Source organism: Callionymus lyra, chromosome 8, assembly GCF_982586985.1.
Source record: "Callionymus lyra chromosome 8, fCalLyr1.hap1.1, whole genome shotgun sequence".
Taxonomy (NCBI): Eukaryota; Metazoa; Chordata; class Actinopteri; order Syngnathiformes; family Callionymidae; genus Callionymus; species Callionymus lyra.
This window is the reverse complement of record NC_141825.1, coordinates 7,917,554-8,060,598: the sequence shown is the minus strand read 5'-3', so window position 1 is coordinate 8,060,598 and position 143,045 is coordinate 7,917,554. Positions and strand designations below refer to the sequence as shown.

General features: G+C 38.0%; 12 protein-coding genes and 1 non-coding gene across 16 annotated transcripts in view; 9 read left to right on the top strand and 4 right to left on the bottom strand.

Moving 5' to 3' along the window:
- Positions 1–15,180: 15,180 nt before the first annotated feature.
- psma1 (proteasome 20S subunit alpha 1) lies at positions 15,181–20,525 on the top strand. The gene is made up of 10 exons (XM_087797400.1): positions 15,181–15,263; positions 16,018–16,062; positions 16,514–16,615; positions 16,891–16,994; positions 17,066–17,154; positions 17,946–18,016; positions 18,097–18,226; positions 18,355–18,434; positions 18,764–18,868; positions 20,286–20,525. The coding sequence occupies exons 1-10, from the start codon at positions 15,261–15,263 to the stop codon at positions 20,346–20,348; spliced, it is 792 nt and encodes a 263-aa protein (XP_087653526.1). The 5' UTR covers positions 15,181–15,260; the 3' UTR covers positions 20,349–20,525.
- An 86-nt stretch (positions 20,526–20,611) lies between these two features.
- ric3b (RIC3 acetylcholine receptor chaperone b) lies at positions 20,612–25,955 on the bottom strand. The gene is made up of 6 exons (XM_087797399.1): positions 25,763–25,955; positions 24,365–24,594; positions 24,233–24,311; positions 22,329–22,413; positions 22,142–22,278; positions 20,612–21,201 (listed from the first exon to the last, which is right to left on the bottom strand). Exons 1-6 carry the CDS (start codon positions 25,881–25,883, stop codon positions 20,924–20,926), a joined length of 930 nt encoding a protein of 309 aa, XP_087653525.1. The 5' UTR covers positions 25,884–25,955; the 3' UTR covers positions 20,612–20,923.
- Positions 25,956–26,853: 898 nt separating this feature from the next.
- LOC148073544 (rhombotin-1-like) lies at positions 26,854–35,149 on the bottom strand. The gene is made up of 5 exons (XM_087797920.1): positions 34,975–35,149; positions 34,087–34,300; positions 29,345–29,470; positions 29,023–29,131; positions 26,854–27,388 (listed from the first exon to the last, which is right to left on the bottom strand). Exons 1-4 carry the CDS (start codon positions 34,994–34,996, stop codon positions 29,026–29,028), a joined length of 468 nt encoding a protein of 155 aa, XP_087654046.1. The 5' UTR covers positions 34,997–35,149; the 3' UTR covers positions 26,854–27,388; positions 29,023–29,025.
- Positions 35,150–40,434: 5,285 nt separating this feature from the next.
- Positions 40,435–48,127, bottom strand: rerglb (RERG/RAS-like b). Its single transcript, XM_087797754.1, has 5 exons — positions 48,076–48,127; positions 44,644–44,700; positions 43,461–43,534; positions 41,521–41,669; positions 40,435–40,893 (listed from the first exon to the last, which is right to left on the bottom strand). The coding sequence occupies exons 1-5, from the start codon at positions 48,125–48,127 to the stop codon at positions 40,608–40,610; spliced, it is 618 nt and encodes a 205-aa protein (XP_087653880.1). The 3' UTR covers positions 40,435–40,607.
- Positions 48,128–61,226: 13,099 nt separating this feature from the next.
- rpl27a (ribosomal protein L27a) lies at positions 61,227–63,714 on the top strand. Its single transcript, XM_087797823.1, has 4 exons — positions 61,227–61,327; positions 61,870–61,945; positions 62,744–62,918; positions 63,541–63,714. Exons 2-4 carry the CDS (start codon positions 61,914–61,916, stop codon positions 63,667–63,669), a joined length of 336 nt encoding a protein of 111 aa, XP_087653949.1. The 5' UTR covers positions 61,227–61,327; positions 61,870–61,913; the 3' UTR covers positions 63,670–63,714.
- Positions 62,420–62,549, top strand: LOC148073542 (small nucleolar RNA SNORA3/SNORA45 family). Its single transcript, XR_015712297.1, has one exon. It is a non-coding gene; the product is annotated as a small nucleolar RNA SNORA3/SNORA45 family (small nucleolar RNA).
- Positions 63,715–64,313: 599 nt separating the features above from the next.
- akip1 (A-kinase interacting protein 1) lies at positions 64,314–66,717 on the top strand. The gene is made up of 5 exons (XM_087797577.1): positions 64,314–64,514; positions 65,448–65,617; positions 66,157–66,231; positions 66,297–66,413; positions 66,476–66,717. The coding sequence occupies exons 2-5, from the start codon at positions 65,468–65,470 to the stop codon at positions 66,611–66,613; spliced, it is 480 nt and encodes a 159-aa protein (XP_087653703.1). The 5' UTR covers positions 64,314–64,514; positions 65,448–65,467; the 3' UTR covers positions 66,614–66,717.
- A 623-nt stretch (positions 66,718–67,340) lies between these two features.
- LOC148073539 (nuclear receptor-interacting protein 3-like) lies at positions 67,341–71,969 on the bottom strand. Its single transcript, XM_087797348.1, has 7 exons — positions 71,744–71,969; positions 71,455–71,625; positions 70,317–70,399; positions 70,108–70,244; positions 69,990–70,042; positions 69,852–69,934; positions 67,341–68,889 (listed from the first exon to the last, which is right to left on the bottom strand). The coding sequence occupies exons 1-7, from the start codon at positions 71,903–71,905 to the stop codon at positions 68,880–68,882; spliced, it is 699 nt and encodes a 232-aa protein (XP_087653474.1). The 5' UTR covers positions 71,906–71,969; the 3' UTR covers positions 67,341–68,879.
- A 2,298-nt stretch (positions 71,970–74,267) lies between these two features.
- znf143b (zinc finger protein 143b) lies at positions 74,268–86,035 on the top strand. Of its 2 annotated transcripts, none has more exons than XM_087797913.1 (15): positions 74,268–74,383; positions 76,434–76,545; positions 77,531–77,716; positions 77,794–77,874; positions 77,943–78,139; positions 78,240–78,308; positions 78,778–78,894; positions 78,963–79,038; positions 79,131–79,256; positions 79,509–79,688; positions 79,825–80,052; positions 80,350–80,492; positions 80,905–81,057; positions 84,955–85,086; positions 85,695–86,035. In XM_087797913.1, the coding sequence occupies exons 1-15, from the start codon at positions 74,288–74,290 to the stop codon at positions 85,776–85,778; spliced, it is 1,980 nt and encodes a 659-aa protein (XP_087654039.1). In that variant the 5' UTR covers positions 74,268–74,287; the 3' UTR covers positions 85,779–86,035. The 2 variants fall into 2 exon arrangements, with proteins under 2 accessions (XP_087654039.1, XP_087654040.1); XM_087797914.1 differs by having other exon boundaries at positions 74,328–74,379; positions 76,431–76,545.
- An 852-nt stretch (positions 86,036–86,887) lies between these two features.
- On the top strand, positions 86,888–93,954 carry wee1 (WEE1 G2 checkpoint kinase). The gene is made up of 10 exons (XM_087797856.1): positions 86,888–87,722; positions 88,281–88,489; positions 89,312–89,372; positions 90,325–90,497; positions 90,578–90,846; positions 91,307–91,396; positions 91,518–91,603; positions 91,681–91,851; positions 92,913–93,058; positions 93,133–93,954. The coding sequence occupies exons 1-10, from the start codon at positions 87,240–87,242 to the stop codon at positions 93,287–93,289; spliced, it is 1,845 nt and encodes a 614-aa protein (XP_087653982.1). The 5' UTR covers positions 86,888–87,239; the 3' UTR covers positions 93,290–93,954.
- Positions 93,955–94,771: 817 nt separating this feature from the next.
- swap70b (switching B cell complex subunit SWAP70b) lies at positions 94,772–109,607 on the top strand. Its single transcript, XM_087797526.1, has 12 exons — positions 94,772–94,949; positions 95,454–95,594; positions 99,302–99,475; positions 100,776–100,997; positions 102,072–102,218; positions 103,234–103,342; positions 103,857–104,038; positions 106,881–106,988; positions 107,060–107,226; positions 107,303–107,501; positions 108,543–108,639; positions 108,977–109,607. The coding sequence occupies exons 1-12, from the start codon at positions 94,854–94,856 to the stop codon at positions 109,096–109,098; spliced, it is 1,764 nt and encodes a 587-aa protein (XP_087653652.1). The 5' UTR covers positions 94,772–94,853; the 3' UTR covers positions 109,099–109,607.
- A 22,596-nt stretch (positions 109,608–132,203) lies between these two features.
- Positions 132,204–133,715, top strand: admb (adrenomedullin b). Its single transcript, XM_087797985.1, has 4 exons — positions 132,204–132,275; positions 132,358–132,461; positions 133,171–133,245; positions 133,386–133,715. The coding sequence occupies exons 2-4, from the start codon at positions 132,364–132,366 to the stop codon at positions 133,591–133,593; spliced, it is 381 nt and encodes a 126-aa protein (XP_087654111.1). The 5' UTR covers positions 132,204–132,275; positions 132,358–132,363; the 3' UTR covers positions 133,594–133,715.
- Positions 133,716–136,709: 2,994 nt separating this feature from the next.
- ampd3b (adenosine monophosphate deaminase 3b) overlaps positions 136,710–143,045 on the top strand; it is a 15,969-nt gene continuing 9,633 nt past the window's right edge. Inside the window, exons 1-2 of one of the 3 annotated variants that reach the window (XM_087796987.1) lie at positions 136,710–136,801; positions 139,042–139,141. In XM_087796987.1, the coding sequence (XP_087653113.1) occupies positions 139,087–139,141 (55 nt within the window). In that variant the 5' untranslated portion in view covers positions 136,710–136,801; positions 139,042–139,086. Of the gene's footprint in view, positions 136,802–137,296; positions 137,319–139,041; positions 139,142–140,128; positions 140,311–143,045 lie in introns of those variants that run through there. The other 2 variants (XM_087796988.1, XM_087796989.1) reach the window with 2 other exon arrangements.

The following is a 143,045-nucleotide window of genomic DNA, read 5'->3' as shown; positions in this document are numbered from 1 at the left end:
TTCAATCAACTCAAGAAGAACAAGATCTCACGATGGAATGTTAATTCACTGACAAACTGAAAATAATTCACTCCATTAAATTTCAGACCCAATGATAGTGACGTGTTGATGAAGCTTCACGAAGTATAAATATTTTCAGAATCCACTAGATGTCACTCTCTGCTCTATCATCATCATTTTGAACATCTATTGTATTGAAACCTCATGCATTTTAAAGTGATGGCGCCACCTACTGACCTCTAAAATATGACACTGTTTCATGAAACAGTATCTGCACCATTGTGTTTATTTAAGTATTAGTAGGATTGAACGACCTACAAACTCGACTAAGGTGTTCAAAGGTATTTTGTCGTTAACGAAATGTTTGCCTCTACAAAATTTGGTTTTCACACCTATATTTATGTGGTCTGTGTCTCGCTCTGGTAGTGACGTGTTGGTGAAGCTTCATGAAACATTGTCACATATGTTAGAGGTCAGTAGGTGGCGCCCTCAGTTTAAAATTATGTTTCAATAGAACAGTATTTCAAAACAATAGTTTATAGATCACAGAGTGACATCTAGTGGACTCTAAAAATGTTGACACTGTTTCATGAAGCTTCATCAAGACACATTGGAATGAACACTAGGGGGATCTAAGGAACGGTGCAGATACTGAATTAGGGTCAGGTATTTTATTGTCCCCCTTTTCTGTGCTTCTATGCATTAAAACTTTAGTACTATAACATATTGTTTTTTCTTAGATAAATGTTCATTGTTGTGGATATATTTAGAAGTATTTACGATTTTTCATTTATTATTATTTACACATTATGATTTTTGTTGTATTTATTATTATTATTATTACAATTTTGCATCTTTATCTTCAATTATCCTTGTTTTTATTGTATTTAAATGTGTGTTCTGTTTGTCTGGTATGTGTATGAGTCGCTGAAATACTGCTGAAAGCTGGAAGAAGAAAAGAAATGTCACGTCTAAAGAAAGAGCTGTTAGACTCCTCAGTGTCGTACTTTACCATTCATAGGACCACAAGTGGTGTTGGGAACAAGGCGAGTGTTGATGGCGTCAGTGCTTGATCTATGAGAGCCACCGTCCACCCTGGTCACCCCCCGTCCCCCCCGCCCCCCCTGGATCAGTTGAGGCCAGACCAATCCAGATAAAGCACTTCCTGAAGAGAAAGGAGGCGAAACAGCACTTAAGTCATTATCCCACTCCAGCCTCCAGTAATGGCTCTCAATCTCCAAATCTAATCAGTGGCTCGCCAGCACAACGCACGCTCGCCACCTGATTAAATGCAAGTTCAAGTCGTGGTACTGGTGTCACTCTGTGGGGGGGGTTTTTTAAGTCAAAGGATCCACCGCGAAGATATGTAACGTCCTGCAGGTGTTCTCCAGGTATCTCTGCAGGTTCTCCATTCATCAGGAACCATGAAGAATATCAAGGATCTGTAGAGTAATAGTTCACACAAACTTCACTCATTTTCTTCTCTCATTTCGACTAATGTTTAATTGTTTTTATAGTAATCTGTTCTTTTTAGAGTTATAGACAAAAATGTTTGTTCATTTTAATGTAGCGACTGGAGCTCAGTTGTCTTCGTCTTTATCTTCGTCCAAAAAGACACTTAAAAACATCCAAATACCTCCATACTGCTCGACTGTAACCTCTTCTATTAAAGCTCCACATAAGAAAATGAGTTCATAAAAAAGATCACGATCAGTTCCATCGCCAACTTGGACGAAAGTGTTTCCTCATGGCAAGGGTCAAACAAGATGGACGTTACAGACGAGCAGTATGGAGGGATTTGGATGTTTTTAAGTGTCTTTTTGGACGAAGATGAAGACGAAGACAACTGAGCTCCAGTCGCAACATTAAACATCATCTAGTCATCAACTCTGGTGTCATGTAGTAAATGTTCTTCTCTTCAAGACACAGTAAGTTCCTCATCATGACCATGTTTTCAACTTATTACTTTATAAAGTTGCTCTGAAATCTGGGCGACCGAGAGGTTACGAGAGTCCATTATGACGTAATAATGGCTTCACTCCTCTTCACAGGCATCTGTAATCACGCCCCGCTTTGTTTAGACAAAGAGTCCCTTGGAGGTGGAGACCATTGATGACGCACGGTGACAAATCTCCATGCTTGACTGGAAAAGCGTTCTACAAATATCAATTATTTACTAACCAATCATAGCAGAGTGTGTGTGGTTATGGTCAACAAGATTTCATCTCCAGAAAAAAAAAGGGTTTTCAGTGGGCGGAGCTTAAGATAATTTTCTAAGGTCAATATTTTAATATAAAGAGAGTTTCGTACAAACACACACTGATGATACAATAGAGACACACATTAACACACACGCACATACACACTTTAACACATACGCACATAAACACTTTAACACACATGCTCATACACACTTTAACACACACGCACCTACACACTTTAACACACACACACACACTTTAACACGCACATACACTCTCACACACTTATCATGCACATACACACTTTAACACATAGGCACACAAACACTTTAACACACACACACACACACTTATCACGCACATACACACTTTAACACATACGCACATAAACACTTTAACACACACACACTTATCACGCACATACACACTTTAACACATACGCACATAAACACTTTAACACACACACACACACTTATCACGCACATACACACTTTAACACACACGCACATACACTCTTTAACACACACACACACTTTAACACGCACATACACACTTTAACACACATACACACTTTAATATCTATCTTTTCATCCATCCATCCATCCATCCATCCATCCATCCGTCATCCATCCATCCATCCATCCATCCATCATCCATCCATCCATCCATCCATCCATCCATCCATCCATCCATCCATCCATCCATCCATCCATCCATCCATCCATCCATCCATCCATCCATCCATCCATCCATCCATCCATCCATCCATCCATCCATAACAGGGAACATCATCATGTTCTCCATCATTCTTCGTGGGAGTGACACGAACACGAACCACCAGCTTCACAGTCACAAAAGGATAGAAAGAGAAGAAAAGGCTCAGCGATCGATAGCCGGACACTTACAAATGCTTCAGGAAGTTGGAGCAACACAAGAGACAGTTTGTCTTTCCTAAAAGTACCTCATTCATCATGATCGTGTTGCGATGAATGAAGTGACTCAGAAATATGGCAGAGCAGGGTTTTAGTACTGCAGCCAAAATGTTAAAAAAAAAAGATATTTTAGCAACAATTTATATCCACGTTGGATGTGTCCAACTATTTATAGAAGACTCGAGCTGTAGATGAATAAAGTAAAAACTAGCTCAAGCATCAAACTGGTCGTAAAAGAAAAAAATAAACATAGATAATATTTAGTAACAAATATTTACATCATAACATAAGGATGTTACAATATAATTAAAACTCTATTAAAGATCACATAAATATTAATGACATCGATCAACATGATCACATGACACATAATGATCAAATGATAAAGATAAAGTAGGAACATTTTTCTTTTTTTTGCTGCTTTTTTAATCTCTTTAAACATGTTGTTTGATCAGTTTTTTGATCAAAGCTGTTTTTTGGGGGGGGGTTTTACGGTTTAAAATGATACAATTTTGTGTTTATTTCAAAGAGTATTATTGTATAATAAACATGCTAATAGTTGCTATGGAGAAGCGACAATTACAAACAGCAAAACACAACAAAATACAGCGTCAACAGATGTGAATTTGAAATGAAAAGAGTTACACAAATACATATACAAAAATAATTAATAAATACATTAATAAACAAACTGAAAGTCATGTGACCGATGAACTAGTTCACATCATTGTCTCAGTGTTTTCATATGAAGTACTGAGGGACCTGACACAACAAGAAGATACACACAAAAAATTACTTGAGCGTTTTTGAGAACCAAGTACGAAAAAGAGGGATGTCGTTGCAGTAACGCTGTTCAAACAAGTGAGGGCGCCGGGAACGTGGAGATGATACGGATGTCGCTTGAATATTTCCACGAACATATAAGTCATAAGATATAGAAGGCAAGGAGATCATTGTTTTTATAAACAATCCAGCTCAGTCAATTGGAATGTTGCATTGTGGGTTTTGCTTCAATTGGTCTGTTGCATTGTGGGTTTTGCTTAACGTTTTGAGTTAAGATTTATTTGTTAATCCATCATCCAAATACCTGCATACTGCTCGTCTGTAACGTCCTCTTGGATTGAAGCCTTGACAAGAAGATTTGTTCAGGAATATATTAAATAAGTCTATATTTCAGCACTAGCTAAAATGCTAACGTGCTACACGGGCAGGAAACACTCCGAGTAAACATCGCGAGATATCACAGTGTAGACAGAAGACACTTGGATCTTAAACTTTAAGTATAGACTTTGTGCATTTTTTAAACAATTTCTCTTGTCTTGGCTTCATTAAAAAAAGAGCAGTATGGAGGTATTTGGATGTTGTCAAGTGTCTTTTTGGACGAAGCTGAAGAAAACTGAGCTCCAGTCGCTACATTAAAATGAACAAACATTTTCGTCCATAACTCTAAAAAGAAACAGATTACTCTGAAAATAATCCAACATAGGTTGACATGAGAGTAGAAAATGAGTGAAGTTAAAATTTTGGTTGAATTATGACTTTAAGTGAACGGTTGTCGCATGATGATGACATCACTTTCCTCTCGCCGGCTCCTGGAGATCGTTCTTGTCGTCATGGTTGAGTTTTTAAATCTCTTTCCAATCATCTTTCATTCCAGAATCTTTTCTTGCTGCCGATCTCGGTCCTGCAGGACTGACAGAAATCAACGACGTCCTGGCTCTTAGTGACGATACCAGAACCCGACGGAGAAGAACCGAGGCCACTCTGAAAACCTTCATCCTCGGATCTGGAGGATTTCAAGAGGATTTGCCTCTTCGAGTACAAAAAGTTGCATCATTATCAATAAATCCATGACGTCATTGAATTCACCTAAAGATGGGACGATGTCCTCCATGTTGGATTCTGGTGTCCTCGCTTCAGGACGTGATGAGGTCAGGGGTGACATTGGCCTCTGGCACCACCTGCTCCGGGGCCAGTTTCCTACATGGATCAACAGGACATTGATGGATTCTGCTGAGGCGGCGATACGTGGAGCCACAGGAAGTGACTCAGGCTCCTCCGGAGTTATCTCAAGGAAACTTGGCTCCCGTCTTTGGAGTCATTTCAGATTCAATCACACTTGATCAACTTGGACCGCGTCCCGCAGTATTTATAGAAAGTTAAATGTTATGCGGTTATAAAGCCTGGCCCGGGGCCAAGAACCTGCCTCCAGAACTGCCTCTGCAGCAAAGCTGAGAGTTGGAAATGGTCGAGTCCGGTTACAACGAAAGTCTTTCCTGAAAATCAACGTCCAAGCCCAGGAAGTGAACACGGTCAGTTTTGTCTCTACGTTTGAATCGCACGCGTGTGATTTCCATCATGTAAACTCTGAACTAAGTCGGTTTTGGTATAAAATCTTCCCCAAAACTATTTTCCATATTATTTGTTTATTATTGAGGTCAATATTTGGTGATGAAGCTCCCTGTTGTCTTCTTCTCTCTTGGACTATTTATTGTTTGTGAGATAATGGACTATTTATTGTTTGTGAGATAATGGACTATTTCTTGTTTGTGAGACATGGACTCTTAATTGTTTGTGAGATATTGGACAATTTATTGTTTGTGAGATATTGGACAATTTATTGTTTGTGAGATATTGGACTATTTATGGTTTGTGAGATATTGGATTCTTGATTGTTTGTGAGACATCGGACTCTTTATTGTTTGTGAGATATTGGACTCTTGATTGTTTGTGAGATATTGGACTCTTGATTGTTTGTGAGACATTGGACTCTTTATTGTTTGTGAGATATTGGACTCTTGATTGTTTTGAGACATTGGACTCTTGATTGTTTGTGAGATATTGGACTCTTGATTGTTTGTGAGACATTTGACTCTTGATTGTTTGTGAGATATTGGACTCTTTATTGTTTGTGAGACATTGGACTCTTGATTTTTTTTGTGAGATATTGGACTCTTGATTGTTTGTGAGACATTGGACTCATGATTGTTTGTGAGAAATTGGACTCTTTATTGTTTGTAAGGTATTGGACTCTTTATTGTTTGTGAGACATTGGACTCTTTTTTGTGAGATATTGGACTCTTTATTGTTTGTGAGACATTGGACTCTTTATTTTTTGTGAGACATTGGACTCTTTATTGTTTGTAAGATATTGGACTCTTTATTGTTTGTGAGACATTGGACTCTTGATTGTTTGTGAGATAATGGACACTTGATTGTTTGTGAGTTTAGAGATTTTTCTCAGTTGAAACATTTTTTGGTCAGTTTTCTACAGTTTTGAACTAGAGACATGTCTTTATCAAATACAACACCCAGGTTTCTCAGGCTCAGTTTGACAGACTGACCTAAGTCACTGTATTACAGTAATAGTATTTTATTTTCAAAGTTTTAATCCAAACGTTAATTCTTGAATAAAACTCCATTAATAAAAAGTAAAAAATGCTCAAAATACAAATATATTTATTGGGTTCATTAGATTTTCTTACTTTGATATTAAGTTCTAGTCTTAGTTTACCCATGATGCCTCTTTCCTGGTTGATGTAATTGAGCTGTTGGTGGTTTGAATGTTTCAGAAATGTAACATGCTTGATATTTGAGTAAATAAACACAGAAAAGATGCAACATTTCAAGGGGTTTACGAGACAAAAGAAGCTGAAAATAAAACAATTTTGAAGAAACTCCTCCGATGCGATGTCACATTTACGATGACTTACTTACTTAATCCAGTTATTTTGCTTCTTACTGGTTTTAAAATATTTCCAGAGAATCATCATTAACCGATTACAATTATGGGATGTGTTTTTAAACTCATGGTAACTACACAGTCATTACAATCATTGACCTTAAAGAATGATTACTTCAAATCTCCAAAAACACTAATAAGACTAAACCTAACGTCAACAATGATCAATACACAAACTCAAAGGTCAAGAGAAATGTCACGATTCCAACCTTTAGCGACTCAACGATTCCTCCAAGTGAAGCCTTGAGTTTTTGGGGACTCGATTATTGATTGACAGGCCCTGTGACCTCCTCTGATACGATGCTCGGTCTGCCGTGAGCGACGAGAAGTTTGGATTGTTCAGGTGTGTGTGTGTGTGTGTGTGTGTGTGTGTGTGTGTGGTCACATGTCAGCGATGACATCACGTTCCTAAAAAAGGTTGTTTTGGACCTGGAGTCCCGCAGTGATGTAACCGAACATGGAGCAAGAAGAAGAAAAGTTTCACAGGTGTGACGGTGAATGTTGTGGAAAACCTGGATGATCTTCGTCTTCATCATCATCATCGTCATTGTCATCATCTTTATCTTCATCTTCATCATCTTCATCTTTGTCATTAACCATCATTTTCATCTTCATCTTCATCTTCATCTTCATCATCATCTTCATCTTCATCTTCATCTTCATCTTCATCTTCATCATCATCTTCTGCTTCATCTTCATCTTCATCGTCATCTTCATCATCATCATCATCATCATCATCATCATCTTCTTCATCTTCATCATCATCATCTTTGTCATTAACCATCATTTTCATCTTCATCATCTTCTTCATCTTCATCATCATCATCATCATCATCATCATCATCTTCTTCATCTTCATCTTCATCTTCATCATCTTCATCATCATCATCATATTCCTCTTCTTCATCTTCATCTTCGTCTTCTTCATCATCATCATCATCATCATCTTTTTCATCTTCATCATCATCATCATCATCTTCTTCATCTTCATCTTCTTCATCATCATCTTCATCTTCATCATCATCATCATCATCATCATCATCATCATATTCCTCTTCTTCATCTTCATCTTCGTCTTCTTCATCATCATCATCATCATCTTCATATTTGTCACAGATGGATGTGACAGTAAACGTTGAGGGAAATCATGGATGATCTCGAGCTACAAGTCCAGAGATGATCACGTCGGCCGCTGGAGAAACAACATTGATCTTAATTAACAATCTTGAACAAGAACCTTCATGAACGACCTGTGGACAGGAAGTACAATGTGGGTCTCATTTATCATTACCCAGGATGCAACATTCCACAGGTGTCACACTCTGACCCGCTCGATGTCTGTTTCAAAATCCAAGTAGATTAACGTTCATGTTTCCATGGTGACCAATGAAGATGTTTTAGATAATAAATATTTTATCTATTTTATTATGAAGGATTTTTCTTTCTTTGAATTAAACACATATCTTAAATGATGCACTAAGTAAGATAATATATTTCACTCTAAATACCAGTTCAATAATAATGTAATAATTAATGGTAACTAAACATATCTGAAAGTTTGAATACGAGTTGAAGGTTAACTGTGAGTCATACTGAGGAGGAGACGCCCTCTTGTGGTGAAGGTGTGTACAATCCAGACGCTTCTCTGATGTTTTGATTCGTTATAAATATATTCAAGTTTAAAAATATATACGGAAATTGATACTTAATTTTAATAGTTATTTTTAAGAATATATAAAATGAGTAGTTGCAACTGCTTTTACAATAGGAAAAATGACTTTTAATTGACACATTTTTATTTCATTTATCTTTCCTATTAAGTTCAAGAGTTGTGTTTAAAACACTGACAATAAAAGTTTCCAATGATTCTTGTTCGAACTCTCGAGTGAAAGTGAAAGTGAAAGTGATCCTCAGTTCTCGTGTCGATTCATGATCGACTGAAATAAACTCGGGAAACTCACGTCAAACAGTGAGTCATAGAAACTTATGTGTCGTCACTGGAACTTACTTGAGTCATAAATATGATTCAGGTGTTTGTTGGTGAGTCACTGTTGATAATATTATCTTCATCATCTTCATCAACTTCTTCATCATCATCATCTCCATCATCTTCTTAATCTTCATCTTCTTAATCATCTTCATCTTTATCATCTTCATCATCTTCATCAGCTTCATCATCTTCATAATCATCATCAGCTTCATCATCATCATCATCATCATCATCATCTTCATCTTCTTCTTCTTCTTCTTCATCTTCATCTTCATCTTCTTCATCATCATCATCTTCGTCTTCATCATCTTCATAATCTTCATCGTCTTCATCAGCTTAATCATCTTCATCATCATCAACTTCTTCATCATCATCATCTTCACCATCATCATCTTCATCATCTTCATCACCATCTTTATCTTCATCATCATCATCCTCATCATCATCATTTTCATCATCTTCATCATCATCATCATCTTCATCTTCATCTTCATCTTCATCTTCATCTTCATCTTCATCATCTTCATCTTCATCTTAATCTTCACATCATCATCATCATCATCATCAGCTTCAGTTTCATCTTCATCTTCATCTTCATCATCTTCATCTTCTTCATCATCTTTTTTATCTTCATCATCATCTTCATCATCATCTTCTTCATCATCTTCATCTTCAGCTTTATCTTCATCATCATCATTTTCATCATCATCATCAGCATCATCGTCATCATCTTCAACCTTATCATCATCATCATCACCATCATCATCTTCATCAGCTTCATCACCATCAACTTCTTCATCATCATCATCATCATCGTCATCATCAAATGTGGACAGTGTAGTTCTGTCTCAAATCAAACTCTGCTGCTACACACTTACCTGAAATGACTCGACAGCTTCTTCTTCTACTACTTTTTAACACTGATTGTAACCAGTCGTTAAAACACAATCACTGACACTTGACAACACTTTTCTCCAATTTAACAAGTTATTAAGTTTTGTTTCATTGTTTTATTACTGCTGTTGTGTTGTTTTGTGTGTTGTTTCTTAATTGAAAATAAAAGCTGGTTTTGATGCGACATCATCGCAGGTTTCGAGATGAAACTCGGTAAAAAAAGATGGATTCTGCTCCTCGGAACTGACGTCCGTGCGTTTCCTGGCATTGAAGAATCACAGTTAATAATGACGTGTGTGTCGCAGCATCGCATCAGTCTGGACTCACAGACGTCACCTTACTACGTTTTTTTTATCCAGTCAGTGAAACGCTGGCTCAGCATTTCCATCAGCATCAGGAACTGACGCAACGCCACTGACCACTGCGAGACTAAAACCCTCTCCCGTCTCTCGGAAAAGTGTCAGAGGAGCCGACACTCCTGCTGCCAACGCTGATCCAACCTTGGACCCGTCACTCCTCCTGTCAGTCCAGAACCTGATCCAGGATCAGAGACGTTCACTCAGACATTCTTAAAATAGCATTTACCCAGCGTTTGTGTGGGTTAACTCCGGGCACTCTGGTTTCCTCCCACAGTCCAAAGAACAAAGAAATAAATGATCTGTGAGAGTGTATGTACGGGGGTGGCGACCTGTCCAGGGTGTCCCCTGCCTGTCACCCTAAAAAGCTGGGACACCAACCTCAATATGAGTGGAATAAAATGAATAAATATTATAAAAGATTATATTGCTTTTTTTGTCTTTAGCTTTTTATGAAGCTAGTTGAAGCTAGCCTATCTTTTCTGTTGTTTTTATTCTAAAGTTTTCTCTGCCTTTTAATTTATTAGTGAAGTAGCAGCAACTTTTTGCAGCAAAATATTACATAGGGGGCGCTGGAAATGAGGACAAAACTTCATGAAGCTTCATAATCAGCCGATCAGACAATTAAAACACTTTTTGGAGATTAAATCTTGTTCACCATAACCACACCCACTCTGCTGTGATTGGTCAAACATGGAGATTTGTCACTGAGCGTCATCGATGGTCTCCACCTCCAAGGGACTCATTGTGTAAACAAAGCCGGCATGATTACAGCTTGCTGGAGGAGGAGTGAAGCTATTTTTAAGTCATAATGGACTCTCGTAACCTCTTGTTCGCCCAGATTTCAGAGCAAGAAGTTGAAAACATGGTCATGATGAGGGACTTACTGCATCTTGGAGAGAAGAACATTTACAACATGACACCAGAGTTGTAATCAATAGTTGATGTTTAAAATGTTCTTAGAAGGTCATTTAACAATAACTCAAAAAAGGAGGAAAAAGTTTCAATGAAAAGACAGGACAAAGTATGGTTACATTATTGGTGAAGTTCAATGTGGATTTAGGAAGTTTATTTCTGGTCAAACAACTCTTCTTCGCCTACTATTCCATTTCTTGTCCACCGTTTAGCAGATTCAGTTTATCAACAATATTTCCAGTGGAATTCTTTTAAAGGGAAAACTGGCTTTTTTAAGCAAATTTTTGTTATGATAAATCTGTCTTTGTGTATTTCCTGCTGGAAGTGGGATTCCGATAATTAATGTTACCTAAAGTGAGTTTTTAGACTTTTTGTATCGTTGAGCAGAAACAGATGTAAGAACTTCTTACTTTACATTGATTTAAACCACATTTCCGTGAGCCTTCTCTTCAAACGTTGACTGTTATGATCTCGTTAACGATGAGCTTCACGCTCACATTGTAAAGTCTAAAATACTGATATCACCTGTTCGTTGAATCTACATCTAAAAATAAATAAAGGCGATTGATGCAACAATCCTAGGTACATGTAGTACTTTGCAGTTATTGTTCAAGAACGAGGTTTGAAGAAAATCATGTTTGTGTTCACGTTAAACTGCTCCACGAAAGCATTGATGGTTGGATGAACATGCGCTCGTGAGGGTTCGACGCTCTTATACAAACCTGGAACGTTCACATGTTATTGATTCAGATTCACGTGGGCGGCATGTTCGGTCTCTTACTTTCTATACCTCGATCTGTGAAAAGAACCGTGAGTCGTGGGCGCGAACAGTTCGATTCGTTGAGATTAATTTACTCTGAAAAAACGGATTTAGTTCCATCTTTTGTCGGAAGCATGTGTTTATGTCCCACACGTTTACAGATCCTACTTCACTACCTGGTCACAGTTGCTGTGAGGTTTATTATGGTTTATTCATGTCTGAGGTGTTTATGTTTTCATCGCTGACTTTGTGACGGTTGTAGCAGAGCTGGTGACGCTCCTTGGTGTTTGAGTCACAACTCTGTGTTTGTCTCGTGTCTTCAGAAGCACTTTGCTATCAAATACCCTTGGTGTGTACCAAATCGTGCACTTCAGCACTTATTTTGAGTGCACAGGTGCGTTCACACTGAGCAGTGTGCGAACATGTAGTGCGCTATGAGCACTCAAACAGACAGAAAATTCGATCGATGGACACTTTCCACCCTCAACGGCCGCCATCTTAGTGACGTAGATGACGCTAAAACAAAACAATAGTAATAACACAATGAAACACAACTTAATAACTTCTTTCTATTAGTGAAAAGTGCTGTCAAGTGTCGATGATAGTGTTTCAACGACTGGTTACAATCAGTGTAAAAAAGTAGTAGAAGAAGAAGTTGTCGAGTCATTTCCTGTGAGCTGTAGCAGCAGAGTTTGATTTGAGACAGTACTACCCTGTCCACATTAGAGCACTGCACAAGTAAGAGACACAGCAAATGGTTTCAGAAAAGGGATTTATTTCAGGTATTTTTCTACATTAAACCTCTTTACAGTTGCAAAAACCTGAACCTGAAGAGGACGAGGAAGAAAGAAACACGACTTTGCTTCTGGTTGACCAGTGTCATAAAGTTCCTCGGTGACCAAGTGAACAAACACTGGACTGTAGCAAGAACTCATAGAGGAAGGAAAGACAAGGTGTCTCTGCTTGTTTTCTGAAGTCTTCAACATCTGATGGACAATGTTTTATTTAAAGAAAAGTACTTTTTTTGTATCCTTTTATCAAATCTAAAGTTAAGTAACTCTAAAATGATTAATATGCTCTTGTATTTAAAGTTTAACTAAATTGTTTATGTGTATGTTAAAGTGTGTATGTGTGTGTGTGTGTGTGTGTGTGTGTGTGTGTGTGTGTGTGTGTGTGTGTGTGTGTGTGTGTGTGTGTGTGTGTGTGTGTGTGTGTGTGTGTGTGTTAAAGTGTGTATGCGTTTGTGTATTGTTGTGATGTTGTGATGTGTGAATCTATTGTATCATAAGTGTGTGTTTGTTTTTATGATATGTGACTCCATTGTATCATCAGTTTGTGTTTGTACAAAATTATCTTTTCATTGAAATATTGACTTTAGAAAACGATCTTAAGCTCCGCCCACTGAAAACACTTTCTTGAGATCAAATCTTGTTGACCATAACCACACCCACTCTGCTGTGATTGGTCAAGCGTGGAGGTTTGTAATCGCACGTCATCAATCCCGGAAGTCTCCACCTCCAAGGGACGTCATAATGGACTCTCGTAACCTCTCGTTCGCCCCAAAGGAATTTTTTTTAATGAAAAACTACACATGTTTTTCAAGCAAATGTTAGTTTTTTTATATCTGTGTTTGTGTTTTTCCTGCTGGAGGTGGAGTAACCTCTCCTGGGACTAGTAAAAGAATATAGTATCTTGTCTAGAAATATGTTGTGCAATAATATTTGGTTTAAAAAATGCTGTCATTTCATCATTTTGTGTCTCACACGAGTCAATTTTCAATGACCTTTGACTTTTAAACTTCCGCACACTGGAGTCAAGCATTTATTTCAGCCGACAAAGTTTCCCTTTTTCATTTTTTGCTTTAACTATCGTTGTTTCTTCTCGCTCTGTGCTGATCGTGTTTACTGTCGACATTCAGTCGATGGAAGAGTTTTGAGAAAGTCCAGAAATAGCATTTCATTTGTTTACTTCGCCTAATGGTAAAGCCGTCCCTGCACCGATCAGCAGGTGTTTTGACAAGTTTCAAAATATCATCTGATATTTCAAAATGACATAAAATGCGATGATTGACAGATACATCTTCAGCTACGGTACCGAAACTCATGAATGAACCTCGTCTACTCCCGAAAGTAAAATCTTCCCGCTCCATCACGTACCAGCGCCAAGTCCACGCTCAGGCTTGGACCCACCCCACAGTGACTCAGGCTGCTCTCCATTAAAAAAATTAAACGGGAAGGAGGGGGGGGGGGCATTTGGCAGCGTTAAATGAGGCCCCCAGGAAGAAAAAAAAAACAAGCTGAGCTCAGCACAGCTCCTACATTTTCAATCACAAAGGAGGAGGATGGTGCACTGATGTAATGGTCGTGCTGCTGCTGGCCTGGCAGAGAGTCCAAGTCGTCAGCACAGAGATTCATATTCCTCCTGCATCCTGGATCCAGACTATATAAAGAGCATCATTAACACAGACACTGTAAAAACCAGTGTATCACACCATCTCATAATCCCATCAAAGATCCCAATATTTTGTTTTAATGTCAAAGATGGAGACGATTTATTTATAAGTCGTGGCAACATCATGAGTTACAGTTAAAAAAAATGATGCTTCAACCAGGAAACAAACCATCATTCATCGCTGCCATATACTTTTATTGAATTAACAATTCAGAAATTGGATAAATAGACAACATTTAAAAGTAAATATTGTACAAGGGGATACAATTATGAGGAGGAAACACTTTATTAGTCATTTAAACAAATTAATGAAATAAACAGTATTTTACACTCTAACACTAAATCATCGGCTGTCAAAAATGATCAACAATTCTTGGGATTATATATTTATTTACTTTGCGTCGTTAAAGGAACAAACAGGCAGCTGTTAATAAATGTTGCCATCTGGTGGTCTGGCTTAGGTACTAAGACTCAGAGGAACAATACAAGAAACAGTACTAGTACTTTAATGCGGTATTTCTCCCCAGTATACTGTATATAACATATATGAAATTACTTGGAAAATAAATTGGGGAGAACGTTTTGGTTTCTTTTCTCCTTTTAATAGACGCCAGGTAAAAGTAAATACAAATAAACTAATTATATGAGTCCATTTTATTTAATACAGCATTTTTTTATGTATATAAAAATGACGAACAGCATAGATTTATATCGACGTCGCTATTTAAAAACAAAAACTAACCGACAAATGTATTTAATTTGATAAAGAATTATATAAAAAATATTTTTAGTTTTACAGAATGAAACGTGTTTCAAGCATGAGTGTTAAATATAAACAGTAAAAACAAGTATTTTGTCTGACTTTATGTTTTTATAAATCCTTATTGACTCGCTTACTGATCGAGTCTCGCTCAAATCTGGCATCTACCAGTTCCCTCTGACGTCACCGCCAGCCACAACACATCGAGCACCGATCCAGAGCTCAACGAGCAGCAGAGGCGACACTTTGAGACGCGGACATGGTCAGTATGAATGAAACTCTCCAATAAACCCAACAGACTGCTGACTCTACCACACCATTTATTGTTAAATGATCCACTTGAAAAAAAAAGCTCTAGTTGTTTTTATTTGTGCAGATCATTGCTAGCTAGTCCACACTGGGCTAATGCTAACAAGCTAAGCGACTCACTGTGAGTAAGCAAAACCGGTTAGCAAAGATGCTAAACACCGTGTGGCCTAAAATTAAACGACAATACGTTAGAGTCTATATTAAAAGTAAGACATGATCAGACTCGTCACATACTCAACTAACTAATAATAGACAAACACTCGTATATTCGTTGCATTATAGTTGTATTAGCTAGCTACGTTAGCCGGTGAGTTAAGCCGTCAAACTGTTTTACTTTCGTTTTCGCCTCGGCGTCAAACAACTAATTCCGCAAAAATAAGTCGTAATAACGTATTAAGATAAAGTATTTATTTAAAAACAAACTCACAGATCGTTCGTGGGACTGAGATGTTGTCGTCCAGCAGTACAAGTGAGCAGAAGGAAGACGTCAACTCTGACAACAAAGAAGTTGTTAAATATTTAAACCCTCAAAAGTGTCATTTAACACGAACTTCTAGAAAAGTCTACTGGTAGATCAAACAGTCCGTCTTTCGAATTGTTTGTGTGAAAGAAAATAGAAGATGCAGGACAATTACGTAAGCTTTTGTGTTTAACGATATATTGTATGTTCCTGTCAGTAACTGTTTTTGTTTTTAAATATGTCTCAGTTTCGTAACCAGTACGACAACGACGTGACAGTATGGAGCCCACAGGTGAGTTCATCCTCCTGCTTGAATGGTTTTGTTCCGTCTGTGAGGGGGAAAAAAGTCTTTGCAATTTAATTACCATCAAAGTTTAACATTTACCATAAATACAACCGTTGTTTTATATTGATTTACTGAAGGTTTGTTGATGGAAGGTTTAAAACATTTAAGAGACATGATTTAATCTCCTGTATAATTTGTATATAGATAAAAAAGTTTATTTTATATTTCTTTAAAGACATTGAGTCAATATTGAGTCATCAGTATTGATGGAAGTGCGAGAATAATGCTAAACATGTTATTTGGCACTTAAAGCATTCTTTAAAAATTAAGATGATGCATTGAAGACAGTTAACCATCAGTCTTCAGTCAAATCTTCTCTGTTTCACTTCATTTTGTCCAGAAAGTCTAGATATGAGTGTTTTTTTTAATAGTGTTGTTTATTAAAACTTGTGTCCAGGGTCGAATTCATCAGATCGAGTATGCCATGGAGGCAGTAAAGCAAGGATCTGCAACTGTAGGACTCAAATCCAAAGATGTAGCAGTTCTTGTTGCACTGAAGGTATGGAAAATATAAATTTGTCTGCAGAATAAAGTAGGGCAGGGCTCTATGGAAACATCTTAATATGACTTTCTTTATTACGACTATATGGGTTTGATGTTTCCTTAATGCATGTGTTACACATGTTTTCTTGTGAAAAGAACAATATTACTGCAGTTGTTTTGCCACATGTAGGCAGAAACTGACGATCAATAGAATGATAATGTTGATTCACAATGTTTATTGATATGTATATAAAATTTAAAATGGTAACTTATTTTCAAATAATCTGACAGAGAGCTCAGTCTGAACTGGCTGCCCACCAGAAGAAGATCCTCAATGTGGACAAGCATATTGGAATCTCTATTGCTGGACTGACGGCTGACGCTCGGCTGCTCTGGTGAGAAACACTTGAAGTAACATTTGAGTGTTGGTTTGATGTTAACGTGTGAATTATTCCTCCATCCACAGTAATTTCATGCGACAGGAGTGTTTGGACTCCAGGTTCGTCTTTGACAGGCCACTCCCCACGTCACGCCTTGTCCAGCTGATTGGCAGCAGTATCCTCATGTTTCGAGTTTAAAATGTCATGTGTGTTGATTATTTAAATGTTACGGCGGTTGAACGTCGGCATTTTATTTGAGGACCGATGACTAAAAGTGTTTTTAAGTGCAGGAGAAATGTGATTTGTGTTCTAACTAATTTTAACTAGTTTATATTTTTTGAATAAAATTAAGTAAAACAAGTAAGTAATATCAGTCAGTCAGAGTCAGTAGATCATCAAACACAGAGAGAGATGAAGATCGTTCCAAAGCTTAGGAGCAACAGTCTGGAAGGATTTCTCTCCTCTGGTCCAGAAGCGTGTTCAGGAACCATCAGTAGATTCAGATCAGTGATGGAAGGTCTGACCATGAATAGATCTGAAAGTAAGAACCAGAATTTTAAAGTTGATCCTGAAAGAAACTGGCAGCCAGTGAAGAGTTTTAAGGATCGGAGAAATGTCAGTTCTTCTACTAGAGCTGGTCGGAATTCTCACTGCAGAGTTCTTTATGTGTCAAGAGTCACATGGTAATGTTGCTTCAGAGAAAATGCCCTTTTTTTTTTTTTTAAATAAAGCGCACAAAATAGAATTATTTTTGTGCGGTCAGGTCCTATACATGTGGTTGAGGACCACTATGTTACAGCTACAGTTCTTTATTTGAAGTAAAACAACAAACGCCCAGAGTCCTCTGGTCCTGTGAGTGGCTCCTCTTCTCTTTAAGTCCAAGCACACATGGTCAACGAGCGTTTATATTTTTTAAACCGTTATTCCAAAACATCTGGATTGTGATCTTTAAATCCGAAACTTCAGAAACTCAAATCCCCACACAGAGGTATGGAAGGCGGCCCTACGGCGTCGGACTCCTCATCGCTGGCTACGACGTGAGTCGGTCTTGACTTTTGTTTAATTATTTCAGGACATGTTTGTCGATTTGAACGGTTAATAACTGTTTGTTTTTCAGGACATGGGTCCTCACATCTTCCAGACGTGCCCGTCCGCCAACTACTTTGATTGCAAAGCCATGTCTATCGGCGCTCGCTCCCAGTCGGCTCGCACGTACCTGGAGAGATGCATGGACAAGTTCCAGGACTGTGAGGGCTTCACTTGTCTCGTCCAACATCAGCATACAAAGATGTTTATTGTCAATGTTTAGACCCTGCTCGAAGAATATTAAGACTGTAAAACTAAACGGTTAATTATATGATTTTTATTTGTTCAGGTAATCTGAATGACTTGGTCCAACATGGTCTGCGGGCGCTCAGAGAAACTCTTCCTTCTGAGCAGGACCTGACCACCAAGGTAACATCCTCCTTCTCGACACACCAACATGTGTTCAAACTCAAAACACACACACCCTGGTGAATATCCAGATAAGTTCGATTCCCCCCCGATCTCATGTTTTGTACTATTGAGTGAGATTTGTTTTATAAAGACTAAATGGTTTTTGTTTGTTTATTATTTTGACTTTGTTCTTAAAACTGTAGCTTAATAATGACTTTTTAAGTGTTGAATCCATCCTGTCCTTTATAAAAACATGTATAAGGAGATAGTTGGTAGTTTTTAGTATAAATGTTTTGTGTATTTCCTTTTGCTTGTAATTTAATTCAGCATTTTCCAAATGTTTACAGAACGTCTCCATCGGGATGGTGGGGAAGGACATCGAGTTCACCATCTACGACGACGACGCCGTGGCTCCGTTCCTGGAGGGCCTGGAGGAGCGACCACAGAGACGGGTACGCTTCAACTCTTCGACCTCATCGTCACGATAGCATTTCCGGGGAAGGGCAGGGAATCAAACCCACAGCAGATTTACACACAAACATCAGCGTCGCAATCACAGCATGAACAATAATGTCTTTTTTTATTTTTATTGTGTAGATTATCTTTCTGCTGGTGAATTACACTCAATGATCTTATCTTAATACCTTTAAACGGTATTTTGACAACGACAAAGTGTAAAACACGTGAACTAGCTAAAGGTGATCAACATTCTGTTCTTTAATATCAACTGAAACACAATCATTAGATGTCAGGCTACGAACGACATGTTATTTTGACTTTAGCAAACACTTTAGCTTTGTATTTTTCTTTAAACTACTGTATCTTCAACTTGCATTCATCTTTAGAGCCTAAAAATAGACTAAACCCGTGCGGGAGAACTTTTTATGGTCGGAAAAGAGTTTCAGTTTTTTTTAGTTTTGGCCACGATCGACCATCGACGGATTAAAATCACCTTAAAAGCTGGTTAGTCATCCACGTGTTAGTCAGTCGTATCAATCATCAGTCGTAGGTATGTTACCTAAACTAAAACTCTGTAGTCGACAGCATTTTAACTGTTTGAGCAGAAACGATAATTACGGTCGTTTTATAAACAACATCTCGTGTCGATCCGAAGCGAGACTAAAAAGCTCATCGACTCTGAATGTTAAGAAAAGGACCATTCCCGCGTCAGAACGTCCAGGACAGGTTGTGAAGAAAAGGATAAGAGTTACAGTTGTGTGTCGTCAGCTCGTCAGCAGGGAGATCAGGTTTGCATGAAGGTCTTGTATTCAGTGTAGGTTCGGTTCTCCTCCAGTCGTGGAATGTTTGGATGATAATGATGATACTACAGAGGAAAAAAAAACTAGAAATCTTTATTTTTCATTTTCAAGACTGATTTAATAAAAAAAAAAAAAGTCATTTGACGCAGTTCTCTGCATCTGTCCGTGGAAAATAGTTTTCAATTTCTATGAGAATCCTTATTTCTCGTCTGGTCTGACGCTAAAGAACAAACTGTGTTATTCTTTCACTTTTTATCCTTAACAAAAAAAACAATAGAATCAGAGGTGATGTAAACATAATATTTAGTTTTCCAGACTAATGCAAGAAACACATTAGACTCTATAAGTGACTTGTTATTATTAATCGGAAGCAGTTTTTGGAATATAAGTGTGAAAAAGAGGATTATTTTTTGTCATTTGAAAATGTGTTTCAAAGCTAAAATTGAGTGAATAGTGTAGTTTTTGTTCTTCTGATAAAGGCCTGTTTTTCTAGAATAACTTTTTTATGTCCCGTCACTGAAAGTGAGAGTAAGAGTCATATTTGCAGCCAAGTAAAAGTTGAATTCCAGTTCAGAAACTGATGTTTGCTGACCGTCGCTCTTCTCCTCAGGTCGCTCCACCGGCAGACGAGCCCGCCGACCCCGACGTCCCCGTCGAACCCATGGAGCACTGAGACCCCGAGTCGTCGGTCGAGACGCGTCATCACGACCTCATGAGCGTCTCGTAAAAAGAAGACAAGAAGCTCCGTGTCGATCCAAAATGTTCCCCCTGCAAACATCCTCCGATGTTGCTTTTGTATGAGTCGAATGTTCCATAATAACGTGAAATAAAAGAAAACTTTTTGAACAAACAGACTCTTTCAGTCATATTTCAACTCTGGATTTAAAAAAAAAATAGAAATAAAGTTTTATTAGGGATAATGTAGGAAATCAAACAATATTTACTGTTTATCTAAACATGAAAGTCAATATTTGTCACTTGATTTAAAATTTGGTTCATTTTAAAAACCTTTTGTCAACTTTGAAAACACGATTTATTAAATATGACAAACTAGTTTTCAAGGCCAGCGTCTCGCAATATTAAACATGACCAGAGGGGGGAGTACAAGTGTCAATCAAACCATGCAAGTTGGTGTCAACACGACCAGAAAAGTCATATTTCACAGTGAAAACAGTAAAATCCACACATCAGTAACTTCAGCTCTGAACTGTTTCAAGGATTCAGGATTTAAAAAAAAAAGTGTCAGAGTCACTGATTGTCCTTCTTGACCCGTCGCCTCTTGTTCCTCCTCCGCACTGAGCTGCAAATTTCTTCCATCTTCTCGACGTCCACACGTGTCTTCAGAGTCACTTCCAGCTCGAGTTCCTCCACTTCAGCTGCAGGTTCCTCCGCTGGTGCAGACTCTGTGTTCGTCGTCTCCTCACTTCCTCGTTCCTTCACTTCCTCGTCCTGTCGTTGAGCAGCGTCCACGTCCACGTGTTCTTCCTTCTGAGCGTCGCAGCAGCTGCAGCCAGAATATTCCTCCTCTGGAGCACAGAAGAATGTATTGAAAATCTTCTTTTAGAATCATAAAATGTTTATTGTTCTCTGTGGTGTTGAAGCTATAGAACTGAATTCATCAAATTAATGCTGTATACTGTAAATATACAATATTTTACACTTTGTTCTTTATTTGCACTTTGTTTTTGTTCTTATGAAACTATCGTCTGCTGTGAACTGGAAACCAATTTCCCGAAAGAGAATTAATAAAGTATCTATCTATCTATCTATCCATCCATCCATCCATCCATCCATCCATCCATATATCTTTTCATCCATCAACCAATCCATCCATTTAGCTATGCATCTATTTATCCATCCATCCATCCATGCATCTATTCTTCCATCCATCCATCCATCCATCTATTCTTCCATCCATCCATCCATCCATCCATTCATGCAGCTATTTATCCATCCATCCATGCATCTTTTCATCCATCCATCCATCCATTTAGCCATGCATCTATTCATTCATCCATCAACCCATCTATTCTTCCATCCATGCATCCATGCATCTATTCATCCATCCATGCATCTATTCTTCCATCCATCCATCCATCCACCCATCTTTTCATCCATCCATCTATTCATGCATCTATTCTTCCATCCATCCATCCACCCATCTTTTCATCCATCCATCTATTCATCAACCCATCCATCCATGCATCTATTCATCCATCCATGCACCTATTCATCAATCCATCCATCTTTTCATCCATCAACCCATCCATCCATTTAGCCATGCATCTATTCTTCCATCCATCCATCCATCCATCCATCTATGCAGCTATTTATCCATCCACGCGTCTTTTCATCCATCCATCTATTCTTCCATTCGTCAACCCATCCTTCCATCCATGATTCTAATTATCCATCCATCCATCCATCCATCCAAAGTCAGCACAAAAGTGATTTCTCGTCCTTCACCTTCCCACTGGTTGTGAGTCTCGTCCTCCTTCTCAGGCGTCACTCGTTCCACCATCTTACGCTCCTGCATGACTCGAGTGATCTCCGTGAGCTGCAGCAACAGACTCTCCTCCTGGTCGACCATCACGCCTGAGACGCTGCAGCACACGTTAGACTCTCACCCGCGACCTTCTCTGTGGTGTCTCACCTGTCGGTCACAGTAGAAACCATGCTCTCCATCATCTGCTCCGTGTCTCGTAACTTCTCCTGCAGCTGCAGCAGCTCGAAGTCGGCTGAAGAACGACAGAACAAACACAATGATCTGAAGAAAAGCTCTTCAAAAGATCTATTCATCCTAATAAACGATTGCCCAACAAATAATATCATATATACTTAAACCCTCATTAATTAATTAATTATACATTTAACCCTTGTGACCCGAAGGTCCGGAAACAAATGTGTTTGTGGTATCCATTTTGTTATCTCAGGTTCCATTTGTTTTTTGTGATTTAAGTCACCTTGACCCAGAGATTACACAAGGGTTAAGAAAAAATTGTTAAACAACAACAGACAAATTAAAACATTTATATAATCTTTTACATTTTTTTAAAATTTCCTTCTACAATGTATAATTAATTGCCAATCTATGTCATTTTAAAGTAATTAAAAATGTAATTAACAAAAAATATATAAACAATGAATTAAACAGTTAAGGAAGAAAATTGACAACAATTTAAAATATATTTGATTTTTGTTTAAATTGTTGTCAATTGTATCCATAATGAATTATTGTTTGTATACAAGTTTAATAACATTCAAGCATATATACAATTTAATATACAATTTAATTCATTGTTTATATATATATATATATATATATATATAAATAAAACATAAGATCTTTAATTGATTGTTCATCTATATCATGTGAAACAAACATTTTAAAACCATTTAAAATGTAGAAAGATAAATAATAAGAGTTAGGCTTACAACAATTTAAATGTGTACAGTGTGTGTGTACAGTGTATATATATATATACAGTATTTTCTTCGTTCTGCAATTTTTTTCTTAAATGTATAATACATTTTTATATATAGAGCAACAATTAATTAGACATTTAAGGTGAAGATGATGTAAACCAAATATATATATATATATATATATATATATATATATACATACAGTATACAGTGGCTTGCAAAAGTATTCATACTCCTTGAACTTTTCCACATTTTGTCACATTACACAAACATAAATCTATCTTATTAGTATTAATGTGAAAGACCAACACAAAGTGTCACAAAATTTTGACGTAAAAAGAAAATGATACATGATTTTTTTTTAAATTTCACAAATAAAAAACTGAAAGGTACAGTGTTCAAAATTCAGCCTCTTTTCTCTGAGTGAACTAATTGCCTTCAGGCGTTGATAACTGAATGATTGAATGTTGACCTAATAACTAAATAGATCCGTGTGTGTAGTGTGTGTATTCTGATCTCAGTACAAATACAGCTGTTCTGTGACGGCCTCAGAGGTTTGTTAAGAGAATATTTTTGCAAAATTTAACTTTTTGACCTAAATGAAAAAGTATGTCGGAAACCTTACACTGCACATCACCCTGAACACACCACTGTCAAGCATGGTAGAGGTAGCATGATGCTCTGTGGGGGCTTCTCTTCAGCAGGATAGATGGAGCCAAATAAAGGGCAATCATTTTCTTTGTACTTTCTTTTGTGACACTTTGTGTTGGTCTTTCACATTCAATTCTAAAAATATATGTTTGTGGCGTGTAATGTGACAAAATGTGGAAAAGTTCAAGGGGTATGAATACTTTTGCAAGCCACTGTATACTGTATGTATATATATATATATATATATATATATATTTTCTTTTTTTTTTTACATTATTTTCAATTTAAATGTATAATTAATTGTAACTTGTAAATAAAAAATAATTGTACATTTCAGAAGAAAATTGCCTAACTAATAATATATATATAATGTACGTAAAGTATATGTTTAAATCTAAAGTATAAAATGTATTTTTTAATAGACTCTTATTGTCATGAGTCCGTAAAACTCTAAACAACACACTTTGACGACGAACTCACTGATCTTCCTCTTCTTGTTCTCAGATGGAACTGGAGCAGTTCTGCCCTCCTGTGACCTGTTACTCCCCCTCGATGTGATCTGCAAGAGTGGAGCGTGAGGTCCTGGACGCGAACACGTGCACGAGGACATACTTTGAACAGGATGTAGAGGATGTAGACTAAGATCCCGAAGCCGTACACGGGGATGATCTGACCCGCCAGGTTGGACTTCCCCGATGTGCCGACCCCGCTCCCCGAACCCTTGCCTCGGGCCACGCCCTCTGAGCCCTGAGCCCTGTTGAAGCTGCTGGCGCCTGATGACCTCTGACCTCGGCCCTCAGGCGCCGCCTGACGCTGGGCCATCGGAGGGAAGTGACTCGAACCTGCAGCAAATAAATCTTTTCAACTCAAGAAGCAAAATGTACTTTTTTTTTATCTCTAATTTTAAGATCAAGTCATTGCTTACTTGGATATTTAAGTTGATATATCAGTGTTTTAATTTAACATTTCAATGTTTTGCATGTTTTAATCATTGAAATTAATAATAAGCTTAATGAGAAGTTGAAGTATTTTGGTTTAATTGAATTAAGAAATTGGAATATTTTTAAAAATGTATGTATTTTTCTTCACTCATAGAGTTCAAATCTTTGTGTTATTTCCTTTGGTCTTTTGTTCTTTATAATTGCACTTTGTCATCCCTTGCACTTTGTTTTAGTTTGTTATTTTGTTTGCATTTGTTATTTTGTTCTCGTTTTTAATGGAACTTGCTGTACCAAACTGGAAACACAATTTTCTATAAGAACTCAAGAGGGATTAATAAAGTCCATCCGTCCGTGCGTCCGTCCGTCTATCAATCCAAATATATTAAAAAATAAATGTTATAAATTGAATACTTGTTAATTCATAGTCTTTTACATTCAATCTAAAAATGTTGGTATAATGATGACACCGGAAAAAAACAAAAAAGTCTTTAAACTTTATTGAACTTTCAGCCAATCATGTGACAGACAGACCATCACAGTTTTCTTATTCTATTATTTAAAATAACAAACTTAAATAGAAACAATTGAAATAAATGATTTAATAAAACATTTTAAGGCTTTTCTATTAAGAAAAAGTTTCAACATTACAATTTCAAGTGTCAAATAATAAATAATTGATCTCAAGACAGTTTTAACTAAGACTATATATACAAATAATAATATTAAATATAAATATAATATAAAGACTATATATAGAAATGTTAAATTAATAATACATAATTAATGAAACTGATATGAATCCATAGATTTACACACTAATGCAGATTTTATTTCACATGATTTGTAATAATAATTAAAAATAATAATCGCTTGATTAACCAAAACGGAGTCATGGCGCCCCCTGCAGGGAGGCAAGTGTAACTGATATTTGACGTTCAAACATCTTCAACCAAGAATATTGTCATGACGTCAATGGAAATAAAAGACGAACGTGTGCATGAAGGAGAAGAAGAGGAGGAAGAGAATGAAGGAGGGATCGTGAGAGAGGAGAGGAGAGGATGTGACGCACCTTCAGGTCTCTCCGCAGCATCTTTCCGGCCTCGAGAAAGAAGAACTTTTGGAAGCAGCAGCCCGACGCACAGAACCACGCACGTGCCCAGCGTCACCTTCTGGAATGTTGACATCGCCATGACGTCACGGTGTCCCTAAAAATAGGATTCTGGGAGAGAAATGATGTCAAGTGTTGTCGCGTCTCATCTCTGCTGTCGGCTTCCGTATTTGAGCACAGGCGGCGGAAGTGCGTCACAGTTTTACTTCATCCAGCAGAGGGCGACAAATACTATAACATATACTTCAATAAACTTGTTTTAAACTCACGCACACGTGTGTGAGGTTTGTGAACACACTTTTTTTTAGTATCTCAAGCTCGTTCTTTGTAGGTCAAGGTTAATCACATCGACGGATAATGAAGGACGTCACTGTTGATGTGGTGTGTGCGCGTGTGTGTGTGTGCGCGCGTGTGTGTGTGTGTGTGTGGTGTGTGTGTGTGTGTGTGCGTGTGTCTGTGTGTGTGTGTGAGTGTGTTTTAAACAATTCCAAAAATGTACTTACTTTTTTATTATTTTCTTAATTTTAATCTAAGATTTATTTAACTTTTTGAAATATTGTAATACGTAAATAAATATGGAAACATATATAAATAAAAGTATAAATATAAAATTAAATAAATATATTCACCTTTATTTCCTCCTTTTTTTACAATTTTTATTATATTTAATTTATTGTTTTTAACCATTTTTATTTTTATTTTTATTATGGGATCCCAGCACTACTGTCTCTCCCGTGTGATGGTTCCTTTGACCAATCATTTCACTGCAGACCAGCTGGCCAATCACGTGTGAGCTAACACTGCAATGTTGCTAACGGCACGATGCTAACCGTTCATTTTTCAATCAAACTGAATATATACATTTATTTATTTTAAAATTTACATTTCTTTTAAGTCATTTGTTCCAGAATTTTCTACTTTATTTTATTTTATCTATTTATTTTATGTTATGTCTCGCTTAATAATTTATATTCTTGTTTATTGTCTTGTAAAAAATTAAAGGCTGATGCAATTAATTGTGTGATTTAAACAAGAGAGATACATTTGTAAACTTATTATTTAGTATTTTTATTCAATTCAATAACGATTGTGAATTATTTTAGGTTTTTATTTATTAAAATCACTTCTCAAACATCTTTCTTTTAAGAAGAACGGATCATTTTGTGTTTTAATCAACTTTGGATGAGAAATAAAATAATAAAATATATAAAATACATTTCAAAAAGATAAAGAAAAGTAGAGAATCAGACACAATCATGACGTTGAATTCTCCGCCTGCCTCAACGTGGTGTTCCCGCGTCAGTCCGTCGAGGAGATTTTTTTGAAAATTGTCCAGAATTAATCTTGTAATCAAAGAACCCACTAGACGTTCATCACAGTCTCCGAAACAATCTCCTCCATCACAAGTGAAGTCATGCGACCATGAATCCACCACGATTTCAAGTCTGTGTCTTGATTTCCTCCATGAAATCCGTCTCGTCCAGAGTTCAGAGTTCAGAGTTCGTGTTCCTTTCGCTGATGCTTTCAATGTTCGCTGCACAAAGTTTCAAGTCTTGAACTTTTGCTGGATCACGGTCGCGTCATGGTCTGCGGACGAAGAGAAAGAAAACACGTGTTCACTTAAAGAGATGAAAGATGAAAATCTTCTTTTCTTTTTGCTCCAAATTACACATGAAACTATTGACATTTCCCACAACTTCCCTCTTCAAGTCGATCAACAGGTTTGATCTGGAGTCCATATTGGAGTCGAACACTTCAGTACCATCTGTAACTTGAGTTCAACGTTTAAAACACGAGCGGTTCCTTTAAGTAAAGGCTCACGACACTTCAAAGTATTGTGAAGTAAAAATAAGAAAATGGAAAAATTGCCAAAAGCAGCAAAACTGAAAAACCTGAATCAACAAAAAGTATTTTGAGTCTTGCAGGAAAAGTTTCAATGGAGGCCAAAACCGTCTTCAAATCAAACGATTCTCTTTTCCAAAAACCATGAAAAGAAAACCATGTGACACGCTCACGTCAATCAGGTCCATGTGTTGATCCAAGTGTGGCCTCGAGTTTGTCACGGTCTTTATTTCACTGAACTCTGGACGAGCTGTTGCCAAAGTTTACTTCTCTGGCTCCGACAAGAGTCGACTTTTTACGAACTGTGTCGTACAACCGCCGCCATAATGACCACTTGAGCTGCCGGAGGTTTTCTTTGAGCGGGTCAGAACCATCGTGTACTCGAACTACGTGGTATTTTACGCTCATGCTTCTGATCATCTTCCAACTTCACCAGAGAGTGGCTCGTCCACGACACGTTCACGTGATTCTGACATGTTCAAAGGACGACTTAAGGTTGGATTCTAGAAGAAGGAAAACATTGAGCCACGATTCCTGCTACGAATTAAAATAAAGGTATGTGAAAAAAAAGAACCCTTCGCTGCATTAAAGTGCTTTCTTAGCTGAACTTCTAAGGCTTTTGTTTACCAAGAGACACAACTACTATATTGCATTTGTTACATTCACTGAAAGTTAGTCCGAAAAATGTTTTATTTTGAGAAATTACCTAAACGTCACCGACATACGATTCATCGGAGCCTCTTGACACATACTCGAAAAGTAGTGATGTGTTGATGAAGCTTCATGAAACAGTGCCATATGTATAGAGGTCAGTAGGTGGCGCCCTCAGTTTAAAAATGATGTTTAGTGTCGATAGAATAGTTGTTCAAAGTAATAGATTATAGATCAGAGAGTGACATCTAGTGTGAGTATGAGTAAAGCTTCATGAAGCTTCATCGACACATCACTGTAGCGAAGGTTGTTGTTTCTGGATTATTAAGAGTACTTTTTAAAGCTTCCAGGAGGAGAACATTGACACAAGTTTTGTACTCATAGAAGGGCTGGAGACACTTCAGTTTTCACGACAATACAGTGACTGTGTTCTAACAGTGGAGGGAGCGGGAAAATCTCTGTAAACAATTATTTTTACTGCAACACAAACTGACAAACTTGAAGATATCGTGGGTCCTGATACCAACATTCATCGTAGCTAGTTTCTAGTTTAGATGCCACTGGTCCTGAGTTTGACACCTATGCTGTAGATCAGGAATATTCAGTAAATTTTGTAGCAGAGAGTGACATCTAGTGGACTGACGAAGACACTGTTTCATGAAACTTCATCAAGAATGAAAGCACCAATTGTGACCACATCACCAGCGTTTGAGAGGCCTGGATCCTACCTCTCAGTGGTGCTGCTTGTCTGCGCTGCCGTTCAGATGAGCTCCCTCGTAGTCCAGCTGGCACAGAATCATGTTGTTCTTCAGGAAAAACTTGTCTCCCACGCAGAATCTGTGAAGAGGAACGAAAAGTGGACGTCGTTCTACTGGCGTCAGCGGACATGATTCATGGAGTCCCAGCGGACGAGCTCTCAGTGCAGATCACAGATCTCGCGATGATGTACGTACACAAATCAACCTTATTTCTCTTCTCACCACGTTGTGATCACGGCGTATGTTATGATGCTCACTGTGCAAAGATGAACGTCTGGTGCTCTGATCTCACCTCTGACGGCAGAGTTGACAGGCGAAGCAGTCGAGATGGTAGACGTTGTCTCTGGCTCTCATCACCATCTCGAAGGCTGGGATCAGCTTACTACACGCGGCACAGTTGCCCGTCACCCCGAAGAGCCTGGACAGAAGACAGGGTTTGTAAAGTCAGGCTAGACTTGTTCACGACTGGGATCAAACTTAAGAACAGGAAGTGAACACAGGAAACTACATTTTAGTTATTTTTCCAACATATACCTTGACAACGCAAACTTCACTAAAACTGTTATTGTTCATCAATCAATTAAACTTCCGACACCTAGATGGCAGCGATGATTACGTCCTCCATAGCTAAATAAATAATGAACTCCGGCGATGACTGAGGACGAGAGGATACAGTGAGCTCAGCAGCTTTTAAAGCTGATGTTTGGACATATTTTGGTTTTGAAAACAAATGAAGCAGTTACAACATCGTTGAGAGTCACGTGGTCTGTAAATTCTGCAACACCAGAGTCAAGTACTACAATACTACATATATACCCTATTTACTATAGTATCACTATATATCACAATTTATTGTATCATTGACCCTGTATCGTGTCAACACATTTATGACAATACACACTCCTACTTCTTACACTGGACTGAACTGGACTCACTTTAAACCAGTAGCTGCATCTTCACATTTCTACCTAGATATTGATTTTTCTTTTCTACTCTTGTGATTTTATGTTTTATAAAGTTGATGTTAGTTAATACTTTTGTTACCAGGCAGCACAAAAAGAAACAAAAAATATGTTCTATTTATTATTGCAGCCAAATAGGTTTTTAATTTAGAAATAGAAAACAGATTTTCCCTGAGATAACATGTGACTCTTGACCAGTCAGAATGAGTAAAACAAAAACTCTACAAACAAAAATGTTTCAGAGCATCATTCCATATAAATAACGCTTAAACACAAACTCACACATTGGCCTAAAGTAACTAAAAGCTAGGAGACACACACATACAGAACACCATCGTCAGCATACAGTCAAACGTTGGTAGACGCAAATACACGAACATCTAACTCTTGATGATCCAGTTTTTACGGTCAAATGATTTTTTCATTTATTTTTTTACAGGTCGTGCTTTTGTATTTTACTTTTTTCTTCGTGAACGTCTGTACTTAAATATAATCTTGACATTTCACAGGTAAAAAAAGGACCCCTGTTTTAAATAATAAATGTTATGAACTATGAACTAATGATCATCCTATCTTTGATCAATCAACACAACCACAAACCACTAACACAATAACAGATGACGTACGAGTAGACATAGGATCAACAGCTATAATGGTGACATAAATGAAAGGAACAAAACACCAAAGCAATGCAATTTTTTGGTTTTCTTTCCATTTTCCCTGATATTTGTTTAGATAGATAAATACTTTATTCATCTCCTTAGAGAAATTCACGTACTTCATTATTAAACATTCAATTTATTTATAAGCCTTACGGTTAGCTTAGGGTCAAGATGACCCCAAGCCCTGAGAACAATTGTGTGTGAAAACACATTTGTTTTTGGGCCTCCGGGTAATCTTGACCCAAAGACACACAAAAGTACTGTCATGAAGGTGTTTCTTCCTCGTGCTCAGCGTCTCACACACACACACACAACTATAGAACTATACTGACAGAACACAAGTGTGTAACTATGTTAACATTTATTCAAATACTGGAAAAATGACTTTGATTTTGGACAAACAATTGTATACATTATTTTTTCCATTCATAACATTGTGTATCTGTGTTTAATCTGTTTGCCATCTGACAAGAAATAGTAGTAGAGATTTGAATTTTGATTTATTTTATTTTCTATATACAGTATATAGAGGACCATCCATTTTTAGGGGGTAAATCATTTTCTTGTGAAGAACCCGGAGAGGATTTGTTTTTTATCTATTTCATTGATAGTTTTATTATGTATTTATTTTATAGTAGATCAGGAAAAAAATACATTTTTCAGACACTCCTTTGATCATCACACTTTACAAACTGGGCCCCCATCTGAGAAGGGAAAAGTGACGGGGCCCTTGGAGCAAAAACTTTTGGGATCCATGATCTTCATGAAAAAAATTACCTCTTTTTATCTTCTAATCCAACATCCAATAAACCTCCCTCAAGTTAAATTTCTTAATGGTCATCATTATTTTCAGTTTCCATCTATGTTCAGAGCATGGACTTTAAATCTGATGACCCAGGATGATGGTCTCCAGGACCCCCCCGAGCAGATCCTTCTCGATATTAAAATGTCACCTGTTGCTAAGACCCAGACGGTGGTTGTTTCTTCCCATAATTCCACTCACTTAACGAGCCGAAAGGTCAACGTATTACCGTCCCGAAACCGGCGCAGCATCTGACATTTAGTCGCGCGGTTGTTTTAATAGCGTCGGCGAAAGTCGATGATGAGCCTCACCCCTCGTTCACCCCCGTGAAGAATGAAGACCCAGAAACTCCCCGAGTGGCCGACGGATAAAGATAAGTAAGTCCTACCCAGGCTGAAGGACGAGGTTCGGGGGGAAACATCTTGATAAACAACGTCGACGGAGGTGAAAAGCATCATGGGAGCCCGACATGGGAACAAGAGCTAATTAACACAATGTTCAGAAGTAACGAGTCCTGAGCACCTGGTGGGTTTTTTTTTCCATCCCCTTAACGAGGCTGCGCAGCTCAATGCTAATTCTCTACTAATGGGCCAATTAAAAGAAATCACATGGTTTTAATCCTGCTCTTCAAAGGCTCTTGGTCCACGGCCTCACGATGATGAGGAAAACAGGAGGCAATCAGGCCAATTTAACTGTCAAAAGGGGTTTTGGTCTCTTAAGTGCAGCGCGGCTAATGAGAGACTTAGCTCCAACCAAATCCAGCTGGATTGTACATGAGCCTAACACATGAGTTCAGCAATGTGGAGCCGAGATATCAGGAGTTCTCCGGCTGACCTGACACCAGACATCGTTATTTTCAGGGAGAATCACGGGTAACAGGAACTCTCGGGGGAGACGTCGGAGCCAACTTTCTCCTCTGTTTATGAGCGGTGTCTTCCAGACTTGCGTTCAAATCTTTTTCTTTTTTTTTTCTTTTTTTTTCAAAGCACATTTGTCGACGGTCACATGCTCGCTCCGGAGCGGGCCAAGCAAAATCTGAAAGTGTTTATCTTCGTTTAGAGAAGTTCACGCTGAAGGATTCGGGTCGTTTTTTTCTGCCTCGCGAAACAATAGAAGGACATTGTAAAATACCAGGATGAAGTCATTCCCCAAGAATTCTTTGCTATTAGAAGGACTTTTAGGGGGATTTTTTTTGGGTCTCGCAATGTGATCTCGTGCTCGTGTGAGCAGAACTTATGCAAGGATGAAGGCAACTTCAACTTCTAGTGTTTGATAATCTTTCTCAACAAAACTGATCCATTCCTGAAGCCTCAGAGACGACAGACTGTGACCAGCATGCTAACATTTAGCATCATCTATGAGTCACCATGAAGCTGCTCTGTTGACCAGCAGGACCTCGTGTGTCGGATCCAACACATGCTGTCGATCAGCGTTCGCGGCTCACGAGGGGGAAGTGGCGACAAATTGGTTTCATAATCTTAAAGAAGGCTTTGTTGAAATGATTCTAAACGTGGGCGTGAAGTGATTCATGGACCAGAACGCCTTTATATATGTGAAAATATTGACATTTATTACCAATTTCACGTTGATACATATCACGTGGATCAGATATTGCTGAGAGGGAAGTAAGTTATTACTTTTTAATATTGTTTTAATAATGTGCTTTTAGGTGCGTGGTTTTGTTTCTGTCTTCTTCAGCTTGTCCGGGGTGGCAGGGGCAGCAGGGAGTCCCTAACCCTAAACCTAACCCTAACCCTAAATCTAACCCTAACCTAACCTAACCTAACCCTAACCCTAACCCTAACCCTAACCCTAACCCTAACCCTAACCCTAACCCTAACCCTAACCCTAAGCCTAACCCTAACCCTAACCCTAACTCTAACTCCCCGCGAGGCGTTCCCCGAAGCAAGTAGCGAGACACCTTAACAGCGAGACATACTGATCAGGTACTAGACCCCTCAACTGACCCCTCTCAGATGTGAATTTATCGACAGTTGAACTTTTATATGTTAGTTTCTTGAGGAGAATTTCGGTCTTTTTGGTCACGACCAACCGCTCAAGATCAAAGGTCCCGGGTAGAGACGTACGACGACGGATAAATTAAGCTCTTTGCCTTTTGGCTTAGCTCTCTTTTAACCACCACGGATCAGTGCAGTGTCACGATCTCACGGTCTATTCCGCCCTCACTTGTGAACAAAAAACGTACATACTGGAACTCCTTCCCTTGGGGCAGAATTTCATCCACAATGTACACTACCCCCACGCCCCCCTTATGGCAGCTAAGAATTCTCTCGTGGTGGAGGATCAAGATTGAGCCCCCCCCCCCCAAGCTTACCATGGTGTTGTCAGGGGGCTTCATTCTAACTGGTGAGCTCCACAACCCCATAAGGCAACATAGACGGACTATGGTGCTGTCTGAGCCTTGGCGATCCGAAACCTCAAGCTAGCTCTAGGGACATGAAACATGGAGGCCGAGAGGTTCCAGTTGTTGGCCCTTAAACCGGTTCATCTTCATAGAGGTTGGACTTTGTTATCAATGAAAATATATGTTTGGAATGTCTTAACACATCATGTGTTTATTTAATGAATGTAACTAAATAAATACTACCTCAGGTAGTCCCGGCGACACAGTATGAGGTTGGCCCGGGTGTAGAGGGTGGAGCCGACCCGGCCCAGACGGCAGTCGCAGCAGGCGCACTTGAGGCAGTCCTCGTGCCAGTACCTGTCCATGGCCTGAAGCATGAACCGATCCCGGATCTTGCCGTTGCAGCCGGCGCAGCCCCTCGGCTTGTCCCTGGACTGGAGGGACACCAGGGACACACCTGGGAAGGTTTGGACGGAGGATTGAGGATCATCAGAGACACTGTAATATTGACATTATAAAAAAATCAAATTAAGCCCCACCCACCGAAAACCCACAAAGGTTTATCACTGCACGTCATCAATCCTCTCCACCTCCAAGGGACTCGTTGTAGATAGTGTCAACAAACTTTCTGGAGCCTTTTTTGATTATTAGTCACAACTAATTTCTTGACTAATCTTTAGTCCTCGATCTATCGAGCCGGAACATTATGACCACCTGACAAGAGGAATGGCTTGGATGCCATGAAGTTTTAATGAGGTTATTTTAGGAAGAGCGTTGTATAAGGCATCAAATAAAAAAAAGGTCTAAATTTAGTGTGGAATCCTTTTCATTTTCTTTTGATTATTCATTTGTTAGTCGCTTCCGCTGATGATTCAACTTTGTAGGAATGAGTCGTTTCAGGGGATCTTGTATGAACGGGTTTTACTGGAAGGAGTCCTCTGGGCAGAGCCAGCAGAAGACAGTCTAGTTGTCTATCCTAGCCTTGAAATCATCAGTTCAGTGTGTTCTTAGCTGAGGGAAGTTCTTGTGGAGCAGAGAAGTGAAGGAGCAGAAGATAAAGTATGTAATGTAACTCTCTGAGATCTTCGCTCCCCACGAGTGGTTAAGGTCCGACAAGAAGGCGATACTTACTCTCCTCTGTGTCCAGAACCATCCTGGTGCTTCGCTCTGGAGGACGGTCAACAGATGTTCTCGATCATAGTCCAACGAGAGGGAAGCGCTCAAAGGTCTGCGAGGGGAACAGACGAGCGGCGGCGACACATCTCAGTCTGGAGCGTCTTATCTCAGCTGATGTCAGAGCACAAGCATGTCTGTGACTGCGAGCTCCAGCATCGCACCTCCGTGGACCTCCCCCTCTCTCTCTCTCTCTCTCTCCCTCCCTCGCTCTGTAAGAAGACTCCCACACTCGCACTTTCTTCCTCCATGTTGTGTTAATTCTATAAAGTCATTACGCTGGGATGTGATCTAAGCTCCTCCCCCTCTCTCTGAATCAATGATTCCACCAGTCCAGGCCTGAGGTGTTTTACAATGAGCTTATTCAACTCAAGGACACCAGCGATCTCTGGGGCGCCCTCTAGGTCACGCACACACACACACACACACACACGCACACACGCACACACACACACACACACACACACACACACACACACACATTACGTTATTTTCTTTCATGAGTCGTTTGTTAACATGTTGCAGAGGAAAGGATAAAGTTGTCAGCAAGGTTGGTGGTTCACTTCCCTCTTCGCTTGTAACATGGCAAACATCTAAAAACACATGTTTGAATGAGGACACGACGACGTGTGTTAATGTGACATGAAGAGGTTTTGGTCGTTACACGTTATCAACCATTATTATTTAAGCTTCAGAAATTTCTTAACTTGTCTTTATACTCTGTAATTAAACTAAATAAATACTAAGTCTTTAAATCATCGTAGATTAATTTTCATGTTGATTTAGTGACTTAAAAAGATGCTTAAGTTGATACAATGAACAGTGTTTGATGAACAAACATGGATGTAAACGAGATGAATCAAAATTGATGAATTGACAAAAACTACTTGATACTACATTAATACATTTAATATAAGTTCCCTAGTGTTTTTATGTTGTTTACATATTTTCGTTTATTTTAATTTCTCAGTTTGTCTTCTTTTAACAAACATGTCCATTCAAATGCCTTCCAATGTTGTTATGTACGTAAATAAGTTTTATTGATATTTATCTCCGTATTGTTGTTGACTTTAATTATCTATTTTTCTTATTTAAACACATCAACATAAAAACATCTAAAAACATACATTTTTATTCAAATGACTCCCTCAACATCTAGTAAAGGTTGGTTTCGGGTGCGTACTTCCAACAATCCAACACTTAAAAGCAGCAACATGTAAGATTTTCAGGGTTTTTTTTTGTCTTTTTTGTCATGATTTGAGCAATCATGACTCGTGTAGTAAGTTATTTTAACAATGTTCTTCAGAATGTTACATTGTCTGGACGTTGAGGCTTTGTGAGTGTCACATAGGAGTTTTCATAAAAGACAAGAAACTGGACATTGCAGTTACTCTATTCTACCACTAGGATTTTTAAAATATTCTCAATCTCACATATTGCTGCTTTAAAGTCAGAAATTAGAGAGTAAAGTGATGGATTATAACATCTTTATTATCATCATTAAACACATTCAACTTAAAGCTTTTAATTTTCTTCGAGAAGACCTTCATAAACGACACAATAAACCATATTTATATTCATATTTTAACCTAACAAGTCCGATCGAGCGATCATTCTCAGCGTAAAAATTAATGGTTTGAATTGTCTTTTTGGGAAAATAACAATTCATTTTCTTCAGGCTTTTCTTTTTTTTTTCAGGGCGAAACTCTGGAGACTGAGCTCCTGCTCATTAGACTGTGTGTTCGAGCTCGGCCCGTGGATCAGGTCACACTAATTAACCATCGACCGGCGATTCTCTCATTATCCGCCTCTCGCCGAGACTAACGATCAACACACTCATTAATCAGCTGATGAGCAGCGAAGCTTCTGGCTTCGCTCTCGGGCACTCGGGAGCTCATTAGCTCAATTATTAATGCATGTAATGAAATAGTTTCTCCCGGTGATCACCGTCTTCTTCTGGTTCCAGCGGTGGTGATTAACGGCGGCGAGGAGACGCTTGTGAGCCCGGTGTTGACGACCCAAAACATGGCCGACGTTCACAGGCTGTCATTAAGCTAATTGTGCTAAAAAGCCCGTCTGCGGCTGACATTAAAGGTGAGACGTGGTTAATTAGCACCCGCCGGAGTTCCCGGCGTCTTCTGACCATCTGCTCGCGTCCTCCGAGAAGACAAACACACCTTTTCTCTTTCTCTGGAAACAGGTTTAGTGACGGGACTTAATGCAGCAGAACAAGATCATTCTTTATTAAACGATTAAAGTCTCAGAAATATTGTCAAGAAAGATTTTCTCTCATGAAATGACTTCCTGTCGTCTGTGGAAGTTTATCAGTGACATTATAATTGAATTATCTAATGTTATTGGTCACTATATAGTACAAATGATTTTATATTGAATTGAAAAAACTACAATTGAGAAAGTATTTCATTTAGAAACTTTATTTTTCAATTATTGAAGTAAGAATATTAAAATGTATGTGTTCATCTTTTTTAATTAATTTATTATAAAATATTTGATATTAAAAATATTGAATTCAATCATCAAATTAAAACTTAAATATACAAATTGATGATGGATGGATGGATGGATGGATGGATGGATGGATGGATGGATGGATGGATGGATGGATGGATGGATGGATGGATGGATGGATGGATGAATGGATGGATGGATGAATGGATGGATGGATGGATGGATGGACGGATGGATGGTTGGATGGATGCATGGATGGATGGATGGATGGATGGATGGATGGATGGATGGATGGATGGATGGATGGATGGATGGATGCATGGATGGATGGATGGATGGATGGATGGATGGATGGATGGATGGATGGATGGATGGATGGATGGATGGATGGATGGATGGATGGATGGATGGATGGTTGCATGCATGGATGGATGGATGGATGGATGGATGGATGGATGGATGGATGGATGGATGGATGGATGCATGCATGGATGGATGGATGGATGGATGGATGGATGGATGGATGGATGGATGGATGGATGGATGGATGGATGGATGGATGGATGGATGGATGGATGGATGGATGGATGGATGGATGGATGGATGGATGGATGGATGGATGGATGGATGTGAGGTTTGAATAGTAAAAGTAATAATAATAATAATTTGTTAAAAACGATAAATTATAGAGCAGAGAGCGACATCTAGTGGACAATAATGACACTGTTTCATGAAGCTTCATCGACACATCACAATTATCCACTACTGCTCACTTTCATAAGAATTTTTACTTAAACTTGTTAAAAAAAAGCACTTTTTGATACAACTAGTATCATCACAAATATTATTATTATAAACTGAAAAACAACAACAAACAAATACAACTAAATTGTTCTTATTATTAATATTATTATAGTTGCTGATACTTTTTAAACTATTGTGTGATGGTTTGATTCCAAACATCCCAATTTATGTTGTTGACAAACTGTTTCCACATGTTTATCGAACACCTTGTAAAACCTTGTATATGCAGTGATGTGTGTATTAAAACACAGAAATACAGGGTTTTTTTTAACATACTTTAAATCATATAAACTTCTCATGTTTGTAGGAAGCGTCTCTCGGATCCATGTCTATTAGATTGAAGTTCAATCTGCCGAGGAAGGACAGCAGAGAGGATGTGCTCACCAGCTGTGAGATTACGGGAGTTGATCGATGACCTTCCTGATAGGTTCTCTCCACCCTGCCCTCGCTGAAATAACCAGTCATAAGTCAGTCAAAGAGTCTCAAAACAAGAAAACAATTTAAGTCCGTCACGACAATAAAAAAAATCAAATCTGCCTTTTTTCAGACTCGTTATTGTCGTCTAGTATTTCTATGTACAATGTATGTTACAAGTCATGACGTCAATGTTCTTTTTAGCTTTAACTTTTTTAATGTAATTTCTGATGTTTGACCCTTTTTACTTCTTACTATATGGAGCTATAACCGTTGCTAAAGCTTTGTAAATGCGTGAAAGGATTTGCAAATATATACGTGTATCTGTATAAATTGATTCACAAACAGGACAAGAAGTGAAAAGACAAAATAAAATTGGAACGTGTCCCTAGTTGTGTTTTCATTCTTACCCTCTGTGTTGTATATGATGTTATGATTCACTGTGAATGATTGTACTTTCATGAAGTTCATTATTTTAATGTGTTTTGTTGTGTTTGATTTGATCACAGCTGCTGCAAACGTGCTTGAAGACAAACAGCGACCTCTAGTGATGAATCTTAAACAGTGACGCAGATGAATTTGTAGAGCTGTAGAAAAGTCACGTGTACTGCTGAGTCATAGCGATATTAAACATTTTAAAATGATAATATATTTGTTGTGTTGATGCATCTTCAAAACATGTGTTGAGTCAAAAACTTTGACATAATCATTTAATTTCAAAAGATGTAAAAGTATTTACACAAAAAATAAAACAGTTTTAAACAAAGTCATAAACTGAATACACGGATACCAATTTTGAACTTAAACATTTAAAAGTTTGATTTTTGCTAAAGTATACTTATATACTGTGGTTCATCTCAAGTACTTTAATTGTTGGTCTGAGGTCAGTTTAAAAATAGACGTTATTCATATTCGTGCAGGATTTTTCTTGATTCTCTGTTTGTCTCAGTGGTGTCTTGACCTTTTAAGTATTTATTATATTTAGTTGTTTTTTTTATCGTTTAAACGATTTGTGAACCTGGTCTAGAAAAGCGCCCTACAAATATTACTTACGTACTTTTATTTTGTTAATGTGTTTCCTGTGTGGAAGTTTGCTCGTGCGTTTGCCTCGCCACCTTCTGGACGAAGTTTACATTACATCATTTGTGAACCTTAACTATACTTCTTATATAGACTTGCACCAGTATTTTATTGTCTAGTGCTCAAACTAACGTCATCGACACGATTGTTATTATTATTTTTCTTACTTAGTATTTATACATTCTCTTGATTTATTGCACATTTTAATGTTTAGTTGCACCATTAAACACAATTGTATTTATATGCTTTTAAAGTATTGGTATTTTAATTGTTTATTCTTTATCCTTCAAACATTTATTTTATTAAACATTTGTTTTGTCTTTTAATTATCGTTAGCTTAGCTTAACATTAGCTTAACACCGTATACAAATGTTAGCATTTCTCCTTTTTTTTAATTTTTATGTTTTATATTCTGTGCTATTGTTTCCAGAAAATGGCTCAAAATGTAGGAAATATCACTTGATAAATATTCATGATTTGTTTATAAACCTAATTCAACATTTGACGTATTAATCTGAAAAACAAGCAGAAAACAGGAGTTAACGTCCAAAGTTACTGCCTCAGACTCAAAGATAATTCCTTTATTTCATGTGTTTCTTTTAAATTACAATCACATTTCCTAATATTTGTTCACTCAAATGATCGTCCACACATCTTGATCCATTATCGATTATGTCTTGTTATCATCGCAGCAACACTAGGGAGGAAACAGGAGTTATTATAGTTAAATGTACTCAAGTATAAAAAGAAAATAGTGATGATTACAAAAGAATAAAATGAAAGTCATTGTCTCGGTCCGTGAGACGTTCCCCGACGTTCCCGCCTCACACCGACTTCCTCCTCTTGCCGAACACGTTGTTGATGAGCTTGGCCATGGACTTGGAGCCGCTGTAGCGCCGTCTGTCGGCCCGGTACTTCAGGTGCTCCATGACCTGCCGGATCAGCTGCGTGAAGAGGGCGGAGATGTCCTGGTAGCTCTCGGCCGCCGACACCTCCTGGAAGTTGCAGTGATTCTCTCGAGCGAGGCAGCGTCCCTCGTCCTCGTGCACCTGCCGGATGTGGCAGAGATCCTGCTTGTTCCCCACCAGGCAAACTGGGACCGTTGTCTCCCTGGAACAGAGCAACAAATTATTATTATTAAAGCGGCGTGAGATTGAAAATATTGTTTCTGGCTCCCCCCAGTGTCGGGATGATGGAACTGCGGTGTCACACCTGCTCTGTTGAGCAGTTTAGTTACAGCATGAAAATATGTTTTTTTTTAATTATTTCATTTCTAGTTGTATCTTCTGGTCGGTTTAAAGATATTTATAAATCTTTAAGGGTTTTTTTAATCCCAAAATGTGAAAAAAACATCATTGTCTATGTCACATATATGGAACTACAGACCCAGTCAAGTAGCACTGAAGGGTTGTATCAAAATTAATATTATATAAATGTTAATGTTGATATGACGATCTATAAATACATCATTGTTTATTTATTTTATTTTATTCCCTCAAGGTTTATTTATCCTTATATATTTAAGTTACATATAAAAACAATAACATCCAATTGCAGTAGTACAACATAAGAAGAAAAAAGATAAGGAACAGAGATAATGGATGTCAATTATTTTGGAATTATTTTGTGAAGGAAAACAAACGCAGAGATAATTGAAATTAATCAAGATCATACTTCCTGTTATTATTTTAAATATGATTGAGTTCGACACGGATCCGAACAATAGATCCAACTCACCCTTTACAAGTCTCTGTCCGAGCCTCGCGGATCTGGTGCAGCGTGTTCTTGGCGTTGATGAAGGACGTGCGGTCGCTGATGTTGTAGACGACCACGAAGCCGTCGGCCCAGTCCACCGGCTCCTCCAGGATACAGCGAGCCTCGGAACTCTGGACCAAGAATCACATTTCATCATTTTTACAAAGTACAAAATCAGACGGACAAAATATTGATGCAAAGGAATGTTTAAAAGAAAGATCTTCAACTGTAATCTGCCATTTAAAATCTTACATTTTGTGTTGGATTTACATCCTTTTTTCAGGTTTTTTACACATTTCTGTGTCTGAGTTTCATTTTAAAGAGTCATAACTCAGAAGAGCTGTCTATTGAACTGCTTGACCACAATGAAGTAATATGTCGATGAAGCTTCATGAAACATTTTCATGTGTTTAGAGGTCAACGGGTGGCGCCATCAGTTTAAAAATGATGATTCAATAAAATAATTGTTCAAAACAAAAGATCATAGATCAGAGAGTGACATCTAGTGGACACTAATGACACTGTTTCATGAAGCTTCACAAGTTTCCACTGTTCAAATCAGTATTTCATAACATTAGGTGTTTACCTTTTTTTTCTTATTCATCAAGAAACGTAAATCTAAGACATAACTTGCGCACTTGTTAGTAAAGACACTTAACTAGTGAAGGATTGTGAAGCTTCATGAAACAGTACCATATGTTTAGTGGTCAATAGGGGGCGCCCGGAGTTTAAAAATGATGTGAGAATTCAATCAAATAGTTGTTCAAAGTAATGGATTATAGATCTGAGAGTGACATCTAGTGGACTCTATGAGTAAAGCTTCATGGAGCTTCATCGACACATCACTATAGCAATTGTTCAGAGACGGCAGTTGCATTTGGTTGCATTTTTTCTGGATTATAAAAAGTCATTTTTAAAGCTTCCAGGAAGAGAACATTGACACAAGTTTTGTACTTGTAGAAGGGCTGGAGACACTTCAGTTTTCCCGACAATCCAGTGAATGTGTTCTTACAGTCAAGAGAGAAAAAAAACCTCCATAAAAAGTGTCTTGATGAGCGAAGGGCTGAGATCTTCAACTAATGTCTTTTTTTTTTACTGCAACACATCTCAACAACCTTGAGCACGAGCGCACAAAGGAAGAAGGTCAAGAGTCCTGAGCAACACCACCGGGCCTCTGACCAGTTAAATCCCACTCATCCCTCCCACTTTATTGACTCTTGTTTCTTTGTGAAGTGGAGCATTGACCGACATAGAGGAAGGACAGTGATTTTAAGATATTAAGACAATGGTCGGAGACTCTGGACTTCCCAATAAACCTCAAAGTGCAATAAAAAAAATCCTCTCAAGTGTTTTTGATCTTTGTGAAGAAGAAGACGGTCGACACTGAGCCTCAGGCTGCCGCTGTGTTAGCTTTAAAGAATTCCATATTTTATAAGGTTGGTCAAGCATGTGCAGGTCAAAGGTCAAAAGGTCTTGATAGACTTTTTACAGAAACTTAAAAACAGTTTTGCTGCTTGTGTTTCTTTTTTGTTTTTATAGCACTTTCATGTCAAGTATGTGGTTCCCTGTCACTAACCTTTGAGCAAGGCTCCATCAGTTTAAAGATAATGTGAGGTTTCAATAGAATTTAGCGTTTAAAAGTGTTCAAAATTAGAGTGACATCTAGTGGACTGAAAATAAAAAGTTTCATGAAGCTTCATGAACACATAACTATCAACATACTTCCCATATGGATACACATGGTCCTATTATCATCTACACAATAACACATGACTATTTACTCAAAACAACAGAAACAGGAAACCAAATAAAAACACAATATTTTATACATTTCTGAAAACAAATACTTGTTCATGTGTGAAGGATGTCTAAAGGTTGCTTTGTGTGTCAAACACTGTCGATCTGTTGCTGCACCGACGTACCTCTGAGCAAGGGTCGAAGACCTCCAGGTTCAGTTGCCGTCCATCGATCGACAGCCTCTTGTGGTACAGAGAGTCTGTTCGGAACCAAAACAGTATTTTAATGACACTTCAGCGGGAGAAAGGATGAAGTGAAAGACTTAAATATACATCACTGACGTGTTTACGAACTGAGATGAGTTTACAATCAGCAGTTTACTTGAATAACTAGCGAGGTGGTGTTGACGTGTGTTTCATATCAACACTGAATCATCGTTCAATTGTTCAATTCAACTTTATTTAAAAAGCAGACCAGCAGCAGTGGACACAGAGTGCTGTACAAGATAAAAAAAAACTAATTTTTAGAGGAGCTGATTCTCATCCCGACTGCTTCACATTTGCGTTCACAGCTGCGGACAGAGTAGCCAAACTGAAGATGGCTTCAACTCTCTTCAACTCCTCCCCCATAATGTTGGCTATAAGAAGTGAAAACCCGAACCCGAACCCGAACCCTAACCCTAACCCTAACCCTAACCCTAACCCTAACCCTAACCCTAACCCCATTCTAACCCTAACCCTAACCCTAACCCTAACACTAACCTCATCCTAACCCTAACCCTAATCCTAACCCTAATCCTAATCCTAATCCTAATCCTAACTCTAACCCTAACCCTAACCCTAACCCTAACCCCATTCTAACCCTAACCCTAACCCTAACCTCATCCTAACCCTAACCCTAATCCTAACCCTAATCCTAATCCTAATCCTAATCCTAATCCTAATCCTAATCCTAATCCTAATCCTAATCCTAACCCTAATCCTAACCCTAACCCTAACCCTAACCCTTACACGAATTTTGGACCAGGCAGAGACTGAAGACCTAGTTTTAATGTGTTCAGTATCTCATTCTCACACAACAGGATAACCTGAGACACATAATCGAATGATACAAACTTCCATGAACCTTTTCAAACTCTGCTGACCTAACGATACAGTAACGTAGTAACGTAGTAACGTAGTAACGTAGTAACGTAGTGACGTAGATCTAGCTAGTTTTAAAAGTCTGTTCCATTATTTGCAGAGTGGATTAATGACTATATGACTATTGGAACTACACCAGGAACGAACATGTTTATGTACTTCCGATTTATGTTGTGTAACGTTTCTTCAGCTCTTTACCTTCTAAAGCAACCAAAGCTCTACTTACTTGCGTTGGACGCGTACTCGCCGATGAAGCGTCGGGTGAGGAAGCGCACCAGGACGGCTGAGGGAAGAGCATCAGAAGTGAGTCACGACATCATCGTTATTCTCCTCAGGTGGCAGCAGCTGGAGTGGAACATCAGCTCCAGAAGAACCAGGCATGAAAACCAAGGCCTTGTTAAAACAGAATTCTTGGCTGAGCAGACATCGACCCATTCTACACACTGGCCCAAGATGTTTTGTTTCCACTTGGCTTCGTGATTAAAGTAGAATTTTTTTAACAGTGGGTTTTGGCTCAATCAGCCTCGGTCGCTCGCTGATGTCATGTTGAACTCATCAGCGTCCATCATGACACGGATAAGAGTTACAGATCGAGGCAAAAAAGCATTTTGTGAACAGAAAGAAGTCAATAAAGTGGTCATATTGTTATGCCTGAATATGTTTAAAGTATGATCCGATTATTCTGAAGTTGATTTTAAACCTTTTATATCTTTTTTTTTTCTAAACTGATGAGTCAGCTGTTCAAGCCGGTCACTCAGATGTCGAAACCTTCAAACAATCATTATCAGAGTCGACACTTTTTTGTAAATCCATCTTCCTGTCGAGCTCTGAACACGTTTGTTATTTACAAAACTTCACCACACTGAGGTAACAGCCTTCGTGAACCTCAGAAAAATACATCAAATCCGTGACGTATGTTGATTTGGCTTTTATTGGATTTGAAGAACTGTCACGTTGTTACTCCTAAAACTTCAAACACAGGTTTGGTAGTACACACAAGACCACTTGTGGTTTAGGGTGAAGAAAAGGTTGAAGGAGAAGAAAGTGAAGCCCAAGAAAACTATTTAAACCACTGAATATTTGTCTTGGGGTTTGAGTACTTTTATCCTTTTGTTCTTTCTGTCTCTTTCTTACGTGTTCTTGGGTTCAATATCGCTCGGCTTGAACTGCAATCAACACCAGCTTCCTGGTTCCAGTCCGTGGTGTCAGATCGACCGCCTAAGCTGGTAACATTGGCCTCCAAAGTATTTTCTCTCCACTTTTTCTTGATTTTTTCCACTGTTCAATATGTGATTGTGATCTTCTGTGCACTTTCAATTCCCTCTTCCACCCATTTCTTTTTTAGTGTACGCTTTTATTAACAACTATCCCTCTTTTATGGGTTCGTGTGTTTCCTCCCCAGTCCCAAAGCTGCCTTTACAGTATAATCTGTTCATAGTATTGTGTGTTTGTGTTTAAATACATTTTTAACCTTATTGTGTTGACAAAAAGGTGCTTTTTGTTGCAAACCTCAAATGCGTAATTATTTCCAAGTTGTGCAAAGTCTCCAAAAACCATGAGCTTCTTTATCATCTTTGACGGAAAATGTTTTGACACTTTGAATTGTAGTAACTACAGTTTCCATTGGACAGCTGACCTGCACCGGCCGAGCTCTATAAGGAATTTAACGAAAGAGGAGTTTTAACGTGACTTTGTCATATGCAGGATGAAATTTTAAAAAAATCCATCACTGTTTTAGAGATTTAAGCAATTTTAACAACTGAAAGCAGCGACTTTGACTCTCTGAGACAAACACGTTGTTCAATCAAAAAAAAAAAATTCTTAACAATGTAAATGTTTTCATTTTTCCCTTTATTGACCATAAAATTGCCGTCTTTTTTTCTAATGTCTTTTAGATTCATATTTGTGGCTCTGGATGAAAGTCAGTTGGCCGGAGATACTTTAAAACATTGTGGTGAAGCAGTTGGCGACGCAGCTTCACAGTTTCAAAGTAACCGTGTCATTTATTTTTGTCCGTGTGGCTCGTGTGTGTTTCCCAGGAGCTCGTGTTACCTCCCATCGTCTGATGCCTCGCAATGAAACAATTAATCCAATCACTTGAAACCCAACTTTGATCAGGACTTAAGTCTTAAGTGCACTGTGTGCACGTGTGAAGTGGCGGTGTTGTGTGTTGTGTCACTTCCACACAAAGAGCTTCTTTATTCCTCGAACCTGTTCAACCAAGTGCAGCGAGTCTGTGATGTTCAGCAGCGTGAAAAGGTTTTACAGAGATTTGACTCATTTGAGACTCGTGGTCTTTTCATAATGAGCCAAGTAACACGTTGTTCGCGCTGTCGGGGCCGCGGTGGTGCAGCGATGTGGACCGTGCTGCCGCGACAGGATCTGATGCTTGTGGTTCTTTGTAATTGTTTGATTAGCAGATTTCCTATGAAGCGACTCGACAGAGAAGCCTGACCTGACCCCCATTAGTTTTCATTCAGGATCATCACAGGATACAAAAACATGTCCCGTCATGAAGTCGTTAGATTCAGTTCAACAACAGGATGTTGTTTTGTTCAACTTTTCATTTCAAACTCGTGATTGTATTTTTTTCCTTTTAAATGAAACCAAGAGAAACATAAGAACAATTCATAATTTCTCTCCGTGAAGTATTTTTCATACATATAAATGTTTAAATATATAATTTACAAACAACTTTTGATGATTAATTGAGGTAAAACAAATGGTGTCATCCACTTGTGGTGCAGCATGTATACAAACTTTTAATGTACTTTTGTCGTGAACTGTTTGTTGTGTATTTGAGTTTTTTGTGAAGTCATAAGTTTTATGTAAGAAATGAGAAAATAACTTTTATCCAGCATCACCAAACTTTTTTCTTTTCAATTTAAATTGTGAATTATAGTCAACAGTCAAAATAAATCCTATAAAGTTTGGGTTTCACTCATTTTCTCTAGTTTTAGGGTTTATTTCAGTAAACAAACATGTCACAAACTACTTCAGAGAAAAAACAATCTTTAAAAAAAACACTTTTCTGACAGAAATAATCAATGGAACAGAAATATATCAATTATTTTTTCTTTATGTGCACCAGTAACAAATGTGAGGGGTACAGTTTTATAAATATACAATTTGTTCGTTCCACGACTGCGCTTGGCCCCTTGTTTGATTGACAGCCCTGATCTTCGCTAAACTTACACCACAAAACTTCCTAGAAATAAAGTACTTTTACTTTAATTAAGTTATAAAAGAAACTCAATATTTCATCATAAAGTATTTTTATCTAAAGAGTAAAGGCCAGATTCGAGCATAAAATTATTAACAAATGTAAAAAAAAAGATTGAAATTAACCTTTATTTAATTAAAGATAAAGGAGCAACTTAATGTATTTCAATTGAATTAAAATGGATAAGTAGAGAACAATTGTGTTTGATGTCAATTTAATTTTTTTTCATCAAAAAACTATAGTAAATATTTAGGCTTAGTTAGAATATTTTTTCACACAGTAAAGATACATTAAGTAATAAAAGTATTATCATCAAGGTGTTGGAATGTGGGGTTAAATAAAGTTAAAAAATAAAAAACATAAATGTGACAGTTTGTAAATTCTACAGCTGCACATCAAGATGTTCGCAGGAGTCAAAACACCTCCGGGTCTCACCTGACTTCCCGGCTCCTGGACTCCCGAGCAGAGCCAGCTTGATGTCGTTCATGGTCGATGGTTCGAGTCCTCGGCGGATCTACAGAACCAAACGTCTCTGTGTCTTCAAAGCGATGTCACTTTTTTAAAAAGCACAGAAGAGAGAAGGGATTGAAAACATGCATCTCTCTCTCTCTCTCTCTCTCTCTCTCTCTCTCTCTCTCTCTCTTTCTCTCTCTCTCTCTCTCTCTCTCTCTCTCTCTCACTCTCTCTCTCTCTCTCTCTCTCTCTCTCTCTCCCTCTCTCTCTCTCTGCTGTCTGTGTCTCTCCAGCACCTCTCTTCCCTCCGTCCTTGTTTTCCCTCCTCCTCCTGTACACAATGTTGCTCTCGGTCCCTCCTCCCCCTCCATCCATCTGTTTTTCCTCTTTTTGTCCTCTTTGTGGCCATATATCTCTCTTTCCTGCCTCCCTCGCTCCACGCCGGAGTGACTAAAAGGTCAGCGCGGAGTTAACTCCGTGTTCTGTTACTGTAATTACTTTGTTTTCCCCAGGAAACAACTGTAAACAAACGGATGATCAGTCGATCATCTTCATCATTAGAGTTTTCAATCATATTCTATTAACACTCTTTTTACACAACATACTTTTCTATTTTTATGTTGAACTGTATCCTGACTGCAAGCCAACTTTGACATTAGATATGCTGATTATTATTATTATCATTATGTTTCTATTATTATTGTTATTAGCTGTAATACACTGATAGATGGATAAACTTTATTAATCCTCTGGAGGTCTCCTTCGGGAAATTGTTTTTCCAGCAGACGGAAACACACACCATAGATTCTTGAAACAAGAAAAAGAACAAAGCGCAAGATGACACAATCTAAATCTAAAGATAAAGAACAAAGATCAAAGAAAAATAATAAAGGCAATGGATACAAAGATTAACATGGAATAGAATCATCTTTTCACTCCACTCATGCCCCCAAACTCAGAATTAAACAATAATAATAATAATAATAATAATAATAATCTCTATTTATTAAACAATAGTACAATAGCACTTGCTGTGTCTCAAAACTCATACTTTCGTACTCAAAGTTAGTATTTTTAGTGTGTAAGTGCGTCTCAATTCTTAGTATGCGAAATTTAGTGCGCCATGCACACTAAATTGTCGTACTAAAACGACACGTCTTCGGTGCTGATACCAGCGAATATTTCGATTCTATTCTTGCAAAACGTGCTGCCAGCAGGTGTCGATGATAGTGTTCCTACAGCTGGTTGCAAGCATCGTTAAATAGTAGTAGAAGAAGAAGCTGTCGCATCATTTCCAGTGTTTGATTTGAGACGTACTATCTGTCCAGAATTTGCGTACTAGTTAGTACGTACACTATCCTGATGCATACTAACTTCTAGTATACTAAGAGAAGTATGCGATTTGAGACACAGCACCTGAGTCTATTAGTGTTGCATCATGGGAGGAGCATTCGTGCTCCATCTGCTTATCTGCTCACTGATGACAGTGTTCAGAGGATGATGTCATCATTAATGATGGACAGTAGTTTATCCAGTGATCTCCTATCTGCAACTGTCACCAGTGAGTCCAGTAGTAGTACTTATAGTTTCATTTTACCACTTCTTCCCTTCACAACAGTCTCTATATTTAACAAGGCCTTTAAGGCACACTGTCGATTTATGAGAAAATCAAAGGATTTAAACTGGTCTTATAGTCGTAAAAATATAGTCAATTCATGATGTGATTTATCTGTTTTGTTGGCTTTCATTTAGTATCTGTTTGGAGTGGGCCTACAAAAACGGATGTTAGAAATATTGGAAGGGCTTTGCTGTGAATGGATTCGGGCGGAGGTGTTGAGACAGAACCCTCTAATAGTTTGAGATCTCAACTGCCATTAAAAAATATGACATCATTAAACGGTGACACGATGGTTAGAGGCTTCGGTTACACGTGTACGAACACATGTAAACATTGACTTCCCAATTTATATATTAACCATCTGGCTTTGGCTGCGATAGATACACATAGAGGAGGGGGAAATAGATTGAGGTGGATTATGGGTTATTTAATTTCATAATCAGAATGTTTTATTGCCAGGGAAAGATTTTTTTTGTGTGTCAGTAGAGAATAACAGAATGAAATAAGAAAACGTGAGAAATTTAAGAACATATTTGAAATAAAAGAAAAATAATCCTTGTTATAAATATATGTGAAATATTTTATAGATCAAATTGAAATTGACGTATTTTGATTTTCAAGGGTCTTCTGTTTTCCTTTGATCCCCTTACAAGCAACAAAACTAAGTCGAATTCTAGTCGAAGTCACGTTAGCTTTTCGGCTTTGTTTTAATTTTCTTGTGTGTCTTTTTTTTAGCTTTTCCATAAAGGTCAGCATTTGTTGCATGTCAATGATGATTTAAAAGAATCCTAAATCCACATGTAGCTTGAGAAAAGATCCCAAATACAACTAGTTTCCTGTTTCATTATCAATCTTTTGCCAACAGACGGACTCGTTTTCACGTAACCTCCTTGGGTTCGATCATTTGAGTGGCGCTCACGAACAACTTGGTGACACCGTGAGCGATGACGGTGTCTGTAAATGAGCAAGGCAGTCCTGGGGTGCAACGTCCAAGTGAAACCATCAGTGCACGTGAAATCAAAAGCTGACGAGAACATCAATCAAACCCTTCGACAGAGACTCAAAGGCTGACGTACGATCCGTGGCTCAGACTTCTGCCACAAGAACACACGCGGCCAATACATCATCCTGCGGCAGGACTTCACACACACCAACCAAATGAATAATAAAAGAGCCAAAACACATTTCTGACTGGAGTGATCTCCGTTCTGATCGCACTAACAGGCTGGTTGAGTTTGACCTCTGACCTTATCGCGTGCAATGACGACACACGTATGAAGATTTTTAAAAGCATTTTTCCTCAAACACATTTTCAAATGTTATACTAATACATTCATGTCATGATTGGTTTATGTTGAGGATGATTGAATGTTTAAAATGTAATCTGACTCAATGTAAACATGTTGAAACACAAGTCAAGACATCTGGAACCTTCTTGATGTTTCTCTTGCCAACCTGACATGATATTCTTTACTGTTCGTATGAGAGCAGGCAGAGCAAGACACTCCATTTATTTCAACAACAGATGGTTAATAAATACATTTCCTCATAATAAACTTTATCATTTATGTAGTTTTTTTATAAAGGTGAGATGGAACGGATTTATTAAATAAAAACACTCGTAAAATTGGACAAAAACGGCCCAAAATCACAGTTAAAAACAGACAAAAATCCATTAAACAAGAAAATATAAATCACATTTCTCTTTAAAAAATTGACTCTGGTGAGTTTTTTAATGTGAGGTTTCATATAATAGTTCTTATCTCCGGGTACTCCAGTTTCCTCCCACTGTACCAGACTCATCCAGAGGTTGATAGACACTCAAAATTGTTCGCTTTGAGTGTGTGTTCAGGGTGTTTCCCCCGCCTCTCACCCCAGCGAGCTGGGAGCCACAATCGGAATCTTCATATTGACACATTATAAAGCAGCGAGCGCCCCCTAGAGGGCTCAGACAGCTTCATGAAGCTTCATCAACACTCGTTCTTTGTTATATGATCACATTGGTGATGATCGTTTATCCGCTTGAATGATTAATAAAAGTAAATATGTTGTTTATGGTGCAAAACCGTTCACCGTGACGTGAAGTCATGATCATATTTCTTAATAAAACATCTGTTAAAAGTTCACGGCTCGCAGTAAATGTTTTTAATGACCTCATCTCACAGAAAAAACATATATTTGATTTATTTACATCTCAGCAGGAGAAGTTTCTAGTGCAGAGTGATCATCGTAAAAATATTTCATCAAATATTTATAGATAGCGTTTATGAAGAAACACTTGATGTGATGTAACTTCTGACACCTGGACTATATAGCTCAGCCAGGATCTAAACGTGGAAGAGCTTGGCATCCCTTCTCGCTTACGTCATCTCTGAACGTCAGTGTGGAGGATCTTTGTAACAGACGATCCAACACGTGTCATGGATACGACGAGGCAGGATCTCTGCAAATATCCAGGTGATTCTAGATTCTTCTGGTTTAAAGCTCTAAACCACCGCAGACCGATTTAATGTCCACATTGTTTCTTCAGTACTTTAGATAAAAAATATGATAAATGAATAAAATGAGATGAAAAAGTAAACATTAAGTCTATAAAAATACATCTAACCATGAAACTGAATCAACAGGAGCTCTAAACTGGTTTGTCTTCAACAAGATGATCCATATAGACTTCATGTCCTTCCCCAATTTCCTTTTTTTTTTTTATTAAACTGGTGATAATGTTTTATAAGGTAACTAATGTTAAATCTTTTTTTATTTTATAAAACATCTTTTAAACAATTATAATCAACACAACAGACATTAAATATATATTTTTAATTTGATCCACTCCCGTTAATCTGGCAAAGGTGTATAATACAATAGCTACATAGTCGAGCTGAAGCTTCATGAAACAGTGTCATATCTTTAGAGGTCAGTAGGTGGCGCCCTCAGTTTAATCATGATGAGAGGTTTTGATAGAATAGTTGTTAATAACAATAGATTATAGAGCAGAGAGTGACACCTAGTGGAAATAAAGAGGCTGTTTCATGAAGCTTCATCAACACATCACTACCCAAATTTACACTCACCTCCGGTCGAGAACCACTGCAGTAATTGACTCCTGGATTGTTTCAAGAAAATATTTTTGTCTTTGTCACCATTATTTATAGATAATAGTTTTTTTTATTACAGGGAATCTATTTTATTTACTAGTGATGCGTTGATGAAGCTTCATGAAGCAGTGTCAAAGGTGGCGCCCCTAGTTAAAAAATGATGTTTTGTTCAAAGAAATAGATTATAGAGCAGACATTTAACTCTGAAAAAAGTGACACTGTTCCATGAAGCTTCATCGACACTTCAGATCAAGCAAACATTAGAGAAAATACTTGCTGCTTTTCCATGAGGAACAACTGATAAAAGTTTTCCCTAGAAAATACTTGAATTACCAACATAAAAAAACTCATCACCAGTTGGCGAGAACATAAAAGTTGTTTTAAACACCATAAATCTAAAAAGAGGGAAATGATTGAAGAGAAAAGTAGTTCCAGGACACGGCAGTGGTTTCTGGACTTAAGTGGGTTTAAAAAACCAAGCTGGACTGAAGCCTCTCTGATGGTCAATTTCCTCAACATTATCTCGACTTTATCCTCCGTCTGCGTTCGTCTACGGTCTTTGGCCGTCGTACAGAACAACAATCTTCGTGGACTCGATCATCCACTCCTTTTATGAGTCCGAACAGTGAGTGCTCTCCTCGGAGCAGCATCTGTGGCAGATGATACATCACGCTGAAGTGTGCTGCCAAATTAATGGAGTGTATTCAAGTATGTAGCATGTGGTCTTGGGTCGCAGGAACATTGCTGGGAAAATAAGACTTGAATGGATAAACGTTCACTTTAGACAAAGATGATTCCAAAGCAAACACAGAGAGACCGGCGGCGTGTCCTGCCAGTAAATGTGGTCGAAATAATTTAGACTCGTGACACAATCAAATAAATGTCCGACATTTTTCAAACGTCTGCGAGAGGGAGGAGGGAAACTTAAATCTACTCTGGAAATATGAAAATAAAGCGTCGGAATGTGTGTTCATGTGAAGATGTTTGAGAAAATAAATCAAGTTTTTTCTCCGACAGGTCAATATTTACGAGCATCACTCTTTTCCTTGATTCTCTGAGACCCCTGTGTTTGTCTCGGTGGTGTCTTGACCTGTTAAGTATATATTTTATTGGGTATTGTTTTGATTGTTTAAAGGACAACTAATGTGAAAACCCAACTCTCCTGACTTATTCACATGTTGTAAATGTTGAAGACGTCTTCTTCAAAATGCAGTAGGTCATTCATTCATCATGACATTGCTCTGTTTTGAAGTTATTACTTAATAAAGTTCTCCCCCGTCTGAAATCTCGCCAAACGAGATTTCGGTTTAAATTAAACATTCTGACGTCACTCTGGTGGAAATGTCCTCCCCTAGAAGCCATAAATCAGTAAAGAACCTACATGTTAATCATGAAACAAATAAATATTTATGAAAACATGGTGAGAGTTACTTCTGCCTTTAGGTGTTTTTGTAATGTTTAAATTAAGCAGCAAACCTTATTTTTATAATTAGTTTTTAATGTACAAAACTTGAGTTTCAGGGCCGAGTTTGTAATTTACATGAGTCCTTGAATGCAACATGTGTTTTTGTGACCAACCAGAGCAGAGTGGGCGTGGTTCCTTGGACGAGATTAACTGCTTAAGCATATTTTCTAATGTAAATATCTTTATTAAATGAGAGTTTTGTGAAAAAGAAACATACTGATGAGTATAATAGAGGTCCTAGAACAATTTAAGAGACACTTAAATCGGCACATTAGGTGCCCTTTAAGCGCTTTGTAACCCTGGTCTAGAAAAGCGCTCTACAAATGTTAATTACTTACTTACTTACTTACTTACTTACTTACATACTTACTTACTTACTTACTTGCTTAATTACTTACTTACTTACTCTATATGAAGCAAAAATAACCTTTAATGTTCAGTACTTTATCTTTTTAATGAGCCAACGAGACAAATTCCTGCTTGTATCAGGTTTAAAAGCTCTGGTTGACATCACGCCGGGATTCTCTTGGCAGCGTGGAGAGTTCCTGCAGATATAATAACCCTCCGACAGGATGATTAACCGTTCAGCTCCTTCAAAGCCAGACTAGAGCAGCTTTTATGTGGAACGTCGACGTCACAGTGAGGTTTGTGTCATTTCTAGTCGAGCACAAAAAATATCTGCTTTCATCATGTCGTGTCGGTCCCTGGTTGATGTCATGGAACCTGTGATCTGATCAAAGGATTTTAAAGTAAAAATAACTCAGTTTTAAAATCTATACAATAATCTCGAGCCAGAGTCGCATGGGGGGGAACGAATGGCGCCATCTGTTGTTACTTTCTTGTTACTTTTACAAAGTAAATAAGTCAGTGACAATAAACAGTAGTATGGAACACCAGGAGTGTCATAGTTAGGTCATGAACAAAATGTTTGGTTTGAATCTTCCCTTTAAAGCTGAAAACATGGACTTTAACATAGCAAACTGGAAGAATGGAGACAAAAAGTACTTTGTACTATTGTTGGCAAGTAAAAAAGGTATCACAAATAAGTGTTTGAAAGTTGAGTCTCCCACTACATTGATGGTGGTTTATGATATCTACAGAAGATTTCATTTACTCTTGGATATGGATCAAGTGAGTATGTCAAACCTGTTTTTTCTATATTTTTCCTGTACAAATGTACTTCATTTTCTAAATTCCTAAATGTATGCTCCCTACTGTTTATGTGTTTTTGTGTTTTATTTCGTTCTATGTCATACTTTGTAGTGAAAGAAAATGTAAAAAAAACAAAAAAACAAAGTGGTTGGAAAAACATCAATGTTAAAAAAGTGAAATACGTTAAAATAGGTGTAAATACAATGATGTAAGTGGACGGAATACGTATATCTAGTTTATTTTCCGTGTTTCCAAAAAATGTTTTCCAAACAACTGTGTTTCCATCTGTCAATTACACACTTGAACATGTGGGGATTGGTGGAAATTAAGCCCCGCCCCTTTTGACAGAGAGGCAGTGACAGCACAAGTTTTCAGCCAACCTTTCAAAACTCGATCTAAAGGCATGTAGAAAAAACATGTACAATAAGAGTTAGCACTGATCCCGGAGGAAATACAACAAAATAAAATGTTATATTTAAAAATAGTACGAGAAGAGGTCATCACTGTAAGACGGACACAGGAAGTGAATTGACAAAATAAAATCAGAATGCCTTGAAAACTTATTTAGCAACCCTAAAACAAAGTTGTTGTTTTTGTTTGTTTCTTTTTTGTCGTAGAACTAGAAGTAGAATCCAAAGTGACTAGTTCTTCAAAAAAGTACGGCTTTTCTTCCTGCTGAGCCACCGGTGTCGAGCTTTGTCCATCCGGTCCCGCGTGGCTGACAAAAAAAACAGATCCGGAAAAACCTCCTTCAGTTCGCCGAGGAAGAAGACCTCCAGGTTCTGACCCGCCTGGGCCACCTCGGAGTCCGGCTGCGTCACAGTAGAAGAAACGTGGTGACCAGACTTCAGAACCAGGTGGACTGGACACTTACGTAATTGAAGGTGGCGCAGTTCCTGAACATCAGCATCACGTCGTCCACAAACTGCTCGGCTGTGGAGTAGTGGGCGCTGTTGCTCTGGTCCAGCTTCTCACAGATGACGGACAGGTCCATGGGCCTCTTGATGATCTGGTAGTAGTTTCTGGCCTGAAACAAAAGATGGACTCATGTTTAAAACCATTTTATATAGATCTCTGCGTCCCGAGCCTGAGCTGGAGGTGTAAGTCTGGATCAGATCACTGAAGGAAGGTCTGACCATGAATAGATCTGAAAGTAAGAACCAGAATTTTAAAATGGATCCTGAAAGAAACTGGCAGCCAGTGAATAGTTTTAAGGATTGGAGAAATGTGAGTTCTTCTACTAGAGCAGGTTAAAGGTTAAGGAGACAACTCCTTCTTGTTAAGACATTAAAATAAACTTTTAAAATAGCCTAAACTAGAAGACACAAACACATGGATTATAAGCTCCAGATCGTGTTGTGACATCATTTCCTTGAGTTTAGTGATTTTCTTCCATTGAGGGAAAAGAATGGTAAAATGGTATCTTTACTGACCTGAGCACTGACTGGTTCATGGAACGGAGCGCTCAGCAGGTGGCAGTACAACAGCAGCGTTAGTTTTTCACATCTCTGCAACACAACGTTATACACAACTCATTCTCGCACACATGTCCATGTAGAGTTCTCGTTCCTCCAGACCATTGTTATCCATGGACTTCCACAGCAAAGCAACTGGACCAGTAGTAGATTTTATGACGCCGTTTTTACATTTTACTCCCCATTAATCTCAGCATTACTTGACTCAACTGGAATCTACCTGCTTTGTTTTGTGTTTCCACCAGCAAGGTACGTCGAAGCTGGTACGTTTTAGCACCTGCTCCGCTTTCAGACCAGTTATTCAGAAATGAAGAAGGCTCTTGGATGAAACTTCCAAAAACTGTAGTCAGTCCAGTTGCCTTACTTTGGAATTCTCTGGCTTCAAATTGAAGAAACTCACCGTTTGGTCTCGAGGAGAGAGGTTGTTGGTACATCCAGGTCCGCCATCATGTAGGTTCTCACGTTTCTGTTCGAGGTCGCTTCTGCACAGTGAGCACAACCAGTCGCCTCTGTGGAAAACACAGCCTTTGAGCAAAACTAAAAATGTTCCCCCGTCTTCTCTTATCTAGGCAGGTGCATCTCTACCATGGGCCGTGATATCTACTCAATACCTTCTACTTAACGTCGACGTAAGGTGACTTATTTCACTACTTCTGATTGGAAGCGTAAAGACCGGTTCGTTCTTAGATGTGTGTGATGGTTCCTCACCGTGGGAGGACGGCTAGCGACGGCACGTGACAGGACAGGTGGAACACTTTGGGGCAGTTGTCGCAGCAGAGCAGATCTCCTCCGTTCAGACACACGGCACAGAAGTCTTCACTCTCGTCCGGCCCCAGTCCAGGGGTCTCTGAGCAGGCCTGATTCTGGTCGGTGTCTTTCTCGAATTCAACAAGTTCTGGATCGTCTTCAATCACCAGCTCCCCGTCCAAGTCTGGATCCACATAAAAGGTTTCTGGGCTGGTTCTATCATTTGGGTTCCGCTCCTCGGACTCAGAATCAAACAGGATGTACAGCTGGTCCGGGTTGGATTTACAGTCGACGCCAGACTCCTGCTCTGGCGGTCCAGGCCAGGAGCCATCAGAGCAGACGGGGTCTTTCCAGTCGCATGTGGTTGACTCTGCTTCCTCGGCCGGTGGTTCCTCCTCAACGACGTCATGAACATCTGGCTCGTTATCCTCTAATCCAGACTGTAACGAGAGAACGTTATTAATCACTTGTTTACGTTGCTCTGACATCAGCTTCATCTTCTCAGTACCTGCTGTGGTTCCGGACCAGAAGCTTCAGCACGACTCGGGTTGAGTCTCTGACACGGAAGCTGAGTCAGTGACTCAACGCGGTGCAGAGGTTGCAGGTTCAGACGCTCAAGACTCACAACGGCGATCTTGGAAACACCCAGAATTCTCTGGGCCTCTGGGTGAACCCTGGACAACCAGAGTGGAAATACAAAGTAAAAACGTTGTTGACCTGTGATTGGCAGCAGAATGGACTAGAGTTTGAACACATTAAAAGATTGATGTAACAACAGGATGGAGTTTTTCATTCAGCCTGTTTGTTAAGTTGACCATCAAATCAAGGTATATGTCAACTAATCCATCCATCCATCCATCTATCATCCATCCATCCACCCATCAATCTATCTTTCAATCTATCTGTCAATGTATCCATCCATCCATCCATCCATCCATCCATCCATCCATCCATCCATCCATCCATCCATCCATCCATCCATCAATCTATCTTTCAATCTATCTGTCAATGTATCCATTTGTCCGTCCGTCCATCCATCCATCCATCCATCCATCCATCCATCCATCCATCCATCCATCCATCCATCCATCCATCCATCCATCCATCCATCCATCCATCCATCCATCCATCCATCCATCATCCATCCATCCATCCATCCATCCATCCTTCCATCCATTCCTCAAGCCAGTTGTTTGTAATTGTAAAAATAATATTTATGTTTCATTCAGAGCTCTCCATTTAAATTAATTAATTAATAATAGATTTAATTATTTAGATTAAATGTATTAGATGTGCTGTTGTAACAATTTGTGTCAGCTGTCGAGCCAGAGGCAGCAGCTGCAGATGTCATGTTGTTTAAAATACGTCAAAAGCACTAAACTCAACAGGACTGATGGATGGATGAGACAAGACAAGTCATAGTGAGTAAGAGAAAGATAACGTTTGAACCTCCTTTGTGTATTGAAAGCTGTAATTCAAGCGATAAATATTCTACATCATGCAAGTGTAAGTATATTAACCACTTTAAAATTCACTGCCATCCTTTACAGTTGTATAGGTGTATATTATATATTAAGTGAAATGATATAAAACAGTTTTAACAAATGTGGACATATGTGGAGAGAGTGTCAACATATAGTCATGATAATTATTTTTACCTTATTCTCTTCATTAACGGTTCCACACTTGTATCTGGACGCCGTCTAGAAGATCTTCTCTTCCTCCTCCTCCTCCTCCTCTTCTTCTTTGAAAAAGAATATTTTAATAGATCCCTTCATTTTAACAACAATATCATTTTCTCTGTGTGTTACATGTTCGTCTGGGAGGTCTAACAGGTCTTTCGTGGACTCAGAACATGGACGTGTCTCTGGTGTCTCAGCCTCCTGGGTCGCATGCACTTCAGCGTTGGATACCCAAGGTGATGCTGAGGGTTTTCTTTGGGGAAAGTTGCCATGGCGTTTGTGAGCTGCATCATCCATGAGGTCGGGTCTGGTGCTTGAATAAACAAAGTCTCATCAGAAATGAAAACAGTAAAGTAAACATAAATAAACGTTTTCAAGCTAAACAAAGACAGTAAACTAACGTTTCAGTATTATTATGACTCAGAGCAAACTTCTCCTCACATGAAAAACGAGAAGACATTTATAGAAGATATATAGTGAAGCAGTTCTCAAAAAGGTATAATCTTACCGAAACAAATGCGAAGCAGGATCTTCCTCAGACCGGCAGGTGATGGTGTCAGCACTAAACTGAGGAGAATCTCTGTTTAAGCCAGTATCAAGAGGGCAAGGACGGCTGAGATTGGTTGACACAACAGTCCCCTGACATGCCAGCCCGAGGTTATTAAAGACGTTTAATATATTTCTTATTTTCTGCCTCGACGAGTGATTTTTGTTTCATCTGTCTTCCATACATAGTGATAAGAACAGTGACTCTCTTGAAGATGACTTCATCTTACATTGCGGTATCTAAATATATCTGTGGAAAAATATATATTTCGTCCTTTTATTGTAGGATGAAAAACATTTAGTAGGAAAATATTGTTTATGGCTTTTAATGTTATTAACTTTATGAATGTTGTACTTGTCAATTCTTTTTTTGTAATGTAATTCATTGTTTTATTTTAAAATGCATTTTTACAATGCTGGCCATAACCGTTTTCTGATGCTGATTAAAACGAAAAAAAACTAAAACAAACTCTTTCATCTAAATGCATAAAATGTTTGGGGGTAAATTGTATGCATTTAAAATAACCAAATTGTTTGTAATATGTTGTGTTTTTCCTGGTCTGGAAAAGCGCTATATAAATAAATATTACTTACTTACTTACTTACTTTTAGTCAAAGATATTCGGTATATTTAAATAACATTAAAATTATCCTCATCAATAGTAACATGGAAATGGTGTAGTTACAGCCACTCGCCGCTGAGCTGCGCTGTGACATTTTCCCACTCATTCAAGCCATCGCTTAAATCTCACACAAAACCGCGAGATCTTCAATTCCCGTTCCTCTTTCAACTACCCTCCAAGATGGTAGGTGCTGCCATGTAGCCCTGTGTCACAAAAACAAGCTTTATCCGCGTCCATCCTTGTTAATACTCGCCGTAAACCACATCCACAACTCATTGATATTAAGACTAAGCGCTGTGGTTCATAAATCGATGATATCGAACGCGTTTTATTGGAAGTTGTTGCTAAATTTTGTCTTCGGTACTGTTTGCTTCCGCGGGCCTGAGATACAAGCAACACAATGTGAACCATGTGCGGACTCACAAGCTTGTGTTTTTAAAGTCATTTACACAACATTCATGTCGGTTTGAAGTATGTTCGTATATATTCGATTTTACGTTTCTAACTATGTCTGTTAAAAGGCTGTTAGCATTAGCTTAGAACGATGGATGTTTGCACATGTTTATATATTGTCTTTGAATGTTTTTATCGTACATATCTTTCGAATGAGAGCTGTGACTACTAAACGTTTTATTTTGGTTAAAAGTAATGCGGATATAGTTGGTAGTGGTGATGCATGTGAATAGGTAAACTGCTAACCAGGTTAGCTTCGCTAGCTTGACTGGTTGTTGCTACGTTAACTAACCCTGATCCCTCTTCACCATCAGCCCACTAAGAAGAGCAAGACTAGGAAGCTCCGTGGACACGTCAGCCACGGACACGGTCGCGTCGGTAAGTACCCAAATCTTATGAACCTTAAACTCATCTTTTCACATGGCAGACTAGTTTGAAATGTCAAGAGTCTCATCCTTAAATGTCTCTGGAGAAAATCATCTATTTTTTCCCCATCAAAATAAAACTGTCAGACTGTAACAAACGATACAATGTAAATTAAACAAATGTTTTCTTGTTTAAAAGCCTTTCAGTCTGGATCCTCTAGATTTAAATGCTGCTTTTCATCCTTTGTTTCTACTTTCTTGTTCAAATTTAGTTAACTCAAGATTTATAAAGTCAAGTGGTTTGTTCAGGAGTGTCATGGTTTAAACCCACTCAACAGAGTTTTCAATTTGATACCGATACTCAGGAAAATGCAAAAATAATCTGTTTCAAAAAGTAAACGATTAACAAAACCACATTAAATACTTATAGTTAAAAAAGACTAGAAGTTGAGATGGATGTAGAAACATGTTTATATCTTTCAGAAGTGTTTTCAACTTGATACTTGTTTTTATTGTGACTTTAAATCGTCTAATCTTGTGTTTTGAATGTTCCAGGCAAACACAGGAAGCATCCTGGAGGTCGTGGTAATGCTGGTGGTATGCATCACCACAGAATCAACTTCGATAAATAGTGAGTTTCTTTTTATCCATTATGATCTGCAAATTATTAAAGAGAAATCTCCACCAACAAGTTATTATAAATGATTATTAATCTAAAACAATATATAAGTATAACAAAAATAAGTATGATGGAAGATCTGACCATGAATAGATCTGAAAGTAAGAACTGGATTTCTTTTTAATTGATCCTGAGAGAAACTGGCAGCCAGTAAAGAGTTAACGATCGGGGAAATGTGAGTTCTTCTACTAGAGAAGGTTCGAATTCTCGCTTCAGAGTTTTGTATGAAATGCAGGCGACACAGCTCCTTGTTTAGACGCGTGTGCAAAATCCTGCTGACCTGGTCATTTTATGTGACCTGCAAATGGATTGAACATATTGATTTTGAATATTTTGTGGTACATGTTTAGCATTATAGAATAATTTTCCCTTCGATTTAGTTTGACGCCTCTGTTATTTAGACCTATTTAAGCTCCTGTTTAACATGTAGAGACTCAGAGTCTCATCTTGACCCACTCATGGTCTCGGTGTGCTAGAGTCCTCTTAGATCAAATGCTGCTCCTATTCACCGACTGAACCTTCCGTGGTTCAGTCACCCACATGGACAGTTACATTACTTTTATTCTATTTAGATTTTCTTTCTCATTTTTATTTCTGGGTGTTTTTATTTCTCTTGCTGTTGTTAAACCGAATTTCCCCTCGCGGGACTAATAAAGGTTTTTCTGATTCTGATTTAACCATTAACCCATGTTGGTTTTCAATGCAAGTTTTCATACAGAAGGGAATCCTAACGTGTTTGTGTGTCTGCAGCCATCCTGGATACTTTGGAAAGGTGGGAATGAGACATTACCATCTGAAGAGGAACCAGCAGTTCTGTCCCACCATCAACCTGGAGAGGCTGTGGACGCTAGTGAGCGAGCAGACCAGGCTCCACTACGCTGCCAAGCCCGACGGACCCGCCCCCATCATCGATGTCGTGCGCTCCGTAAGTTAAAGTGTTTCAACTTCATTCTGTCGTGCAACATTGAACCAGTGAGTTAAATGTGTTTTCAGAGCCGTTTGAAGTTGCATCGTAGACGAACTTGACTCCAAGTCATGAAACAATAATGGCTTTAATTTGTTGTTTTTTAAGTCATGACTCGAGGATGGTCAAAGTAGTTTTACACTAACAGGTTTCCACAATCGTTCAGTCAAGGTTTTGGTGAGATTTGAAAAATGTTGCTGGACCTTTTGATAAAGATTAAACTCTGCTGAAGTGCACTATAATGTTTTAACCTTTATTTGTATGTGTCCTCCATTCAAGTTTTTTTGTTTTTAGCTCGGCATAAAGAGCTTTTAGAGGAAGCTATAAGTTCACATCTTGACATTAGATTTATCCAAATTAAACTGGTTTATAAAAGGGGTTTAAACTATGTCGAATCATAATTACGGCGTGATTAAAAGAGTCCAGATGAGTCATAGAAGCTTCAAAAGCTGGAATATTGTATTTTGTTCTTGAATCTAAACTGAAAATTAACAACTTTAACTGTTTTTTGTTTTATTTTCCTCATTTCTGTCATAAATGGTTAAAGGATTCTCAGAAGTGCATGTTCTAACTCTCTCCTCAGGGGTACTACAAAGTTCTGGGCAAAGGTATCCTGCCCAAGCAGCCGGTGATCGTCAAGGCCAAGTTCTTCAGCCGACGCGCCGAGGAGAAGATCAAGGCTGCGGGAGGAGCTTGTGTGCTGATGGCATAAACGCTTCTGTCTGGTTTTTGAAAAATAAATGCTATAAATGGACAACTCTGGTCTCGTGTCACTGTAGCAGCTTTTCCTTGATTTTCTGGAACTCCTGTTGTGTTCTCAGTTTTATCTTGACCTTTTAAGGTATATATTTTATTGAATATTGTTTTGATTAAGTGCTTTGTGACCCTGGTCTGGAAAAGCGCTATATAAAAAAAAATTACTTATTTACTGCAGTGGTTCAACATAACTGAGAACTTTAAATAGTAACATGGAAACATTTAATATGTAAAAATGCCAAACTTTTGCTTAGTTTAATGAAGGAACAGTTGAAGGATTCCTTATAAATGTGTGCATAAAAAAACTAGCGAAAGTTATTCATTATATCAAATGAAGTAAAATAATCCGTACTTTAGTCTGTCGGTGTTTAATATGTTAAAGTGTGAATGTTGATGCAAAGTTAATTCACAAACTCAATTTAGTTTGATCTTTTAAATCAGTGGCTGATCCAACGATACAATGTCTGTACTTGTACTGTTCTGAGCAGCTACTCCATTTAAAAGTATTCACTTTGGAACAAATTCCCGCCAACACCTGACGCGTCGGCGGAAATGACGTTTAATTTAGACGTCGACACACGAAGAATACGCGTCTGTGTTTTTTTCAGGTCTTTGCTCTCACGAGTGAATATAAAAACCGATGGGATTGTTGTCTCTGTCGATTCTAATGAGTGAATCAAAACGATGTGTTTTTCTAACGTGCGGATTTAAGGCGGGACTGAGGTGGGCGTGGTTTGTTGTGCAGGATTTCCTGCCTCTGATGGTCGCGGATCTTCTGGTGGAACATGAAGTTGTTTGCAGGTAAATGTTTCCTTATTTATCTCGAGAATACATTTACAACGTATATTAAAACTATCCTTTAAGTTCACGGTCTCAGAATATGAGAGAATGTCATAGTCGGTGAAGAGAAACGAGCAAGAAATCAATCACGTGAGAATAAAAACATGTCAAGCTTTTTTTTACTTTGTATTCGAGATGTTTTATATCAGAAGGTCACGAGAAAATACCGCCGAGAAGTGATGATCCAGAGTCTCAATGGTTTCGATCGATTCAAGATCGATGACGGGACTAAAGCCGAGACGTCACTAGATTCCAACTTCCTAGACGAGGCTTTTTTACAAAATAAACTTTTTGTTATAAGTTATAAATCCTAACTTAAGAGCGTTTTCATCTAAAACAGACAGTTTAAGATTCACTTCTTTATTTGATTGTCTCCGAAGATCGGAGGAATGTGAGTTTATGAACCACATTTAATTCAACTTCAGAATCAGAAACTTTTACTTTGTAAACACAACACAGGGTTTTTTATGGTGTCAGTACAGAATAAAAAATAAACTAATTAAATAACACAAAAATAAGCAATAGAAAAACAGAACCAAGCACGTGTCAAAACATAATTGTTTTTCAAGACAGTTTCAAAGAAAACGATCACAATGAGCAACAGTTGTGAGGAAATACTGAGGCAGAAACCTGGAGCAGAACAAGACTCTTTGCACGGCCTCCTGCTGTGACTGGATTGCAAAGTCGATTTATGTCACTATATAAAACCTCCGCATCGATATGTGAGAAGGAAAATAATTCATGAACCTGGAAACCCTCTTTTTTTTTTTTTTTTTATTTATCTAAGAGTCAATCACTTCCTGGAGCTGGTCTTGGGTGTCAGCGTGTCTTCGAACACAACGTTCACACAAACACTTCTAGGCATTTATTTCAATCCACTTTTGTTCCCTGCAGGTCTCCTGGGTTGACGGTTTATGGCCACAGAGTCGAGGCTGGAGTCGTCTCTGCGTCGCTCCAACACTCTCGCTCGAGAGGTTCTGCGACGAGCGTCCAGGAGGAACGTGGACTGGAACAACGTGGGCGCCTCACAAACCTCACCGACCGACGCACAGACATGTTATAAGGTACGTGTCGACTTCCCTTTGTTTTTAACCTGGAAACTAAATGATGTGTTGGTGAAGCTTCACGAGCTTCTGTGAGTCTTTTGAAAAAGTAATTTAACGAAACCTCAGATTGTTTTTAATCTGGCAGCGCCATCTAACGGGTTTTAAAAGTTTTTCGACACAAAACATCATTTGATGCTTCATGAAACTTCATCATCTATTATGGAAGTATATCAGTGTAAAAAAAATAAATCTTTTTGAATACTTGATTTCAATGATTTACATAAGGGTTACATTTTTATTATTAAAATGCAATTAAAATATAATATATTAATATAATATTGAATTTATTCAATTAAAATACTCAAATCTCAAAGTTTTAACTTTTGAAATGTTAAATATTCTGATGTCACTGATATACTTTTATACTTCATCACTACTGAATGTCTATGTTATGTTTGTTGTCGATGCCTCTTTACAAGAGCGCCACCTATGGAGCTCTGACAACACTGACCCATGAAGCCTCATTTTCCTTCACCTCCAAACATGTTTCTGTTCAGGACACTCACTCCCGACTCAACCAGGCTTTGACCAGCGTGACCGACTTCATGGCCGAGACGACGCTTCAGTGCAGGGTCTGCTTCCGTCACACCTTCATGTCACGTCCTCCACCAGGACTCAAGTCTTTTTGTCGTTCCAGAGGTTCCACCAGTCCGAGTGCTGCGCTGACGGGACCCTCGCCGAGAGGAACCACGTGCAGCGGTTCCATTCTTCCACGAGCTCTCGGGCCAGAGCGTCGGGCTCCAGCGGAGTGAGAGTGAGTGTTTTGCCGGTCGTAATGTTCCGGTACGTGTTGAGCAAAAACCTTTCGTGTCCCAGGTCTCGTCCGAAGACTTCCACGTCCAGGTCGCCGCTGGAACTTACTCCGTCACGGCCAGTGTGGACGAGTCTCGGCCGCAGACGCAGGTCGTGACCCTGACCCCTGGAGAGAGCGTCCGCCTGACCTTTGACCTCTGACATATCATAGTTTGATATATATTCTTGTATTGATGTTTATCTTCATTATATTTTAACTTCATGCGTCGACAGAATTTTATTAAAGACAATATTTTTGTACCGAAGTTGAATAGTTTCTTCTTATTATTTTCAGCCCAACCAAAAAAATCCTTTTACTGTAGTCGTCGCTGATTCTGACTGATTTATTTTGCCGTCATTTCAGTGGTTTAACATCTTTTTAAGAATCAGAAACTTTTGTAAACACAACTCTGGCATTAGAGGGTATAAAAAGTGAAATAATATGAATGAAGTAAATGTGTTTTTTATCTAATCTCATTAGCCTTTCTCTTGCTTCGTCACTTGATAAAGTGAAAACAAGCGACCAATCAGCAACAAGCTGTCCAGTGAAGCTTCTGTGACTGTTTTCTGTTTGAGTGACAACAAGTTCTGAACCGATAATAGTTCCAGATTTGATGGACATCATAACATCTTATGGTAATGAACATTAAAGAAACAGGAAAATCCCTCTAGACCACCACAACTGTCTCGGGTTTCCCTGACGTCAGGTCACTCATCGAGATGGTTGCCGTGGTGACTGGAGATGTTGAAGGGCAGTGATGTGGAAAATAACCTTTGGTCGACATGATTTCTACTCTTGTAGAGTCACCTACTTAAACCAGGAGCTAATATTAGAAGAAGGTTTTAATGGTTCTGATGATTTCCCTCGAGACACACTGAAGGAAGCAGGTGACGTTGAAGGTTTTATTCGGAGGACAGAAGCTCTAAGACACGTACAGTCCAGAACAAAACAGCGTTAATGTGTCTCCGAACAAGTCTCATCTTTAGCTCAACGTGAAGATAGAAATGTTACCATCTCACTCGTTCACGTGTACTTTACATGAAGCCATGATTGAGCCGAATATCTAGTGATGTGTGGATGAAGCTTCGTGACACAGTGTCATATGTTTAGACGTCAGTAGGTGGCGCCTTCAGTTTAAACATGATGTGATGTTTCAATAGATTGGAAGTTCAAAACAATATAGACAGTTATAGATCAGAGTGTGACATCTAGTGGAAAATAATGACACTGTTTCATGAAGCGTCGTCAACACGTCAGTACTTATGGCTGCTCAGTAAAGTTCACTATCACTCAAGGATTCTACACACAATCTCTGAGCTGCGATCAAAATGTCCATAGTTTTAAAAAGGTTTTTAGGGATTTTTACTGGTGATGTGTTAAAGCTTCATGACACAGCGTTGTACATTTTTAAAATGATGTGAGGTTTCAATAGAATATTTGTTCAAGATGATAGATTATAGATCAGAGAGTGACATCTAGTGGACTCTGACAGTAAGGACAGTGAAGCTTCATGAAGCTTCGTCAACACGTCAGCACTAATCTAATCAAATGATCTAAGAACTTTGTACAGTTTAAACTACAATTTGTTAATATTGATGTAAAGTAGTCATTATCTTCTGACTTCTCACTTAAGACGCTGTTACGAGAAGCTGCGACACATGTTTGTCTAAAATGTTAAAACTATGATTAAATAGTAAAATACAAACTTGTCTACTACAATGATACAAAACATTCATTTTCTGTGCCGCTTTACCCTTATAGGGGTAACAGGGGGGGCTGGCGTTTATCCCAGTTTCTTTAGGCGAGAGGCGGGGGACACCCTGGACAGGACACACAACCACACACAACTACACACACACACTCATACCTACAAGTTCTCAATCAACCTCTGTATGTTTTGGGACTGTGGGAGGGAACTGGAGTGCCCGGAGTAAACCCACACAACACGGGGAGAACATACTAACTCCACACAGGTTCCTCCAGACCTGGAAGTCAACCTGTAACCTTCTTGCTAAGGTATCAATAAAATTCAATTATGATTTAAATCAAAGTGAAACATCAGATTTTCTTTTCATTTATCAGTATTTTAGCTGTGATACTTTAAGTTAATTTACAGGAAACACAATCAAACAACTTGGGGATCAACACAAAGTTGAGCAAAAAACAAAGACAAAAATCTCCTTTTTAAATCCATTAAACAAAATTAAAAATGGATTTTTGCTGTAAAGATTAATATAAATATCACGAGACAAGTCTTATTTAAACACGTCTCGCTGCACATGAAAACCTACAGGTGTCACTTACATCTGAAACAGTGTTTCTTAAAGTGCTACGATGCATTCGTTTGACTACAAAAAGCAGCAAATGTATAAATAAAGTTTGTGTGTCTCACTAGAAAACGACACTCTGGACACTGGCGATCCTCAGTTAATAGTTTCTGTGGAGGAAAACAACAATAAAATGAATGAATGAATGAACTTCATATTATTCATTATCACATGTTTTTTAAATAACTGAAGAATTGCTTTTGTGTTTATGATGATTCAAGGTTAACAAAACTGACACAACATAGAAATAGAAAAAATATCTAAAGTATACGTATATATATATATATATATATGAACAAATTGTGTGTGTAGTAACAAGGATATATGTGTAGTATTGTCCAGTACGTGACTCTGGTGTTGCAGAATTTACAGACCACATGACTCTTGAAATTAAATCGTGTTTTCAAACCAAAATATGTCCAGACATCAGCTTTAAAAGCTGCTGGACTCACTGTATCCTCTCGTCCTCAGTCAACTCTCCCTTTAGCTGTGGAGGACGTAACAACTTCTGCCATCTAGAGGCCAGAAGTTTTATTGCAACACAAAAATGAACAAACACCATAGATATGTAAAATTATGACATTTTATTTATTTGCTCTCCGTTCTTTTTATTGGTTATGTTTTTAATTTTTTAGAAAATAAAGAGCTCTTCTATCACATTTTAAATTGGAATTTATATTAAATTAAAGTACAAAAGTACAAATCTTATTATTGGTATATTGTGATTGATGTTCTTCATTTTTCATTTTAAAATATATTAAATGTACTCCTTTTTTAGAATCTTTAAATAAAATACTTATTAAAATGGAATAATATACAATCAGATTAACCCTAAAGATGATTTATTTATTATTAATTTCCTTTTATTTATTATTTTTGTTTGACGGTCCCTTATAACAGTCACAGTATAAAATGTGGCCCCTGAGGAAATGTATTTCTCTACCTCTGGTCTATTAAGTACAGCTACACAATGTTGTAAAATATAACTTGAGTTTGTTGGTATTTGTGTTGCATCTTTGATCCATGTCGACAATAAAATCATGATGTATATGTGTCTTCAACACGATCCTACCTGATGACCCGACTTGAGAAGTGAACTTGTTCCCTCGTGGTTCTTCCAAACACCAGCAGTTGATTCTCAGTATCAACGACCGACTGCAACACGACAACCATTCGTCAATAAATCCAGAAACACAAGATGGAGATTTACCTTCAGAGTCCTCAATGTTTTGCTTCCCAGAGACAGCAGCTCCTCGTCCACGTCTGCGAAAAAAAACATCCGTCAACGACAAACGCGTCGTTGGTAAAGTAGTGTTTGTGTTTCTCACCCACGACAGCGAAGCAGCACAAGATCCTCACACGTCCGAGCGTGAGACTCAGAGACTCGATGGAACCCACGGCGTTGACCGTCCGGTGAGAGGCTTCGCTTGCCTGCAGCCAGTTCTGCTCCACGAAGTCCTTCAAACTGCCAAACAAAAGAAGCGACGGATGCGAACGTCAGGAAATGACGAAGATAAACAACTGTCAATCATTTCACCCCAATCTGTCGACGGTCTTCAACGACATCAGGTTCTGTTTGCATCCGGTGTCGATCAGCAGAGTCAGCTCTCGACCCAAACACTGCAGAGAGAAACAATTAAAATAAAATGTATATTTTGTTTTTTGTTTATTTATTTATGCATATACGCAAAGTCAGATTATTAATTTTATATTGTTTTTAATTTTACTTTTATCATAGTTATTTATGGGTCATATTTAAATAAACTGCCTGTCAGATAAAATCATTTAATTAATTTAATGTACAATAAACATGTAAATATTCACTAAATATTCGCTAAAGGAAGAATAATGGCCGCAATAAAACCTCCGGCCTCTAGATGGCAGCAGTCATTACGTCCTCCACAGCTAAGGGCAGAATGATGACTGAGGACGAGAGGATACAGTGGACTCCAGCAGCTTTTAAAGCTGATGTTTGGACATATTTTGGTTTGAAAACAAATAAAAGCAGTTATGACTTCGTCAAGACTCATGTGGTCTGTAAATTATGCAACACCAGTGTCAAGTACTCGACAATACTACACATAATACTTGTTACTACAGTATCGTTGACCCTGTATCGTGATACATATCAAATCATATTCTTAATACACACACGATCAAACCGTGTTGATCAAACACACATACCAGACACAGTACATGTGTCAAACTATTAGATAAACGTTCATGTTCATGTTATATATTATAGAAACTATACAAATGCTAGTAATTAAGATATGTTAAGAACAGACATTATCTACGACAAAAGGACTCAAGGTTATAGTAGAACTCGAAAGATTCAATTGTTTGATGACGATACATAGAATGGATTGATCTCAGAGAAGGAAAAGACAACATCACAATCATCAGTAAAAAAAAAAATTCCGGCCACGACCTAAAACAGTTAAAAGATTTTTTTCTCCTGTTTGATCAAGTTTCTTCTATAACTTTTAGCCAATAATTGATTTTGATCAGTACAAAAACAAGAGGACATAATAATGGCTAAAACATATCTGTAAGTTGAGGGAAATAATGTGTATAATCATTAAGATAAATAAACACAACCAAAGTCAAAGCTATTGTATCATTTAAATACGATTATTACATGTTTTATAATCATAGCAATAATAAGAACGGACCTGACAGGGCACACGTATGTCATCATCTTCCTCCTCCTCGTCTTCATCATCATGTGAACTCAGGTGTGTAAAGTTAAGCGAGTCGTTGTTCGGCGGGAGACCACAGATGTTGACGCTTCCCTGACGCAGCTTGGCCTCGAAGAAGCGTTTCTGCAGGATGTGATGAGGCTGCTGTGATCAGATGCAAGATCATCATTTTAGAAAAACAAGTGGTTCCATTTTAAGTCAAAATCCATTTGCAAACACGTGACAAACTTCCTCAGTGTATCATAATAAATAAAGTGATCACCCCTTGGTTGGAGGTCCCGAGCTTCTTCAGTCCATCCAAGGGCAGCAGATCCGCAGAGTCTCGGTGAAGGAACCGAACCGTCTGCTTGAGTCTCCTCTGCTGCCGAACATCCGCCACATCCGCGGGCTTTGAGCCCTGGAGCCTCACGGTCCGCGTCAACATGTCTTTGGATCGAGTCTTCTTCTGAGTCCGCACCTGTGAGGAACCCTCCAGTGACGTCACGTGACGATGACACGACGCATCGATACGGGCAGGTCTGTGGCGGTTTCCGTTTGTACCTTTCAAAATAAACACTTTATTTATTATTGGTGTTTAAAATTTATAATTTCACTGTAAAAAGGGGTTTCCCCTGTATTTCTATTTGTTTTAATCACATGCATATCCGCAGATGGATTGATTTAATAAAGATTGTCAAACATAATATTATAATGAAAAATAAAACATAAATAATTCTAGATTTATCAACAACAATAAACCTTTACAACAAGACAAGTACTAGTGCTAGTTTTTTTTAATACACAAACTAAAGATGTACAGAAAAGGGGAGAAAATATATAAATATATAATAAAATAAAATAAATATTAATTTCTTATATATTTACATATTATATATTATTATTAGGTTCTACCTAACCTAAAATAAAATACATATAATTTATTAAAAACCCTGACTGCAAATAATAAAAGCACTAGATTCTGAGGAAAACACTAAAATGTTGAAATAAAATGAGTATAAATATGTTTGGATAAAATAATGTTACATTTGTTTACTTAAATTTAAACATGTACACACTGTATTTTTAGACATTTTATTTTCTTACACAAAACTAACCTTATACATAACCTTATATATTTAAAAAAAAAAAAATCAATTTTTACATTTAATATTTTAGTGTATTTATAATAGTCACATTGTACATATGACAATAAGGATCAAATCCAGACAATATAATATATCACAAGATGCATCATTATCCTGTTATTAACGGGCAGATGTTGTTTTACATATAATTAATAAAGTCTATCTATCTATCTTATTTGTATTTCAGAGTCTGAAAGAAAATGAATGTGGACATAAACATCTAACAGGTCTCATAATGTTGTCATGTCATGATGGGACTTAAGACATTTTTATTTGATTTTCTGGAACTCCTGTGTTGTTCTCAGTTTTATTTTGACCTTTAAAGTTTATATTTTGAGTATTGTTTTGATTGTTTAAGCACTTTGTGACCCTGGTCTGGAAAAGCGCTTAACAAATACAAATTACTTACTTACTTACTTTAATCAGTTTTAGATAAGGGTAGTAGAAAACTTTGATTTGTGTAAAGTCATTAATAATGTTCTATATTGTTAAGACGTTGGACAACTGTGTGAGTGAAGCAGTCATCAAGTCAGTGATTCTACTCTTGAAGCTGCATTTGTGTACTTCATATCACATTCTTCCTTCATCTCTCATTGGGGAAATGTGTTGTCACAGCAGCAAGTTTACAGTCAGAAATTATTAAACATAAACAACATAAATTGTACATAAAGTACAGATTAAAATAAAAACAACAATAATAAAAACAATATTTACAAAATAAAAGTGGTATTAATAAACCTCTGGGGTGGACTTGTGTTATCTATTATAGTACAACTATAATAGTTTCAACGTATACATGTTTGCCTTAATATTTACAATCAACAAATCACAGACCACTATGTAATACACAACTTTTATAACACAAACTTTTCTTACAGTAACATTATGCTTCCGAGAATTACCTTAATCTTTCTTGTCAAGTATACACTTGTACAAAATACAGTACTGTTGAGTTATAGGACCATATTATTCTAAAACTAATTGTTTCAATGATTCCCGTTGACAATTAAAAATGTTCAGATTCACAAGTAACTTTCTCCTGAACTTTGTGAAACATTTAAGACAACTTCACCTCTGCAACCACATTTTCTTGTTTTTAAAATATTGTAGATTTGATTTCAATGCATGTTTTTGTATTTAAAAGTAAAGTGTGTGATCAATACTTTGATCATATAAATGCTGTACAATATCAAAACTATTTGCTTTGTGGAAATAAAACATTCTATATATATTGTTTTTAATGGTTTTAAAAGTCGAATCTTATTGATAATTTCACATTTGGATGCGCGGACGATTCTTCACTTCATGTCCCACACTCCCCTCGACCTTGTTGTCAACATGGATGCCCCAAACCCTGCCCACACTTCCGCGCTCCTGGGGCCCTGGTATCTAACCCAGCTCCACACAACCGACCCGCACTGCAGCTCAAGGCTTTGCTCGATCGCAACCTCGCATTTAAATCCACGTTTTCAACTCCCTGATGTGACAGTTTACGGTCAAATCCCGAAGACAATGCGCAAACCGACGCGGAATGGCGTCTACCAGGGGCCACGGAAGCTGAATAACAGTATAATTGACGCCGCTTTGGGTTGATCGATCCAGCCAATGGTCGCCGTCTAAATGCAATCTAGACCAATGGGAGTGTCGGTATGCACTGGAAGGCGGGACGACGACTACCGGATATGGTCGCTGCCATACATGTTCCCGACGTGAAGCGTTTCCTGCACTGGTGCATGGCGGTCGAACAAGAGGGATTGTTGGAAATTTTTCGGAGGTTAGTATATAAATTGAGCCAGAGTTGTTCCCGCAGCTGTGAGCGGCGGGTACGGGGCGGCGGGAGGTCACCGAGCCCGAGTCCCTAACACGCTTGCTTCCGCTCTCTAGTTGTACAAACAGTTAGTTGTCCACACTGTCAGCATTAGCTCATGTTGTTGTAGCTCGGCTGCTTTATATGTTAGCATCTCTGTGGAGCAGGTTAGCTCCGCGATCATGAGCCGCAGTTCTCTCTCGAAAACACGCCACAAATCGCTGCTAATCTTAGGTAAAGATGGTTTATCGTACGTGAAACTTGCGACACCTTGTTACTTCATGACAACTGTTACACATCATCCTTTGATGGGTTTTTGTCTTGGAATATTCCCGGCGCGCTCTTATGACGACAAAATGTGGTTTAGAATAGTCTAAAGTTGAATAGTTGGTTTCATGTTAGATCAGGGACAGTAGATGCAGCATCGAGTTATATAAAGTAATTTTTAATATTTATTATTATTGACAGGACAGTCATGATCGATGCAAGAATGCCTTGCTCATCAGCACTTCCCCTGTCTGTCGTATGTCGTGACACAAGGCGCCAAAACACGCTCACGCTGTCACGACAACTACTGTCCGGAACCAGCATGAAGTGAACCTGCTTTTATTTCAACAAGTGTCATTTTTATCTTTGGTAATCAAAGTGACTTATAATCTCCACCTATTTTCTATATTTGCATCAGCAATGTCTGTTTTAAAATGAATAAGCCCTAAAGATGAAACGATATATAACGTATATCGGAAGAACCATAACAAATGTCAAAATGTAGTGCATTAGGCTGTAGTTTTTATTGCTTTATTTATACCAGGTCATGCTAATCTCAGCTACATCTGTAGTTCTGAAGTTAGGTTGTTACATAATTCTGAAATAACTTGATAATATGTTATTATGGATAAGTAATATTTCTCTAATGAACTATTCACATTTTAAAGTAATGTAAAAGGTTATTTCTAAAGATCTTTCTAGACCAGGGTCAAAAAGTACTTTAACAATCAAAAACAATACACAGTTAAAATATATACTTTAAAGGGTCAAGAAAACATAGAGACAAACACAGCAGCAACAAGAAAGTTGAGAAAAAGCTCAAATAAGAATGTCTTAAGATGTTTCTTGAAGGAGTCAGTAGATCCGTCAAACACTGAGGGAGATGTTCAGGAACCATCAGTAGATTCTGACACACAGACCTCAGAGCCCGAGCTGGGGTGTATCGCTGGATCAGATCACTGATGGAAGTTTTGACCATGAATAGATCTGAAAGTAAGAACCAGAATTTTAAAATGGATCCTGAAAGAAACTGGCAGCCGGTGAGGAGTTTTAAGGATCGGAGAAATGTGAGTTCTCCTAATAGAGTGGGTCATTATTATTATTCATTCTTTAATACAAATTAAAAAACAATGGGTCACAAGAAAGGACAAAATAAAAGGATGATTGTTGTATGAATTAATTATTTTTTAACATGGCTGCTCTGGTGCCAGTGGGTGCCTCATCCGTGTTCCCTTAAATACTGCCACCACACAGAGAAACTTCCATGTAAACATATCTTTGGAAATATTCAAATTCAGAACCGTCTGTTTATATCAAAAACGCATAACTTTGTTTCACAACTCTCACATTCTGTGCCGTAGAACTGACTGAGTTTAGTTTATTCTTGTTCATTCCTTCACTAAATAGATTCATCTTCCCCGTCATCAGGAGCTGAAGAGTTTATATTTCTGTCGCAATAGTTTATCCACCAATCTGATAGATTCTCTACTTGAAGATAAATACAAAATTTAGCTTTAAAGGAAATCTTAAAACACTTTCAGTCTTTGGCTTTTAACTGAGCAAGATGATTTTTTCCCCCAATATTTTGTATCCTTAATTATGTCATGGTTTTATGTGTTTTAAGCTCCTATCTTATTTTGTTTTTGCATGTGTGTGTGTTGTTTTATGTGTTGTTTTATCTTGTGTAAAGCCCGATGTCTTGAAGTGCTTCATGAATACGATGGTAACATGTTTGGTGAAACTCTGTGCAGTAGCTGAACATGCTCCTGGCCCAGATCAACCGGGACTCCCAGGGAATGGCTGAGTTTCACGACAGCGATGGGCAGCCTGTTACTCTCTGTCTCACCGAGGCAGTTACTGTCGGAGGTGAGTTTGACGTGTTGCAACTTCACTGGACGGTTCTTGTATCGACACAATCATATTCGTTTAACAACTTCCTGTAAAAATGTGAAGATGAATATCGGCACAAGAGTCCAAGTAAAAATGAGTCTGAAAATGCTAGAAAAGTAATAAAAAAACAACTTAACTGTTTATTATTTTCGATAATATACTTTTAAAAGAAAGCGACAGGGGATACCAATAAGATCATATCAGGAGAAGTTAAAGTTTTCTCAAAAAACAGTAACAAATGAGGTACAAGTATAAAAGTATATTCAGAATATTGAATTGTTGAAGTTTACATTTCAAATGTTAAAAACTTTTAATTAAATTATTTATTTTAATAATTGAAATCAATAATTTATATATTGAAAGTAGGGGTATCACAGTTACAGTTCAATAGTGTCAAAAGTTTGTTAAAAATCAAATAATTAAATGTTTTATTTACAATTAACATGCAAATATTCAGAATCAGAAACTTTGATTGTCAGTGTTGTTAAGACAACATAGGATCTTTGTGTGGTGTCGGCTCCGAATGAATGAACGAAAATATAACACACAAAATCAACGCAGACGTTCTATCTCAGCGTTTGTTCATTTAAATGTTGCAATTAAACTTCAGGCCACTAGATGGCAGTCATTACATCCTCCACGGCTAAATGAAGAATGAAATCATGCAAGATCCCTGCGATTACTGGACGAGAGGATACATTGACTCTAGCAGCTTGTAAACTATTTTTAACCTTTAAATATATATATTTTTTACATTTTTAATTCAAAGTTAAATCAAACACATTTGAAATGTTAAATTGGATCGTTCATCTTTCTGATGTCACTGATATACTTCCATATATATACTATATATGCCATTGAATCCATGATTATCTTGAATCGGGAAATGTACGTGCAACCTTGTTTAATGCCTCTATTATATGAGAATAGTTTTTACTCATATTTCTTGTATTCCTTGTAGATGAACACATGGAAAGCATCGATGCAGTGAGTTTGCAGGCTGTTACGCTGGCGGATGGATCCACGGCTTACATCCAACATGACTCCAAATCCACCTTCTCAGACGGACACATCATGGACGGTCAGGTGATCCAGCTGGAGGATGGATCCGCTGCATACGTCCAGCATGTGTCCATGCAGAAACAAGGTGTCCATCTTCGCACGGGTTGTCTTTGCTGTTGTGTACTGTGTTGTTATACATATTGTTTGTTTAACTCTTTCAAGGAGGAGACAGTTTACAACTTGAAGATGGACAAGCAGTTCAGCTGGAAGATGGAACAACGGCATATATTCACACCCCTAAAGGTTTAGAGCAAAAACCAAAACATATGGTCTGTTCAACCGTATTCACCTTCATCGTTGCGTGTTTGTAGAATCGTACGATCAGAGCGGCCTTCAGGAGGTGCAGCTTGAAGACGGCAGCACCGCCTACATCCAGCACACGGTCCACATGCCACAACAGAACACCATCCTGGCCATCCAGGCCGACGGCACCATCTCTGACCTTCAGGGTGACACCTCTAGCATCGACCCGGAGACCATCAGTGTGTTGGAGCAGTACACTGCAAAAGTAAGAGCCTGGTTGCCATAGTTACACGCCCCCACTCAGATGGATGAAAAATTGATTTATCTGGTTGTATTTCCTTACCTACAAAAAATGTTTCTTTCAGGTGGAAAACATTGAGAATTCCTTGGCATCCTATGGCAGAGTGGAATCAGACAATGGCGTTCATATGCAGGTACAGTCTTTGTAAACAAATATATTTGGATTAACCCTTGTGTTATCTCAGGGTCAAGGTGACCCGGCAGCCTGAAAACAAATGTGCCATTCTGTCGTCTTGGTTGGTTATGCAGTGCTGCACACATTTTCGACCATTAAATATGTTTATTGTCAAAGTACAACATTGATATTGCAGTACATTTTAAATTCAATTTTGTGCCTCTACACCGCAGTCGGCAAACAATACAAAAAAAGTTATTTAAAATTGATAGTTGAATAAATTTACAAATTAAATAAATTCATGTATATATTGCTTTATTTAATTATACATTTTTATATATTTATTTATTTACTAATGGGGGGGAAAACATTTAAATATTTAAAATAAACCTGGGTCTGCGCCAAAGCCAACAGGTTTATGTGGTTGAACTATCTTCTCTTACTCTTGATACATTGTGGAATAACATTCCTCGTGGGTCCTGCTGCAGATTGTGCTTCAAGGTCAAGAAAACAGACAAGCGCGGGTCACTAACGTGGGAGAAAAGTCTTTTCGCTGTGAATACGAAGGCTGCGGAAAACTCTACACGACCGCCCATCATCTGAAGGTAGACGAGACTTTCTGCTCAAAACACAAAATTGTTTCGCCCTTAAGACTGTGCTTGTGTTTCTGCAGGTGCACGAACGATCCCACACCGGAGACAAACCCTACGTTTGTGACTTTCCTGGATGTGGGAAGAAATTTGCAACAGGTGTGGACTAAATGTTTTTAGTTTATACAGCAACTACTAGACATGTTTTCATGTGTTAAGCTTGTATGATAATGATTTTGTTTTGTTTTAAGGGTACGGACTCAAGAGTCACTCTCGCACACACACGGGAGAGAAGCCGTATAGATGTCTGGAGCTGAACTGCTCAAAGTCCTTCAAAACCTCGGGTGACCTTCAGAAACACACACGGACTCACACAGGTAAAGCCAAACACACTCTAAGTTATTGATGAGCAGAGTCACACACAAGCTACTTTTACCACAGTAAAATTCACTCAACTCATGCATATTTTACATCTTAAAAATTAAAGAATGACTTTAAAGATTTTTCTTCTTTCTGCTTATGTATCTCTATCTTTTACTCGCATTTAATTGAATGATATTCAGGAACTATTCATGTATTTTATGTATATTTGTGGAGCAGTTCTGACCTGTTCCGTCCTTCTGTTGAAGGAGAGAAACCTTTCAAATGTCCCGTGGAAGGTTGCGGCAGGTCGTTCACCACCTCAAACATCCGTAAAGTTCACATCCGGACACACACGGGCGAGCGGCCGTACTATTGCTCCGAGCCCAGCTGTGGACGGGCCTTTGCCAGCGCCACCAACTACAAGAACCACATGAGGATTCACACAGGTCAGTTGCAAGAATCTCGGTTTCAAGATGTCAAAATGTAACGAATAACTGATCAATAATCTGATTTACTAGTTGAAATAATGCATGTTGACATCTTCACATGGATCATTTTGTTTCTTAAACTCTAATTTTCCAGGAGAGAAACCATACGTCTGTACCGTACCTGGCTGTGAGAAGCGCTTCACTGAATACTCCAGCCTCTACAAACACCATGTGGTCCACACGCCCTGCAAACCTTACATCTGCAACCATTGTGGGAAGACCTACAAGCAGATCTCGACGCTGGCCATGCACAAACGCACGGCTCATAATGACACGGAGCCCATCGAGGAAGAGCAGGAAGCTTATTTTGAGCCACCAACAGGTCACTGTTTTTTTTACACTTGAGTATTGTTTTAGACCTAATCATCTGGGTCATTTTCTGGCAAATTTTGTTTCCAGGATGTATGAAAGGCCTGATGTGAAATGTGAAACTAATACACTTGCATGAAAGTATATTTAGTTTTTTTAACAGTTGTGTTCGCTCATAACTCGATGCTAAGTGCGTCTTGACTTTGTGTCAGATCGCCACTAGATGTCACTATTCTAGCTTTAAAAAGATGCTCTGATGATATTTGACATGTAAAACATAAGTAAACGTGGATGTTGTTTTCAAACTCAGATGCCATCGATGACCCCAACGTGACCTACACAGCAGTTGATGGCGAGGATTCGGGCTCGGAACAGATGCCTGTGGATGGTTCAGAAGTAGGAGTTCAGCAGCACGTTGCCTTGGTAACGCAGGAGGATGGAACGCAGCAGCAGGTGCACAGTTCACACCTGGATGTTATGTTTAACATGTAGAAAGTTACTGAGGTTGATACGGCATGGTCAAAAAAAGTACTGTTCTAAATTTAATTAACTTAGTTCCTGCCTGACAATAAAGTCAATTTATAGGTTTTCTGTCACTTTCATAGTGGTTTTCAATCGTGGTTATTACGGCATTAACGTTTAAATTATTTGTATGATAAACAAAAACACTGACACACAACAAACATTAAATAATGTTGTGAAAACGAACAAACCTATGATATTCAAAGATTTACATGTTAAGTAAATTAAAATTGGATCACCTCAATAAACTATCTACCAGCACGGTCGACCATATCTGCTACTGATAAGCATCAATAACTTTGTCCTGCAAGTGAATTTAATCTTGTTTTCTGTCCAACTTCAGGTCAGTATTTCAGAAGCAGACCTACAGGCCATGGGCGGCACAATAACCATGGTAACCCAAGAAGGCACCACCATAACCATCCCAACTCATGAACTGACGGCACATGCTGGGCATTCGGTTACCATGGTAACGTCAGACGGAACAGAAGAACAGGTAATAAACCGACAGAAACGCATGTTTGTTGTGATGTCTGTTGATATCTTTGAATCTTTAAAGGTCTGGATTGATGACTACAAAATGTCTTCATCTCTTTTTGAACTCAATCTAACAGCATTTCTTTTTTATTTTAAGATGAAAAGGGCCAAAATAAATGAGAAATCTGGGCCAAAACCAAATCGCCAAAAATAATTCTCTCATAAAAAACGATGCTTTGATGAACAAAAACAAATCAGGAGATGTTAAGTAATAGGATATAGACGTTGTTTTTATTTCTGTCCACATACTTGGGTCTTGATGTGTAAGGTAAGGTAAGGTAAAACTTTATTGATCCCTCAGGAGGTCTCCTTTGGGAAATTGTTTTTTACCACTAGCCAGCAGTTTTTCATAAACAATAAAAAAAATGATACATAAAAAATAAAATAAGAAGAAATTCAAGAGGAAAAACAAGATGACACAAGCTAAGTCTAAAGATAAAGACAAAGAACATAGGTCAAATAAAAACAACAAAGACAAAGGATACAAAGACTAACATAGAACAGAACATCCAGATACTCTCACTCCACTCCTGCCCCGAACTCAGAATTGTACAATTTAATAGCCCGAGGAATGAATGAGTCCCTGAGTCTATTAGTGTTGCACCTGGGTAGGAGCATTCGTGCACTCATTCTGCTTCTCTGCTCACTGATGACAGTGCTCAGAGGATGACTGTCATCATCCATGATGGACAGTAGTTTGTTCAATGATCTCCTCTCAGCAACTGTCACCAGTGAGTCCAGCTTCATTCCAACCACAGAACCAGCCCTCCTGATCAACCTGTCCAACCTGTTGACACTCCTCTTGGACACATTTCCACCCCAACACACCACAGCATAGAACATGACACTGGCCACCACAGACTGGTAGAACATGCAGAGGAGCTTCTTGCAGATGTTAAATGATCGAAGCCTCCTCAGAAAGTACAGTCTACTCTGAACCTTCTTATATACATGGTCTGTATTGCAGGACCAGTCCAGTTTACTGTCCATCCACACACCGAGGTACCTATAGTTGTCCACTTATCTTTAATGAGTGTAAGTAAACTCATTAAAAAAAAATCACAACATTCTCAAATATTCCTTTATTACCACAAACATATTCACCAAAATATTCTGCTTGCATAAAAATGTATTTTTTTTCATAGTTATTGGTCAATTTATCTTACTTTATTTTGATGAAACCATTTTTTTTCTAGTAACTTTGGTAACTAAGACAGTTTTTTAATACATTTTATTATTCCCTGAATCTTTAATAATCTCTAATAACTGCTCTAACAACTAGCAAACCAACTTCCCAGAAAGTAATTATCACCATAAATGAACGTATACAAGAATATATATCACAACATCCAAATTGACATGCCGCCCCCCTAAAATGTATCCTGACGTCCGTTTTTATCTTCACATAAAAAGATCCAGCAATCTTCAGGATGTAGAGTTTGGCTGATTTTCTTTTTGATTTTTTTCAAAATGTGTTTGTGGTATCCCTTGTGTTGTCTCTGGGTCAAAGGTCAATGACCTCCCTGGCATCCAGAAATGCATACACCGTGTTGGAGGTTGTTTATCTTGACCCAGAGACAACACAAGGGATACCACAATCACATTTGCTTTTTGGGCCTTAGGGTCACCTTGACCCAGAGATAATACAGGGGTAAGCTCCCTCCCTTCTGTACTGTGTATGTACATATGTACATTTATGTTTATTGCTTTAGAATGGTTGTATTTGGTGCTATTATTGTTATTTTATAATGAATGATTGTTATTTTGTTTTAATGATTTTTATATATATATACAGGTATATATGTTTGTTTAGGTTAGGTAGAACTTTATTGAAATTGTTTTGTTTTTTCCAATTTGACACAGCAATAAAGCAATTATTCATAAAAATAAGAACAAGAACAAAGAGATTGTATCATATTGTTCTTTATCTTTATTTCTAAGTCTAATGATAAAGAACATGGATCAAAGAAAAATAACAAAGACAAAGGATACAAAGACTAACATAGAACAGAACGTCATGATACTTCGCTCCACTCCTGCCCCCAAACTCAGAATTGTACAATCTAATAGTCCTTTGCTGTGTCTCAAATCGCATACTAGCGTACTAAAAGTTAGTATTTTTAGTACGTTAGTGTGTCTCAATTCTTAGTATGCGAAATTTAGTGCGCCATGCATACTAAATTGGCATACTAACAAGCCCGCAAACCAACTTCCCAGAAAGTAATTATCACCATAAATGAACGTATACAAGAATATATATCACAACTTCCAAATTGACATGCCGCCCCCCTAAAATGTATCCTGACGTCCGTTTTTATCTTCACATAAAAAGATCCAGCAATCTTCAGGATGTAGAGTTTGGCTGATTTTCTTTTTGTTTTTTTTCAAAATGTGTTTGTGGTATCCCTTGTGTTGTCTCTGGGTCAAAGGTCAATGACCTCCCTGGCATCCAGAAATGCATACACCGTGTTGGAGGTTGTTTATCTTGACCCAGAGACAACACAAGGGATAACACAATCACATTTGCTTTTTGGGCCTTAGGGTCACCTTGACCCAGAGATAATACAGGGGTAAGCTCCCTCCCTTCTGTACTGTGTATGTACATATGTACATTTATGTTTATTGCTTTAGAATGGTTGTATTTGGTGCTATTATTGTTATTTTATAATGAATGATTGTTATTTTGTTTTAGTGATTTTTATATATATATACAGGTATATATGTTTGTTTAGGTTAGGTAGAACTTTATTGAAATTGTTTTGTTTTTTCCAATTTGACACAGCAATAAAGCAATTATTCATAAAAATAAAAATAAGAACAAGAACAAAGAGATTGTATCATATTGTTCTTTATCTTTATTTCTAAGTCTAACGATAAAGAACATGGATCAAAGAAAAATAACAAAGACAAAGGATACAAAGACTAACATAGAACAGAACGTCATGATACTTCGCTCCACTCCTGCCCCCAAACTCAGAATTGTACAATCTAATAGTCCTTTGCTGTGTCTCAAATCGCATACTAGCGTACTAAAAGTTAGTATTTTTAGTACGTTAGTGTGTCTCAATTCTTAGTATGCGAAATTTAGTGCGCCATGCATACTAAATTGGCATACTAACAAGCCCACAAAACTAGCATGGTTCGATGGACACTAACCATACTAAACAGCCGCCATTTTAGTGACGTTTTAAACGGAAGTTACGTCATATATAAATGCATATATATGCATATACTTAAATGTGTATTTTCAGCAGCAGTAGGAGGATAAACACGTCTTCGCTGCTGATACCAGCTTAAATATCTCGCGATTATTTAGATTCTCATATTTTTTCTTTATTTCTTTTTCCAAAGTTGCAATACGTGCTGCCAGCAGGTGTCGGCGATAGCGTTCAAACAGCTGCTTGAAACATCGTTAAATAGAAGTAGAAGAAGAAGCTGTCATGTGATTTCCGGTTAGTGTGTAGCTTCAGGGTTTGATTTGAGACATACTATCTGCGGAGAATTTGCGTACTAGTTAGTATGCATACTAAACTGATGCATACTAACTTCTAGCATACTAAGATTAGTATGCGATTTGAGACACAGCACTTGAGTTTGTCATTTATCTAAAGTGAATAAAACAATGAAAAGCTATTTTTTTACATAAGGTATATGTCAAAAGTAATTTTAGTAAAACATTTATAGAGTTAAACCTGTTCAGTATAACATATACTTAAAACTACAATAAAAAGAAACATTGCAAAGATCCGACATCTCAATAATATTAAAAAAAAGAATTGTATCCCTTTTATTAAACAACATAAACAATTGAACAGCTGCTGGTGACGAGAGTTAAGCGGTGGTTTCTTCCTCTCAGGTGGCCATCATGACGCCCGAGATGGCCTCGTTTCAAACGGTGGAGGAGGCAGCAGCTTACAGTCAAGAGCAGGGAGACATGCATCCTGTCACCTTGCTGGCCACCTCCAATGGAACCCACATCGCTGTGCAGGTATGTAGATCCACTGACATCAGTACTGTGGAACCAAAATGTTGTCTTTCTCTTTCTCCTCTAATCTCCGGTTAACAATGTGGAGATGATACTGACGGTTTCACTTCAGATGCAGCAAAGCCCTCCCAAAAACCCCACCTTTTGTTTATTGGCTTAATGGATTTAAATGTATGTAAAAGTCCGGCTAAGACCAGGGGCGTGATGCGTTTGCTGCCCCTCCTGCTGGCGCATGACATTAGAGAACAAACGGACCTGAAACCACGCCAAGTGTCAACTCATGTCAAACCAGGATCCGGTGTCACAACCAGGTCTTCTTGAGTAGAACAAAATGAGTTGATCATTTCAAGACGCATTTTAAACACATTAATTATATTTTAAAATTGGATTAATTGAATTTTAAGTTGACAATCACTTGTCAGAAGAGGGACATTAATCCTGAAAGATGTTTCCATCAACGCGTCCTCTTGTCTCTGTCATGTAAATCTCTTTTCCACATCAACCCTCCATGAAATTCATCCCGGTCGGAGGCGCCTTTGTCTTTCAAATGAAGGGAGTTTCCTATTCCAGAGTGAACTAATGTTGTGACCCACACTTGTCTCCTCCTGCAGCTCAGCGACCAGCCCTCCCTGGAGGAAGCCATCAGAATAGCATCAAGAATACAGCAGGGCGAGTCTCCCGGGCTGGAGGATTGACAGACGCATCTCGCTGGTTGAAAACCTCCACTGGATTCTTGCCAACATGGCGAGAAATTCAAAGTCTTCCTCCGGTGGTTTTTTTTGACTAAAGAACTGAAGCTTTTATGTGTAAATAAGATTTTGATAACTGGATTTCTCTGCTAGGCTATTTTGTCCTTCAACCAGAGTGGAGGAAGGTTTAATGCTTTCTAATGTTTATGGCTACTGTGCAGTGTACAGTTAATCTTATTTCTAATAAAAAAGATAAAATAACAGACACGCTTGTCTGCATTGTGATGTGAAAGAAGGTTTAAAATGAGGTTGTAATCTCCTATTGATGACTTGAGTAAGAACAAAACTGAAAATGAAGTGAGTAAAAGGATGTTATTACAGAGGAATTACATAAACATTAAGGTCTTGCATAGAGAACATATCGGAAAGAAGTCAAATTAGAATGTTTTTTTCAATGTATTTTGTATTTTCTCTGAGTGTATGCAACTTTATTTCTAAATAATTACACTACAAATGATTTTGCTACAAGCAAGTCATCCAAAATGTTTTTTTAAGACGAATAATGACATTTGTTTTGCTTTGAAATTTAAATTCCGACATCTTGAAATGCTTTTTATTCAAATAAAACACGTGATTTAGAGCAGTATTTCAATTGATATGTAGTTGTTATACAACATTTTGTGAAGTGTTGGCATTCAATTTAGCCAAAAGGAATTTTTGAGGCAACAAAACGATCTAAAACGTCTAAAAAGTTTTGTTTAGTGGAAACGTATTAGAAAAACCTATTAAACTGAAACTTTTTCCAATAATTAATTTATGAACATTTAACTTTCCATCGTGACATGTCCCGACAAGTCGCGCCTCCTGTCGTCACTTACCGCAACTATCGAAATAAAAACGCAGCGTCATCGTCGATTGTGACGGATTTTATCCTCGTGACCACTGACTTCATTTTAACTTCAAAGAGGGTCGCGTTGGCGCCAGATCCAAAGCGCCGCCGTCGCCGGCGTGATGACGTAGCACCACTCCAAAGCGCCCCCCTTTCAAAATGTGTACCTCGCGCTGTGATTGGCCGGCGGCGGCCATGTGACTAACGGTCGCGGGAAGTGCTTGTTGCCACGAGTGTGAGGAGGAGGAAGAAGCTGCTGCTCCGAACAAACTCATGTAAACATTGCGATGTTTTATTACGGCCGGAACTTTTCTTTTCCCGACTCTCTCCGCCCCGATACGCGGGGTTGAACCCGAGGAGTGGTTTCGCGTGTGAGTTTTACAACATTGTTGTATTCGTCGAGTACTTTTTTTGAACTTTTCTCGTTCGACGTTGTGGACGTTGATGGGCGTGTTGGACTAGACGCGGCGCTTTAACCTTTTATTTGTCCGGCGTTATAACCGACAACTCGACGTGAAGCTCGTTTGGAATAAGAAGCTTTTACGTGGATTTCCCCCCCTCTTTTTTCTTTTTAAAACATGTTAAACATGTCGAGTCATCGACGCCATCGGTCCCCGAAGACGCGTCCGATCCGACAGAAGCTGCAGTTCACGTCCAGCGACGGCGAGGACGAGCCCATCGAGGACGTCAACAACAGCACCGGGTGCGAGTCCGGCTTCACCGAGCTGGACTCGCCGATCCCGGAGCGGCGGCTGGAGTGCGGGGGCAGCAGCAGCAGCCCAATGAACCAGTCCGGCGGCGACGACGACGTGGAGCTGTGGGGCGACGAGTCCTACGAGGCCCCGGGTCAACACCACCACCTCCGCTCGCCCGGAACCACCGTCCTCTTCTCCACATGCTCGCCCAAGAAGTCGCCGCGGTTCTACCCGGAGTCCCGGGAGGCCAGCTTCAGCAACATGGACGGGGAAGGGTCCAGCTCGCCCATCCCGGACTGCCCGGACACGCCGCCCCACAAAACCTTCAGAAAACTGCGACTCTTCGACACGCCGCACACGCCAAAGGTTTGCGACAAAAAAACACGTGTTTATTGCTTTAATAATCGATGCTTGAAAACGAAAAAAAACATCAAACAATCCAGCTCTACTTTATCACGTGTTTTAATATCCGTTATATTGACGTTTCAAGCAAACCCTAAACGTCATTTTTTATAAATGACGTGATTGGGTTAAACATGCAGTATCTGTAAATTGTCTCTTTAATTTAATAATTTAAAGCTGATTTAAAGTCTTATTTAAATGCTTGTGATGAATATATCCCAGAAAACAATGATATAGTCGATTTATCTTGAAAGTCCATAGTTATTAAGGATGAAAACTAACTTATGTAACTGGTGCCAGAGCCTGCAAGCATTTGTGTATTTTGAATTCTGGGCCTGTCAGTTACGACCCAGTGACCCAGTTAAAGACCTACAGTTACATAACTGACTACATGTGTCTTCAGCATAGTTTTTCTAGAGGGCGGTCACTTCATGTCGTCAACGATCTCCTGGTATTTGATGCAGACTAAACCGTTACGTAACTTTTTTTCCCCTTCAGTTAAATGGCAGTGTTTGTGTGCAGAGTTTGCTGTCCAGAGCCAGGGCCTCCAACTCGGGCAACAGACGGAGCGCCCTGTTCAAGAATGTGGACACTACAGCCGGCTCGATCACGGGCAGCAGCCGGAGACAGCAGACCCCGCAGGTCAACTTTAACCCCTTCACGCCAGACTCTCTCCTCATCCAGTCGGCCACGCAGCAGACCAACTCCCGGAAAAGAGCACTTTGGAACGAGTGAGTTACTAAACCTTTGACTCGTTTATGTGGCTCTCATGAGCAGCCAACAATGACTTATTTTATTGTATTATTCATTTTTTAAATTTTAAAATCTAAATATGTTGGGTCCTCTGTTTGTATTGCCTTCTGAAAGATTTCAGTGAATATAAAGGAGTATTTGAAAGCAAAATGCTTTTGTATCAGATGCACACAAAAACAAGTTGTATACAATTTTGGCTTGATTTATATATATTTTTGGTATTTTCCCCCAATTATATTTATGCTTTCCACTCCTTAATTGCTGCTCCAAACTGTCACTGTTTAAATTGTGGCCCCTGAGGAATTTGAATGGCCCACCACTGGTCCAGACAAACGCGTTGGATGAAGAAAAAACCTGTTGCTTGTTTTCTGTTGATTCAAACCAGATTGATTTTATATTTCTTCATTACATTCACAACACGGTCTTAACTCGGAGCAACACGGCACTATTTTTTTAATATATGTTTGTTATCCGACCAAAGTCTGTAATGTCGGGTTGAAAAAAAAAAAAGTATGAAGAAGCATTTGACTTTGTAGAAACTAGATCAAGTAATGGTTATTTCTCAAGTGCTTTTCTAGTGCATTTGTGCAACAGTAATCCTCCTGGATTCATTCTATTTTCATTGCAAGTATAGAAAACATCATCCTGACCAGAAGAAAGTTCTTACGAACTGAAACAAGTTAAAAAAAAATATCGCATCGATGCAAAATCTTTGACGATTGTTGGTTTATTCTGTTGTGAGAGCGACACAATGTCGCCCCCTGCTGGAGAGAATGCTAATACTCGTTTGCCTTTTTCAGCTCATGCGGAGAAGACATGGAGGGAAGTGATGGGGATGAAGATATCCTGCCTCCGTCAAAGGTACATTATTTTCTCCAACATAATCGCATGATTATTGACGGAAAGGCTGTGATAGTTTGGCATTGGTATCATAGTATTGAACTTAACATTTCAAATGTTATTTTTATTTAAGATGTATAGGTAGGTCATTGTTTATGAATTTTTCTATTTTGCAAGGTTTGATTTGTTGACCATTTTATATTGAATTTTAAACATTAAATTTGTAAAAAAAATTTCAAATTCTTATTCAACAATTTAAAGTAAGTCGACTTTTTATTGTGTAAAAAAATGCTTAAAACAGGAATATTTGAAATGAAGCTGGACTCACTGGTGACAGTTGCTGAGAGGAGATCATTGAACAAACTACTGTCCATCATGGATGATGACAGTCATCCTCTCCGCACTGTCATCAGTGAGCAGAGAAGCAGAATGAGTGCACGAATGCTCCTACCCAGGTGCAAAACAAATAGACTCAGGGACTCATTCATCCCTCGGGCTATTAAATTGTACAATTCTGAGTTCGGGGGCAGGAGTGGAGTGAGAGTATCTGGATGTTCTGTTCCATGTTAGTCTTTGTATCCTTTGTCTTTGTGGTTTTTCTTTGACCTATGTTCTTTGTCTTTATCTTTATACTTGGATTGTGTCATCTTGTTCTTTCTCTTTATGTTCTTTTCTTATTTATTTTTTATGTATTTTTTTATTGTTTATGAAAAATTGCTGGCTACTGGAAAAAACAATTTCCCGAAGGAGACCTCCTGAGGATCAATAAAGTTTTACCTTACCTTACCTCAATACAAAGTTTCATCATTTAAGGTGTTAAATTCTACTATTCGATTATTGTGATGACGCTGATGTACTTACTTACTCTAAAAAAGACGATCTTTGTTATATGGAGACGAGCTCCCACTTCTGCAAGTATTCAAGACTTTAACTTATAAGAACATTGCTCACTCTCCAACTCTGTTTTGTTCAGAGGATCACCATGATGGAGAGCAACATGATGTCAAGGTACGCGTCAGAGTTCCTGGAGCTGGAGAAGATCGGCAGCGGGGAGTTTGGCGCCGTCTTCAAGTGTGTGAAGAGACTCGACGGCTGCATCTACGCCATCAAGAGGTCGAAGAAGCCGCTGGCAGGATCAGTGGACGAGTAAGTCCCCTTGAAAGTGTTGCCATCGATAATCCGTCCTTTTGTGTAGATTTTTATATTTCGTTCCTTCGTCTCCACAGACAGAACGCCCTGCGAGAGGTTTACGCCCACGCCGTCCTGGGCCAGCACCCGCACGTGGTCCGGTACTACTCCGCCTGGGCGGAGGACGACCACATGCTCATTCAGAACGAGTACTGCAACGGTGGCACTTTGTCGGACGTGATCGCCGAGAACTACAGGCGCCTGTGCTACCTGTCGGAGCTGGAGTTGAAGGATCTGCTGCTGCAGGTCACAAGAGGCCTGAAGTACATCCACTCCACCTCGCTGGTGCACTTGGACATCAAGCCAAGTGAGTGTCGGGACCGTGTATATCACGATACCATGTAGTGATGGTGTAGTAACAATGATATATGTGATGTATTGTCGAGTACTTGACTCTGGTGTTGCAGAATTTACAGACCACATGACTTTTGACGAAGTCGTAACTGCTTTTTTATTTGTTTTCAAACCAAAATATGTCCAAACATCAGCTTTAAACGCTGCTGGACTCACTGTATCCTCTCATCCTCAGTCAGCATTCTTCCTTTAGCTGTGGAGGACGTAATGACTGCTGCCATCTAGAGGCTGGAAGTCTAAAAACAAAACAGAAACATTTCCGCTGTTAATAATTGCTTGTTTAATGTAAATAAAAAAATGGAATTATCTTATTTATACACACTTTATTGAAATATAAAGCATACAATCCAATTTAAAAACAATGCGATATTCAAGTGTGTTTTTAACCAATGCCATCTTTTCTATTTTTCCAGGCAACATCTTCATCTCAAGAAGGTCCGTGGCCAGCAGTGACGACTGCGACGATGACGACGACGTCATCACCAGTGTCGTGTACAAGATCGGTAAGATTGTTCAACTCTTTGTCAATCTAACACCAAAAAAATGTAGTTCTTGAAGATCATAAAATATTTAGTTCATACTTTTTTCCTCATGCTGATTTATTTTTTATTTTTTGTCCACCAGGTGATCTCGGTCATGTGACCGGAGTGAACAACTCGCACGTGGAAGAAGGCGACAGCCGATACCTCGCCAACGAAATCCTGCAAGAGGTTCGTTTGCCTCCAAAGCCGTCCTGGCGCATCGTCTCCGGACACTTCACTTACAAAGTCGTGTTTTCTCGCTGCAGGACTACAGTAACCTCATGAAGGCGGACATCTTTGCTCTGGCACTCACGGTGATCAGCGCCTCCGGGTCAGAACCTCTGCCTGCAAATGGTGACAAGTGGCATGAAATCAGACGAGGGAAACTTCCATCCATCCCTCAAATTCTCTCAGCGGACTTCACAAGTCTTCTCAAGGTCAGAGGTTACACTGGATTATTAGCTTTATTGATTATTTGAAATGGAAGGTTCGAGTCACGACACATCAGCCGATAGAGGAACAACGTGATTAATCCGATCATTTATAAAAAATAAATCAAGTGAAAATAATTAGTATAAAGTATAAATAGACTCTGGTGTGAACTGGACTTTAATTTTTATTAAGTTTTAAACAAGAAAGAAGGATAAACTTCATCATTTAAAACCTGTAAACGCCGACTTAAGAAGCTAAAGTAAATTAAATACTTTCTAAAAAATACTGTGATCCGAGTCGATCATTCACTGGGACAAATTGTGTTAAATACAAACGACACAAAATTCCCATGATGAGTTTACAACACTATTTGTTGTCAGTGTTGTTCATTACATCAACATGTTGAAGGACATTTGATTGTTTGCCTTTGATCCATATCTGGATGTTCGTGTTTGCCTTTGTTGTTGCTCACGTTTCATCTCTTAGAAATGGGGGAAATGTTTTGGTCCCGATACTTTGAGACATGTTTTAAATGAAGAGCAAAAATAATATAAAATATGCTGATTATGGTTAACGGTTTTGAATAAATATCCACTTTTTAATTCAGTATATAAAGAAAATGCAGTTAAACTGTAAACTTTGTTTAACCTACAAAAGTGAAGACGGCCAATAAACCTACAGGCGTCGAGCTCTTTAAGTCAACAAAATCCAGAACTAAATCAATTGAACACTTTTAAACATAATGTATAAAAACAGTTTGTGTTCAGTATGATCATGTCGGTGTGGGCACTTAGTTTTCCTCCCACAGTCTGAAAACACGTGGGTTTCTTTAGTTTACACGATACAATGAGGTATTTCACAATATATGGTGCCGGTTCTAGTAGGACTTAATGATGATGATTAAGATAAATGATTGTTTTCACTGCAGGGTTCCACCGATTATGGATGTTTTGCAACATTAAACATGAAATAAAATGAATAAAAACACAGTTAAACTATTTAAGAAGTTTGTTTTACCGTCAAATCTACTGGACGAAATAACTTATCTTCTGTTTGTATTTCTTAGCTCATGATTCATCCGGATCCAGCGCGGCGGCCGCTGACCTCCGACCTCGTCAAGCATCCGGCTCTGTTGACGGCAGCCAGGATGAGTGCAGACCAGCTCAGAGTGGAACTCAATGCTGAGAAGTTTAAGAACGCGCTGCTGCAGAAGTAAGTTCTCGCTCGTAACCGTCGACCCTGTTCCCGTTGATGCCGGAGACTCATCTCTTGACTTCTCTCCTCAGGGAGCTGAAGAAGGCCCAACAGGCCCGAGCGGCGGCAGAAGAGAAGGTCCTGACCACGGACCGGATCTTGACCCGATCCACCGTCCAGGCCATCCCCAGAACCTCCAGGCTGATCGGCAAGAAGATGAACCGCTCGGTCAGCCTCACCATCTTCTAGAGGCTCGCGGACCTTTGACTCCAAGTCACGTCGGAGAGACCCGTCGATCTATGGGCACTTCAAAAAACAAACTCATCTCCACAGACGCTCACGAGGCAAAACTGATGAACAAAGACTTGATATCGACAGTAAGCTATAGAGGATTCCTTCTACACTGTTAGTTCTCTCTTCAACGTTCTGCTCCAGACGTCTCTCCACGCCCGTTCTTGCACTTCGCTTCAGTCGGCGATCGAAGCCGAGCGAAGCCGTGTTGTTGTTGAATGTACTGGTCGAAGCGCCTTACTGCCTGTCGTTTACCTGATGCTGGGTACCGGGAGTTCTGAGAACTTCTGTAACTTCGGAGCACTTTGAAGCAACTTCTGCTGCTATGTTTGTTTCCCTCCGGGTTCAGCAGGTGTCGGGGTTTCGCCGGCAGGGCTCGAGCCTCTTTCATCTCTCCTTCTGGGATCGCCTGACGTTTCCCGAGCAGTCGGAATTGAATCATAGAATTCCGGCTGCTGCTGCTGACCCGTAGCATTAGAACAATCACTGTTACTTTTTTTTTTTTTGTCTTCTCTCTGTGACACTTCAATCGACTTCAACCTTCTTCTTTTTTTTGTTCGAATAACAGTTTAAAAAAAGCTACTTTTTTGTTGTTATTGTTCTTAAATAAATGTAAAAAACTGTTTGTTATCAGACTTTTCTATTGTACATTCATTCATTCATCATTTCCAGGGGGATAAAGGGTAACTCTTCATGACTATTTACCAACTTAAGTAGTTCTAGTTGTAGTTTGTTTAAGAAAATACATTAAGTTAGTTCAAATGTGGCTAAAAATGATAATAATAATAATAATAATACATTTACTTTATATGGCGCCTTTCAGGGCACTCAAGGTCGCCTAACAATCAGAAAACAATGCAAAAACACAATGAAAAACAAGTAAGTATAATAGCAGTTATTGAGCCATATAATTGTCTATCTATCAAAAATGTTGATGTTGGCACATCTTTGAACATACAATAAATGTAGTTAAGATATAATCAATATTTCTTATGTTTTAAAAATATTTATAAAATATAAGGATTTTAATGTTCTTCCGTTGAAAAGGTATTGGAACCCTTTTTATTGCCAATGTTCTAAACACAACACAGGATTATTTTGTGGTTTTGACTGTATAAATATAATAAAAAAAATACAACATAAGGGGCTCATATTAACGTAAGAAACTTTTATTTATTAATAGAGAAAAATATCTCTAACAATATGTTAATGTTATTCATGGTTATTCTAGTAGTACCTGTAAAAGTTTATTTTAAAATGTCTTATCAATTTATATTTTTTCAAATCTACCATTTTATTGACAATGATATAACTATTATTCAAACACATCTGCTTCCAGAAGACATAACATTAACCGAATAAAAATAATTAAAATCGCGATATTATCGGGGAGGAGACGTCGCGCCAGCGCGGTCACGTGACCGTGCGTGAGGAGCCGCCAGAGAAGAGAAGTCTCTCCGGAGATGAACAGTCTGAACTGAGAGCAGAAGAACTTGAACTTCTCCGGTGTCTCTGGTCCATCATGTCTCTGCGGGACGAACTCCTCAAGCCCATATGGTTCGCCTTCACGGCTCTGGACGTGGATAAAAGTGGGAAAGTTTCCAAATCTCAGCTGAAGGTACGACTTCCTGCTCGAACCTGTTTGTTATAAAAACTCTTGTTCTTGTCACACTTTAAACTTGTTTCTCTGACTTGTTTTTTAAGTTACGATAACTCTATCCTCGGTGTTTATTTACCATTAAATAAACACTCGTTAAAACAAGTACGATATAGTCGATGTGACGCGTTTAGTTGTAGAAATAAACACGTTATTTATTTATGTATTATTACTATTATTATTTAAATGAATGTTGAACAAACGAGCTCCATTCAATGAATAAATCAAAAGTTTGAACTTTGACGTGTGAACAATTGAAACTGGATCGGGATTGTTTGGTTTATTTGTGCTGACCACTTCCGTCTGCAGTGTCTGGTCAGCAAATAGTACTCTGAGACACTGACCCAGGAACGAGATAATAAAAAGATTTTTTTTTGTGTGTGTGTTTCTTGTTTATGTAGAAGAGAAGCTGTGACACAAATTGTCTGATAGAATTAAAGTTTTATTATTTTTTTCTTCTTCCAGGTTTTGTCTCACAACCTGTGCACGGTGATGAAGATCCCTCATGACCCGGTGGCTCTGGAAGAACATTTTAAAGACGACGACGAGGGTCCGGTGTCTAACCAGGGGTATATGCCCTACCTCAACAAGTTCATCCTGGACAAGGTCGGTTCATATCTACACTCGTTTTATCCTGTTTTTTCCCGTCTTATTCCATTAACGTTCGCATGTATTGATGCTTTAACAGTGTATTTATAAAGTAAGAACATGGATTGTTATGAACAAAAAGAAAATGATGAAGATTATGATGAGGACGGCTTCCGTAAAGGTTCATCTTGACACATATCATCAATGGGTTTAACCAAGAACATCATATCAGAAGAAAATACACTTGAATGTTACATTCAAGGTCAGGGTTTATATTGTTATTTTCTGACTGTTGCACATTTCCTTCCTCATGTGTCAACAACGGCAAACATAAGTCCTCGATTTATCGGTCATCGATCATTACTAAGCCAGACACCATGAGTGAGTGATTTAGGTCTTGGTGTCTTCTGTGTCTAGAAGGTTTTGGTCCCTTCTCGGTCCAGAAGGTCTTGGTCCTTGTCGGTCTCAGGTTCTCTCAGGTCATAATGTGCTTTTGATTATTTACCTGCTCCTTTAATGATACTCATGGCACGGGTGTAGACACGCCTCCTTATACAGTATATATATAAATGTATGTATATATATCGACTTCAATATGATGAAAATGTTCTTTAACTTGTTCTAAAAACTTTCACAAATGATTGTGTATATAATGTTTTTTTGGTTTGTCTTGTTTGAAGTTCTGTCTCCACACTTTAATTCTTGGTCTGGGCTGAGGTGGTCTTGACTAGGGGTGTTAGATATATATTGATTATGGTGAAATATCGCGATGTTCTTTTCCAGGATAATGTATAGATATTCGACATCTCTTTGTTGATTTTCAACAGAATTTTTTTTTCTTATTTTTAAATGCCATATCATATCATCATATTTTATTTCTTACCATAGTTTGTTTATGGTTAATTGCTCAATTATGTGTGTGAAATAAAAAAAACAACTGAGGACGAGAGGATACAGAGAGTCCATCAGTTTTTAAAGCTGATGTTTGGACATATTTTGGTTTAAAAACAAATCAAATCAGTTACGACTTCGTCAAGAGTCACGTGGTCTGTAAATTCTCCAACACCAGAGTCAAGTACTCGACAATACTACACATAGTAACATCCTTGTTACTACACTATCACTATATATCTCTATATATCGTATATCGTGATACGTTTTGTTTCACCAAATTCTTGCCAATTCACACCCCTAAACTCAAGCTTTAATAGATGCTGTAGTCACTGTATCCTCTCGTCCTCAGTCATCATTCCTCCTGTAGCTGTGGAGGACGTTATGACTGCTGCCATCTAGTATGGAAGTTTAATTGAAACACAAACATGAACAAACACTGTGAATATTTTACTTTTATTGAAGTTTGTTAATATAATTTAATTATTTTATTTTATTTGATGCACTATTTATTGAACTATAACTAATCGAAGAACTATAATAAATATAAAACACAATTTTAAAGCCAGGCAAAAGAAATTATCTTTGAAAATAAAAAATCAATACAGTAATATTAAAGAATATTGATTATGTATCTGATATTTCTTGACCGATACCAGTCATTTGTTGCTTTTATTTGAATCCATATTTACTGAAGACGAAAACAAGATGGTCAAATTTGTATTTTAATAAAAAATATAATATCATCTTGTGTTTTAAAAGGGGTAATGCATCTTCTTTTTGTGCAATTTTTTAAACTTTATATTAAGATATGATCGGTCACAACATAATATACTAACATGTTTGAACCCGTGAGTGAAACAGACGCCACACAATTGACCTTATCTTGGTGCTCATTGTTGCCTCTGTGTCAGTGTCTGGCCTGAACCAAGAGGTTGTACAAAGACTAGTTCCTGACGTGGCTGTTGTTCTCCACGAGTCACTCTCCTGCGTCGCTGAAGCACCAGCACAACCACCTCTATTGTTCAGATGGTTGGAAATGAAGGAGAGAAATCCTGCTCTTGTCTCCGGCTGGCGACGAGTGCTGGAGAGAAAGACTTAGTGTTGGATGAAACCTTCTCATGATGGACATGAATCATTGGTTCCTGCAGCTTTTCTGGGACTTTTCCAGCTCCCGGAGACGAAAGCGTCTCATGAAGTCAGAGTTGAGGAAACTCCACCTGCTGACGAGTGGAAAGTGGCTAAATGAAATCTATGCAAAACACGAATGGTATGACTGAAGAAAACAAGTCGTAAAAAAAACTCAAAATGCAGGGCGTGGCATCCTTTTAATTCACAATCGGGCCTCTTCGCCTCGGATGAAAGTAGATGTTGATACGGTGCCATAATAAGATGTCATGGATTAAGATAAGGAACAGAGATGATGGACTTCAACAATTAAACAGAGACGTGTAGGTGTGAAGCTGGACTCACTGGGGACAGCTGCAGAGACGAGATCACTCGACCCAGTTTAGGCAAAGTCGAGTCACTCAAGTGTTTCAGAAGAACCACAAAGACACCTGCGCAAGATGTTTTTGATCAACTTCTCCATTTTAAAACTTTCACATCTTTTTATTTTCTGCACGGATGAACTTCTTGGCGATCACTGACCTCCTGGCTGAGATACGACTGTTTAATTCCAGACTTCTAAATGTCACTCTCATGCATTTACTTTTGTCGCCGTGTTCAGTGTGTGGAGAATGTGTAGATGCCGTCATGAAGGATGGACGTTGGAGAAACATTTTGTAGCAGAGAAAAGAGTAAAATAACTTAAATCAACGCGATAAAAGTTGCGATGGCTTCAGTACAACTACAAACATTTTGATAATAATATATAATTTAGTGAAACTTCAACCCAGATTTGACTCAAGTTTCTCGATCGTTTCTTAGCAAATGTGACTTAAGTAGTTCCCTTTCTATAACTAGTTATTTCCTCAATTAAAGTACTAATGAATGAACTGAGTCATTGTCGCTGTTGTTGAGTAGGTTGAGAGAAGTTTTATTAACTTGTTTCAACATTTACGCTTTCCTCAGTTGACACATTGAAACGTTACATCACATCCTGTGAGCATTGAAGACACACCTTCGAGCTCCTTCAGCTCCTTTCTTTCAAAGTTAAAAACTAATATTTATATTTGTATCGGAACACTTTGTATTTGAATGGCTGGTTTACTCTCATACACTTTTGTCAGTTGTCTCATTGAGTGTCATCAACTCGCTTATTTGACACGTTGTAAAAGTGTTTTTATTCATCCATGTTTGGCTCACTGAGGCTTCAGTCGACTCAAGGTCATGATAACAAAACGAACAAAATGTCCAGGACGATCTCCTCAGATGATCATGAACCATGACTGTAACTCGACACAAATGAAAGTAATATTATTAAAACAAGTTTATACATCGATATCTTTTCATTTCTTCTACTTTTTGTTTTTCATGGGATGTCTTGTGTCAGCGGCTGAGCAGTGGGTGTGAAACCTTTGGCCAATCAGCTCCGACCGAACCAGACTTGCTTAAGACCCGTGGGAATAGAACCAGTCGACTCTCAGCAGTGGCCTGTGTCTGTGTCTGTCCAGTCGACCGCTCGCTGTAGAAGCTACAAATACCATTGAATGGTTGATCTTGTGTTCTCAGTTTGTGTGTTTTAAAAATGAACCAAAGACTAAAACAATCACTTCTTTATATCGAGTCATTCACATGAATCCTCTCATGATATTCTCATGATTTTAAGTCATTTTCAGGTTCTCTGCTCAACAAATAAAGCACCTGACGTCTCTGATTCTTCTTCTCCGCAGGCCACTGATAACTTCAGTCGTCAGGACTTCAACACCATGTGCTGGACTCTTTGCTACCGGAAGAACCTGGATCTGAGTCAGTTGCTCATTTCTAACGAAGACGCCTTCAAGATATGGTGCATTTTCATCTTCTTATCCGAGGAGAAATATCCTCTCAGCATCGTGTCGGAGGAGGTAGAGTTTTGCTTTCCTACTTAAAATAATTTGTTTTAACTCCTAAATAAGCAACTATTTCCACTTAACCACATATTCTGTTAAACACCACTTGATTTAAACAGTTAATGACTCTTTCGAGCAGATGTTTCCTGATCTTTAAAGATTAAATCGATGTTAAATGTCTGGACTGTTGCCATTTGGAAGAAATATTGAATTGAAATGTTAACAGTCACAGAAAACTAAATAATATAATATCAGTGTTTTAAATTTGTCTCGTTTGATTTCAAAATGTTTCTTAAAACTTCCATTACTCACTTGGCTTACCAAAACTCTTAATATTTTAATAAATGACCAACTTTTACTGCAGTTTACCTTCCTTTAAGTAGAATCATGCATTGTGGAAAATCTCTTTTCTGGTTGAGGTATAAAAGTTTGTATTAAAAAAAGAAAGCTTTTGCTTTTTTTGTTTCACCTCATACTTTGTAATTTTGATCGTGTTTATGTTCAAAATTAAAGATTAGAGGTATTTTTGGTGATCAGAAAATAACAATAGTCTGTATGTTTGTTTTTAACATATTGTATTTAAATAATACCAAGTTCAAAACGACTGCTTTCAAATGCTTGTCATTCTCAGAATAACATTTTTTAATAACACAGCATTTTCTTTCTGTAATTCATGAGTTAAAACCCCCATTTGAACGATTCTGCTGCTGGTAGTTCCTGTTGTGGTATTTTTTTAATTTCTTTTTTCAATTTCTGTTGACGTTGATTGAACAAACTCTCGTCTGTGAGTTCCAGTCCAGAAAACTCTGTGGTCAACTCTGAAATGGGAAGTTTGAGCTTTAAATAACGGTGACACAGAAATATCTTCGGCTACTATTCAGTTGAGAAACACCCACAGCTCCGAGGCAAAAAAAAAAAGGAAGTTTCCTGCTTCCTGTTCTCGTACAAACGCTGGAAGATTAATGGTCATCAAGAGTGAATCACAGGAAGTGGACCGGGCTTGCAGTACATGCTGGAAAAGTACTGCTGCAGTTTTCTAAGAATCTTTTCTGAATAAAAGACTCGTTTTGAAAGGTTGACGTTTAACATTCACAGCACATCTTGTTGTTGTTGTCAACTCTCCTAACACGCTGTTTGTTCTGACCTTCATGGCATCAGCTTGTTGAGATTTGGCACTTGTTGGAAAAAGTTCTGGAATGTGTTGCATCAATGAGCAGCTAGAACTGTGACCTCTGTCGTTCTCCGTCTCTCCTGGAATACATTTGTGTGACACTTCAGACCACGAGATGCTTCAACGCTCCTCCTTCGTCCACAGATTGAATACTTTCTACGGAAGCTGACCGAGGCCATGGGAGGCATCTGGGTGGAGGAGCGCTACGAGAACTACAAACTGCGTCTGGACACCAAGAGTCTGAGTGCCTGGGAGCTGATCCGGCTGGTGTCCTCAGGCCAGTTCAGTAAAGGCATGGATCTGCAGACTCTTTCCATGGGCATCAACGAGGTCTACCAGGAGCTCATCATGGATGTGCTCAAGCAGGTCAGTCCCAGGTCACCCTGGTGTGTCTTAATGAAACCACAGCATCAGATGTTTGGATCTTCTATGATGATTCTATGATGCGACACACGAGTTGTTGTACCATGAAGAGTCAGTCCAAACTGAAGGTCCATCCTTTATGGGGGTTGTGGGGAGGTGAAGTCTATCCCAGTGTCTATGGGCGAGAGGCGGGGGACACCCTGGACAGGAGACCAGTCTGTTGCAGGACACACAAAGACACACAACTATTCACACAATCACTCACACCTACAATTTTCCCCAAGTTCTCAATCAACCTCTGTATGTTTCTGGACTATGGGAGGAAACCGGAGTGCCCCGAACAAAATCGATTTTTTTTATACTGAGCTGAACAATAGGAAAGCAGCCACAGTCAATTACACAAGGGGCCAAAATAAGTTAGTGGTCCAAGGGCCAAAGAAAAGTTAAATTTACCAAACTGTCTGTTCTGAATCTTGAGTCGTGTTTTTCTTACTACAAATGAATTTCCTTCAACATCAGTTTAGAATATTAGAATTCTCCGTATAATCTGTAAATAGATCATCTCTGTCCTGAATCTTAAACACTGGTGTTTCCAGAAGTAACAATATCAACATTAGATTAGATGGAGATCCCCTACGGGAATTAGGTTTCCAGTTCACAGCAGACGATAGAAGGTACAGAAGTTTCATAAATGCAAGAACAAGACCAAAGCACAACTACAAATAACAAAGTGCAAATATAAAGAGAAAAGTGCAAAGTGATAACAATGTGCAAATACAAAGAGCATAGATCAAAGGTAATAACACGAATACCTAAAGGATACAAACGTAGAATAACTTAACCCCTTCACTCTGCTCTGCCCCCAAACTCAGAGTCTAGTAGCACAAAGAATGAATGTGAGTCTCTGAATTTAACATTTATTTACTTTGATTTTGAAGCAGCTACATGACAGGCCACTTTAAATGACTCAGACTCCTGAATGAATGAGGACAATTTGTTGGAAACTGTTTAAAGATTTGTTCTTAAATCAAGATATCTTCTGTATTGTCTGATCTTCTATCCTGAACTCGTCTGCAGGGCTACATGATGAAGAAAGGCCACAAGAGGAAGAACTGGACCGAGCGCTGGTTCGTGCTGAAGCCAAACTTGATCTACTATTACGTGAGCGAAGACATGGCTGAGAAGAAAGGCGACATCATTTTGGACGGAAACTACACAGTGGAGGCAAGACGCTTGAAAAAACATTCATCTTCTCACACGAAGAGTCGGATATGGATTCACTTTTACAAACATTTTTATAATATAAACTGTATAAAATTAATTGAAAACGACTAACTTTACTTTAAAAAACAACTGCTAATTTAATAATGTTGTATTTATTTAAGCTGTCTCGCTTGCAGCACAAAACTCAGAGAAACTCGCCGAAAAAATTCTGAGCAGCTCTAGTCACATTTTCCCGATCCTTAAAACTCTTCACTGGCTGCCAGTTTCTTTCAGGATCCATTTTATAATTTGGTTCATAGTTTCAGATCTATTCATGGTCAGACCTTCCATCAGTGATCTGATCCAGCCTTACACCCCAGCTCGGGCTCTGAGGTCTGTGGATCAGAATCTACTGATGGTTCCTGAACACGGTTCAGGACCAGAGGAGAGAAATCCTTCCAGACTGTTGCTCCTAAGCTTTGGAACGATCTTCCTCTGTGTTTGATGATCTACTGACTCCTTCAAGAAACATCTTAAGACATTCTTATTTGAGCTTTTCCTTGATTTTTCTAGGACTCCTGTGTTTGTCTTATGTGTCTTGATCTTTTAAAGTATATATTTTAACTGTATATTGTTTTTGATTGTTAAAGCGCTTTGTGACCCTGGTCTAGAAAGATCTTTACAAATAATGTTACTTACTTACTTACTGATTTCTTGAACATAATTACACTCTTGGTTTGAACATATCATTTGAATACATGTTAATACCACACAGAACCGATCAGCAGTGACGGATCCGTTATTGATTAAAAGAGGAGAAAACACTGACACCTGCCCGCGAACTGTTGTGTTGACGTCACATCAACTTCCAAAATTCCCCAAATGGTCACTAATGGATTCAATTTTTCTAAACTAAACCATTGGAACCAGGTTGTGATTTCATTCTCAGGATAAAGGAAAATATCGCAATGTTGATACCTTGTTACGTAACTATTCTCACTCTGACTGATGTTTTTCCTCCTTTTTTTTTTAAAAGTCTTTAACAGATAAAGAAGGGAAGAAGTGTTTGTTCCTGATCAAGTCGCCGCAGAAAAGCTTTGAAATCAGTGCATCGGACAAGAAGAAGAAGCTGGAGTGGATGCAGGGTAGGTACTGCTGTGGTTCTGCAGATTTAAAAAACATAATTTATCTACGAGTAACTTGACCCGGGGTCTTATACTGGTATATTTTCAGTTGATTGTTTGATGGATTTGGTGTTTTTACTGTGAATTTTCTCAATTTGTTCATGTTATTTTATTTAATCAATCTGTTCCATCTTCACTATGTAATCAAAGTTATTTTAATGATAATATTTGACGTTATAATCTTTATTATTAACCATCTGACATTGAACAAAATCTCTTGCCCTGCCTCAAAACTTGAAATGAAGGATCCACTGACCACAAATATCCCTTATCTAGAATGTGTTATTTTCAAAGTGTGTGTTTTTTCCTTAATAATAGATTACAGTGAAGCCCTTTATTGAGGAGATGTGTTTCATTTCTTAGGTGCTAATGACTTAAAAAACCAGAGGGAGGCTTTAATAACTTGCTCTCTTTAAGTTCTTGTCTTGGCTTCTCAGCGTCTGACTCAAGTTTTCTCTCCGTCTTTCCCGTGAAGCCGTCCAGACGTGCGTGACGCTGCTGCGTCAGGGTCGGCAGGCGCCGCACAGAGAAGCCCGACTCAAGCGCCGGGAGACGAGGCTGAAGCAGCAGGCGGACCAGGAGGAGCTGGCTCTGAGGATGAGGGAACTTCAGATGGCCAACGAGGCCAAGCAACGGGAACTGGAAAACATGAGGAAGGTGAGGGATGCATGTCTCTGATGTCTCACCACAGTCGACACGGTTTTACATTCATGAAGCAGTATCTTGACCTATATACGAATAGATCAACTATAATGCAGTGGATCTCATGAATACTCTTGATTGACCCCAAAAGTATGTCAGCGACATCAGAATAATAAATTGTTTAATTTTACATTTTAATTGTTCAGAATAGTTGTTTTGCTCAGGTGACTGATTATCTTTATGTCACTTGATTTATTGAATTATTGGAATTAGAATATTAAACTCTGGATAAAAAAAACAAATAATTATTGTTGAAAATGTTACATTTTTCATTTATATTTTTGAGTAATTTAATTTTAGGGTCAGAAACTTTTATTTCCTGGGTTGTAAACTATTTTTTTTGAGCTGTAACTACAGAATAAAAGAATGAAATAAGAAAACACTCAAAATAAACAAGAGAAAAACAGAACCAAGAACCAACGCAGACAGTCAAGGTTGAATTCTTTTATTTTTATCATTTTATTTTAAAGACAAAATAGTCCGGTGGCACTTTGACACAAACATTTTTACATTGAATTAAAAGAAACTATGAATAAATAAAAATAAAAAATTGAATTAGAAAATGTATTTTGGAATTATTGGAATATGAAAATCAGACAAATAAAATGTGAAAATATTCGAACATGAATTCAATAATTTGAATGAAAATCCTTAAAAAAACACATTTTATTCAAGACAAATCAAAGATTAAATATTTGAAATGTTAAGTTAAACCATTCACTGATTTACTTCCATAAAAACAAACGAACATCTCACTTGTTATTTGTTACTTTGGACTAAAATGTTAAAACGTGTTATAAATAAAAGGTGTGATACATTTGTTTAGGTTATTCCAGATTGAATGACTGTCGTTTTAAAGAGGAAGTGAATGACTGAAACTTTTAAGGGAACTTTTTACTGCGATTCTGTCAATGATTATTGATCAGTTTGTTAAAAAAACAAGCTGAAATGAAAGTCATAAAAAATGTGTTGTTTACGTCGTCAGGCTCGCTGATGTTTCAGGAACTCATTTCGATTCCATCTCAACACCACAGAAGTAGGTCATTGACAAACCAAGTCGGGCTGTGTCATGAATACCAACGATGAGCAGCTCCGCCCTCGACCACAGACGTCTGATTGTAGCAGCGAGTCTTGATGTTTTTCCCGCTGATCCGCTCCGACCTGCAGAGTGACTTGATAATTAGTCGCTGTAAGAAACAACTTGTTTTTAAATGGATTCGTTCTGAAGTCTCTTTAATCTCAATTGATCATCTCTCACGAAATTAAACATTCTCAAGTTCTTCTCTCGAGAAGGAAAGCTACTCCGTTCATATGTATTTAATCTGCTGATCATGGACCCTTTATAATAATATTATTAACAATAATTATAGTTTTTAGCATCTTTTATAGTGTCACATGGTAATCTAAATAAAAAACATCAATAATTTTGAGTAATAAAACTATATAAAACAATATAACATTAAAAGAGTAAAACTGCTTAGAAAATATGAGGTAAAACACTCGTATACAAAATACAACGCACAAAACAGTATTCTTTAGTAAAAACATATTGATTACATATTTAATTACTTCAATATGTTTTTATTGTATTTAAATGGATTATACAATTTTATTTTATTGTATTTAATTCATCCAGAACACCACGAAAACCCCTGTTTTTATAATATTAATTCTGATTATTTGTAGTTCAGGATAAATGTTTTTCTTCGTCTCACCCAAAAGTCATTTTGATATTTTTAACCTCAAAACGTTTTTCAATTGAGAAGAGCCAGTTCTCTTCTCCGTTGTGTTGCTTTATTTATAGTTGTGTAACCTTGTGTTTGCATGAGTCGGCATTCAAGGGAGACACAGTCACTCTTTGTCCAGAACATTCCGTCTCTGAATGCACAAGAATCTGCCATTGAGGTGCAAGTCTCTCACATTGTTGCACGCATGAATGCACAATAAGTGCACACATACACACACACCCCAGTCTCACATACATACACGCACATACACTCACACTCACACACACATACACTCACACTCACACACACCCACCAGTCTCGCATACATACACACAAACGCACGCACACACCAGCCTCGCATAAATGCACACACACACACACACACACACCAGTTTAACATACACAAACCCGCACATAGACACACACACACACATACAAGTTTAACATACACACACACACACACACACACACACCAACACAACCGTCGCAAACACACACACACACCAGTCTCACACACGCGCAAACATAAACATACACTAGTTTCACACACACACACACTCACACAACAGTCACGCACACACACACACACACACACACACACACACACACACACACACACACACACACACATGGTCTTACACCAGTCTCACACACACGCACACACACACACACACCAGTCTCACATACACAAACACACACACACCAGTCTCACACACACACACACACACACACACACATGGTCTTACACCAGTCTCACACACACGCACACATAAACACACACCAGTCTCACACACACACACACACCAGTCTCACATACACAAACACACACACACCAGTCTCACACACACACACACACACACACACACACACACACACACACACACACACACTGGTTGATGTAGGAGAGTCAACACATCAACCAAGTTCATATTGAATATTTGAGATGATGCAACACACGACACGAACGCTCCATATTTGTATTATTTGTGTTAAACATGTCATCATGAGAATAATTCACTGTTGATTTATTCCGGTCATGACGTGTCATGGTGGTTCTTCTGTGTCTTGAGGCTCTGGAGGACACGGCAGCAAACGCAGCAGAAGAAGAACGGCGGCGACTTCAGACCCACAATGAGTTACAGGACCGGTACCGGACGGACCTGGAGAAGGAGAAGATGGTTGGTCGGACGGATCTTTGGGATGAAGGATGAGCATGGAGTCGTGATGTTCCTTCCATCTCCTCTTCCAGGTTCGCCAGCAGATGGAGGAGCAGATGGCTCAGAAGTCCACGGAACTGGAGCAGTACCTGCAGCGCGTCAATGAGCTGGAGAACATGTACAAGCAGCTGGAGGAGGCTCTCGAGGACGAGCGGAGAGCCAGGCAGGACGAGGAGATGGTCCGGAAGCTGCAGGCTCGGTCAGTCTTTGAACTTATAATGTATAATGGTTAAATCCATCAGGTGTGTTACTGACCATTGACTATGTGTGTGTAGTCTGCTGGAGGAGGAAGCCACCAAGAGAGTGGAGCTGGAGCAGATCCACCTGCAGCAGCAACAGGCCATCTCTGAGACCGAGGCCGAGAAGCAGGAGCTGCAGAAGCAGCGTCTGGACAAAGAGCAGGCGCTGGAGGTCGCCATGATGCAGCTGTCTGAGCTGGAGCAGGAGAGGCAGGGGGCGCTGCAGCAGTACCAGGTAAAGTCGGACCCTACTGGGTTTAGATCAGGGGGCCCCAAGCTCAACTGGCCAGGAGGTCACCAGAGGTCAACTTGTCAAGTTTGATGGATTTTTGTGATGTTTCATTTTAACCACCGTATTTTCCGGCCTATAAGTCGCAGTTTTTTTTCATAGTTTGGCCAGGGGTGCGACTTATACTCTGGAGCGACTTATGTTTGAAATTATTAACACATTATTACCGGTATATCGTTTCACATGTTATTTTCACACTAAACCGCAAGAGGGCGCTCTAGGCCTGTGTTGATAATTTCGACGTAGAAGAGGAAGCGCAGCATCTTCTACCTCCGGAGTTAGCGGAGTTGTTTAAAAGTGACACCGAGGATGAAGATTTCATTGGACTTTAGCTATTTGAAGTTACACGGATGGTTTGGTAAACTTCTTAGCATGTTATTTATGCTATAGTTATCTGAATTACTCTTAATATATTATGTTAACATACCAGGAACGTCCTCAGTTGTGTCGTGTAACGTAAGCATACCGTACAATTATTCAGCCTGTTGTTGCCTCTATTCTATTTTTTTTTAAATTGCCTTTCAAGATGACATGTCTGACCTTGGTGTTGGATTTTATCAAATAAATCTCCCCCAAAAATGCGACTTATAGTCCAGTGCGACTTATACATGTTTTTTCCTTTTTTATTATGCATTTTATGGCTGGTGGGACTTGTACTCCAGAGCGACTTATAGTCCGGAAAATACGGTATAAAATCAAAGCTGCATACATCACAATATTAGTTGTGTTCATCGTCATTCTTAACCATGTGACTTTGAACAAAAATGGAGTCTCTCTGCCTGCACTGATCCAAACAACACATGAAGGAATATCATGTCATGGGTCACCTGGTTTAGATGATGAATTAAACTGTCAAATTAAAGCAAACTTGTGATGATTTGCTCAAACGTAAACAAACAAAGTCTTGATAAATGTCTGTCGATTGTTACTACTGTATGTTTTCCACTCGTTCACGTTCTGAAATTAAAGTGCATGCGTGTCGCGTAGACGGTGATGAAGAAGCTGGAAGACGCTGCCAACAACACGAGGTCCTGGAAACACAAAGTGGCCGAACACGAGGGATTTTTAAGGCTCATCCAGCCGGGTGAGGAACATCTCTTCAAACGCATGACCCTTCCTTGAAACTGTCGCGAACATTTTACTATTAACATTGCTTATGAGGTGCCATCCCTTTTAGTAACAGTGCCCTGAACAGCTCCCTTAATGCTTTGCCGCCCAGCCAACCCATCACAGCTGTGGATGACTTTTGACATAACAACATATACAAATACCGTATTGTACACACTTAAAAGCCTTTCATCTTTGATGTTATGCAGTCTTAATACTTAATATGTTGAAACGTGTATTTATTTCTGTGCAAACTAATGATGTCGTCTGTGACACCCAGTGCAAGAATAACAAGAGCTTCGTCACAAAAACAGGTTCCAAGGGGCAGATGTTGTGCACCAACTGGGGTCCGGCGACCTTCACCGACAGAGAGCTGAGCCAGAGGGAGAAGCAGTGGCAGGACCTGAAGAACCAGGTCACCCCGGCACAACAGTAGACGTCACCAAACAAGTCCACGTAGAAGGAACGAGTCCTTCGGGGTCACAGACAAAAACTCACAAGATTAACTAGACGACGACAACAACGTGTGAAAACTTCCAGATCCTCTCGATTAACTTCATCCTTCAGATCACAATCTTCTGTTGGAACAACACAGACAATGGTCTCCAGACGTGTTTAATGTAAATCAGGGTAACCACCTCTCTCTCCTTGTTCTCTTACGTTCTAAACCTTTTTAGTGTTTTTTTAATATATTTCAATAAAAATAAGGGATTTTGTAAATTACTGTAATTTTGCTGTAATAACACGACTTAGTGGCGTGAAATAGATTTGTATTAAAAAATGACTTTTAAGTGTTTTTTAACTGCGTTAATGCGTCTTTTTGTATCTTGAACAAAGAGCATCGGAAATTAAATGGATTGAAAAATGATGGAATGAGTGGAACCTCGGTACGAAAAGGTCTCTAATCAAAATTTGTTTTTGACTTTAACTCAAAGGTAAGTCTAACACGTTTAAAATACTCAACAATAAAATACTCAAATGATGTGATTGATTGTTCAGGTTTGTTTGGAAGGAATTGTCTTCTCAAGACTCAAGGAGGTTCATGGAGGATCTTGTAGCCCAGGAGAGTCTGAAGAAGTGGAGGAGGAAGATGTGAGGTGAGAAGAGTGAGGATCAGGAGACGAGGATTAAAAGGCGTCTTTAAAAAAAAAAAGCAGGTGAATCAATGTTAACTTCCTAAAGTAAAAAGCGTCAGTAGGGAAAGAAAGGAGTGTTTGGAGTCACCAGAGGAGCCGGAGAGAGTTCAGAGGTGAAGAAAGTCAAACGGTTCTTCACGTGGAGAGAAAAGAAACTTGATCTTCATTGTTGTGGTCGTGATGAGAAAAAACAGATCATGTGACTCACAGCAACAATGGAGATTTGATCGAGTGGATCAGAACCTGCAACCCTTGATGTCTTACCAGGTGAGTCCAAATAATTTTCAACCAGTACCTTTCATATTATAGTATTAATGTTATTGAATTATATTAATATTCCAAATCACAACTGATAAATCCTCAATAACATGAACATGTTTTCAAACAGACTTTAAAAAATATATTTTAATTTTTCAATTATGTTAATGTAACATATTGGCTACTTAATTATTATCTTTCCAATTTTAAAATGTATTAAAACATTTACTTCATATTAACGTGTCACTTGCATTTTGAAACAACAGAGGGCGCTACTGTCGCACGATTGATTCTTACGAGCGCTCAAAAGTTCCTTTAGTTTATGACGTAATATCGACGTTTCAGTGACAAACTCAATCAACTCGTTTTTCTGGAAGAAGCTGAAGTTGCACATATACACTTTATGTATTGCAATAGTTACACTATATATATATTTGGATATATAAGTGTGTGTGTGTGTGTATGTCAATTTTAACAAAAGTGAGATTATCAATTAAAAAAAACACACTTATCATGTTTCCTAATTGAGCATTTCTTCTCTACTTCCATTTTCTACTGAAAATTATTTTTAATATTTTAGTTTATTTCTTGTATACTGTTCTATTTGCATTGCTAAAGAAGACACAAACAGCCAGAGAATTATTCAGATTTGAAATCTGTCTTTGTAGATGTGAGTATTTCCAAAAGATCAGATCCAAAATGGGAAGCACTTCAGAGAAGGTATCGGAGAAGATTGTGAGGGTAGTTCAGGACATGTATGAGGACAGGGAGACCGTGATGGTGGGGTTTGCTGTAGGAATGAGAGGACGTGTTCATCAGGTATTCAGAGGAGCCTGAGTGGACCATAATGTCAGCTGATGATATAGTCATATAGTGAGGATTGGTGTAACTTCCGTAGATTGATATTTTCAATTTTGAAACACAAATTTAGAAAAGCAATGTTTTTGTTCTTTCAATATGTAGCAGATTTAAAATAAAGAAGTGTTTTCAATTAAAATACAAGTATCCAATTTATGTGAATCCAAAATGCATGTGTGCCTCTATTGTATCATCAGTGTGTGTTTGTATAAAACTCTCTTTTCATTGAAATATTGACATTATAAAATTATCTTAAGCTCCGCCCACTGAAAACATTTTGTTGTTCTGGAGATGAAATCTTGTTCACCATAACCAGACCCGCTCTGCTGTGATTGGTCAAGCATGGAGGTTTGTTTACAGCTGCCTGGAGGAGGAGGAGTGAAGGCATTATTACATCATAATGGACTCTCGTAACCTCTCGTTCGCCCAGATTTCAGAGCAGCTTTATAAAGTCATAAGTTGAAAACATGGTCATGATGAGGGACTTACTGCATCTTGGAGAGAAGAACATTTATTACATGACTAAATTTGCTGTTTGAATTTGAAAAACCGACTGAACCGAGGTTAATGAGGTGGTTTGGATGAGTTAGTGACGGAGACCCTGGGAGGAGAAAAAGAAAAGGTTTGAAGAGGTGAAGAGACACGAGTAATCATCTCTTTTACAAACTTATCTCCTGATCAACTCTTGGACATGTTCCTAAAACAAGTCGACACCTAATAGAACAGGCGTCTCACATGCTGCCCCCCCCCCGATCCTCCACTAATTCACTCCATCCTCTGGTGCATCAGCAGTTAATGTGGCTGGGACGACCAAACAAACATCTCTGCCGTCCAGATGTGACGCCACATTCCTGCAACAAGACGACCGTCGTCCATGCCAAGTGCCACGCCGGATGTGTGCTGCCCCCCCCCTTCCCTGCATCCGCCTTAATGACCCCCAGCAGCGTCTGTATCCCATCATCCCTCTCTCCTTCAAACATCATCAGCTTGAAGTCATGAGGCCTGTGGCACGCGCGCAGCATTCTTCCGAGGTGATGCGGAGCAGAAATGCATTCAAGTCTTTATCTGGAATCCGGCGCAGGGGGTGTGTGCGGGTGCAAATCCAGGACGGGGTGGGGTTAAGGGGTCTTACTGCCCCCTTGAGTGCAACAACATCTTCGCTACAAAGTGCGTGCGGCGTCACAGGAATTCAAAATACATACGAGAATCTCAGGCATTTACAGGCAGATCTCTGGAGGGGCCCGGAGCCAGAGGTTCCTCCGGGGTCTTTTGAATCAAACACCTGCTGAACATTTACCTTCACAATCATCTGACGATAATGGAGCCCAGAGGTGTGATCCCGTCCACACTTCAGTCAAGCATCTGGAGCCAGAGACTAAAATAGAAGCACCTCCTCACCTAACGGACCCCCCGGGGTCGTCTCGAAGGGTCAGAACACCACAGATGTCCGTCTCTGCCTCCAGGAGCGAAAGACGGGAAGGACGAGGGCCTGTTATCCTCTCGGTCCACCTGGTCCAGGTGTCTCACCTGGACCTCAAGAGAATCATACAGGATTCGCACCAGGGGCGGTTTCCAGCTTTCGTGAGGACCGAGGGTGCGAAAGAGCCAGAAGTCGGGACAGAGATCTGTCTCCAATCAACAGTTACGAACGAGGTTGACTCGGCACCAAGAAGGACGGCAGAGCCGGAGGCCGGAGTCGAGGAGATCCGTCGTCACCGTCGAACCACGACCTGATGATAACGTTTTCTGACAAGAGTTCATGTCCACGTTTATCAGTCGTGTTTTGATTTAAACAGTTTTGCTGATTTATAAAAATGAATCTGATCGAAGTAAAGAGTCACCAGACTATATATTTTCAATTATGATCCATGAGAAGAGAAAAACACGGCCTGAAATAAATGGAATATGCAGTAACGAGTAGATAAACTAAAACTGGACTCAACAATCATAAAACATAATACATACAAATAATAGTTGTTTCAATAAAGTGGTATTAAAATAATGAATAATTAACAAAAATGAATTTAATGAAACAGTATTTATGATCCTGTTGTTGCAGCAGAGAACCACACAGTGATGGAGGAGGTGATGATGGATCCATAATAACGGTGTAAAAGCTGCACAAGCATCGTCTGTCTTGGGTAGAATTTTCTCTATCCAGACGATGAGACCGATGCTCTTCTCTCACTCAGATCTCCAGTGAAGACCAGCTGACGATAAACTCCACAACATCAACCATGGAGCTGCTGAGGATGAGAGGATGCGGGTTGTTTTTTAAGAAAGTCCACAATCCTCTCCATCGATCTTCTGAGCTGCAGGTTAAACCAGTTCATACACACACTTACAAACATCGAGACAGTACTTAATGTAATGTTGGACTGAAGCTCCATAAACCAGAGAAGATAAAAAATGAAGAAACGTTATGAAGAACAACATTGGACGTTGTGAAATGATGACGCATATTAGTGTTTGTTATTGATTCATATCTCATTTGGATTAAAGAAAGTAGGTCAACATCTATGGAATTAAGGACTCACTGGAGGATGAAACAGCTGCAGAAGATAAAAACTATTTCAATAGAACAAAAGCTTTTGTTACAATTCATCACAACATTCCAATAAAACTAGAAAGTTATGAAATATGAGGTTAACTTAGCAGTAGATGTTGTATTTTTTATAAATTAAATTAATCTATACAAGTGAAAATGAGAGTGGAATACCACATGTACTTGTATTATAATTTCATTATTTCTGCAGGTGAAGGTAAAAGTGAAACATGTGTCAGTAGCAGAAAACAAAATGTTTAAAGATGGATTCAATGCTATTAGAATTATTTCAAAAAAGCTAAATTAAATATTTAATATTGAGTGATCAGTGAAAAACTCCAACATTTAGTTTAGAAAAAAAACCTCTTCATTGATAAACTGAAGATGCCGTTTCAATAATTAATGGATTAATTCCTGGCAGTAAAGATGATGCTCAACCAAGAACAGAAACTTAAAAAAAAACTCCAGCAAAGCTTTTAAAATAAAATTATTTTAATTATAAAAGATGTTAAGATAAAAATGTGGTCTTATTATCTTTTATATTGTTTAAGCAAATAGTGCCAATGGGGTAAAAAAAAAAAAACAACCACATTTTGTTACATTTTTAAAATAAAATAAAAAATGTAATGTTACAATAAACTAAACAAGAGTCATTTCTCAACATATGAAGGAAGATTTGTTTTACTTACAATTCATTCAGGTGCAATTTGAGTCTTTTAATATCTTCAAATAATTTTAAGATAAGTTTTTTTCTGGACGCAAATTAAATCTATTCATACAGTTTTTACTTGAGAGACTAAAAAATATGTTTTCAGTTTCTGCAGTGTACGACTAATACTGCAATATTATTTGATCATAAACAAACATAATTATGAGGTAATATGTAGGTCAGCAGTAAATGGATTTATGCAACTAAAAAACCTCAAAGTTAATAAACATTTTTCGGAGCAGATGCGGATAATGCGAAGGTCAACGTGAAACCGTGTTCGTGGCTAAAAAAGTCTTCATCCTCCCCCATGGACACAAAAGAATGTGTGGCAGCGCACAAATATAAAACACAAGTGTTTCCGAGCACAAACGAGAAGAAGAAAAAAAGAAACCCCCCATGGCCCGGTGCAGAGCAGCCAGCAATGATTGTGTTTCAGTTTATATCTTACGACTTATCAGAGCCAAGTTTGGAGTCTGACGGTTTACTAGTGTCCTAATGTAACCAGAGCACGGTTTACTAGTGTCCTTGTGTGACCAGAGCCTGGTTTACTAGAGTCCTTGTGTGACCAGAGCCTGGTTTACTAGTGTCCTAATGTGACCAGGGCACGGTTTACTAGTGTCTTAATGTGACCAGTGCACGGTTTACTAGAGTCCTTATGTGACCAGAGCATGGTTTACTAGTGTCCTAATGTGACCAGGGCACGGTTTACTAGTGTCTTAATGTGACCAGAGCCTGGTTTACTAGAGTCGTTATGTGACCAGAGCCTGGTTTACTAGTGTCCTAATGTGACCAGGGCACGGTTTACTAGTGTCTTAATGTAACCAGAGCACGGTTTACTAGAGTCCTTATGTGACCAGAGCCTGGTTTACTAGTGTCCTAATGTGACCAGGGCACGGTTTACTAGTGTCTTAATGTAACCAGAGCACGGTTTACTAGAGTCCTTATGTGACCAGAGCCTGTTTTACTAGTGTCCTAATGTGACCAGGGCACGGTTTACTAGTGTCTTAATGTAACCAGAGCACAGTTTACTAGTGTCCTTGTGTGACCAGAGCCTGTTTTACTAGTGTCCTAATGTGACCAGAGCATGGTTTACTAGTGTCCCAATGTGACCAGAGCATGGTTTACTAGTGTCCTAATGTGACCAAAGCTTGGTTTACTAGTGTCCTAATGTAACCAGGGCATGGTTTTCTAGTGTCTTAACTTGCCCAGAGCTTGGTTTACTAGTGTCCTAATGTGACCAGAGCTTCGTTTACTAGTGTCTTAATGTGACCAGAGCATGGTTTACTAGTGTCCCAATGTGACCAGAGCATGGTTTACTAGTGTCCTAATGTGACCAAAGCTTGGTTTACTAGTGTCCTAATGTAACCAGGGCATGGTTTTCTAGTGTCTTAACTTGCCCAGAGCTTGGTTTACTAGTGTCCTAATGTGACCGGAGCTTGGTTTACACTAGTGTCTTAATGTGACCAGAGCATTGTTTACTAGTGTCCTAATGTGACCAGAGCATGGTTTACTAGTGTCTTAATGTGACAAGAGCAGGGTTAACTAGTGTCTTAATGTGACCAGAGCATGGTTTACTAGTGTCCTAATGGGACCAGAGCATGGTTAACTAGTGTCCTAATGTGACCAGAGCATGGTTTACTAGTGTCCTAATGTGACCAGAGCATGGTTTACTAGTGTCCTAATGTGACCAGAGCATGGTTTACTAGTGTCCTAATGTGACCAAAGCTTGGTTTACTAGTGTCCTAATGTGACCAGAGCATGGTTTACTAGTATCTTAATGTGACCAGAGCTTGCTTTACTAGTGTCCTAATGTGACCAGAGCATGGTTTGTGAGTGTCCTAATGTGACCAGAGCTTGGTTTACTAGTGTCTTTATGTAACCAGAGCTTGGTTTACTAGTGTCTTAATGTAACCAGAGCTTGGTTTACTAGTGTCCTAATAAGACCAGAGCTTGGTTTACTAGTGTCCTAATAAGACCAGGGCTTGGTTTACTAGTGTCTTTATGTAACCAGAGCTTGGTTTACTTGTGTCTTAATGTGACCAGAGCATTGTTTACTAGTGTCTTAATGTAACCAGAGCTTGGTTTACTAGTGTCCTAATGTGACCAGAGCATTGTTTACTAGTGTCCTAATAAGACCAGAGCTTGGTTTACTAGTGTCTTTATGTAACCAGAGCTTGGTTTACTAGTGTCTTAATGTAACCAGAGCTTGGTTTACTAGTGTCCTAATGTGACCAGAGCTTGGTTTACTAGTGTCCTAATGTGACCAGAGCATTGTTTACTACTGTCGTAATGTGACCAGAGCATGGTTTACTAGTGTCTTAATGTGACCAGAGCCTGGTTTACTAGTGTCCTAATGTGACCAGAGCTTGGTTTACTAGTGTCCTAATGTGACCAGAGCATTGTTTACTACTGTCGTAATGTGACCAGAGCATGGTTTACTAGTGTCCTAATGTGACCAGAGCATTGTTTACTAGTGTCTTAATGTGACCAGAGCATTGTTTACTAGTGTCTTAATGTGACCAGAGCATTGTTTACTAGTGTCTTAATGTGACCAAAGCTTGGTTTACTAGTGTCTTAATGTGACCAGAGCATGGTTTACTAGTATCTTAATGTGACCAGAGCATTGTTTACTAGTATCTTAATGTGACCAGAGCATTGTTTACTAGTGTCTTAATGTGACCAGAGCATTGTTTACTAGTATCTTAATGTGACCAGAGCATTGTTTACTAGTGTCTTAATGTGACCAGAGCATTGTTTACTAGTATCTTAATGTGACCAGAGCATTGTTTACTAGTGTCTTAATGTGACCAGAGCATTGTTTACTAGTGTCTTAATGTGACCAGAGCATTGTTTACTAGTGTCGTAATGTGACCAGAGCATTGTTTACTAGTGTCTTAATGTGACCAGAGCATTGTTTACTAGTGTCGTAATGTGACCAGAGCATTGTTTACTAGTATCTTAATGTGACCAGAGCATTGTTTACTAGTGTCGTAATGTGACCAGAGCATTGTTTACTAGTGTCGTAATGTGACCAGAGCATTGTTTACTAGTGTCTTAATGTGACCAGAGCATTGTTTACTAGTGTCGTAATGTGACCAGAGCATTGTTTACTAGTGTCTTAATGTGACCAGAGCATTGTTTACTAGTGTCTTAATGTGACCAGAGCATTGTTTACTAGTGTCCTAATAAGACCAGAGCATGGTTTACTAGTGTCTTTATGTAACCAGAGCTTGGTTTACTAGTGTCTTAATGTAACCAGAGCTTGGTTTACTAGTGTCCTAATGTGACCAGAGCTTGGTTTACTAGTGTCCTAATGTGACCAGAGCATTGTTTACTACTGTCGTAATGTGACCAGAGCATGGTTTACTAGTGTCTTAATGTGACCAGAGCCTGGTTTACTAGTGTCCTAATGTGACCAGAGCTTGGTTTACTAGTGTCCTAATGTGACCAGAGCATTGTTTACTACTGTCGTAATGTGACCAGAGCATGGTTTACTAGTGTCCTAATGTGACCAGAGCATTGTTTACTAGTGTCTTAATGTGACCAGAGCATTGTTTACTAGTGTCTTAATGTGACCAGAGCATTGTTTACTAGTGTCTTAATGTGACCAAAGCTTGGTTTACTAGTGTCTTAATGTGACCAGAGCATGGTTTACTAGTATCTTAATGTGACCAGAGCATTGTTTACTAGTATCTTAATGTGACCAGAGCATTGTTTACTAGTGTCTTAATGTGACCAGAGCATTGTTTACTAGAATCTTAATGTGACCAGAGCATTGTTTACTAGTGTCTTAATGTGACCAGAGCATTGTTTACTAGTATCTTAATGTGACCAGAGCATTGTTTACTAGTGTCTTAATGTGACCAGAGCATTGTTTACTAGTGTCTTAATGTGACCAGAGCATTGTTTACTAGTGTCGTAATGTGACCAGAGCATTGTTTACTAGTGTCTTAATGTGACCAGAGCATTGTTTACTAGTGTCGTAATGTGACCAGAGCATTGTTTACTAGTATCTTAATGTGACCAGAGCATTGTTTACGAGTGTCGTAATGTGACCAGAGCATTGTTTACTAGTGTCGTAATGTGACCAGAGCATTGTTTACTAGTGTCTTAATGTGACCAGAGCATTGTTTACTAGTGTCGTAATGTGACCAGAGCATTGTTTACTAGTGTCCTAATGTGACCAGAGCATTGTTTACTAGTGTCTTAATGTGACCAGAGCATTGTTTACTAGTGTCCTAATGTGACCAGAGCATTGTTTACTAGTGTCTTAATGTGACCAGAGCATTGTTTACTAGTGTCTTAATGTGACCAGAGCATTGTTTACTAGTGTCTTAATGTGACCAGAGCATTGTTTACTAGTGTCTTAATGTGACCAGAGCATTGTTTACTAGTGTCTTAATAAGACCAGAGCTTGGTTTACTAGTGTCTTTATGTAACCAGAGCTTGGTTTACTAGTGTCTTAATGTGACCAGAGCTTGGTTTACTAGTGTCCTAATAAGACCAGAGCTTGGTTTACTAGTGTCTTTATGTAACCAGAGCTTGGTTTACTAGTGTCTTAATGTAACCAGAGCTTGGTTTACTAGTGTCCTAATGTGACCAGAGCTTGGTTTACTAGTGTCCTAATAAGACCAGAGCTTGGTTTACTAGTGTCTTTATGTAACCAGAGCTTGGTTTACTAGTGTCTTTATGTAACCAGAGCTTGGTTTACTAGTGTCTTAATGTAACCAGAGCTTGGTTTACTAGTGTCCTAATGTGACCAGAGCATTGTTTACTAGTGTCCTAATAAGACCAGAGCTTGGTTTACTAGTGTCTTTATGTAACCAGAGCTTGGTTTACTAGTGTCTTAATGTAACCAGAGCATTGTTTACTAGTGTCTTAATGTGACCAGAGCATTGTTTACTAGTGTCTTAATGTGACCAAAGCTTGGTTTACTAGTGTCTTAATGTTACCAGAGCATTGTTTACTAGTGTCCTAATGTGACCAGAGCATTGTTTACTAGTGTCCTAATAAGACCAGAGCTTGGTTTACTAGTGTCTTTATGTGACCAGAGCTTGGTTTACTAGTGTCCTAATGTGACCAGAGCATTGTTTACTACTGTCGTAATGTGACCAGAGCATGGTTTACTAGTGTCCTAATGTGACCAGAGCCTGGTTTACTAGTGTCCTAATGTGACCAGAGCTTGGTTTACTAGTGTCCTAATGTGACCAGAGCATTGTTTACTACTGTCGTAATGTGACCAGAGCATGGTTTACTAGTGTCCTAATGTGACCAGAGCATTGTTTACTACTGTCGTAATGTGACCAGAGCATGGTTTACTAGTGTCCTAATGTGACCAGAGCATTGTTTACTAGTGTCTTAATGTGACCAGAGCATTGTTTACTAGTGTCTTAATGTGACCAGAGCATTGTTTACTAGTGTCTTAATGTGACCAAAGCTTGGTTTACTAGTGTCTTAATGTGACCAGAGCATGGTTTACTAGTGTCTTAATGTGACCAGAGCATTGTTTACTAGTATCTTAATGTGACCAGAGCATTGTTTACTAGTGTCTTAATGTGACCAGAGCATTGTTTACTAGTATCTTAATGTGACCAGAGCATTGTTTACTAGTGTCTTAATGTGACCAGAGCATTGTTTACTAGTATCTTAATGTGACCAGAGCATTGTTTACTAGTGTCTTAATGTGACCAGAGCATTGTTTACTAGTGTCTTAATGTGACCAGAGCATTGTTTACTAGTGTCGTAATGTGACCAGAGCATTGTTTACTAGTATCTTAATGTGACCAGAGCATTGTTTACTAGTGTCGTAATGTGACCAGAGCATTGTTTACTAGTGTCGTAATGTGACCAGAGCATTGTTTACTAGTGTCTTAATGTGACCAGAGCATTGTTTACTAGTGTCGTAATGTGACCAGAGCATTGTTTACTAGTGTCCTAATGTGACCAGAGCATTGTTTACTAGTGTCTTAATGTGACCAGAGCATTGTTTACTAGTGTCCTAATGTGACCAGAGCATTGTTTACTAGTGTCTTAATGTGACCAGAGCATTGTTTACTAGTGTCTTAATGTGACCAGAGCATTGTTTACTAGTGTCTTAATGTGACCAGAGCATTGTTTACTAGTGTCTTAATGTGACCAGAGCATTGTTTACTAGTGTCTTAATGTGACCAGAGCATTGTTTACTAGTGTCTTAATGTGACCAGAGCATTGTTTACTAGTGTCTTAATGTGACCAGAGCATTGTTTACTAGTGTCGTAATGTGACCAGAGCATTGTTTACTAGTGTCGTAATGTGACCAGAGCATTGTTTACTAGTGTCCTAATGTGACCGGAGCATTGTTTACTAGTGTCTTAATGTGACCAGAGCATTGTTTACTAGTGTCGTAATGTGACCAGAGCATTGTTTACTAGTGTCCTAATGTGACCAGAGCATTGTTTACTAGTGTCTTAATGTGACCAGAGCATTGTTTACTAGTGTCCTAATGTGACCAGAGCATTGTTTACTTGTGTCTTAATGTGACCAGAGCGTTGTTTACTAGTGTCCTAATGTGACCAGCGCATTGTTTACTAGTGTCTTAATGTGACCAGAGCATTGTGTACTACTGTCTTAATGTGACCAGAGCATTGTTTACTAGTGTCTTAATGTGACCAGAGCATTGTTTACTAGCGTCTTAATGTGACCAGAGCATTGTTTACTAGTGTCGTAATGTGACCAGAGCATTGTTTACTAGTATCTTAATGTGACCAGAGCATTGTTTACTAGTGTCGTAATGTGACCAGAGAATTGTTTACTAGTGTCGTAATGTGACCAGAGCATTGTTTACTAGTATCTTAATGTGACCAGAGCATTGTTTACTAGTGTCGTAATGTGACCAGAGCATTGTTTACTAGTGTCGTAATGTGACCAGAGCATTGTTTACTAGTGTCCTAATGTGACCAGAGCATTGTTTACTAGTGTCGTAATGTGACCAGAGCATTGTTTACTAGTGTCCTAATGTGACCAGAGCATTGTTTACTAGTGTCTTAATGTGACCAGAGCATTGTTTACTAGTGTCTTAATGTGACCAGAGCATTGTTTACTAGTGTCCTAATGTGACCAGAGCATTGTTTACTTGTGTCTTAATGTGACCAGAGCATTGTTTACTAGTGTCCTAATGTGACCAGAGCATTGTTTACTAGTGTCTTAATGTGACCAGAGCATTGTTTACTAGTGTCTTAATGTGACCAGAGCATTGTTTACTAGTGTCTTAATGTGACCAGAGCATTGTTTACTAGTGTCTTAATGTGACCAGAGCATTGTTTACTAGCGTCTTAATGTGACCAGAGCATTGTTTACTAGTGTCGTAATGTGACCAGAGCATTGTTTACTAGTATCTTAATGTGACCAGAGCATTGTTTACTAGTGTCGTAATGTGACCAGAGCATTGTTTACTAGTGTCGTAATGTGACCAGAGCATTGTTTACTAGTGTCTTAATGTGACCAGAGCATTGTTTACTAGTGTCGTAATGTGACCAGAGCATTGTTTACTAGTGTCCTAATGTGACCAGAGCATTGTTTACTAGTGTCTTAATGTGACCAGAGCATTGTTTACTAGTGTCCTAATGTGACCAGAGCATTGTTTACTAGTGTCTTAATGTGACCAGAGCATTGTTTACTAGTGTCTTAATGTGACCAGAGCATTGTTTACTAGTGTCTTAATGTGACCAGAGCATTGTTTACTAGTGTCTTAATGTGACCAGAGCATTGTTTACTAGTGTCTTAATGTGACCAGAGCATTGTTTACTAGTGTCTTAATGTGACCAGAGCATTGTTTACTAGTGTCTTAATGTGACCAGAGCATTGTTTACTAGTGTCTTAATGTGACCAGAGCATTGTTTACTAGTGTCGTAATGTGACCAGAGCATTGTTTACTAGTGTCGTAATGTGACCAGAGCATTGTTTACTAGTGTCCTAATGTGACCGGAGCATTGTTTACTAGTGTCTTAATGTGACCAGAGCATTGTTTACTAGTGTCGTAATGTGACCAGAGCATTGTTTACTAGTGTCCTAATGTGACCAGAGCATTGTTTACTAGTGTCTTAATGTGACCAGAGCATTGTTTACTAGTGTCCTAATGTGACCAGAGCATTGTTTACTTGTGTCTTAATGTGACCAGAGCGTTGTTTACTAGTGTCCTAATGTGACCAGAGCATTGTTTACTAGTGTCTTAATGTGACCAGAGCATTGTGTACTACTGTCTTAATGTGACCAGAGCATTGTTTACTAGTGTCTTAATGTGACCAGAGCATTGTTTACTAGCGTCTTAATGTGACCAGAGCATTGTTTACTAGTGTCGTAATGTGACCAGAGCATTGTTTACTAGTATCTTAATGTGACCAGAGCATTGTTTACTAGTGTCGTAATGTGACCAGAGAATTGTTTACTAGTGTCGTAATGTGACCAGAGCATTGTTTACTAGTATCTTAATGTGACCAGAGCATTGTTTACTAGTGTCGTAATGTGACCAGAGCATTGTTTACTAGTGTCGTAATGTGACCAGAGCATTGTTTACTAGTGTCCTAATGTGACCAGAGCATTGTTTACTAGTGTCGTAATGTGACCAGAGCATTGTTTACTAGTGTCCTAATGTGACCAGAGCATTGTTTACTAGTGTCTTAATGTGACCAGAGCATTGTTTACTAGTGTCTTAATGTGACGAGAGCATTGTTTACTAGTGTCCTAATGTGACCAGAGCATTGTTTACTTGTGTCTTAATGTGACCAGAGCATTGTTTACTAGTGTCCTAATGTGACCAGAGCATTGTTTACTAGTGTCTTAATGTGACCAGAGCATTGTTTACTAGTGTCTTAATGTGACCAGAGCATTGTTTACTAGTGTCTTAATGTGACCAGAGCATTGTTTACTAGCGTCTTAATGTGACCAGAGCATTGTTTACTAGTGTCGTAATGTGACCAGAGCATTGTTTACTAGTATCTTAATGTGACCAGAGCATTGTTTACTAGTGTCTTAATGTGACCAGAGCATTGTTTACTAGCGTCTTAATGTGACCAGAGCATTGTTTACTAGTGTCGTAATGTGACCAGAGCATTGTTTACTAGTGTCCTAATGTGACCAGAGCACTGTTTACTAGTGTCTTAATGTGACCAGAGCATTGTTTACTAGCGTCTTAATGTGACCAGAGCATTGTTTACTAGTGTCGTAATGTGACCAGAGCATTGTTTACTAGTATCTTAATGTGACCAGAGCATTGTTTACTAGTGTCGTAATGTGACCAGAGCATTGTTTACTAGTGTCGTAATGTGACCAGAGCATTGTTTACTAGTGTCTTAATGTGACCAGAGCATTGTTTACTAGTGTCGTAATGTGACCAGAGCATTGTTTACTAGTGTCCTAATGTGACCAGAGCATTGTTTACTAGTGTCTTAATGTGACCAGAGCATTGTTTACTAGTGTCTTAATGTGACCAGAGCATTGTTTACTAGTGTCTTAATGTGACCAGAGCATTGTTTACTAGTGTCTTAATGTGACCAGAGCATTGTTTACTAGTGTCCTAATGTGACCAGAGCATTGTTTACTTGTGTCTTAATGTGACCAGAGCATTGTTTACTAGTGTCCTAATGTGACCAGAGCATTGTTTACTAGTGTCCTTATGTGACCAGAGCATTGTTTACTAGTGTCTTAATGTGACCAGAGCATTGTTTACTAGTGTCGTAATGTGACCAGAGCATTGTTTACTAGTGTCTTAATGTAACCAGAGCATGGTTTACTAGTGTCTTAATGTGACCAGAGCATTGTTTACTAGTGTCTTAATGTGACCAGAACATTGTTTACTAGTGTCTTAATGTGACCAGAGCATTGTTTACTAGTGTCTTAATGTGACCAGAGCATTGTTTACTAGTGTCTTAATGTAACCAGAGCATGGTTTACTAGTGTCTTAATGTGACCAGAGCATTGTTTACTAGTGTCTTAATGTGACCAGAGCATTGTTTACTAGTGTCTTAATGTGACCAGAGCATTGTTTACTAGTGTCTTAATGTGACCAGAGCATTGTTTACTAGTGTCTTAATGTGACCAGAGCATTGTTTACTAGTGTCTTAATGTTACCAGAGCATTGTTTACTAGTGTCTTAATGTGACCAGAGCATTGTTAACTAGTGTCCTAATGTTACCAGAGCATTGTTTACTAGTGTCTTAATGTGACCAGAGCATTGTTTACTAGTGTCTTAATGTGACCAGAGCATTGTTTACGAGTGTCTTAATGTGACCAGAGCATTGTTTACTAGTGTCTTAATGTGACCAGAGCATTGTTTACTAGTGTCTTAATGTGACCAGAGCATTGTTTACGAGTGTCGTAATGTGACCAGAGCATTGTTTACGAGTGTCGTAATGTGACCAGAGCATTGTTTACTAGTGTCTTAATGTTACCAGAGCATTGTTTACTAGTGTCTTAATGTGACCAGAGCATTGTTTACTAGTGTCTTAATGTGACCAGAGCATTGTTTACTAGTGTCTTAATGTGACCAGAGCATTGTTTACTAGTGTCGTAATGTGACCAGAGCATTGTTTACTAGTATCTTAATGTGACCAGAGCATTGTTTACGAGTGTCGTAATGTGACCAGAGCATTGTTTACTAGTGTCCTAATGTGACCGGAGCATTGTTTACTAGTGTCTTAATGTGACCAGAGCATTGTTTACTAGTGTCGTAATGTGACCAGAGCATTGTTTACTAGTGTCCTAATGTGACCAGAGCATTGTTTACTAGTGTCTTAATGTGACCAGAGCATTGTTTACTAGTGTCCTAATGTGACCAGAGCATTGTTTACTTGTGTCTTAATGTGACCAGAGCATTGTTTACTAGTGTCCTAATGTGACCAGAGCATTGTTTACTAGTGTCTTAATGTGACCAGAGCATTGTTTACTAGTGTCTTAATGTGACCAGAGCATTGTTTACTAGTGTCTTAATGTGACCAGAGCATTGTTTACTAGCGTCTTAATGTGACCAGAGCATTGTTTACAAGTGTCGTAATGTGACCAGAGCATTGTTTACTAGTGTCTTAATGTGACCAGAGCATGGTTTACTAGTGTCTTAATGTGACCAGAGCATTGTTTACTAGTGTCTTAATGTGACCAGAGCATTGTTTACTAGTGTCTTAATGTGACCAGAGCATTGTTTACTAGTGTCTTAGTGTGACCAGAACATTGTTTACTAGTGTCTTAATGTGACCAGAGCATGGTTTACTAGTGTCTTAATGTGACCAGAGCATTGTTTACTAGTGTCCTAATGTGACCAGAGCATTGTTTACTTGTGTCTTAATGTGACCAGAGCATTGTTTACTAGTGTCGTAATGTGACCAGAGCATGGTTTACTAGTGTCTTAATGTGACCAGAGCATGGTTTACTAGTGTCTTAATGTGACCAGAGCATTGTTTACTAGTGTCCTAATGTGACCAGAGCTTTGTTTACTTGTGTCTTAATGTGACCAGAGCATTGTTTACTAGTGTCGTAATGTGACCAGAGCATTGTTTACTAGTGTCTTAATGTTACCAGAGCATTGTTTACTAGTGTCTTAATGTGACCAGAGCATTGTTTACTAGTGTCGTAATGTGACCAGAGCATTGTTTACTAGTGTCCTAATGTGACCAGAGCATTGTTTACTAGTGTCTTAATGTGACCAGAGCATTGTTTACTAGTGTCCTAATGTGACCAGAGCATTGTTTACTTGTGTCTTAATGTGACCAGAGCATTGTTTACTAGTGTCCTAATGTGACCAGAGCATTGTTTACTAGTGTCTTAATGTGACCAGAGCATTGTTTACTAGTGTCTTAATGTGACCAGAGCATGGTTTACTAGTGTCTTAATGTGACCAGAGCATTGTTAACTAGTGTCTTAATGTAACCAGAGCATGGTTTACTAGTGTCTTAATGTGACCAGAGCATTGTTTACTAGTGTCTTAATGTGACCAGAACATTGTTTACTAGTGTCTTAATGTGACCAGAGCATTGTTTACTAGTGTCTTAATGTGACCAGAGCATTGTTTACTAGTGTCTTAATGTGACCAGAGCATTGTTTACTAGTCACTTAATGTGACCAGAGCATTGTTTACTAGTGTCTTAATGTGACCAGAGCATTGTTTACAAGTGTCTTAATGTGACCAGAGCATTGTTTACTAGTGTCTTAATGTGACCAGAGCATTGTTTACTAGTGTCTTAATGTGACCAGAGCATTGTTTACTAGTGTCTTAATGTGACCAGAGCATTGTTTACTAGTGTCTTAATGTGACCAGAGCATTGTTTACAAGTGTCTTAATGTGACCAGAGCATTGTTTACTAGTGTCTTAATGTGACCAGAGCATTGTTTACTAGTGTCTTAATGTGACCAGAGCATTGTTTACTAGTGTCTTAATGTGACCAGAGCATTGTTTACTAGTGTCTTAATGTGACCAGAGCATTGTTTACTAGTGTCTTAATGTGACCAGAGCATTGTTTACTAGTGTCTTAATGTGACCAGAGCATTGTTTACTAGTGTCTTAATGTGACCAGAGCATTGTTTACTAGTGTCTTAATGTGACCAGAGCATTGTTTACTAGTGTCTTAATGTGACCAGAGCATTGTTTACTAGTGTCTTAATGTGACCAGAGCATTGTTTTCTAGTGTCTTAATGTGACCAGAGCATTGTTTACTAGTGTCTTAATGTGACCAGAGCATTGTTTACTAGTCACTTAATGTGACCAGAGCATGGTTTACTAGTGTCTTATTTTTGTGCAGGTGTGACACAGTTTATTTCACTTGCATCGTCTCAACACTCGTTACTGCAGTTACACAATCATGGACTCGCTCACATTTCAAACCACTGAATCACTCGAAGGAAGAGTAACGTTGATGTTCTCCAGATTATTGTAATTATCATGTGCACGACTGAGACGATCGATCACAGATGCATCATATTCAAGCTGTTGTTTCTGAATATCTATTTTTATTTTGGCACATGAATGATTGTATTTGTAGATAACCTTTCAAATATCACTGTCCCAAGGTGCTTTACGTAAACATGATTTAAAAACATACACAAAACATAGTAATAACAATTTAATTAAAGATAAATTCCATTTAGTTAGTGAAATAGAATATAAAAGTAAAGTTTCCTTTAAAGGAAAAACCCATTGATGTATTCGAGGAAAACAAACGAGGGAAAATCTTCTAAATAGCTTTAACAAATTATATTAAAGTTGAATTAGTGATGGTTTAAAAGAGAAACTCTTTGTAAATAATCAAAATGTAAGAAGATGGATTTTATGAAATTGAACTGATGTAAATTCACATTAAGGTAAGTACATTTTATTACATATATATTTAAAGTAATACAGTTTATTTATCTTTAACATTTTTGCATTTATACAACTTTTATATTTGTGACTAAACAGAACATGATCCATTCAAGTCATTTTTCAAACATGATTCATGTTCCTGGACTGTTTTGAAGCATCAATTCATAAACAAACGCAGGAAGGTTGAGTTGAAAAGTCACGACACGCAGCGTTAAATCATGTGACTAATGTGGTTGTTTTGGTTTATAAGGTAATAAAAGTGTTTTTGAAATATAAAAAAAGATATGTCGATGCAGGGAATGTGACGTGCCACGATCCTTCAATCAATCTTTTAATAAAGTATCTTCGGGAAGCAGCCAGAAACCATATCCAACATAGAAGTGAAACACAGTAACACATAGATAAGTGAATGAAAATGACAGCTATACAAACAATTATGAATCTATTTATTTTCCCCTTCAATGCACAGACTTTATTGCAAATGAAACTTGAATTAACTCAATAACTAGGTGATTGTTGGGCAGTATTAAACAGTATTAATACTGATTAAAATATGGTGTCGATCAAGAAAACATTATCTCTACAAACATGTCTGTGGATGATCACATATTCTCCAGGTCAAGCCAACAAATTGCCTAATCCACAGTTGTGTGTCATTGTTTATCAGCGTGAGTCGAGGTATTCCGAGACCAAGTAGAAGCAGATTTGATCAATATTTATTCCACTAATAGTCCAAGATGATCCGCACACACTATCTGCTAGTCCAGGTGTTGGAGTTTTTTGGCTTTCCAGCGTGATATTCCGTGTCACACTCCGCCCGCAGGAATGTCCGACTCGCTCCAGAATTGATCCGTTTTGAAAGTGTAATCCATTAATGAAAGACAGCACGAGAGAGTTTAGATCTGAAACTCATGTCACGCTCGGCAACACAACACGCAGGAGAGTCGTTTAATCCCTCATTCGTTTTTTTCCCGTTCATCCCCTCATCGGCATCCCAGCTGCCCAGGGCGAGGGGTGGCGACAACAGGAGACCCTGAAGAACATCAATGATATGATAAAACCATGTGACCGCCATTGATATCAGGCCAGTTCCTGAAGTAACGTCGAGATATCGTTGAAATATGATCAGATTTTGATCAGATCCAATTACAAAAAAAAAACATTTATAAATAAGATGTGAGGAAAAATACTATTAAATATACTTAAATAGAAAAAAAAACTATAAAACGATGAAATTAATTTGTTTATTAATAAAAACATTGTGATTTTGATATGGAATTCTTTGGAATAATAACTTAATTTAAGTGATTATCTGAGATTAAATGTTACTTTTACTTGTTTAAATGATCAACATTCATTTGAATTTGCAGCTCAACATTCTCATCAACAACCCTCAAGTCACTTGAACAGTTCACGTAATGCTTTGCCGCCCAGTCGACCAATGACGGCTGTCAATCACTTTTTACACGGCAACATAGACGTAGAATTAAATAAGAGTATTGCGGCATCATAGTTGTACATTGAAGAGCAGTGTGTAGAAAGGCATCATGGGAATTATTTAGTGGCGTCACCGCAGGATGTGGGGGAGGAACTGTTCTATTAGTTTTTCATTTCAAAAGATCAAGTTTGATTATATTTTCTATAAACTTTGTAACTTTATAAAGCAATGCACATGATGTATTTAGCATTAGTTAAATTTGTGACTTTACTGCGTTGCAGTTACACTTTCCCAACACCGTGAGTCGCTAGAAACAATCTTCTGAATCTTATGTATTTGTGCTTTAACAAAAACATATTTGTGTTAAATATATATTGTTGGCGTTGAGTGAAACAATGAAATAAGGTTTACACACAATAAGACACGAGTCCTAATGTGAGTCAAAGATTCATGTTGTTGGGATTATTTCCTCGTATGATGCGCAACATCACTCCTGGAATTCCTGGAATCCTTCAGAATGGTACATTTGCAGCGCGGTTTTAAAAGCGGGTGAGTTATGGACCTATAAATAGACCCAATGTCTAAGAATATCTGGGACGGGTGGAGGCCAGCGGTGACATCATCGCATGTTCTAGTAACTGTGAAAATCAACCACAGACTCCATATTGTCTTGATTTCTCGGGCAATAAAATAAAAATCAGGAAAAAAACAGACATTTTTCTTTACCTTCCAGCTTCCATGTTGAGACTGTTTATCATTACAAGTGGTTTGGATCTTCGTCATCGTCCATAAATTACGTTTGACAACTTTAAGAAAATATCTTTATCCATAGGTTACCGTGGAAACACATTTCTCACCTCCATGTTCGACTGACCGGACGTCAAAATCTTTGAGTGGTTTTGGTTGCGTCCCAATAACACATCTTGTCGTAATTGTCATATCGTTGTTGACGTGGATCATCTTCATGAAGCCTCAACACTGAGATGTTCACAGGTCATGATGATGTTTTTTATGTCGGGTGTTCATGTTCTCCTGGTTCTCCAGGTACTCTGGTTTCCTCCCAAAGTCGTAAAACCTGGAGAGGTTGATAAGGAACCTTTACACTGAACAAGTGTAACTAACTGTCACCTGCCTCTCACCTTGGGTAGCTGGGATCGGGTCCATCTACTGTAGATAATTGAATGAAATTAAATCTCAATTAAAAAAAGAAAAAAGTCCTGACATTATTGGTAGCATTTATGTGTAACATTTTAATAACTAATTGTTGAGATTATATTCCTGACTTTTACATCTTTAAAGGTGTTTTTGTGGACATCGATGGATGATAGTATAATTATGTCTGGCTTGGACCCTGTTGCCGTGACAACCGACCATGGATGATCAAATAATAGTAGTTTTCCTGAATTTCAAGACAAAAAAGTTTGAATTAAACATTTCAATGACCGTCGAACAATAATAACAATGGAACAGTTTTGTTTTTCACTTAACATTAACTAAACAATGATATAAATGGAATAAAATAATGTTATAAACTAGAGCGTAAGGTTATATAGCAATTTTTGATTTTCACGACACTCATTATATTCAACAGCACTTTTTTTTAAAATTAAAAACAATAGGCTTCCAAATCATATTTTTATTTTTATCGTATTTCTTTTATGGTATTTTTCAATTTTTTTTTGTTTTATTTTTTTTATTAACATAAATATTCACAGCGTTTGTTCATGTTTGTGTTGCAATTAAATTTTCGGCCTCTAGATGGCAGCAATTTTTTACGTCCTACACAGCTAAAGGAATAATGATGACTGAGGACGAGAGGATACAGTGACTCCAGCAGCTTTTAAAGCTGATGTTTGGACATATTTTGGTTTGAAAACAAATGAAAGCAGTTACGACTTCGTAAATTCTGCAACACCAGAGTCAAGTACTCGACAATACTACAACTATATCCTTGTTACTACAGTCGCTATATATCACTATATACCGTATTAGTGTGTCGTGAAAAGTGTCACATTATTTATCATACACACCATGAACTGATTAATGACTTGTGTCAAATCACAAATGTCAAAAATGTCCAGTCACTAATAATATTTTTTTTTCGCTGACACTTGAGTCTAGGTTATTTGTGTTTATTTCTATGAATTAGATTCTAAAAATTCCAAAGTTCTCAGAAGTCGTGACGGGAATTTGCCGATTCAGTAATTCAACTGGAAAGATCTACGACTTCTCTGTGTCAACGACTGTTTCTCATGGCGTTGCCGTGACGACGCTGCTCACATGAGTTCAGTGAGATTCATCAACGATAACAAACAATGGACTCGATTAATAAACAAAGTTGAAGTTCATTTGTGGACAATTAAAGTCGTGATTATGGAGTTAATTATAAATAATAATAATAATAATAATAATCTCTATTTATATAGCGCCTTTCTAGACCAGGGTCACAAAGCGCTTTGACAGCCATTCACACATAAATATAATTATTGAATGAGTGAAACAAAACCATGAAGTAAGAGATAAAAATGTGATTTACCAGATTTACAATAATTAAAGCACAGATTATGATTAATTAATTCCATATTTTCATTATGTCATTAAATACACTATTTATTAAAAAAAAAATCTGATTCATCTATGTTTTTAATACATGTTTTTTTTCTCCTTATATTATTGACAAGATCTTTTTCAATATCATTCATTTATTTTCTGGAGAAATGTATTGTTAATTTATTGAACTTAGCATTTGTTCAATAAAATATTGGGAATGTTGGAAGTGGCTGAAGAGGAATTATGTTCATTATTTCCAGGAAAAGTCACTTTATTAATCACATTAAATTAAATTAAATGCTTCTCTGGCTCCATCAATCAATTTCATTACCTTTAACGCTCAATATTATCTTAAAACTACACACTTGAGATGACCAGAAACAAAGATCATTATTTGTGTTTCAATAAAGGAAAGTGGATCATCAGAAGCTTCAGTTTCCTGATCTTCATTTATAAACAGTTGCAGGTGAAGATTTACTGATCATTATTGTTCGTTTTTCAAAGAAATTGTTGCATTTTTATGTGTTTGGATCCACGAGAGTCTCTAACTCTATCAAAGTTGTTGAGATCTGCAGCAGAGTTGCGAGTCCGTGTGGGGCGGATGTGGGTCGACGTGAACTGGTCCTCGGACCCTCCCACTGGGCCTGGCATTCAGGTGCAGTTCCCTCCCTCACACTATAAATCCTGCGACGTCAGCTGGTCATCTTCAGACTCCAGCTCATCCTAAACACAGTCTTGAGGGCCCGACTTCCCTGAACCACCTCCACCTTCACCTCAACAGAACAAGAGTCTCAGGTAAGAGAACCTGGCGTGGATCAAAGGTCGGAGTCACTTGCAGAGGTTCTGTGTCATGACAGTTTGGTCGTCCTGGTTACAGGTCGAGATGAGGTTGACTCTGCAAACTCTCATCTGCTGTGTTGTCGTCACGGCAGCTCTGCCCGTGGACAGAGACGCCGCTCGAGACGCTGACCTGAGAAGAAGGTAAGAAATATTTGTTTGTCGTCATAGAGAAAATAAATCATGTTGATGCTGCACATTCGTGTAAGTAAAAGCTGTGAAAGTACATTTATAAAGTGAATGGGAGAAAAAATTATTAGAATAAAAAACTAAAATTAATTCTTTAATTAATATTATGTATTTAATGTTCTATGTTATTTAACATTCCATTGTGTAGATTTGATTGATTTATTTTATTTGTCTGTATTTTAGTTGTCTAGTACTACTTTATTACTGCTATTGTTATGATCACTATTTTAACAAATATTATATTAAATTATAGAAACTGTGTCTTTCTAAAATGATAATGTATTATTCATTTTTTAAATTTAATTAATTGTCTCAAATGTGATTTTTTAAAATTATATATTAGAATAATGGATCACAACTAAATGTACCTAATAATAATAATATGAATAATAATTATTATTATTATTAATAATGATAATTAATAATATTAATAATAATACTAATTATTAATAATAATAATAATAATAATTGCATCTGGTGGATTTTCCGTACAAATTTAACACATTTATAATCTTTAATAAAAATGAATGAAAAAAAAGCTACACACATAAAAATAACATCATCAAACCACCTTCAAATCCACAACAAACAAAAATGATTAGAAGACAAATAATAATAATTGAAACATATAAAGTGTGTCTGATGAAGTTTTGTGTCACTTTAGACTCAGAGTCTGGATGAAGACTCGCGTCCATACATCAACAGATGGAGACATCCAGACCCTGGAACTTCCATCGAGGTAGAATTAAAAAAAAAATCAATTTTTTAGATGATTAAAACATTAATAAAAATGTAGTTTCTTGATTATTGTAGCATTTCAAAGTATTTATAATTCAATCTTGATCCGTTTATTAAAACAATTCCTGTTTTTTTCTCCAGCTCTGCAGCACCGAGACACAAGAGGTCAGCAATGCCAGGTTGTCTCTTGTTCGCCTGCTCGTACCACGAGCTGCTCCATCGTCTGTACCAGATCCACAACAAGTCCAAAGACACCACTGCTCCCGTGAAGAAGATGGGCTCCGGAGGCTACGGTCGTCGCCGTCGCTCCGTCCACGATGTCGCCATGACGACCAGAATGTCCTCCTGAAGATCCAGACTTGACGGAAACTCCAACAACGTCTTTGGTGAAGTCGACGTGAAGCGGAAACTAAGTCAATAAATTCTCTGTGATGCTCGAGGATCCGAGTGAGAGATTGAACCAGAACCTTCTCTGAAGAGATGAACGTCAAGTGTTGATGAAGCTTCATGAAGCATCTTTTATCTCAGAGGTCACTAGATGGCGCTCTATAGCTCTTTAGTCTTTGAACTATATATATTAAAACTTATAAACCTTACATAGACGCTAAATAAAATAAAGATACTGTTTCATGAAGCTTCATGAAACAGTATCTTTATTTTCCACAAGATTGCACAGCTATTTCTTTTAAACCTTACTTCAGGGCGCCTCCTACTGAACTCATTCAACACTGCTTCATGAAGCTTCATGAAGTTTCATGAAACGGTATGATTGTTTTCCACTAGATTTCACTTTCTGCTCTATAATATGTTACTTTCAACAAATATTCTATATTTGATTCTGTACACATTCATAATCTGATGGCGCCACCTACTGACCTTTGACACTGTTTCATGATCCTTCATCAACACATCACGAGTAATAAGAAAGTCCTTTTACATTCTTAAAGCCACTATTGTGTTGTAAAAGTGTTATAAGCTGCTTCAATGTGTACTCGGCATATGAAACTGATAATATCTATATAATTACACACTGAACCTGCCTGTTATTAAGAGTAACTTCAGTGAAGTATTTTGTATTCTTCATCTACCACATGTATCTATCAAGTACTGCGAATGTATTTGTGTGTTTCTGACACTAACACAACAATAAAGTGACAAAATCATATTTTTTTAACTAACTTGAGACTCATGTGAGAGTTTTGCTGCCATCTAGCGTTTCATCAGAGTTAGTGTAATAAACGTTTAATTCATCTTTTATATCCAGAAATATTAATAAATCATATGAAGGCATCACAAGTTTTATCTATTCATTCTCATATTTATGTCTTTTATCTACACTCCCGTACCAGCGTGAGCAGGAATCTCTGCTGAAGAGCAGGTTGTTGGAGCAAAACCCAGCTCAGAGAAGATTCTTAAGATTTTTGCTTGAATTCCTGAACAAAGGAAAACATTTTTCTGCTATTTTTAAATTAATTGAATTGCTTTAACTTCCCTCTGTTGAACTGAATATGTGAGATAACGCAACATTTGTTGATGATCTTTGACGTCATGACGTGTACTTTCAGGTTTGAAGGTCGAAACAAAATGTTCATGTCCTAACATGATTGACGCTCACGATGCTGTACATTCCTTTCTAAAAATACATCTTCAATCTGCTCCAAAACCTCGAAACACATGTGAATTTTGCGTTTAGTTCACTTGCTCCGCGGGTTCCTGCCTTTCCCCCTGCTGGCTGCTCGTGGGAACTGCATGAAAAACAAATGCATTCATTTGATCCAAAAGAATAAAAACAAATGCATGTTTTTTTCCACTATATTCTCTTCTGGGATAAGATAAATATTATAAACAAAATCACAAAAATAAAACATCTTTAAACTAAAGGACATGTTTTTAAATAAATTCAATCATTCCACTTTAAAAACTTGAACTAAGTTATTTGCTTGTGTGTGTTTTCTTAGCATTTTTGTTGGGAACTTTAAACTCTGGGAAAGTAAACAATATCAATATAATTCAATTGTATATGAGGGCTGCTGTTGAATATCTTAGTGTATTTTATTGGGAATTTAATCGATTAATTTAATCATGTGGAAATGTATTTAGAACTATTAATACAAATACAAAAAAGAAAATGTGTTGTATTTGTGGTTTTATTTTTCTGAAAAAAAAAGTTTTAATTAACAGCAGGAGATAAATCGGCGCTGTTTTTCCTCTAAACCCAGGACCGGAAAAAAGTAATTCACAATTTTCTACACTTTCAGTTAATTTATTTTATTCCTCATCAAATTTAAGCTGTTTTGAAGCTCTGGCAGGAAGATGGAGTACCTGGAGGAAACGAAACAAAGTGAAAGAAAGAAAGAACCTATTTTCTAATGTATCATTTTATCTCACAAAGTACAAATTCATTTTCTCATTTTCATTTTTTTCCACGTCATGTTAAGAATCAAGAAAATATTCAAGACCTTTACTTAAAGTGTCTGACGTCACTCACTTGACTAAACTTAAAACTAAAAAAAACATGTAAAATATTATCTTTGGTCAGTTTTGCACAATAGTTATACACATGTCAAAAACAAACAGATGAAAAAGCAATGAACTAAATGTGTACATTTTAAACATAAAGTATAAATACTGAAGATATTAAAAAATATACCAAAAGTGAAAATTCATATTTTTGCCACGTGGGGGCGACACCAGACTGTAGAGCTTCTAGCGGAGTTTTATTTTTGTATTTTGTGAAAATAATGTTGGAGAAACATTTGTCCTTGAAATGTTGCAGCTATAAAAGACGTTTGTATTAATATCTACAAAAATAAACACATAATAATAACACATAACACATAATCATCTGGAAATAAAATAAACTAGAAAAGAACCTGAGAAAACACAAACTTCATGTGATTCTATTCTTGATTATTATTATTATTTCATCCAAAATAGTTCATTTATAACTAGTGATGTGTCGATGAAGCTTCATGAAACAGTGTCATCAGTTTAAAAAATAAACTTCAATAAAATATCTGTTCAAATAAATTCAATAAAAGTAATAACTACTAATAATATTCACTAGATTCAGTTCTCAGTTCAAAAAGCCAGTAAAGTGACTCTTTCAATTAAATACACAGAATAATGAAAATACAATAACAACTTATAAAAATAAAAATGGCAAATAAAATACAAAGACAGTAAAACTAATGATGTAAAATATATGATTAACTGTTTATATCAAAGACCATGAGGTCATTTTGACCTTTGACCTCTTTGGTAGTAGTAATATAATCACAATAAAAAGTTTTACCTTCATTGTATTTGTTTTCGTCAAGTTATTATCTGTGAACTTCCTCGTGAACTTCCCCCAAGATGAGGAACTTCCTGCAATGGCTGCGGTCGGGAGAGGGTGTGTGAGTGTGTGTGTGTGTGTGTGTGTGCGTGTGTGCGTGTGTGTGTGCGTGTGTGCGTGTGTATGTGTGTGTGTGTGCGTGTGTGTGTGGAGTCGTGGCTTGTGTTGCCAAATAAGGTTGTCGAGCAGCGAGCGGTGATAACACGGAGAGACACGAACAGTAAGTTCTTCTAATTCAATATATTTATGTTTTTAAAGAAGAAAAACAAGTCGACGTTGTTTAAACGTTTCTCCTCAATGTGTCGTATCAACAGGAAACACTTTAATTGCGTAGAGAATTGATGTTCAATCATTGTTTTAACTTGTTAATATGTTTTTGTTTCTGAAAGTAACAGGATGTGTGAAGGTGTGACTAGAATGTGTTTATATATTTTCAACACTTTACTATACTTTTATGAAAGATAATGTTTTCAGTTTCTCATGAGTTTGTTTAAAACAGGTTCTTTTATAAACCAAACTAGAATCAACAAGACAAGCAAATAGAAAGAATCTCCATTGTCTGTTGACACTTGACTTTATTTGCTCACTTTTATATCAATTAAACAAGAACTTATGTTTCCTGACGTTTACCTGCAGAGTCTGTGTCGGCTCAGGTTGCAACACGCTCCAGGTGTTTCTCCACATTCTTACCTGGCTTAAGATCTTTTTGAAGCGTCAGCGTATTTAAGGTCAACAACGTGAGAAACAAGTTTATTCACTTCGTTCAAAGTTACCAGTTGATTTTGTATTAAAATAAATTACTAGTAATTAATCTGTAATTAATCTGTTTCTACTCTCATAATTTCATTTGGTTCTCCTTTCTTCTGTGTCTACTCTCATAATTTCATTTGGTTCTCCTTTCTTCTGTCTCTACTCTCATCATTTCATTTTGTTCTCCTTTCATCTGTCTCTACTCTCATCATTTCATCTTGTTATCCTTTCTCATGTCTCTACTCTCATCATTTCATCTTGTTCTCTTTTCTTTTGTCTCTACTCTCATAATTGTATTTTGTTCTCCTTTCTTCTGTCTCTACTCTCATCATTTTATCTTGTTCTCTTTTCTTCTGTCTCTACTCTCATCATTTCATTTTGTCGCTACTTTCATCATTTCATCTTGTTCTCCTTTCTTCTGTCTCTACTCTCATTCTTTCATCTTGTTCTCCTTTCATCTCTCCTAAAATACATCATATCATTTTGTTGTCCTTTCTTCTGTCTCTACTCTCATAATTTCATCTTGTTCTTCTTTCATCTGTCTTTACTCTCATCATTTCATCTTGTTCTTATTTCTTCTGTCTCTACTCTAATTGTTTCATCTTGTTCTCCTCTCATCTGTCTCTACTCTCATAATTCCATTTTGTTCTCCTTTCTTCTGTCTCTACTCTCATCCTTTCATCTTGTTCTCCTTTCATCTCTCTCAACATACATCATTTCATTTTGTTGTCCTTTCTTCTGTCTCTATTCTCATAATTTCATCTTGTTGTTCTTTCATCTGTCTCTACTCTCATCATTTCATCTTGTTCTCCTTTCTTCTGTCTCTACCCTCATCATTTCATCTCCTTCCATCCGTCTCTATTCTCATCATTTCATCTTGTTCTCCTTTCGTCTGTCTCTACTCTCATCATTTCATCGTGTTCTCATTTCTTCTGTCTCTACTCTTACTGACCTCTTTTTCATGAAGCTTCATCAATCACATCACTAGTTATTCTAGTAAAAGGGCACAGACATAAACGTAGCTGTGATATCATCTGAGATAAAACTGTTAAAGCACTCAGAGGGTGATTTTGAAGGTTGTTCCTGATTGGCTGTTGGTTATTTTCAACATGGCGGCCAAAAACGAGTTGTTCAAGTGGCGGCACGTCTTTATCAACCCTAGAACAATGTTGGATGGACAACATTTTAACGATTCTTATCTGATGTTACCTCAGGTCTGTCCGTACAATAACCCTTTCATGGATAAATACATTGATCAATACATGGATCAATACATAGATCAACAAACCATTCAGACTTTTGTCAAAATCTGCAGCGTACAAGCCAAAAAAAGGAAAATATAAAAATATCATTAAAATTGTGGAGGTTTTCCGAGAGTCAGATCAACTAACATAAGATCCTCAACAACAGTAACTGTAGAAAATTGTTTGTGATGATTGTATTTGATCAAAAATACAAAACAAACATGAAAACATTAAAAAAAAGAATCAGTAACAATAAAGTGTGTTTCTTCAGCTGCTGATGCAAGACTTCCCTGAAACACAAGTGTTGAAATCACCTTTTGAAATGTTGATGATACAATAGTTTATAGTTAGTTATAATATAATACAATAGTTTATTTATAGTTAGTAATAGTTCATTATCTACTGTATGTTTTTAAGTGTTTTTAAGTGTCTCAGGAGTTTTTGACAATGATTTTTGTTATGAAAGGTTCTGAACCTGTTGACACTAACCTGTCAATCAATCCAGTCCAGGATGAGACGTCGAGAGAATCTTCACAAGCAGCAGTCGACGCCCTGCCTCAGTAAAGGTGAGATCGCTTTAAATAAATACATGTTAAGCTGCGCAGAAGTTAGTTTCATCGAATGATATTCACTGTTATTTGTGCTTTTTGCTGATTTTCTGAGACCTGTGTTTGTCTTATGTGTCTTGATCTTTTAAAGTATATATTTTAACTGAGTATTGTTTTTTATTGTTAAAGCACTTTGTGACCCTGGTCTAGAAAGATCTTTAAAGTGACTATTACTTACTTACTAACTAACTTACTTATTTACTTACTTAGTTACTTATTTACTGTACAAGTCGTCATTACGTCGTTAGAATTGATGAATGTGATGTAAAGATATCAAAACGTTTTTTATTATATTTATTATTGTATTAAGATTATCATCTTTGTATAGATAGATAGATGGATAGATGGAAAGATGGATGGATGGATGGATGGATGGATGGATGGATGGATGGATGGATGGATGGATGGATGGATGGATGGATGGATGGATGGATGGATGGATGGATGGATGGATGGATGGATGGATGGATGGATGGATGGATGGATGAATAAGTCCCTGAGTCTATTAGTGTCCCTGATGACAGTGTTCAGAGGATGATGTCATCATCCATGATGGACAGTACTTTACTTCTTAAAAACTTTTGTTTATTTTTTTGTTATTTGAAAATAATTATTAATAAATTATTATTATATATATATATATTATTAATTGGTATTTTTATGTATAATATTTACAACTAATATTTTCTTTGAATTATTTTATGAAAATTGTATAAATAATTATTTGCTTTTTTTTTATCTTATATTTTTTTATTTGTATGAAAGTTATAAACATATTTAATTTGTATATTGACGTTTACTGTATGTTTTCTTAAATGTTTTTAAACTTTTATCCTCCATCATACTTCAGATGATTAAGTTTCTCATCCTTGATCTAAAAAACATCATAGTTTCATGAACTTCCTGGTTCTGCCGTCGCTCCCTCGTCGCCCAACATTGACTCGATCCTTCTGTGGTTACCACGGAGACGACATCTTAAAATAGAGAAGCTGTTGCCGCTCGTGAACAGTCAGAGTCGAGGTTCAGAGCAAACGTTGAGGTTCAGAGCAAACGTGGAACAGAGAGAAACAACAAACGTCCTCAGAGACACATGTGAGCGACAACTGGACCAATCATGGCTCACGAAGGTAAGGGACTTCAGAGGAATCCTGGGAAAAAAAAACTTTATTTAAAAAAAGCAAAGAACAAGAAACAGCATGTTTGAAATGTAGGATTAATTGATGTTTGAATGTTTCATATTTGAATAGTTCATGTCAAAAGTATAGATAGTTATATTGTTTGTTTTTTCATTTCTTTATATACTATTTTAAAATAGTGTTTGTTATTTCAGCTTAAATCGACTGGTGATGCCGTGTTCAACATGATCAGTAAAAATACATAAATGTATAAAGTAAACTTCTGAATAGTACTTTAATCTAAAAATAAAAAAAAACGTTTTTTTTCAACAGAAATGTTAAAATTAAGTAACTTTTCAGAATTATTTTCATATTTTATGTTTAAATTACGTTAAATTAATTTTCTTCACTTAAAATCAAAAACCGACGATCGAGACAAACTAAGTTTTTACTGAAGATTTAAAGGAAATAGATGTTACATGTCGAGCAGGAAGGAGTGAAAGAACACGTGAAGACACACATGGTTCTGTATATCATGGGTGGGGGTGAAGGTCAAGGTCATCCTCAGCTGTTTAGTCGACAGCAACACGTGCGTCCAGACGTCCAACGAGCTTCGAGTCTGAACGAGTCAGAAAATGTTTGCCGCGTCATCTGAGACTATCAAGTGTCATGAACTGTGGGAATAGAACCGACGACCTGTTGATTCACGGCGACGGCGTTAACGGCCGCGACGACAAGCAGCGACGGAGGATTAACGCTCCGGCGATGACGGGAGACGGAGCTATTTAAAGAAGCGACGACAGAACCTTTGTTTTGAGTCTCTTCCAGTTAGAAAAGATACAAACGGGAATCAGTGACGTCAAATGTTCAAACTTTGAACATAGTTTTTCAATATTTGTACTTTTTTTTAATAAAAATTAAATGCCATCACTATATCAAGATGAGGAAGACTAAATCCTTTGTATATATATACAGTATATGGAACGGTTGAAAACTAGTGCATTTTATTTATTTATACGTAGAGTTTGACTTTTTAATTCCAATCTTTCCAATATTTATTCTAAATTCTCAATATTTTCATTCAAAGCCATTTCCCATCAATATTTCAATATTAGTTTCATCGAGTAATTATCAAACTTTATGTGTAAAACAAATAATTAATAAAAAAAAAAATTAGCTTGTTTATTCCTTATGTTACTTCTGGGTCAAACTGACCAAAAGCCTGAAAAAAATGTGTTTGTGGTATCCCTTGTGTTATTTCTGGGTCAAAGTGACCAAAAGCCTGAAAACAAATGTGTTTGTGGTATCCCTTGTGTTATTTCTGGGTCAAAGTGATCCGAAAGCCTGAAAACAAATGTGTTTGTGGTATCCCTTGTGTTATGTCTGGATCAAGGTGATCCGAAAGCCTGAAAAAAAAGTGTCTCTGGTATCCCCTGTGTTGTCTTTGGGTCAAAGGTCAACGACCTCCCTGGCTTCCATAAATATAGTGGTGGAGTTGCTTCGAGTCAACTTGACCCAGAGACAATACAAGTGTTAAAAAAAATACTTATTCAACTTTCAAATATACAAATTATTAATTGTATTTATAAATAAAAATCTTCAATATGGAAAGAATTGAATTCAATTAAAAAAAAACATTTCAATATATTAATTAATTCAAGTTTCAACTTTTGAAACGTTACATTTATTATTATTATATAAGTAAGTAAGTAAGTAGACATTTTTATTCGTGCAGGCTTTTCCATGATTTTCTGATACTATTGTGTTTAACTCGGTGTTGTCTTGACCTTTTAAGTATTTATTTTATTGGGTATTTTTTGATTATTTAAGCGCTTTGTGACCCTGGGATATACTCAATATAAATGTTGAGTTAAAGTTGTTGATGCGAGAGACTGTTGTTTACTGAGTCAACGTGAAGGAAGAAAACACTCCAGCGTACAAGACGTGACTTGTTTACTGTAATATAGTCGACATGTTGTGTGTATATATATATATATAACCCCCCCCCGGTCTCATGTTCAAATGTTCAAGTCTCTACTTGACCTACAATGATGGAAGAAAACAAACCATCACAAGGTTAAAGATCCTTCATGTTGAACATTCCAAACTTTCTTTCTCACGACGTTCTCACCAGAAGAAAAACATTGTTGATAAAACTCACATCAGAGGCTTCAGAGAATCGAGGTTTGATCTTTTCAAACGTTTTATTTATTTTTTATTTAATTTAATTTAATTTAAATATTAATTTATTTAAAAAATATTTAATTTGATCTTTCTTTGATAACTAAATTAAAAACTTTAAATATTAAAAAATTGTTTTTTTTAAATATGGAGTCTGTATTTTTAATTTCAATAATTCAAAAATAAATTGTCTAAATACAATATTTTTAGCTTTTAAAATTCAATATAAATGTTGGTATAATAGAGTCACCAGACTAAACCAACAGAGCACAGAGCTACTGGATCAAACTTTCAGCCAATCATGTGACGCACATACGATCATGTGACGACGTAGAAGCACATTTAAAATGTTGAATTAAATTATAAAAATGTTAATGAAACCAGACAAAACTAATAGAATACAGAGCTACTTTTTCAGCCAATAATGTGACGCACAGATGATCATGTGACGACGTAGAAGCACTTGATCCAGTAGCTCAGTGCTCTGTTGGTTTAGTCTGGTGAGTCTATTATACCAACATTTATATAATTGAATTGAACATTTTAAATGTTTACATCTGTTGCTG

Excerpts from the sequence above, each read along its gene's own strand:
- psma1 (XM_087797400.1), top strand. Across the intron at positions 18,435-18,763 it reads AGCAGGACCTGACCACCAAG|AACGTCTCCATCGGGATGGT; the intron begins GTAACATCCTCC and ends AAATGTTTACAG. Across the intron at positions 18,869-20,285 it reads AGGAGCGACCACAGAGACGG|GTCGCTCCACCGGCAGACGA; the intron begins GTACGCTTCAAC and ends TCTTCTCCTCAG.
- ric3b (XM_087797399.1), bottom strand. The coding sequence starts at position 25,883 with ATGGCGATGTCAACATTCCAGAAGGTGACGCTGGGCACGTGCGTGGTT. Across the intron at positions 22,414-24,232 it reads GAACAAGAAGAGGAAGATCA|CCGACTTCGAGCTGCTGCAG; the intron begins GTGAGTTCGTCG and ends GTCGTTCTTCAG. Across the intron at positions 22,279-22,328 it reads GTTTCTACTGTGACCGACAG|CGTCTCAGGCGTGATGGTCG; the intron begins GTGAGACACCAC and ends CGTGTGCTGCAG.
- LOC148073544 (XM_087797920.1), bottom strand. The coding sequence starts at position 34,996 with ATGGTTCTGGACACAGAGGAGA. Across the intron at positions 34,301-34,974 it reads GGTTCTGGACACAGAGGAGA|GTGTGTCCCTGGTGTCCCTC; the intron begins GTAAGTATCGCC and ends AAACCTTCCCAG. Across the intron at positions 29,132-29,344 it reads TGTCAACTCTGCCGTCAGAG|ATTCTGCGTGGGAGACAAGT; the intron begins GTGAGATCAGAG and ends TCCTCTTCACAG.
- rerglb (XM_087797754.1), bottom strand. The coding sequence starts at position 48,127 with ATGAACGACATCAAGCTGGCTCTGCTCGGGAGTCCAGGAGCCGGGAAG. Across the intron at positions 44,701-48,075 it reads TCCAGGAGCCGGGAAGTCAG|CCGTCCTGGTGCGCTTCCTC; the intron begins GTGAGACCCGGA and ends CTCTTCCCTCAG. Across the intron at positions 43,535-44,643 it reads CGAGTACGCGTCCAACGCAA|ACTCTCTGTACCACAAGAGG; the intron begins GTAAGTAGAGCT and ends GGTTCCGAACAG.
- rpl27a (XM_087797823.1), top strand. The coding sequence starts at position 61,914 with ATGCATCACCACAGAATCAACTTCGATAAATA. Across the intron at positions 61,946-62,743 it reads AGAATCAACTTCGATAAATA|CCATCCTGGATACTTTGGAA; the intron begins GTGAGTTTCTTT and ends GTGTGTCTGCAG. Across the intron at positions 62,919-63,540 it reads TCATCGATGTCGTGCGCTCC|GGGTACTACAAAGTTCTGGG; the intron begins GTAAGTTAAAGT and ends CTCTCTCCTCAG.
- akip1 (XM_087797577.1), top strand. The coding sequence starts at position 65,468 with ATGGCCACAGAGTCGAGGCTGGAGTCGTCTCTGCGTCGCTCCAACACT. Across the intron at positions 65,618-66,156 it reads ACGCACAGACATGTTATAAG|GACACTCACTCCCGACTCAA; the intron begins GTACGTGTCGAC and ends GTTTCTGTTCAG. Across the intron at positions 66,232-66,296 it reads AGACGACGCTTCAGTGCAGG|AGGTTCCACCAGTCCGAGTG; the intron begins GTCTGCTTCCGT and ends TTGTCGTTCCAG.
- LOC148073539 (XM_087797348.1), bottom strand. The coding sequence starts at position 71,905 with ATGTTGACGCGGACCGTGAGGCTCCAGGGCTCAAAGCCCGCGGATGTG. Across the intron at positions 70,400-71,454 it reads ACATACGTGTGCCCTGTCAG|TGTTTGGGTCGAGAGCTGAC; the intron begins GTCCGTTCTTAT and ends TTCTCTCTGCAG. Across the intron at positions 69,935-69,989 it reads AAACATTGAGGACTCTGAAG|TCGGTCGTTGATACTGAGAA; the intron begins GTAAATCTCCAT and ends GTCGTGTTGCAG.
- znf143b (XM_087797913.1), top strand. The coding sequence starts at position 74,288 with ATGGTCGCTGCCATACATGTTCCCGACGTGAAGCGTTTCCTGCACTGG. Across the intron at positions 80,493-80,904 it reads AGGATGGAACGCAGCAGCAG|GTCAGTATTTCAGAAGCAGA; the intron begins GTGCACAGTTCA and ends GTCCAACTTCAG. Across the intron at positions 81,058-84,954 it reads CAGACGGAACAGAAGAACAG|GTGGCCATCATGACGCCCGA; the intron begins GTAATAAACCGA and ends TCTTCCTCTCAG.
- wee1 (XM_087797856.1), top strand. The coding sequence starts at position 87,240 with ATGTTAAACATGTCGAGTCATCGACGCCATCGGTCCCCGAAGACGCGT. Across the intron at positions 90,498-90,577 it reads CTGGCAGGATCAGTGGACGA|ACAGAACGCCCTGCGAGAGG; the intron begins GTAAGTCCCCTT and ends TCGTCTCCACAG. Across the intron at positions 90,847-91,306 it reads GCACTTGGACATCAAGCCAA|GCAACATCTTCATCTCAAGA; the intron begins GTGAGTGTCGGG and ends CTATTTTTCCAG.
- swap70b (XM_087797526.1), top strand. The coding sequence starts at position 94,854 with ATGTCTCTGCGGGACGAACTCCTCAAGCCCATATGGTTCGCCTTCACG. Across the intron at positions 95,595-99,301 it reads ACAAGTTCATCCTGGACAAG|GCCACTGATAACTTCAGTCG; the intron begins GTCGGTTCATAT and ends TCTTCTCCGCAG. Across the intron at positions 107,502-108,542 it reads GGGCGCTGCAGCAGTACCAG|ACGGTGATGAAGAAGCTGGA; the intron begins GTAAAGTCGGAC and ends CGTGTCGCGTAG.
- admb (XM_087797985.1), top strand. The coding sequence starts at position 132,364 with ATGAGGTTGACTCTGCAAACTCTCATCTGCTGTGTTGTCGTCACGGCA. Across the intron at positions 132,462-133,170 it reads GACGCTGACCTGAGAAGAAG|ACTCAGAGTCTGGATGAAGA; the intron begins GTAAGAAATATT and ends GTGTCACTTTAG. Across the intron at positions 133,246-133,385 it reads ACCCTGGAACTTCCATCGAG|CTCTGCAGCACCGAGACACA; the intron begins GTAGAATTAAAA and ends TTTTTTCTCCAG.